General features: G+C 52.1%; 2 protein-coding genes and 1 long non-coding RNA gene across 7 annotated transcripts; 2 read left to right on the plus strand and 1 right to left on the minus strand.

Moving 5' to 3' along the window:
• The first annotated feature begins 10,084 nt into the window (after positions 1-10,084).
• Positions 10,085-84,916, plus strand: KIDINS220 (kinase D interacting substrate 220). 5 transcript variants are annotated; one of them, XM_064146350.1, is made up of 30 exons: positions 10,085-10,226; positions 17,426-17,578; positions 19,028-19,126; positions 20,079-20,177; positions 20,885-20,983; positions 22,156-22,257; positions 23,193-23,291; positions 24,255-24,452; positions 25,393-25,491; positions 28,781-28,879; positions 29,123-29,221; positions 29,811-29,988; positions 30,974-31,138; positions 31,907-32,086; positions 33,554-33,719; positions 38,331-38,482; positions 40,986-41,275; positions 44,409-44,549; positions 46,125-46,368; positions 46,937-47,025; positions 48,716-48,860; positions 49,316-49,478; positions 64,026-64,204; positions 65,812-66,038; positions 70,792-70,899; positions 72,111-72,167; positions 79,798-79,944; positions 80,736-80,834; positions 81,594-81,842; positions 82,578-84,916. In XM_064146350.1, the coding sequence occupies exons 2-30, from the start codon at positions 17,471-17,473 to the stop codon at positions 83,847-83,849; spliced, it is 5,352 nt and encodes a 1,783-aa protein (XP_064002420.1). In that variant the 5' UTR covers positions 10,085-10,226; positions 17,426-17,470; the 3' UTR covers positions 83,850-84,916. The 5 variants fall into 5 exon arrangements, with proteins under 5 accessions (XP_064002420.1, XP_064002421.1, XP_064002422.1 ...); XM_064146351.1 differs by having other exon boundaries at positions 17,431-17,578; XM_064146352.1 differs by lacking the exon at positions 72,111-72,167 and having other exon boundaries at positions 10,086-10,226.
• Positions 84,917-100,324: 15,408 nt separating this feature from the next.
• ID2 (inhibitor of DNA binding 2) lies at positions 100,325-102,804 on the minus strand. The gene is made up of 3 exons (XM_064146355.1): positions 102,370-102,804; positions 102,052-102,116; positions 100,325-101,350 (listed from the first exon to the last, which is right to left on the minus strand). The coding sequence occupies exons 1-2, from the start codon at positions 102,715-102,717 to the stop codon at positions 102,060-102,062; spliced, it is 405 nt and encodes a 134-aa protein (XP_064002425.1). The 5' UTR covers positions 102,718-102,804; the 3' UTR covers positions 100,325-101,350; positions 102,052-102,059.
• A 285-nt stretch (positions 102,805-103,089) lies between these two features.
• On the plus strand, positions 103,090-105,320 carry LOC135177133 (uncharacterized). Its single transcript, XR_010302936.1, has 2 exons — positions 103,090-103,192; positions 104,593-105,320. It is a non-coding gene; the product is annotated as an uncharacterized LOC135177133 (long non-coding RNA).
• The last annotated feature ends 33,003 nt before the right edge of the window (positions 105,321-138,323 follow it).

Below are 138,323 nucleotides of genomic sequence, written 5' to 3' on the forward strand. Positions count from 1 at the left end.
GGCCTGCAGCTGGAGATGTCACTGAGCTTGAGGAGGAACTTTGTATTTCACTTGGAGCTGTAGGTGCAGAGTTCACTCAAGAGTTGTGGGTAACAGGAGGAAGGAAAGGAAAGAAGGAAAGAAAGAAGGAAAAAAGGAAAGAAGGAAAGAAAGAAAGGGAGGAAGGGAAGGAGAAGGAAGGAAGGAAAGAAAAAAGAAAAAGAAAGGAATGAAAAGAAAGAAAGAAAGAAAGAAAGGAAAAGGAAAGAAAGAAAAGAAAGAAAAAAAGGAAAAGAAAGAAAGAAAGAGGAAAAGAAAGAAAATGAAAGAAAAGAAAAAGAAAGGAAAGGAAAGAAAAAAGAAGATAAAGAAAAAAAATAAAGAAAAAGGAAAGAAAGAAAGAAAGAAAGAAAGAAAGAAAGAAAGAAAGAAAGAAAGAAAGAAAGAAAGAAAGAAAGGAAGGAAAAGAAAAGAAAGAAAGAAAGGAAGGAAAAGAAAAGAAAGAAAGGAAGGAAAAGAAAAGAAAGAAAGAAAGGAAAAGAAAAAGAAAGAAAGAAAGAAAGAAAGAAAGAAAGAAAGAAAGAAAGAAAGAAAGAAAGAAAGAAAGAAAGAAAGAAAGAAAGAAAGAAAGAAAGAAAGAAAGAAAGAAAGGAAGGAAGGAAGGAAGGAAGGAAGGAAGGAAGGAAGGAAGGAAAAGAAAAGAAAAGAAAAGAAATTAAAGAAGGAAAAGAAAGAGGAAGGAAGTAAAGAAAGAAAAGTCTCCTATGGAGACTTTCAAGGCCTGTCTGTGATCTGTGTTAGAATAGGATTGTCCTGCTCTGGCAGAGGGGGTTGGACTCGATGATCTCCTTGGGTCTCTTCCAACCCCTAACATCCTGTGAGCCTGTGGAAGGAAGGAAATCCTTTGGAATGTCTGACTCCTACTGGACTCTGAAAATGTGTCCCAGGAACGCTGCAGTGACTCCTACTGAACTCTGAAAGTGTGTCCCAGGAATGCTGCAGTGGTTCTGTCTGCTCCAGACCAGGCATGGTGCTGATGGTCCCTGCCAGAGGGCTGCATTGGAATGGTTTAGATTCTGTATTTTCATACCAACTTTTGAGGTAAACACAAACTCTTTCTTCACCTCGGGGCTTTTTTTAGCTTTAAAGCTGACACAAAATACTCCCAGAGGAAAATAAATGGAACTGGTTGATTTGTAACCTACAAATGAAGGAGAAAATGTTGTCTTGGTTTGGACCTTGCATTTTTCATCAGCCCTCTGGCATTGGGGGGGTGAAGGTTCTTGAAACCAGAAGTGCAAGGATGAGCCTCAGGTTTCAGTGTACTGCCTAGGGGTGTCTGGAGACAGGCCAAGGGGGAATGGTTTGGAGCTGAGGCAGAGCAGGGTTAGACTGGACCTGAGGAAGAGTTGTTCAGTGTGAGAGTGATGAGAGTCTGGCATGTGCAGGGAGGCTGTGGCTGCCTCCTGCCTGAGAATGTTGCAGACCAAGCTGGATGAGGCCTTGAGCAGCTGAGTCTAGCTGAGAGGTGTCCCTGGGCATGGTGGGGAGGTTGGAGTGGATGAGCTCTGAGGTCCCTTCCACCCTAAGCCATTCTGGGACTCTGTGGCTCTCTGAAGAACCAGATCCTAAGTTAGGTCAGAGTTGTTTCCTCGCTATGATAGTTCTGTGTCTGGCCTTTGGCTCCCTGCCTGAAGCTCCAGGAGCTAAGAGACCTTTTCCAGGTTAACGCTGATTAGCCTACAGTTAGAAAGGGGGAAGTGAACATGGAAAGAGAGTGGAAGACTCTTTGGATGGGCAGGTGTTTGTTGTTTCAGTGACAGCTCTATTAGCTTGAAGATGATCTGACTTCTATATCCTTTCCTTGCTCTCTCACCCAAATGGACCCCTGCTTGGGTAGGGTCGTGGTTGTCTCTTGGAGGTGGCAGGGCACAGTGGTTGCTTTGTCTTTGGTTTATTCTTGTTGAGCACAGCATCAGGAAAGGCATTTTCACACTTGCTGTTGTGGAAGGGACCTTGAAATAAAGTACCAGATGAGAATTGCACATTTCTAAGTGGAGGAGTTGTTGCTGTTGAGCCGAAATTCCTCTTGGTGCAGTCTACATATCTACCCAAACAAGCACTTTTGGGTACCAGGCCAACATCTCATGTGCCACTGTTGCTGCTCAGGTTCTTGGCACTTTTGTCTTGTGCCCACATGGAGGCCTGAGAATCCTCAGTGTGAGAGGTGAAAGCAGAAATCCAGCAGGTTTGTGGTGTTGTAGACTCACTTCAGTGTGAGTCAGCTTCCAGGGAGAGCTTTGCTCAAACTTTTCTGTGTGGGGGAGTTAAAACCTTAAAGCACCTTCAGATATCTCCATGGTGTGGCTGGGCACAAGTGGCAGGAGCAGGTGAACTCCTAGGAGTGGCTAGGGCATGAAGGCAGTGTGGTTCTCATTCATTAATGAATGTCCCTCCCAGAGGCAAAAGTGTTTTCTGTGCTGCAGATGAGCACACCCCCAAGTGCTTACAACATATCAGTCCTGCTGTAATGGTGCTTTGCAGATAATGCCTCTCCTAAACGATTCCTTCAGGCACTTCATGAGTTAATGGCAGCAAATGTGGCCACCCCCAGAGCAGCTCTCTGCTTGCTTCACCTTTATAACCTTCACGAGTCTGTATTAATGAAAAGATCAATGTGAAATATGTGCTGAGTGCTTGCAGGGATGCCCACTGCTGCTGGAGTGGCCTGGAATGGAGCCAGGGGAGGGTTAGGTCAGAGAGGAGGAAAAATGTCTTTGGTGCAGGAGTGATCAGGGACTGGCACAGGCTGCCCAGGGAGGTGGCGGAGTCCCCATGCCCGGAGGCCATGGTGGTGCTGGGTTGGTGTTGAACTGGCTGATCTCAGAGGTCTTTCCAACCCAAACAGCTGTGGGAAGGCTTTGTTAATTTTGCAGGTACAGATCTGCCATTCTTAGTCAGAAAACCTTTTGCTCCTTGGCCATTTCTGCAGTTGGTAAAGTTCTGAGTGCCTCATCCTGGAAGTGCTTAAGGCCAGGCTGGATGAGGCCTTGAGCAACCTGTTCTTAGTAAGAGGTGTCCCTGCCCGTGGCAGGGGGCTGGGAACTGGATGCTCCTCAAAATCTCTTCTAACTCAAGATTTCAGCAAGAGGTTTGACTTTAAAAGCCACTCCCTGGGTCAAAGCACTGCCAAGCATTTCCCTGTGCTCTCTGACTGTGACCTTCCTCCTCCCTCACAGGTTGTTCTGTGGCACCCTGCTCTCTGGGCACTCCTGCATCTCTTTCCAGCATCCCAAGGCAGCAGCACTTCTGTACCATCTCCTCCTCCAGCTCACTGACTTTAAAAGGCACTCCCTGAGTCAAACCATTGCCCAGCATTTCCCTGTGCTCTTGGGAACAGAGCAGTTTGGTGAGGAGAGTTATGAAGAGATCTTTGTATGTGCCCTGCTCCACACTGCCTCCTGGTAGGAATTTCACCAGGGCAGTGTCTTTATGTATTAAAACAACTTTGTACTTCCTTTCTTTCCCCCACAGCACTTCCCTTATCCCAAAGGCATTTTGTAGTTGTCACCGAAGTCTAAAATCAGGTTTGAGAAGCCACTTTTCACTGAGAGCTTTGACCTTCTAGCCCTACTTACTGCAGGGCTTGGGACTAGATGACCTCTAGAGGTTCCTTCCACCCCACTGCATTCTGTGACTCCATTTTACTACTAAGCAAAATCAGTGCCGTTAAAAGAGGCAAAACTACCTGGAGTGCATCCTGGCATAGAGGCACAGGAGGAGAAGTGACTGCAGCTCAGCTTAACCCCATGGCATTTATTTATACCTACATATAAACCCATCTACCATCTGTATTTCTAGGTGTATATCTAAGTACAGGAGTAAACAGAAAGCTAAAGAGAAATGCTCTGCTTGTATGGGAGGATGCACACCAGGTGAAAGGCCCTCTGCTGCAGAGGACACCTCCATCAGCTCCTCAGCTCCTGTCAAATGAAGACCAGCAACAATTAGAGCAGCTTGGAGTTGGCTCCCAGCAGCTTTGCAGACAAATGTTTGGCAGTTTGTTTAAAGCTATGGTCAGAGGTGTCCTCACCTCTGCCTGCTGATGTGTCACTGTTGCTCACAAGCCACCCTTGGAAGCTGGCCTGCAGCGATGAGGAAACTTAGCAGCTTTCACTGTCCTTGTCCATAAGTAATTCCCTTCCCACAGCCATTTTGTACGTCTCACTGAGTGCTGAAGTCAGCTTTGAGTCTGCCCCCTCCCTGGAGGTGTTCAAGGCCAGGCTGGGTGAGGCCTTGAGCAACTTGGTCTAATGGAAGGGTGCAGATCATGGCAGGGAGCTTGGAAGTAGATGATCTTCACTATCCCTTCTAACCCAACACATCCCAGGTGTCCCTGCCCATGGCAGGGGGCTTGGAACTAGATGATCATCATCCCTTCTAACCCAACCCATCCTAGGATGCCCTCTCCCTGGAGGTGTTCAAGGCCAGGCTGGGTCAGACCTTCAGCACCATGTGCTGGTGGGAGGTGTCCCCGCCTGTAGCAGGGGGTTGGAACTGGATGATCTTGAAGGTCTCTTTCAACCCAACCCATCCTGTGAACTTATTTTGCCAAGTGAATGTGGAAGTGCTGCAATCTCTGTGTGGCAACGTGAGCAGAGTTAGAAAAGCAGAGACAAAAGCAACAATTTGAATCCCATCTGAGCTCTATCTGCCAAAGCCACACAGCAGCTCTCTGCTGCCTCACCACAGCACTGCACTCTGCCATCAGCTTGCTGCACTTCTTTAGGTCCTGTAAGGCTCTGAGCAGCACTTGGGAGTGGTTATTTTAATTTCCTGTCCAGTTTTGGATGTTTTCTGTCTTAACTTAAGCTTTTTGCAGGCACCCCCAAGTCCAGGCTGTCCACAAAGGCACCCTGCAAGGTGACAGCTGCAAATATTGCAGCAGTTGCTGCTAAATGTGGAGGGGGAAGTTACAATTCCTTAAAAAGCTGCTTTGAGAGGAGCTTTTTGCCTGCTTTTCTACTCAACCTAACCACCAACTGTATCATTTTTCATCCTGTAAAGTATTTAAAACATCATTTTGCTTCAATTTGCATCCTGTGAAGTGTTTAAAAGATGATTTTGCTGCCTTTAGGTACAGAGACATGCAAGAAGCAGATCTTTGCCACTTGGGCTGCTGTGCATGAATTAGGCCTGGTCAGGGTTTAGATGTCTTGGACTTTCCTAAATCCAGGTTCATCCCCATCCAAGGGTTGTGGGAGATTCTGGAGCTGACAGGCTGCAGTCACACAGGGTGTGCAGAGGTCTGCTTCAAAAGGGCCGTATCAGTATTTAGCTGAAGCTGCTGCTGAGCTCTCCAGGTGTGCACTGCATCGGCTGGAGGCTGCTGGGCTCTGTGCTCGCAGTGCTGAGCTTTCTGCTTCCTGCAGTGGCATCGAATCTGCTGCTTCCACTGGCAGTGGAAGGTGAAGGGCTTCTTCCACTCTGCTGCAAACCCAGCCCTCACAGCATGCTCTGCTGCAGGCTCTGAAGACAGAATTTGACTTCAGATTTATGGAGAGGCTCTGGCATAGGCTGCCCAGGGAGACTGTGGATGCCTCCTCCCTGGGGATGTTCAAGGCCAGGCTGGATGAGGCCTTGAGCAACCTGGGCTAATGGAAGGTTGATCTAATTCCAAGCCCCCTGCCATGGGCTGTGCCCATGGAACTAGGTGATCTTCACCATCCCTTCTAACCCAGCCCATCCTAGGAGGTGTTCAAGGCCAGGTTGGATAAGGCTTGGAACTAAGTGATCTTCACCATCCCTTCTAACCCAGCCCCTCCCTGGAGGTGTTCAAGGCCACATTGGATAAGGCCTTGAGCAACCTGGGCTGGTGGAGATGCCCTTGCCCATGGCAAGGGTTTGGAACTGGATGGTCTTGAAGGTCCCTCCAAAGCCAAACCATTCTGTGGATCTATGATCTGTGATTGAAATCTGAATTACAGCAACTTCTGGAGGAAACTTTTTATACTGATAGTGCCCCAGCCCACATCTTATTCCAGGTAAACATCTTGGAATGAGACTCCTCCACAGGGCTTCCTCCTAGAGGGTCTAGAGAGCAGGTCTTATGAGGTGTGGAGGTGTTGAAGAAAAGCCTGGATGAGGCACTTAATGCCATGGTCTGGTTGCTTGGCTAGGGCTGGGTGCTAGGTTGGGCTGCATGAGCTTGGAGGTCTCTTCCAACCTGCTTGATTTAATGATTCTATGAATGGCTGAGGGACCTGGGGTTGTTTAGTCTGGAGGAGGCTGGGGAGAAGCCTTCTGGCTCTCTGCAGCTCCCTGAGAGGAGGCTGCAGTGAGGGGGTTTGAGCTCTGCTCCCTAGGCTCAGGTGATAGCAGGAGAGGAAATGGCCTGGAATGGTGCCAGGGAGGGTTAGGTTGGAGAGGAGGAAAAATGTCTCTGGTGCAGGAGTGGTGAGGGACTGGCACAGGCTGCCCAGGGAGGTGGTGGAGTCCCTCTGCTTGGAGATGTTCCAGAGCTGTGTGGCCATGGCACCTGGGGCCATGGTTTGGTGGCCATGGTGGTGCTGGGCTGGTGTTGAACTGGGTGACCTCAGAGGCCTTTCCCATTCAGAACAAGTCTCTGACTGCTGTCGTTCTCCAGGGGAGCAATAGCCCAGGCTGGATTTCCATGTAGGCTCCACTACAAGGTGTGCTGTGAGCAGGTGCAGTGGTCTCTGCTGTAGTGGGGTCAGGTGTGCAGAGCAGGCTGAAAGGACAGCTGGAGAGCAGTGACCAGGGCAGCCAGCAGGACACAATCTCTTGTCACTAAGCGAGGGAGGCTTTGCCTGTGCACACTTTGCCATCCTCTCTCTTGATCAGTCCTCATCCTTCCTTTGTACCTGTTCCCCAGTGGTGTTGACTGTGGCTCTGAAGAGCTTCTGCTGTGTCTGACTGTGGCTGAGGTGTCAAATGCTAAGGGTGGCTGTTAGGTGGTTGTGCTGAAATCTCAGACCTCAGCTGTCTGCTGGACCATTTGGAACGCTGCAAATAGATTGAGTGCAAAGCAGTACGAGGTGGACTCCTGCCCCTCTGCTCTGCTCTGCTGGGGCCCCTAGATCAAGAGGAACATGGAACTGCTGGAGAGAGTCCAGCACAGAGCCACCAAGATGCTGAAGGGAATGGAACAGCTCTGTTAGGAGGAGCGCCTGAGGGAGCTGGGGCTGTGCTGCTGGGAGAAAAGGAGCCTGAGAGGTGACCTCAGCAATGGGTCTCAGGATGTGCAGGTGAGTGGCAGGAGGCTGGAGCCAGGCTCTGCTGGGTGATGCCCAGGGACAGGACAAGGGGCACTGGGTGGAAGCTGAGCCATGGGAAGTTCCATGGAAACAGGAGGAGGAATTTTTTCCCTGTGAGGGTGCCAGAACCCTGGAATAGGCTGCCTAGGGGGGTTGTGGAGTCTCCCTCTCTGGAGATAATCAAACCCTGCCTGGATGTGTTCCTGTGTGATCTAGTATAGGAGATGCTGCTCTGGCAGGGGGCTTGGACTGGATGAGCTTTGGAGGTCCCTTCCAGCTCCTGGCACTGTGGTGAAACCCTGGAACAGACTGCCCAGGGAGGTTGTGGAGTCTCCCTCTTTGGAGATGTGGAAGACCTGCTTGGATGTGTTCCTATGTGGTCTGATCTAGGAGATGCTGCTCTGGCAGGGGGCTTGGACTAGATGAGCTTTGGAGGTCCCCTGACACTCTGTGATGCTGTGACCCACGGAGCACTGCTCAGAGGCATTGTGAGGAGTTCTTTCACTCAAAGCATTTAAAACGTGGTCTTTTGTTCCTTCCTGCCTTGGTTATGCATTTGAGGGCCTGGTGTTACCTCAGTGCAGCAGCAGTGACACCTCCAGCTCCCTACGCTGAGGTGAGAAAACAGCCACAGGCGAGCGGATAGCTTGGGTGGTCCTGAACTTGCCTTTCCCTGCCTCAGACTCATTGTGGGTGGATTTAATTTTTATTATTCCAAAATATATATATATATATATATATATAATATATATATTTTTTAAAAAGTGTTATTTTTCAACAGGTCCATAAACTCTTTAAGTGTTTGGTGTGAGGTTAAAAGCTGAGAATACCACTGTTAGTTACACTGTGATTGTGCTCTTTTAATAAACGACCTCTTTCTAATTTGTCTGGGCAGGGCTGCAGAGGCAGCTGAGCCCTTCTGTTTTCAAGGTGTTTTTAACTTGCCTATAAATGTTTGGGGGGGTTATTTTCTAATTTGTGTCTTTAAACCTGATTAAACTGTAGTAAAAAAAAAAAAGCCACAAAACAACAAAACAAACCAACAAAATGTTGTTTGGTTGTTTTTTTTTCCCCTGAATTCTTTGATCTTTGTCTGCCTTTAATAGAATCATAGAATCACAGAATCAAGCAGGTTGGAAGAGACCTCCAAGCTCATCCAGCCCAACCTAGCACCCAGCCCTAGCCAAGCAACCAGACCATGGCACTAAGTGCCCCAGCCAGGCTTGGCTTCAACACCTCCAGGCATGGGCACTCCACCACCTCCCTGGGCAGCCCATTCCAATGCCAATCACTCTCTCTGCCAGGAACTTCCTCCTAACATCCAGCCTGAACCTGCCCTGGCACAGCTTCAGGCTGTGTCCCCTTCTTCTGTTGCTGGGTGCCTGGCAGCAGAGCCCAACCCCACCTGGCTACAGCCTCCCTTCAGGGAGCTGCAGAGAGCAATGAGCTCTGCCCTGAGCCTCCTCTTCTGCAGGCTGCACACCCCCAGCTCCCTCAGCCTCTCCTCACTGGGCTGTGCTCCAGGCCCCTCCCCAGCCTTGCTGCCCTGCTCTCGACACCTTCCAGCACCTCAACAGCTCTCTTGAATGGAGGAGCCCAGAACTGGACACAGGACTCAAGGTGTGTTACTGGAACACAGTTTCTCCTTGTGGATTACTCAGCTTCCCAGTGAGTGCATTTACAGTGGGATTTGGAGTGTGTTCTGCTGCAGAGTTGCTTTTATTTCATTTGGGGGGGGTTAGAGCTGTTGTAGAAATGAGGCTGCACCTCCAATACTGGGCTTAGTTCTGGGCTGCTCTGAGAAGGACACTGAGGGGCCGGAGCGGGTCCAGAGAAGGGCACCAAAGATGGGGAGGGTCTGGAGGAGAGGGCTGGGGAGGAGCAGCTGAGGGAGCTGGGATGGGGTGGAGAAGAGGCTGAGGGCTGAGCTCATTGCTCTCTGCAGCTTCCTGAGAGGACGCTGGAGCCAGGTTTGGGTTGGACTCTTCTCACCTAGTATCAGGTGATAGAACTTCAAGTTGCAGCAGAGTTCAGGTTGGACATGAGAAGATACTTGTTGGCTGGAGGGGTTCTCCCAGCCTGGCACAGGCTGCCCAGGGAGGTGGCTGAATGCCCATGCCTGGAGGCGTTTCCCAGAGGCAGAGCTGTGGTGCTGAGAGCCACGGCTCAGCCCCAGCCTGGGCAGAGTTGGAGAGTGGCAGGACCTGTTCCTGTGTGCCCTGAGCTAGGTTGTGTGGTGCAGCTCTGGCAGGAGGGTTGGACTCGATGAGCTCTCTGGGTCCCTTCCAGCCCCTGGCATGCTGTGAGCCTGTGAGTTGACTCTGAGAGCCCTTCCCCGCCGGCTGCCTCTCCGGCGCTGCGCGGGTGTGCGGGCGTTCAGCACGCCCGAGGAGCCGCCGGTGCAGCCGGGCGGTGCGGGGGCCTGCGAGCAGGTCTGCGGCCGGCGAGACCTGCTGTGGTTCACCCAAGGCAGCGCTCCCCTTCAGCCGCAAACCCGCACTGCCGTTTGCTCAGCCATCAGACGGCCATCGCCAACAAAGCCTTCCTCTTACTCCTGCTGGTATCGGCACGCAGCCTGGGGCCGTCTCCTGAGGCTGTCGCCCCGCTCCAGGCCCTGGCTGGGGGTGCCCAGGCTGAGAGGCGCAGAGCTGGCCCCGCCTCAGCCCGCGCCCGCTGCCGCGCAGGCTGTTCCGCTCCCCGGTGACGAGCCGCCCGCTCCCGCTGCTTAGCGCCCCAGCGGCACGGCCGCGCCGCGGAGCAGCGCCGGGGCGGGGGCCGAGGGACCGAGCAGCCCCCGCCCGCCCTCGGGGCGGTGCCGCCGCCGCAGGAGGAGGGCGGTGCTGGGGGAAGGCAGCGACAGGCAAGATGGCTGCGGCGCGCCGGTGAGCGGTGCCGCCGTCCTCTGCCTCCCTGTCTGCCCCCGGCCGGGCCCGCCGAGCCGCGCAGGCCCCGAGTCCCTCCGGCTGTGGGGTGAGTGGCGAGGGGAAGGCGAAGAGCGGGGGCGGGCGCGGGAGGGCAGGGGAAGGGCGCGGGGGAGAAGCGCTCCCGGCTGGCAAACAAAGGGCGCTTGCGGGGCCCGTGCTCGCCGCTGTGCCCGGCGGCCCCTCGCAGCCACGGGTCCTCCCCGGGCGCTCCCCGGGAGGCCATTGGCGGTCGCTGTGTGCCTCAGCCGCTCCTGGAGCGGGCTGCAGGGCCGCCGGCCAGCCCGGGGGCTCTGGCAGCGCGCTGCGCGGCGGGCACGCCCGGGGCATGACAGCGGGCACGGCCGGGGCCCGCCGCTGCGGGCGGCAGGGGCATGTCAGCGGGCACGGCCGGGGCCCGCCGCTGCGGGCGGCAGGGGCATGTCAGCGGGCACGGCCGGGGCCCGCCGCTGCGGGCGGCAGGGGCATGTCAGCGGGCACGGCCGGGGCCGGCGGTGTGAGCGGCAGGGGCATGTCAGCGGGCACGGCCGGGGCCCGCCGCTGCGGGCGGCAGGGGCATATCAGCGGGCACGGCCGGGGCCCGCCGCTGCGGGCGGCAGGGGCATGTCAGCGGGCATAAAATCACCTTCAGAGTACCGCGGGCACGGCCGAGGATGGCTGCCAGCTTCGCCCGCGGGCGCCGGGGAGCTGCTTGCGCCCTTGTTCCTTTCCGTTGCCTTGGGAAGGTTGAGGCAAGCTCGACCCGTGGGGGGCAGATTGGCGCCTGAATGGCTGAGGTTGGGAGGAACCTCTGGAAGTCATCTGTCTCAGCCCCCCCTGCTCTAGCAGTGCCACCCTGAGCTGGTTGTCCAGGGCCGTGTCCAGCTGCCTTTGGAGTGTTGCCAACGACTGAGATGCCACAGGCTCCTTGGGTAACCTGTGTCAGGGCAGGGCCACCCTCCCAGGAGCAGGTTCCTGATGTCCAAGCAGCACCTGCAGGGGTTTCGTTTGTGCCTTTTGCCCCTGCCGCTGTCACTCGGCACCGCTGAAGAAACTGAGCGTCAGTAGCAGCATCCCTTCAGGGCAGGGCTGTGCTGCTTCTGTTGTCTGCTTAAAATTTCCTTGGGGAAAGCAGTTTCCCGTCTCTGATTTGCACCAAGGATTGATGCTGGAGTAATGCAGGCATAAAGTGTTGGGTGGTATTTGCTGGACAACGTTTGGCTCTTGGGAGTCACTGCTTGACACCACTGTACCTTATCAAGTAATACGGACACTAAAAGAATCTTTTCAAGCCGTGATCCATCAGGAGCCCCACGTGTCTGGGGAGGGGAGGTTTGTTCTTTGTTCTGCACTGGTGGTGATTTGGCAGAACTCAGGCAGCAAGAAATTCAAGGCTCTCTGAAATCCTGAGTGACATCACCTGAAGCATAAATCCAGGCTGGGCAGTGAGTGGCTGGAGAGCAGCCCTGAGGAGAGGGACTTGGGGGTGCTGCTGGAGGAGAAGCTCAACAGGAGCCAGCAGTGTGCACTTGCAGCCCAGAAAGCCAACCAGAGCCTGGGCTGCAGCAGGAGAAGTGTGGCCAGCAGGTTGAGGGAGATGATTCTCCCCCTCTGCTGCGCTCTGCTGAGACCCCACCTGGAGTACTGCTTCCAGTTCTGGAGCCCCTGGGACAAGAGGGATGTGGAGATGCTGGAGTGTGTCCAGAGCAGGGCCACGAGGATGCTCAGAGGGCTGCAGCAGCTCTGCTGTGAGCACAGACTGAAAGAGTTTGGGCTGTGCAGTCTGCTAAGAGGAGGCTCCCAGGTGACCTTCTTGTGGCCTTCCAGGATCTGAAGGGGGCTACAAAAAAGCTGGGGAAGGACTTTTTAGGCTGTTAGGGAGTGACAAGACTGGGGGGAATGGAGCAAAGCTGGAGGTGGGGAGATTCAGAGTGGAGGTGAGGAGGAAGTTGTTGAGCATGAGAGTGGTGAGAGGCTGGAATGGGTTGCCCAGGGAGGTGGCTGAGGCCCCATGGCTGGAGGTGTTTAAGGCCAGGCTGGCTGAGGCTGTGGGCAGCCTGCTCTAGGATAGGGTATCCCTGGGCATGGCAGGGGGGTTGGAACTGGCTGATCCTTGTGGTCCCTTCCAACCCTGACTGATTCTGTTCTGTGTTGGCTTTTAAATCCTTTTGTCCCTGAACGTCTTCATGTGAGCTGCCTTCGGTGTGTTTGTCATAGACCTTGTGCCTGTGACTAGCAGAGACTTGACCTCGTGATGCAGAGCCAAGCACTGCCTTGGAGAGTGAGGTGATAATTGTAGCTCTTCTCTGAACTTGGAGGGGTTCAGTGATTCTTGCTGACCTTGGGTGTGCTTTCTGTGGGTCTTGACAGCATTGATTTATGTTGGTTAGAATTGAGAGAGTTGAGGCTGTTAGCCTGGAGAAGAGCAGGCTCCAGGGAGGCCTCAGAGCAGCCTTCCAGTAGCTGAAGGGATCCTGCAGGACCAGGTGGTGAGGGACTTCTGACAAGGGCTGAGAGGGATTGGCTTTGGGCTGGAAGAAGCTGGATTGAGATCAGGCACTAGAAGAAATCCTTCCCTGTGAGGGTGATGAGGCACTGGGACAGGTTGCCCAGAGAAGTTGTGGAGGCTCCAAGCCTGGAATTGATGAAAGCCAGGTTGGATGAGACCTTGAGCAACCAGGGCTGGGGGGAGCTGTCTCTGCCCATGACAGGGGTTTAGAGCTGGATGAGCTTTAAGGTCCCTTTCAACACAACCCATTCTGTGACTCTGTGAACAAGGAAAAGCTGAAAATCAGCTCAGGGTTGTTCTGGAACTTCAGATGTGGAGTTCCAGTGTGAGAGAACTTCTCCAGTTCCCCCTGGAGAAGAGATGTGAGTGTAGACCACTTCTAAAAGCATAGATTTGTTTTTTTTCCACCTCTGAATTCCAGAAATTAATATTTTAGAGACATATTTCAGCTGTTGGGAAATATTTCTGCTCTGAAGAATTTTTCTTCTCTCTGCTTGACTCAGTCTTGGTAGCAAGTCTAGGTCAGGGTATTTATTGCTTGCTGTGCTCGTGGTCTCCTCAGGCTACCAAGGGGCATCCTTTAGCCAGTCAGAACGTGAAGGATGGGCAGTGCCTGTGTGAGGAGGTCTCCCAACAGCAGGAGGAAAGGAGATGTTCCCCCTTGTTTCCCAAGCTATCATAAAGAGTGAGAATGAGAGGCTGTGGCCATTGTTGTGTCTCCAGCTGTGCCTGGTACGTTTCTGTCAGTTCCAGTTTGGGAGGAGAGCATTTCCAGTCTCTGTGTCTGACCTGTGCCTGCCCAGGCTGCAGCAGTGCTCTGCTGGTTCGCTTATGTGCTTAGCTGGGAGCTCTGCCACAGAGCTACCTCTTGGGAAGCTTTTGTGTCTGGTGCATGCTGAAAGGGACATCAGAGCTCATCCACTCCAACCTCCCCACCATGCCCAGCGACACCTCTCAGCTAGACTCAGCTGCTCAAGGCCTCAGCCAGCCTGGCCTGCAACACCCCCAGGCAGGAGGCAGCCACAGCCTCCCTGGGCAGCCTGGGCCAGACTCTCACCACCCTTGCACCGAACAACTTCTTGTCAGGTCTACTCTAACCCTGCTCTGCCTCAGCTCCAAACCATTCCCCCTTGGCCTGCCTCAGCCCCCTCAGCACAAGTCCCTCTGCAGCCTTCCTGCAGGATGCCTTCAGGCACTGGCAGGCAGCTCTGAGGTGCCCCTGGAGCCTTCTCCTCTGCAGGCTGCACCCCCCCAGCTCCCTCAGCCTGTGCTCACAGCAGAGCTGCTCCAGCTCTGGCATCATCTTTGTAGCCTCCTCTGGACTGTCTCCAGCAGCTCTGTGTCCTTAAAAAGAAGTCAGTGAGTTTTTTTGTCATCATATAGTGGGAAGTCTGAATTTTATCTAAGTCACTGCAATCCTTATCTACTGAGAACAAAACAGGAAGGTGCCAGGCTCTGTTCTGTGGTTTCCTCTGGCAGGACAAGGGGCAGGGGGCACAAACTGCAACCCAGGAGGTTCCACCTCAACATGAGGAGAAACCTCTTTGGTGTGAGGGTGCTGGAGGCCTGGAGCAGACTGCCCAGAGAGGCTGTGGAGTCTCCTTCTTTGGAGGCTTTCAAGCTCCACCTGGCTGTGTTCCTGTGTAGCCTGCCCTGGGTGCCCCTGCTCTGGCAGTGGGGTTGGACTGGATGATCTCTAGAGATCCCTTCCAACCCCTAATATTCTTTGGCTCTGTAATTTAAGGAACAGATGAATTTCCACACCTACCCTTTTATGGTTGTGAAGTCTTCTCAATAGTATTTGGTGCCCAGGTTTGATCTTTGGTCATAAATGAGCACAGGCCATGCAAGAAAACAAATATGGGTGGAAAGGGTGAAGAAGGTGGTGATGGTACTTGGAAAATTTGCTTTGCAATGGTATTTTGTTAAAGTGTAATTAGAAACTCACCAAGGTTCTGGGAGCCAGCTGAAATACCTGCAGATCTGAGTCAGCAGGCCCTCTGCAGTCAGTCCTGGTGCCCTCCAGAGACACTACATCTTTGTAAATCAACAGAGTTTTGCTCTTTTTCCAAAGCAGAGATAACCTCTGCTCCAGCCAAGGTATTAGAGCCCTGCAGAAACAGGGGCAGTGATGTGCAAACATCACCTTTGCCTCAGCACTGCTGCCCTTCAGGTTGCTTTTTGTAGTTGCTGCAGCCTTCTGAGCCTTGTGAAATGCCAGGAATGGCTGCCCCAGGCCATTGGGAGTTTCCCAAGCTGTGAGTGAGCAGCTTCTTTGTGGGTCAGAAAAATGTGAGGACAAGAGGAAATGGCCTCAGGCTGCCCCAGGAGAGGTTCTGGTTGGACACGGGAAGAAACTTGCTGACTGGAAGGGTTCTCAAAGCCTGGCACAGGCTGCCCAAGGAGGTAGCTGAATGCCCATCCCTAGAAGTGTTTCCCAAAGGCAGAGCTGTGGTGCTGAGGGCCATGAGGAAAACCTTCCTTACTGTGAGGGTGCAGGAGCCAGGAGCAGGCTGCCCAGAGAGGCTGTGGAGTCTCCTTCTCTGGAGGCTTTCAAGCCCTACCTGGATGTGTTCCTGTGTGCTGGGGGTGTTAGGTGTGGAGAAGAGGAGGCTGAGAGGAAACCTTATCTATGTTTATAAATGTCTGAGGGGTGGGGGTCAGGATGAAGGTGCCAGGCTTTGTCCACTGGTGTCCTGTGACAGGACAAGGGGCAGTGGACGCAAACCAGAACCCAAGAGGTTCTGCTTCAACGTGAGGAGAAACTTCTTTGATGTGAGGGTGCTGGAGGCCTGGAGCAGGCTGCCCAGAGAGGCTGTGGAGTCTCCTTCTCTGGAGGCTTTCAAGCCCCCCCTGGCTGTGTTGCTGTGTGCCCTGCCCTGGGTACCCCTGCTCTGGCAGGGGCTTGGACTGGGTGATCTCCAGAGGTCCCTCCCAGCCCCTGCCATTGTGTGATTCTGTGACACTAAGCTATAGGTGACAACCTTTGCATCCTCAGGGAGGCTTCACCCCACCACACTCATGCTGAGTTCTGTTACCCTGGGGTTTGCAGGGGCAGCTCTGGAGCTGTTCTGGGCAGCAGAGGCCTTGCTGACAGTCCCAGGTTGGAGGATACAGCTGCAGGCTCAGGCACCAGCTGCACTGGGTGGGGAGCTGGCCGCTGAAGCAGTGATTCCTGAAGCAGGACACTTATCTGCGGTGCTGCAGCAGGGCTGAGATGTGACAGTTGGGAACATCAAGGGCAGGGCCTCCCTTTGAAGAGGCAGAAAGGCTGAGTGCTGCTTTCCTGCTGACATGGCAGTAGCAGAGCCCAGAGTGCTTGGTGAGACCTGGTGGTGCTTTGCTGGGGGTTGGTGGTGAGCTCTCAGCTCGGGTTTTGGTGTGGAAGAGTGTGAGAGGCTGGAGAGCTGGGCCAAGGGCAACCTCCTGGCCTTCAGCAAGAGTCAGAGTGGAGTCCTGCCCCTGGTGGGTGGACAGCAGCATGCACCAGGACAGCTGAGGGGTTGGCCTGCTGGGAAGCAGCCCATGGAGAGGGACCTGGGAGTGCTGGGGGACAGAGATTCTCTGGGGGACAGCAGTGTGACCTTGTGGCCTTGATGGCCAGGGGGCTCCTGGGGTGCTTCAAGAGGAAAGGCCAGCAGGGCAAGGGAGGTTCTCCTGCCCCTCTGCCCTGGTGAGGCCACGCCTGCAGGATTGTGTCCAGTGCTGAGCTCCCCGGTTCAAGACGGGCAGGGAAATACTGGAGAGAGTCCAAGAGAGCTGTAAGGATGATTTGGGACTTGAATGTTCATCTCCCCTATGGGGAGAGGCTGAGAGCTGTGGGGCTGGAGAGGAGAAGGCTGAGAGGGGATCTGCTTAATGTCTGTGAATGTCTGAGGTGTGGGGGGCAAGGAGAAGGTGCCAGGCTCTGTTCAGTGGTATCCTGTGACAGGACAAGGGGCAGGGGGCACAAACTGCAACCCAGGAGGTTCCACCTCAACATGAGGAGAAACCTCTTTGGTGTGAGGGTGCTGGAGGCCTGGAGCAGGCTGCCCAGAGAGGCTGTGGAGTCTCCTTCTCTGGAGGCTTTCAAGCCCCACCTGGCTGTGTCCTGGGTGGCCTGCCCTGGGTGCCCCTGCTCTGGCAGTGGGGTTGGACTGGATGATCTCCAGAGGTCCCTTCCAACCTTTGCTGTTGTGAGGTTCTGGAATTTAAGGTACAGCTACAGGGGAGAAGCTGGGGCAGTGCCCATGTGGATCAGAAGCTGTCTGGGGCAGTGCCCATGTGGATCAGAAGCTGTCTGGGGCAGTGCCCATGTGGATCAGAAGCTGTCTGGGGCAACAGTGGAGCTGGCTACAAGTTAGGTCCCATGAGTTTCTGTCTCGCAGCTCGGGGAGCTGAGGTGCCTGCATGTGAGCTACCTTCTAATGGCTTGGGAAGGTCCAAGGGCTGTGCCCAGGGCTGTGAGACACTGGGGTGGGCCATCAGAGGAGGACTGTGCTGCCCTGGCAGCTGGGTGCCAGGCGGGATGCTGACTGCCCTGGGATTGTTGTGTCTGAAATAGCAGCAGGAGTCTGTGTGGGCACTGAGTCACTCCAGTCACTGTTCCTTTGCAGCCCATCCTTTTTGGTGTGGTTTAGGGCTTTTTTTAGTGTGCAACCCCTCAATTAGCTGTTTTCTTACTGAAGAAATGGAGACACTGCCCCTGGCACGGCTGCTGTGCTGTCAGCTAACTCTCCCCAGCCTTGACTTGCAGTTTGTTTTCCCCTCCTCTCCTGAAGTGCAGATAAGCTCTGGTGCAGAAGCAGGCTCAGCTCTGCGTGAGGATGGCAAGTCTGATGAGCCAGAACCTCCTGACCTACGTGGAAGAAGGAAATGTTCCTGCTCTGAAAGCGCTTCTGGAGAAGTGCAGGGATGTGGATGAGAGAAACGAGGTAAGGGGGTGTGGGAAAGGGTCCCTCTCTCCCTCCAGCTGGTTAGCTGCAGAGTGGGTGGTTAGGGAGGCCACAGTGGTCGTTCCAAACACAGCCCAGGTCTGGTTGCAGTGGCACAGGCTGAACACACAGCACTCAGTGACTGCCAGCGCCTCACCTGCTTCCATCTCATTTGGTTTGAGTGTTCTCAGCAGGGGAAAATGCAGCTCCAGCCCGAAGGTCAGACTTGATGGTCTTAAGTCCCTCCCTTCCTCCAGCTGGTTAGCTGCAGAGTGGGTGATTGGTGAGGCCACAGTGGTCGTTCCAGACACAGCCCAGGTCTGGTTGCAGTGGCACAGGCTGAACACACAGCACTCAGTGTCTGCCAGCGCCTCGCCTGCTTCCATCGCATTTCGTTTGAGTGTTCTTCTCAGCAGGGGAAAATGCAGCTCCAGCCCTAAGGTTGGACTTGATGGTCTTAGGGGTGTGTGCCAACCTTGATGATTCTGTGTTCCTTTGTGAATGGAGCTTGGATCTGCCCAGGCACCTTACTGCATTCTGATTCTGCATTGACTTTTACTCTCCCTGAGGAAACTGCTGGAATGGCTCCGGTTGGCAGGGACCTCGGAGCTCATTTCCTCCAACCTCCCCACCATGGGCAGGGACACCTCTCAGCTATACTCAGCTGCTCAAGGCCTCCTACAATACATTTGGAGATGAGGTCATTGGAATTTTCTGTGAGATACAGAGAAATGAAAACAGCTTTGTCTGAGTTTGTGGAAGTGATCAAACCTGCTGTCAAGTTTACCCAGTTTCACGTTTCATCATTCAACGTGAGAAGGACATGGAACTGCTGGAGTGGACCCACAGGGGGCCACAAAGCTGATCAGAGGGCTGGAAAACCTCCCCTGTAGGGGCAGGCTGGGAGAGTTGGGGCTGTTCAGTGTGGAAAAGGCTCCAGGGAGACCTCAGAGTAGCCTCGCAGTACCTGAATGGTCTACAGGAGAGCTGACAAGGGTTTGGAGTGCCAAGATGAGGGACAATGGATTTGAGCTGGGAGAGGGGAGACTGAGACTGGAGAGGAGGAAGAAATTCTTAGCAGTGAGAGTGAGGAGAAACTGGCACCGGTTGCCCAGGGAGGTTGTGGAGCACAGAAGCACAGAATGTGATCTTTGATCACGTTCGGTGCTCCACAGCTTCCCTGGAGGTGTTCAAGGCCAGGCTGGGTGAGGCCCTGAGCTGGTGGAGGTGTCCCTGCCCATAGCAGGGAGTTGGCCCTTTAAGATCCCTTCTGATGTTCTGTGATTCTCATTGCATGGTCACTGCCTGGTTTCAAAACTAGGCCTTGTCAGTGTTTCTCATGGCAATTCCAGGCTGTAACCAGGTTCCTCTGTGGCTTTGGGCTTTTTGCTGTCAGTGCCTGGGCATCCTTTATGTCACTTGTCACTGTTCCTCTCGTTTTGGTTTCAGAATGGCCAAACTCCACTCATGCTGGCTGCTGAGCAAGGCAATTTAGAAATCGTCCAGGAGCTTCTGAAGAGGGGAGCTAATTGCAACCTGGAAGATGCAGTAAGTATCAGTGTTCAATGGGATGGTAGTCAGGAGCAGAGGAAGAAGTTGTTTCAGGAGGCAGGCAAAGAAAAGGGCTTTAGGTTGGTGTTGAGGCAGTGGGGGATAAAAAGGAGGTGGAAAACTAATGCACTTGGGTCACATCTACCCTATGCAACCCCAGACATGGGGCATAGTGGCTGGGAAGATGCCTGGTGGAAAAAGGACCTGGGGATGTTGATGGACAGCAGCTGGAGATGAGCCAGGAGGTGCCCAGGTGGACAAGAAGGGCACCAGCAGCCTGGCCTGGGTCAGCACTGGTGTGGGCAGCAAGAGCAGGGCAGGGATTGTGCCACTGTGCCCAGCACTGGGGAGGCCGCAGCTTGAGTGCTGGGGTCAGGTTTGGGACCCTCACTGCAAGGAAGACACTGAGGGGCTGGAGCAGGTGCGGAGAAGGGCACCTAAGATGGGGCAGGGTCTGAAGAGCAGAGCTGGGGAGGAGCAGTTGAGGGAGCTGGGGAGGGTTTGGTGTGGAGCAGAGGAGGCTGAGGGCAGAGCTCATTGCTCTCTGCAGCTCCCTGAGAGGAGGCTGCAGTGAGGGGGGGTTGGGCTCTGCTCCCTAGGCTCAGGTGATAGCAGGAGAGAGAATGACCTGGAATGGTGCCAGGGGAGGGTTAGGCTGGATAGAAGGAAAAATGTCTTTGGTGCAGGAGTGGTCAAGGACTGGCAGAGGCTGCCCAGGGAGGTGGTGGAGTCCCCATGCCTGGAGGTGATCCAGAGCCATGTGGCCATGGCACTTGTGGCCATGGTGGTGCTGGGCTGGTGTTGGACTGGCTGCTCTCAGAGGCCTTTTCCAACCCACACCGAGAAGACACAATTTTTCTGTAAGGGTTGTGGCTTAAGCCCTTGGAAATCCAAGGCTGCTGTGTTGGAACAGTGACTGTCACTTCCAAGTGCTTTTCCTTTTTCCCAGGACAACTGGACAGCTCTCATTTCAGCAGCTAAAGAGGGACATGCAGCTATAGTAGCAGAGCTGCTCAGCCACAATGTCAGCTTGGAGCACCGGGATCTGGTGAGTGCTGTCTTCTCTTGTGCTGGGGGCCCCTTAGCTGGGCACAGGGCTGCAGGTGAGGTCCCAGCAGAGCAGTGACATTTATCATTTGCCCTTCATAAGCAGAATTACAAAGCTGTGTACTCAGACCTTACTGTGTGTTGTACTTTGGGAAAGAGTTGTAAGACAAATCTCCTCTGGAGGAGGGTCACAAAGATGATTCCAGGGCTGGAGTATCTCTGCTGTGAGCACAGGCTGAGGGAGCTGGGGGTGTGCAGCCTGCAAAGGAGAAGGCTCCAGGGGGACCTCAGAGCTGCCTGCCAGTGCCTGAAGGGATCCTGCAGGAAGACTGCAGAGGAACTTGTGCTGAGGGGGTCTGAGGCAGGCCAAGGGGGAATGGTTTGGAGCTGAGGCAGAGCAGGGATAGACTGGAGCTGAGGAAGGACTTCTTCAGTACCAGGGTGGTGAGACTCTGGCCCAGGCTGCCCAGGGAGGCTGTGGCTTCCTGCCTGAGAGTGTTGCAGGCCAGGCTGGCTGAGGCCTTGAGCAGCTGAGTCTAGCTGAGAGGTGTCCCTGGGCATAGTGGGGAGGTTGGAGCAGCTGAGCTCTGAGGTCCCTTCCTGCCTGAGCCACTCTGTGTTTCTATGCAGTACAACATGCAGGAGGTCACTAATTAGGTTTCAGAGGAGGATGTTTCAGTCGTTCATGTCTCTGCATTGTCTTGCCAGGGAGGATGGACAGCCCTGATGTGGGCCTCGTATAAAGGCCGAACCGAAGTGGCAAAGCTGCTGCTTGAGAAAGGAGCAAATCCAAACATCACAGGAATGGTAGGTTTCAGCCTGAGCTCTCCTCCTCTAATGGCCTGAAGGACTGGACACTGAGCTTATTATCTCGATGAAACGTTTTGCACTTGCTGCAGTCCAGTTTCATCAGCTGCTTTAGAATGGGGTGGCTGTTGTGAGCTGTGTGACAGCCACTGCTTAGGCATTACTTCTGGAATCTCTGTGGCTGCCACTGGTTTTCTTCACCAGTCTAAGTGTTTACAGCCAATGAGTGTGTAGCTTGTCATAAGATTCACATTTAGCAGGAGAGATGATTTGTGTGTCTGATGCTGCTTGTAGAGCAGTTGACCTTTTTCTACCTCTGGTGAAGTCAGTGGGCTCACTGATACTGCAATGCAGGAATAGAAATGGCTTTAATTGTTTTATAATCAGGCCACCCCTTGAGTGCTGTGTCCAGCTGTGGGCTCCTCCATTCAAGAGAGCTGTTGAGGTGCTGGAAGGTGTCCAGAGCAGGGCAGCAAGGCTGGGGAGGGGCCTGGAGCACAGCCCTGTGAGGAGAGGCTGAGGGAGCTGGGGGTGTTTGGCCTGCAGAAGAGGAGGCTCAGGGCAGAGCTCATTGCTGTCTACAGCTCCCTGCAGGGAGGTTGTAGCCAGGTGGGGTTGGGCTCTGCTCCCAGGCACCCAGCAACAGAAGAAGGGGACACAGCCTCAATCTGTGCCAAGGCAGGTTCAGGCTGGATGTTAGGAGGAAGTTCCTGGCAGAGAGAGTGATTGGCATTGGAATGGGCTTCCCAGGGAGGTGGTTGAGTGCCCATGCCTGGAGGTGTTAAAGCACAGCCTGGATGGAGCAATTAGTATGGGTCGATAGGATAGGGCTGGGTGCTAGGTTGAGCTGGATGAGCTTGGAGGTCTTTTCCAGCTTGCTTGATTCTATGACTGTAGCTACCAGATTGGTTAGCTGATCTAAATACCTATCATATGTGGGAGAGAATATGAAATCCCAAAGATTTGGATAGCTTTTTTCCTTTTAAAACCCTTTTCTTATAAGATGATAGACAAGTTGAAGCTTGACTGACCAGGCCACCCCATCCCAGCACCCAAAGAGCGGCATTAGTGACTTCACTTTCTGCTTGCTTCTGATCACTATTAGCCATGAGAAAGAATTAGAAGTGACCTTATCTCACCTGTGTTTGGGTTTCTCTTGTTTTAAATCCAAGCAATACAGTGTTTACCCAATCATCTGGGCAGCAGGCCGGGGCCATGCCGACATAGTGCATCTCTTGCTGCAGCATGGAGCTAAGGTCAACTGCTCGGACAAAGTAAGTTGGTGTTGATTTGCTTTGTGCTTGGTCCATGTCATGTAGAGCTAAGGTCTGTTTAACATTTAATGGGTTGTTGATTGGAAGAACACATTTTGCCCATGGGACTACAGTTGCTGTGCGAGAGGAAGTCACCCTTGCAGGAGGCTGTTCCATAGTGTGCTGAGGATGGTTGTGGAGTTGTGTTTCAGTGAGCTGTTGGAGGCCTTGCTGTGCTTGCTGCCAGAGGAGAACAGCTCTTACACACATCCTGGGGGGTGCATCAGGAGAAGTGGGGACAGCAGGCTTAGGGAAGTTCTTCTCCTCTGCCCTCATGGGACCACTTCTGGAATTCTGCATCCAGTTTTGGGCTTCCCAGCTCAGGAGGGACAGAGATCTGGAGAGAGTCCAACAGAGAGCTATGAGGATGCTGAAGGGACTAAAACATGTGTGATGAGGAAGGGCTGAGGGCCCTGGGGCTGTGTACCCTGGAGAGGAGCTGGGCACCAAGGAGAAGGTGCCAGACTGTTCAGTGGTGCCCTGTGACAGGACAAGGGGCAATGGACACAAACTGGCACCCAGGAGGTTCCACCTCAACGTGAGGAGAAACTTCTTTGGTGTGAGAGTGCTGGAGGCCTGGAGCAGTCTGCCCAGAGAGGCTGTGGAGTCTCCTTCTCTGGAGGCTTTCAAGCCCCACCTGACTGTGTTCCTGTGTGGCTTGCCCTGGGTGCCCCTGCTCTGGCAGGGGCTGGACTGGATGATTTCCAGAGGTCCCTTCCAACCTCTAGCACTCTGATTCTATGAAAGTTGAAATGGCTTTTCAGATGCCTCTGCTAATATAGCAGAGATTATATCCTTGTGAAAACCAAACCAATCAAGTCCAGGATCCATACTAGACTGGAGAGGGCTCTAATCCCATGGAGCACTGTGATAAACTGTTGCAAATGTCCCTGCAGTATGGAACCACCCCACTGGTTTGGGCCGCGAGGAAAGGTCACCTGGAGTGTGTGAGATACTTGCTGCAGATGGGAGCTGATGTGGATCAAGAAGGAGCTGTAAGTAACTCTTTATTTGCTGGTACTTAGGTATGGGTCCATAACCTGTGTCTTGTTTTATAATACATTTACCAAGAAACACAGGAGACAAGGTGCAGTGGTGATGTTGGGGTAAATGATTTTCTAGCTCCTGGCAAAATAGGTGTTTGTGAGTGGTCTGGAAAAGGGAATTGAGGCTCCCTTGGTAAGCCTGCAGGTGGCACTGAGCTGGGTGGCACTGTAGGAAGGCTCTGCAGTGGGACCTGGCCAGGCTGGATTCCTAGGTTGAGGCCAGTGGGATGAGGTTCAACGAGGCCAGTGGGATGAGGTTCAACAAGGCCAGGTGCTGGGTCAGTGGTTTTGAGCTGGGAGAGGGGAGATAGAGACTTGAGACGAAGCAATTCCTGCCTGTGAGGGTGGGAAGACACAGCCACGGGTTGCCCAGGGAAGCTGTGGATGGCCCCTCCCTGAGGTGGTCAGCTTGGGCTAATGGAAGGCTGAAGATCACCTAGTTCCACGCTAGGCTGTGCCCATGGCAGGGGGCTTGGAACTAGGTGATCTTCAGTGTCCCTTCTAAATCCCTTCTAACCCAACCCATCCTAGGATGCTCCCTCTCTGGAGGCGTTCAAGGCCAGGCTGGATGAGCCCTTGAGCACCCCGTGCTGGTGGGAGGTGTCCCTGCCTATGGCAGGGGGTTGGAGCTGGAAGCATACAGGTAGCCCTGGGTGCTCTGCCAAGACTCTTCCCCTGTGTCACCGTGGGACGCTCAGGAGTTAAACCCATCTGAGCCTTGCCTTCAGAGTGTCCTCTGCTGGTCCACTCAGTTAAGGTCGTCTATTTCTGTTAGCATAGCAAGTTCACTGCAAACAAGGAACCTGAAGTCCCTTTTGAGTGGTTGATCCAGCAGTGCCAGGGAGCCTGCTTCTCTTGCTGTGCCTGTTTTCTGTGCCCCCTGCATAACGAGAGCTGTTTGCTTGTCCCCAGAACTCGATGACGGCGCTGATCGTGGCTGTGAAGGGAGGCTACACTGACTCCGTCAAGGAGATCCTCAAGAGGAACCCAAATGTCAACTTGACAGATAAAGATGGAAACACAGCTTTGATGATTGCATCCAAGGAGGGACACACTGAAATCGTCCAGGATCTCCTCGATGCTGGCACTTATGTCAACATTCCTGACAGAGTGAGTGAGGTTTCATCACCAGGGTGGTTTTGTGGGGCTGTGGTGATAGGATGAGAGGCAGTGGTTTGAAACTGGAGCAGGGGAGATTTAAATTGATCCTGCTTTGGCAGGGAGCTTGGGCTGGTTGATCTCCAGATGTCCTTTCCAGTGCTACCATTCTGTGGTAATATTTCATCTCTTTGCAAGAAAGAATAGAGCCCAAGATTTTTTTCTTTCCCTGTTCTGAACAGAGGTAAATCAATTTTTATCATCTTCCTTCCAAGTGAGTGCAGATTTCTTCATGAGTGTAGACTATGTCTAGGTTTTGAGGCTGTAGTTTGTTCTAGTGGAACAAGGAGACCTTAGAGTGGCTTTCCAGTATCTGAAGGGGGCCTACAGGAAGGCTGAGGAGGAACTATTGACAAGGTGTTGTAATAACAGGACAAGGGGGAGTGGGTTTAAAGTGGCAGAAGGGAGATTCAAACTGGATGTTAGGAAAGGGTTCTTTCCAGTGAGGGTGATGAGACCCTGGCACAGGTTGCCCAGGGAGGTTGTGAATGCTCCCTCCCTGGAGGTGTTCAAGACAAAGTTGGATGAGGCCTTGGGCAACCTGTTCTAGTGGGAGGTGTCCCTGCCTATGGCAGGGGGGTTGGAACTGGCTGGGCTTTAAGATCCCTTCCAACCTAAACCATTCTGTGATTCTAAGTTGCTCAGGGAGTTGATTGAGGCCCCATTCCTGGAAATATTCAAGGTCAGGCTGGATAAGTCTGTGAGCAATCTGCTCTAGTGGAGGATGTCTCTGCAGGACTGCAGTTGGACAAGCTTTGGAGGTCCCTTGCAACCTGAACCATTCTGTCATTCTGTGTTGCATTTGGTTTTGCTCAATTATGTTAATCTACTTTCAATATTGTTAATTAATATTAATTAACTTTCACTGTTCTTTCCCCTTTTTTTTTCCTAGAGTGGAGACACAGTGCTGATTGGGGCCGTTAGAGGAGGTCATGTTGAAATTGTGAGGGCTCTGCTTCATAAATACGCTGACATAGACATCAGGGGTCAGGTAAGTCCCACAGTGTTCCAGGACTCCTTAAATGAGGTGTGAATTTGAACACCCAGCAGGTACAGCCTGGCTCTAAACTCAGGGCTTGCAAAGCTTGCTCAATCTCCTCTGTAAGAAGCTCAGATTGCCTCAGAATGTTAAAGGCTAGGTCATATTGCTGAGCAGGTTGTAAAATGTCTTTAAGTGTAGTGACTTAAGAAGCTTTTTTTCCTCCTCAGTTAATTTGTATAACAGTTCAAAAGCAAAAGATGTCAACTGAATCTATTTCATCTGCAGTGTTGGACAGGTTGAAAGTGACTCAATACTGTCAAACCCTCTTTATTTTGATGCTTAATGATTGGATGGTCCTTAGATGCTAACTGTTGTCAGGGCAGTTCTGTCACTGTGCTTCTTTGGCTGCTTTTTCTCCTTCATTAAATCCTTTCTCCTGTTGGTAATTTCTGTTTTCTACCTACTCCCTCTTCTTGTCTTTTTCTTTTGTCTTTATTGTTTTTATTCCCTTACTCAGCACAAGACTTAATTCTGTTACATTCAGCTCACTTTCCTTTGCTTGAAGCTGTTCCAGTCACTCCACTGACAGGCACAAGTGTTCTGCCAAGTCTGGACACAAAACTGGTCACTGAGAGCTGCAAGGTTCAGAGCCTGCTGCTGATGCAGAGGCTTTTTGAGAAGCCAGGAAGCTTCTAGTCTGAAAGGAAAGTCGTGTTTGGATCTCTTCCTCCAAACTGCCTTTGGAAACCTGTGTCTCAGCTTCCTATTGGCATGGCTCAGGAAACCTGGAGCTGTTCAGTGTCTGGGAATGACCAAGGCAACACAGAAACAGCAGAAGGACCCAAGCTCCTCAGAGCTGGGTCAGTTTGTGACTTGTGGCAGTATGAGGATGTATTGAGCAGGAAGTTGTTTAGGGATGACATTTGTGGACAAAACAGGAGAGAGTCCCATCAGGGGAAGGCTCTGGCCATGAGTCCCATGAAAGGACAAAGGCTCTGGCTGTGCACTTCAGACCTTCAGGTAAGGACCAGCAGTACCAGAATGGGTGCTGAGCACTAATGTTCAGTAGCTGCCCTGCTGTTCAGCACTGTGGCACCCATCTGCCAGCCAGGCCTGTTCTGGGGACACCTACTGCTTGCCCAAATAAGGCATGGTCCAGAAAGATTCCCGAGTCTTCTCCAGCCTTCCAGCAGCTGTGGAGTCAGGGAGACCCTGAACAGATTAAATGTGACTACAGGGCTCTGAGGGCAAGTGCTGGGACGGTGGGGGGGCTCAGATGGTCTCCTCAACCCTCTTGGTAAGGGGGAATGCCCCCGCTGGCAGGCCAGTGCCTGGCTGTGCAGGTGGTGTTGCTAGCAAGGAGGCAGCTCCCTCAGACTGCTCTCTTTTGGAAGCTGCCTGACTGAAGCAGGAAGGTTGTGAAACCCAGGAGACCAGAGAGGAAAGGAATGTCAGGGACTGGGCTTCAGTTGTCAGGGAGGGCTTTAAAGTCCTGTTTGCTGTCAAGGCCACAAGTGGGGATGGAAAAGCTGCAAGGGAGAAGACTGCCAGGGACTCTGCTGCTTAGAAGCAGGTCTGTGTTCAGAGGCTCTTCTTTAATGCCTCTGCACAAGTGTGCAGCAGGCCAAGTGCTGTGGGGCAGTCCCTGGGCCACGAAAGGACTGCAAATGTGGACACTTCTGGGTAAGCAAAGCCAGAACATGGCAGAAGCAGATTTGCAGCTGTCAGCCATTCCCCTGGTTCAGTGACACACTGCTGACTGATCTGCATTCTGGGGCTTTGGCTTTCATCTCTGTCTCCATTCCAGCTTCCACAGCCTGATTTCAGGCCAGCCAAGCAGTGCAGCAGCCTTAGTGCCATGTCCAGGTTTGGGCACCAAACCAAAGGAAGACTTTGAGTTGCTGGAGCAGGTACAGAGAAGGGGACAAGGCTGGTGAGGGGGTTTGGAGTACAGGACTGGGGAGGAGCAGCTGAGGGGCCTGGGGTTGTTTGATTTGGAGAAGGGGAAGCTGAGGGCAAAGCTCATTGCTCTCTGCAGTTCTGTAGGAAACTGCAGTGAGTTCAATGTTGGCCTCTCCCAAGTAGGATGAGAGGTAATGGCATCTTGTTGCATCAGAGGAGGTTTAGGTTGGAGATTAGGAATCATTTCTTTGCTGCAAGAGTGGTCAGGCATAGGCTGCCCAGGGAGGTGTCAGCAAAGGAGTAGATGTGGCACCTGAGGGCATGGCTGTGTGGTCAGGGTGGTGTTACCTTGCTGCTTGGACTCTGTCTTAGAGATCTTTTCCATCCCTGATGCTCCTTTGCTTTGTGTCAGCAAAGGAGTAGATGTGTCACCTGAGGGCATGGCTGTGTGGTCAGGGTGGTGTTACCTTGCTGGTTGGACTCTGTCTTAGAGATCTTTTCCATCCCTGATGCTCCTATAATTAGAGTGTAAAATTGAGAACGAAATGGCAGTAGTTTTGAAGAGCTTGGGAGTCTCTGGCACTGCAAGAGCAGCAGAGAAATCTCCTGAAGAACAAAAGCCACAGGGAAACAAGACACAGGTAGTAAGGGGAGAAAAGAAAAAGCCCTCAGGAGAAATCTGTTCTGTTCCATTAGAAAACTTCTGCATTTGGCCAACTATTGAGGTGGGTGGAAGCTGCTTGGGTTTGTAGAACTCTTCCTACATTTTGCACAGGTTCCCAAGCTGGGTTTGTGTTTGTTGCCCCCCAGAGCTCCTCCCTGTGCCCCACAGTTTGCTCTATATTGTGCTATTCCCTCCACAGAGGCTGCACCTCATAGCTGCTTTTTGCAGTGCATCCAGCTGAATGGAAGCTCTGCTCATAGTTACTAGAATCATGGAATCAGTCAGGGTTGGAAGGGACCACAAGGATCAGCCAGTTCCAACCCCTCTGCCATGGGCAGGGACACCCTACCCTAGATCAGGCTGCCCACAGCCTCATCCAGCCTGGCCTTAAACACCTCCAGCCATGGGGCCTCAACCACCTCCCTGGGCAACCCATTCCAGCCTCTCACCACTCTCATGCTCAACAACTTCCTCCTCACGTCCAGCCTCAACCTACCCACCTCCAGCTTTGCTCCATTCCCCCCAGTCCTGTTGCTCTCTGATATCCTGAAAAGTCCTTCCCCAGCTTTTTTGCAAGGTCCCTTCAGATGCTGGAAGGCCACAAGAGGGTCCTCTGGGAGCCTCCTCTTCTCCAGACTGCACAACCCCAACTCTTTCAGTCTGTCCTCACAGGAGAGGTGCTCCAGCTCTCTGATCATCCCAGTGATACTCTCTTTTGGTTTTGCTTTTCAGGACAATAAAACTGCTCTGTATTGGGCAGTGGAGAAAGGAAATGCTACAATGGTGAGGGATATTTTGCAGTGCAACCCTGACACTGAGACATGCACAAAGGTAATGGTTGGAATTGGAGCTGGGTTGCTTCACTTATCAGCTGTCCTTCTCTCACCCTCTGTGTGACAGCAAGATCATAGAATGGGTTAGGTTGGATGGGACCTCAAAGCTCAGCCAGTTCCATCCCCCACCATGGGCAGGGACACCTCCAACTAGAACAGGTTGCTCAAGGCCCCATCCAACCTGGTCCTCAACACCTCCAGGGAGGTTGTGGGTCCACAGAAGCTTATTTTCCCCTTTTAGGATGGAGAAACACCACTTATAAAGGCAACCAAGATGAGGAATATTGAAATTGTGGAGCTTCTTCTGGATAAAGGAGCCAAGGTCTCAGCTGTAGACAAGGTAAAGAACATTTGTTTGGTGGCTTTGTTCTTTCATCAGGTTTGCAGCAGAATTTTGTACCGAGCTCTCAAGGTTAATGGAGAAAGTTTCCCATGTGCTCCCCTCATTCTCCCAGCCTGTCCCCACAGGGGAGGTTCTCCAGCCCTCTGGTCACTTCATTGCCCCTTCTGGATCTGCTTCAGCAGCTCCAGGTCATTCCTGCGCTGGGGAGCCCCAGAACTGGCTACAGTGCTGCAGGTGTGGCCCAAGCAGAGCAGGGAGGGCAGAATCCCCTTGTGCTGCTGCTCTCCTTCTTTGGGTGCAGCCAGCACACATCTGGCTCACCCAGCACCCTCGAGTCCTCCCCAGCACTGCTCCACCCAGCTTGTATTTGCTTGGGATTAGCCTGACCCAGGTGCAGAACCTTGCACTTGGCTTCGTTGGATTTCATGAGGCTGGCCTGGGCCAGAGCCCTCTGTACAGCTTGTCAGGCAGGCCACACAGCTTGGTGTCTTCCAGCACTGCTGCTGAGAAGAGGCTCAGGTGTGTGTCTAGCCCCCCTGGCAGCCGTGCAGTGCTGCCCTGCTGAGCTGCCCTTGCCCCCTTGCAGAAGGGAGACACTCCCCTGCACATCGCCATCCGCGGGCGCAGCCGCAAGCTGGCTGAGCTGCTCCTGAGGAATCCCAAAGATGGGAGACTGCTTTACAGACCCAACAAGACAGGAGAGACCCCTTACAACATTGACTGCAGCCACCAGAAGAGCATTCTGACCCAGATATTTGGAGCCAGTGAGTACAGCTACTTAACTTCTACCTTTTTTCACGCGTTTGGTGTGTCAGACACCCAATTTATTCAGTTCTCTATTTAAATGTTGTAACTGTTTGGGGTTTTAAAGACACAGAGCTGCTGGAGAGGGACCAGAGGAGGCCACAAGGATAATGGCAGGGCTGGAGCAGCTCTGCTGTGAGCACAGGCTGAGGGAGCTGGGGCTGTGCAGCCTGCAGAAGAGAAGGCTTCAGGGGGCCCTCGGAGCTGCCTGCCAGTGCCTGAAGGGATCCTGCAGGAAGGCTGCAGAGGGATTTGTGCTGAGGAGGTCTGAGGCAGGCCAAGGGGGAATGGTTTGGAGCTGAGGAAGAAGTTGTGTGGTGAGAGTCTGGCCCAGGCCGCCCAGGGAGGCTGTGGCTGCTTCCTGCCTGAGAGTGTTGCAGGCCAGGCTGGCTGAGGCCTTGAGCACCTGAATCTAGCTGAGAAGTGTCCTGCCTGTGGCAGGGAGGTTGGAGGAGATGAGCTCTGAAATCCCTTCCAACCTGAACCACTCTGGGATTCTAACAAAGGTCAAGTGTACATTTGTTGTGGCTTTTGATATTGGATGCTGGCTGCCTTCTGTTGGTTGGTTTGGTTTTGGTGAGATCTTACCTGGGTAAGAATTATTATCTCCAGTTTGCTGTCATTTGGAGCTGTCAGATATTTTTGCAATGACAATTCTCTACCATTTCTGGGGGTGATTTTAAAATCCCTCTGAATAAGAAAGATTCTCTATCCCTGAAGGTGGCCATGGTGCTCTGGGTCATGGTTTAGCAGCTATGGTACTGTTGGGTTGATGGTAGGACAGGATGATCTTGGAGAGCTTTTCCAACCTAGGGAACTCTTAGCGCAGAGTGTACCAATAGCAGCAGTTGTTAGAGAGGAGGAGCCATGATTGCCCCTTTGCAGTGTGTCACATTGAAGAAGTCTCCTCCAGCAGGGTTCTCTAATGCTGTGTTTGTCTCCCAGGACACTTGTCTCCCACGGAGTCTGATGGTGACATGCTGGGCTATGATCTGTACAGCAGTGCTTTGGCTGACATCCTGAGCGAGCCAACCATGCAGCCTCCCATCTGTGTGGGCTTATATGCACAGTGGGGCAGTGGCAAATCTTTCCTGCTCAAGAAACTGGAAGGTAAAAACTTGATTTAGCCTTTTCTGTAGGTTCTGATGTCTAAAGGATCATATGGGAGCACAAGGACATGGACCTACTGGAGCAGGGCCAGAGTGGGCCATGAAGATATTCAGAGAGCTGGAAAACCCTGAGGGAGTTGGGGCTGCTCATACTAGAGGAGGCTCCAGGGAGACCTTAGAGCAGCTTTCCAGTACTTGAAGGTGCTACAGGAGAGCTGGGGAGGGGCAAAAAGGCATCCTTGTCACAGCAAAGGGCTACAGAAATGCTGAGGAACCTGGAATATCTCTGCGGTGAGGACAGGCTGAGAGCCCTGGGACTGCTGAGCCTGGAGGAGAGCAGCCTGAGTGGGATCTGATCAGGCTGAACAATACTTCAAGGATGGGGGTCGGGAGGATGGGCCCAGGCTGTGTTCAGTAGTGCCCAGAGACAGGACAAAGGGTAAGGAGCACAAACTGGAACGTCAGAAGCTGCATCTGAACATGAGGAGGAACTTCTGTAGTGGTGCTGGAGGCCTGCAGCAGGCTGCCCAGAGAGGCTGTGGAGTCTGCATCTCTGGAGACATTTGAAAGCCAGAACGTGTTTCTCTGTGACCTGCCACAGGTGACCCTGCCCTGGCATCAGGGCTGGAGTGGCTGACTTCCCGAGGTCCCTTCCAGCCTCTGCCATCCTGTGACTCTGAAGAAGCCTTTCCTTTCCAAGATGATCATTACAGTGCTCCTATTCTGGAGTGGCTTACCATACTAACTGTTCCTTGTCTTGCCTTTGTAGATGAAATGAAGACTTTTGCAGGCCAGCAGATCGAGCCTCTGTTTCAGTTCTCCTGGCTCGTGGTGTTCCTCACCCTTTTGCTGTGTGGTGGTCTGGGCTTGTTGCTGGCTTTCACAGTGGATGCCAAGCTGGGCATCGCCATCTCGCTCAGCCTCTTGGCACTGCTCTACATTTTCTTCAGTAAGTCTGGGTTCAGGTGAAGCTGCTGAAGCTCCAGGGAGGCAGCACTGGTGCTAGACACGTTTTGTGATTCAGAAAAACCACACACTGCTTGTGGAGAAGCTAAGACCCCTCTAGACCCCTTCCTTGTGTTTCGTCTGTCATTTGTCAGAGAGCATTCTCGAAACAGAAGAGTCAGGGATCTGCTGGGAATAGCCCAGTGGAGGCTGTGAGGATGATCATAGAATCAGGCAGTTTGGAAGAGACCTCCAAGATCATCCAGTCCAGCCTATCACCCAGCCCTGTCCCTTCAACCAGACCATGGCACTAAGTGCCTCATCTGGCCTTTGTTTCAACACCTCTAGGGATGGTGACTCCACCACCTCCTTGGGCAGCCCATTCCAACGCCAATCGCTCTCTCTGACAACAACTTCCTCCTAACATCCAGCCTGAACCTGCCCTGGCACAGCTTGAGGCTGTGTCCCCTTGTTCTGTTGCTGGTTGCCTGTGAGCAGAGCCCAACCCCACCTGGCTACAGCCTTGCTTCAGGTAGCTGTAGACAGCAATGAGGTCACCCCTGAGCCTCCTCACGATGAAGAGTCCAGAACATCAGTCTCAAGGAAAGCCTGAGCAACCTGGGAAGAGAGCAGCCTAAGAGGGGACCTTGTCAATGTTTATAAACATCTGAAGGGTGGGGTCAAGAAGGTGCCAGGCTGTGTTCACTGGTGTCCTGTAACAAGACAAGGGGCAATGGACACAAACTGGAATGTAGGAGGTTTCACTTGAACTTAAGGAGAAATGTCTTTGGTGTGAGGGTGCTGGAGGCCTGGGGTAGGCTGCCCAGAGAGGTTGTGGAGTCTCCACAGGAGGAAACTTTCAATCTCCACCTGTCTGTGTTCCTGTGTGGCCTGCTCTGGGTGCCCCTGCCTTGGCAGAGGTGGTGACCTGGCTGATCTGCAGAGTTCCCTTCCGGCCCCTGCTATTCTGTGGTTCTGTGTTGCCTGAGCACTCTGATTTCTTAGCCACAGCTGTTGGCTCTTCATCCTTTATACAGCTGCAGGCCTCATCTGCCCAAGCATTGCAGCATCGCAGAGTGTATTGGCTTGAAAAGGACCTTTAAAGGTCGTCCTGCCCCACATCCCTGCAGCAAGCATGAGCATCCCCAGCTACAGCAGGTTGCTTAGAGCCCTATCAAGCTTGACTTGAATGTCTCCACCACCTCCCTGGGCTACCTGTTCCAGTCTTCTGCCACCCTCATGGTAAAGAGCTTCCTCCTAATTGCCATTCATTGCCCTTCCCTTGCCCACTGCCGCAGTCACTCTGCTGTGCTAAGCTGCTGGATTGGTCAGGCCCTTAATAAGCTGTACTGCACCACCTATCCTCCCTGTGCCTTAGCAGGACTTCTAGGAGGATCTGTTCCGAGGTCTGCTGATGGTTGTCAGGTGTGAACCCAAGCCCTGAGGTCTCCTTCCCTTTGTGGTGTTTCAGCTGTCATCTACTTTGGCGGGCGCCGAGAGGGCGAGCGGTGGAACTGGGCCTGGGTGCTGAGCGCCAGGCTGGCAAGGCACATTGGCTACCTGGAGCTGCTCCTCAAGCTCATGTTTGTGAACCCGCCAGAGCTGCCAGAGCAGACCACTAAGGCTTTGCCTGTCAGGTGAGTGACTCCTGCAGTTGCTCTGCAACCCACACCTGGGGCTGACTGCTCTCAAATAAGGCCTGGCCTGGCTTGCTGCCTGTAGTGCTTCTCTCATTGAGGTTGGTTGGTTTTTGGTAAGCTCTTCTCCTTTCCCCTTCTTTTCCTCTCAGTTCAGCATCAGGCTGCTCACAGCTTCTGCTGTACCCAAAAGCAGGAAACTTCATGCTTTGGGTTTGAGGGGGTTTGGCTGTTCCCATGGGTGAGAGACTTCTGCTTCAGCCTCAGGCTGCTTTGATACACATCAGGTTCTTCAAGAAGCTGGGTTGAGGTTTGGGGTTTTTGGTTTGCTTTGGGGGTGAGAACTTCTGGATGTTGTTTTTCTTTCAGGGGGTTTAGTGCTTTATTGTTTTGTCTTTGTGGGTTTTGTTTGTTGGAGTGGGACTGGACTCAAAGAATCATAGAATTAAGCAGGTTGGAAGAGACCTCCAAGCGCATCCAGTCCAACCTAGCCCCCAGTCATAGAATTAACCAGGTTGGCAGAGAGCTCCAAGCTCATCCAGCCCAACCTAGCCCCCAGCCCTAGCCAGTCACAGAATTAACCAGGTTGGCAGAGAGCTCCAAGCTCATCCAGCCCAACCTAGCCCCCAGTCACAGAATTAACCAGGTTGGCAGAGAGCTCCAAGCTCATCCAGTCCAACCCAGCACCCAGTCATAGAATTAACCAGGTTGGCAGAAAGCTCCAAGCTCATCCAGCCCAACCTAGCCCCCAGTCACAGAATTAACCAGGTTGGCAGAGAGCTCCAAGCTCATCCAGCCCAACCTAGTCCCCAGCCTTAGCCAGTCACAGAATTAACCAGGTTGGCAGAGAGCTCCAAGCCCCCAGTCACAGAATTAACCAGGTTGGCAGAGAGCTCCAAGCTCATCCAGCCCAACCTAGCCCCCAGCCCTAGCCAGTCAACCAGACCTTGGCATGTTTTGCTTCCTTGGGTTACCTGGGGGGGGGGGGATTTGTTTGGGAGGGTTTTGGTAGGGGTTTTTGGTTTGACTTTTGGGCTTTTGTTGGGGTTTGAAGCTTGGGTTTGGTTTTTTCCACTTGTTTAGAGTTTGTTCATTGGTGGATTTTGTTTGGTGTTGGGGAATGGGTTTGTGGTTTGATGATTTTTTTTAAGGGGTTTTGGGGGTATTTTTGGTTGGCTTTTTGGTGGGGGATTTTTTGCATTTTTTTTGTGTTGGGTTTTTTGTTGTTAGAGGGATTTTTTGTTGGCCTTTGGTTGGGTTTTTGAGGGTTTTTCTGGGTGGGTTTTTTTGGTTGGCTTTTTGTTGGTTATTTTTGTTGTTGGAGGTGTTTTTGTGAGGTGTTTTGGTTGGGTTTTTTTAGTTGCTGGAGGGTTTTTGTGGTCTTTTTTGGTTGGCTTTTGGGTTTTTTTGGTTGCTGGAGGTTTTTTGGGTTTTTTTTTGGTTGGCTTTTGTTTTTTTATTTGTTGCTGGAGGGTTTTTTGTGGGTTTTTTGGTTGGCTTTTGGGTTTTTTTGTTGCTGGAGGGTTTTTTATGCTTTTTTTTGTTGGATTTTGGTTTTTTTTGGTTGCTGGAGGATTTTTGTAGCTTTTTTGGTTGGCTTTTGGTTGTTTTTGTCGTTGGAGGTTTTTTGGTGGGTTTTTTGGTTGGCTTTTGGGTTTTTTGGTTGCTGGAGGTTTTTTGTAATTTTTTTGGTTGTTTTTTCTTATTGGAGGTTTTTTTGTGGGTTTTTTGGTTGGCTTTTGGGGTTTTTTGTGAGTTTTTTGTTGTTTTTTCTTATTGGAGATTTTTTGGTGATTTTTTTTGTTGGTTTTTCTTATTGGAGTTTTTTTGTAGCTTTTTTTGGTTGGCTTTTGGTTGTTTTTTTCATTGGAGGGATTTTTATGGGTTTTTTGGTTGACTTTTGGTTGATTTTTGTTGGAGGTTTTTTGTGGGTTTTTTTGTTGGTTTTTCTTATTGGAGGTTTTTTTTGTGTTTTTTTTTACTTGTTTTTTCTTACTGGAGTTTTTTGGTGGGTGTTTTGTTTAGCTTTTGGGTTTTTTTGGTTGCTGGAGGTTTTTTGATGGGTTTTTTTGGTTGGTTTTTCTTACTGGAGGTTTTTTGTAGCTTTTGTTGGCTTTTGGTTGTTTTTGTTGGAGGTTTTTTTGGTTGTTTTTTCTTATTGGAGGTTTTTTGTGGGTTTTTTTTGTTGTTTTTTCTTACTGGAGTTTTTTTGTAGCTTTGTTTGGTTGGCTTTTGGTTGTTTTTGTCATTGGAGTATTTTTGTGGGTTTTTTGGTTGGCTTTTTTTGTTGTTGGAGGTTTTTTGGGGGTTTTTTGTTGTTTTTTTCTTATTGGAGGTTTTTTGGTAGCTTTTTTTGGTTGGCTTTTGGTTGTTTTTTTGTTGGAGGTTTTTTGATGTTTCTTTTTGTTGTCTTCTGGTTGGTTTTTTTTTAGTTGGTGAAGGTTTTTTTGAGGGATTTTTTGTTGGCTTTTGGTTGGTTTTTGTTTGGTTTTTTGTGTGTTTTTTTAGTTGGCTTTTGGTTGTTGTTGGAGGGCTTTTTTGTTGGAGGTTTTTTGTGATTATTTTTGGTTTATTTTTTCTTATTGGAGGTGTTTTGGTAGCTTTTTTGTTGGATTTTATTTTTTTTGTTGTTGGAGGGGTTTTTTGGTAGGTTTTTTTTTGGTTGGCTTTGTCATCAAGGTATTTTGGAGATGTTTGGGTTATTTTTTGTTAGGGTTCTTGCTGGTTTGTTTCTAATCCTCCATGAATCTTTGAAAATAGAATCATAGAATCAACCAGGTTGGAAGAGACCTCCAAGATCATCCAGTCCAACCTAGCACCCAGCCCTAACCAATCAACTAGACCATGGCACTAAGTGCCTCATCCAGGCTTTGCTTGAAGACCCCCAGGGACGGTGCCTCCACCACCTCCCTGGGCAGCCCATTCCAATGCCAATCACTCTCTCTGGGAAGAACTTCTTCCTAACATCCAGCCTAGACCTACCCTGGCACAACTTGAGACTGTGTCCCCTTGTTCTATTGGTGGTTGCCTGGGAGAAGAGGCCACCCCTCACCTGGCTGCAATGCCCCTTCAGGTAGTTGTAGACAGTAATAAGATCACCCCTGAGCCTCCTCTTCTCCAGGCTAAACAGGCCCAGCTCCCTCAACCTCTCCTCATAGGATTTGTGCTCCAGGCCCCTCACCAGCTTTGAATGTAGTTTAAAAACTCCTTTTCCATCTGCTCTTCTAGCATCTTAAAGATACTTCAGATATTTCAATGTCTTTCCTGCTGGTCTTGATACAAACATTTTGGGGGGGGGGATGGGGGGGATTTTTTGCTATTATTTTTGTGGGGGTTTTTGAGATCCTTTGTGGGGGCTTTTTTTGGTAGGTTTTTGGTGTGTTTTAGTGGGTTTGGGTGGTTTTTCTGTTACTTTATTTTGGGGGAGGTTGTGCATTACTTTTGGTATTTTCAGTGTTTGTTTTTTGGGGGAGTTTTTCTGTTGGATTTCTTTTTTTGTTTTTTTTTTGTTTGTTTTTAATTATTTTGGGGCTCTTTGGTATTTTTTGTATTTTTGGTGTTTGTTTTTTTGATATTTTTGGTGGGGGTTTTGGAGGGTTTTTTTGGTGTTTTTTTTGGGGGGGTTTGTTTTGGTTTTTTATGATTTTTGTGAGAGCTTTTGGTGTTTTTTTTTAATTTTATTTTATTTTATAATACTTTTTTTAGTAATCTTTTAGTATTTTTAGGGGGGTGTGGTGGTTTGGGTGTTACCCACCCCCACACACACTTTGTAAATCACCCAGACTAGACTCAGCCAGCTCTGGGAATTGAATGAAGCTTTATATTTACAGCTAACACAATATACCAACAGATATTTGCAGTATATGCAGTTACATACAGAAATATACAAGGTAAAAGGTAACACAGAAACACAGCAGCCCTCCCAGAAACCTGAGTCCCCAGGAGGGGCTCCCAACCACCCTTCCACCTTCTCCCACCCCTCTGCCTTACCCCAGACGTTGCCTTGTGCTCCAAGGAAGAGTGGAGGGTCAGCCAGGGGGGTTAGGAAGCAAAGTGGATTAACCAGAGAGACAGAGGGTGAGGTTAGAGAGAAAATTTCCAGAGCTCAGGCAGTGCCTGAAGTGCAAATACCTTATCTATATACATACTCCTGTTCTTATCCATCTCAGCAAGCCTGTGAGTGAAGTAGACATCACCATTGTTTCTCTTTCACAGCCTGTGATCTAATCCTTCTCACCAAAACATTCTAGCTAGCTTCAAACTAGCATGGGGCCTGTGGAGTGTTTAAGGGGGCCATGGAGTGTTTAGGTGTTAGTATTATTGTTGGTATTAGCTTTATTAATTTAGTAGTATCATTATTTTGAAGAAATGAAGTTGTAGGACAGGAAGTGGGGCAAAGAGGAGGTTATTAACAGGAAAGGAAATCAAGATGTAAAACTACTTCAGTCCCACTTAGGGTTTAAAGTAAATATTTTATTTATGGCACTTGGAGGAAAAGAAAGCCAAACCCAACTGTTTGAGCTGCAGAGCTGCAGGAATAATTTGGGTTTGGTTGCCAGAATGCAAGCAAAAGTCTTCTGAAATGCACCTCTGGGTGTTTTTCTCTTTCAGATTTCTGTTTACAGACTACAATAGGCTCTCCAGTGTAGGTGGAGAAACTTCCTTGGCTGAGATGATTGCTACCCTCTCTGATGCCTGTGAAAGGGAGTTTGGTTTCTTAGCAACGAGGCTATTTCGGGTGTTCAAGACAGAAGACACCCAAGGTTTGTATTACTTGACTGACACTGCTGATTGCTTCACCCTCCACCACTCCCAGGGGTTCAGACTGGCAGGTTAGGAGCTCTCTGGAAACACTTGGAGCCATGCAGCAGTTCCTACAGTGGGAGAGACTCTGTGTGTTGTTCTCTCTTCCTTTAGCTCATCTTGGTTTTAGTAATGCCATGAAGGGCTCTTCTCTCCAGCATGCACTTCAGAAGTGTCCATGCAAAGTCTGGATGGTGAGGTTGTGGAGCACACTGGCACAGGTTGCCCAAGGAGGTTGTGGAGCACAGAGAGTGAGGGTGAGGAGACACTGGCACAGGTTGCCCAGGGAGGTTGTGGAGCACAGAGAGTGAGGGTGGGGAGACACTGGCACAGGTTGCCCAAGGAGGTTGTGGAGCACAGAGAGTGAGGGTGAGGAGACACTGGCACAGGTTGCCCAGGGAGGTTGTGGAGCACAGAGAGTGAGGGTGAGGAGACACTGCCACAGGTTGCCCAAGGAGGTTGTGGAGCACAGAGAGTGAGGGTGAGGAGACACTGGCACAGGTTGCCCAGGGAGGTTGTGGAGCACAGAGAGTGAGGGTGGTGAGACACTGGCATAGGTTGCCTAGGGAGGTTATGGAGCACAGAGAGTGAGGGTGAGGAGACACTGGCATAGGTTGCCTAGGGAGGTTATGGAGCACAGAATGTAATCAAGGATCACATTTGGTGATTCTGTGCTTCCCAACCTCCCTGTAGGTGTTCAGGACCAGGTTGAATGAGGCCTTGAGCAATCTGTGCTAGTGGGAGGTGTCCCTGCCTATGGCTGGGGGTTGGCACTGGCTGGTCTTTAGGATCACTTCAGCCCAACCCATTCCATGACTGTATGAATCTGTCTGGCCATGAAGCAGGCACTAGGAGTCTGGTTTGTGCAATAAATGAACACCAAATCACAGAATCAAGCAGGTTGGAAGAGACCTCCAAGCTCATCCAGCCCAGCCTAGCACCCAGCCCTAGCCAAGCAACCAGACCATGGCACTAAGTGCCCCAGCCAGGCTTGGCTTCAACACTTCAGGGCAGGGACAGCAACTCCACCACCTCCCTGGGCAGCCTATTCCAATGCCAATCACTCTCTTGTCAATAACTTCCTCCTAACATCCAGCCTCAACCTGCCCTGGCACAGCTTGAGGCTGTGTCCCTCTGTTCTGTTGCTGGGTGCCTGGCAGAGGAGACCAACATCAAGCCCATACCAGCAGCTTTCTCAAACAGGCCTTTACATCATGCAAATTCTGGACAGTGAGGTTGTGGAGCACACTGGCACAGGTTGCCCAGAGAGGTTGTGCAGCACCAAATGATCTTTGATCACATTGGGTGCTTTGGTGCTGCACAACCTCCCTGGAGATGTTCCAGACCAAGCTGGATGAGGCCTTAAGCAACCTGGCCTGGTGGAAGGTGTCCCTGCCTATGGCAGGGAGTTGGAACTGGATGATTTTGAAGGTCCCTTCCAACCTAACCCATTCTGTGATTTCCTTCCATAAGCAGACTTTGTGGGGAGAGGTCACAAAAGGAATAGGCACTGCTGGCATGGCACCCAGCTCAGAAAGGGCATTTCCAGCCAAGGAAACAAAGGAAAGCAGTTGAGGGCTAAGAAAATGTCTCCACCTCATCAGTGCCAAGAGTTTTGGCACCTTTAGACTCTTTTTGGTGGGGTTAGGATGAGCAGCAATGGTTTGAAACTGGAGCAGGATGGATTTAGGTTGAACATCAGGAGGAAGATGTTCACAGTGAGGAACAGGTTGCCCAGAGATGTGGTGGAGGCCTCATCCCTGGAAACATCCAAGGTCAGGCATGATGTGGACTTGAACAACCTGCTCTAGTTGGAGGTGTCCCTGTTTACTGGAGGAGGGTTGGACAAGATTCTGGAGTCCCCTAGCTAAAAAGGACATGGAAGTGTTGGAGCCAGTGCAGAGGAGGCCACCAAGATGCTGAGAGAGCTGCAGCAGCTCTGCTCTGAGGACAGGCCAAGAGTTGGGGGAAAAGAGAAGGCTTCAAAGAGACCTTGGAGTGGCCTTCCAGGGTCTGAAGGGGGCTGCAGAAGGGCTGGAGAGGGACTACTGACAAGGTCTTGTCATGACAGGTTGAGGAGGAGTGGGCTTGAACTGGCAGAGGGGAGATTGGAAGTGGATGTTAGGCAGAAGTGAGGGTGGTGAGAGACTGGCAGAGGTTGCCCAGGGAGGTTGTGGAGCACAGAATCAAAGATCACAGTGGATGATTCTCTGCTCCACAACCTCCCTGGAGATGTTCAGGACCAGGTTGGATGAGGCCTTGAGCAACCTATTCTAGTAGGAGGTGTCCCTGCCTGTGGCAGGGGGTTGGAATGGATGATCTTTGAGATCACTTCTAACCTAACCCATTCTAAGATGACCTTTGAGGGTCCCTTCTATGATTTCATAAGCAAGTGAAGAGGTTTTGCACTCAGTTGTGGTTCGATTTTTATGTTCATTTCACCATCAAATTCTGCTCTCCCAGGTAAAAAGAAGTGGAAGAAGACTTGCTGCCTGCCATCCTTTGTGATTTTCCTCTTCATACTGTCCTGTGTGGTGTCTGCCATCACCCTGCTGGCTGTGTTCAACGTGGAGCCAGCCAACATGACTGTGAATGTCACCCTGATCACTGTCACCTGCGTGGTCGGTGTGGCCTTCATCCTCAACTGCCGCACCTGGTGGCAGGTGATGGACTCGGTTCTGAACTCCCAGAGAAAACGTCTGCACAGTGCTGCCTCCAAGCTGCACAAGCTGAAGAGTGAGGGCTTCATGAAGGTAACTCTCAAGGGAGTGGAAGCAGAGCACCAAACCTGCAGCCTTGCACGGATGTGCTTGCAGCTCTTTGGTCAGGCCACGTGCCGCCACAGCACACTGGTCTACAGCTACCTGAAGGGAGGTTGGAGCCAGGTGGGGTTGGGCTCTACTCCCAGGCACCCAGCAACAGAACAAGGGGACACAGCCTCAAGCTGTGCCAGGCTGGATGTTAGGAAGAAGTTCCTGGCAGAGAGAGTGATTGGCACTGGAATGGGCTGCCCAGGGAGGTGGTGGAGTCACCGTCCCTGGAGAAGTTGAAGCCAAGCCTGGCTGGGGCACTTAGTGCCATGGTCTGGTTGATTGGCTAGGACTGGGTGCTAGGTTGGGCTGGATGAGCTTGGAGGTCTCTTCCAACCTCGTTGATTCTATGATTCAGACTGGTAGAGTCATAGAACAGGAGAGTTGAAAGGGACCTCTGGAGATCATCTAGTCCAACCCTACTGCCAGAGCAGGGTCAACTGCATCAGGTTAATCACACAGGAACACAGCCAGGTGGGTTTGGAATGCCCCTAGAGAGAGAGGCTGCACCGCTACTCTGAGCAGCTTGCTGTGATGCTCCACATAAAGAAGTTCCTCCTCATGAGGTGGAACTTCCCAAACTCATTGAGCTTTCACTATCATTTGATGTTCTGCTTGATTGGAATCTGGTGTGACTCATGTAGGAAAGGACCTTAGAGGTCATCTATTAAACCTCCTCGCCACAGGCAGGACACTTCTCAGCTAGTCTCAGCTGCTTGAGGCCTCAGCCAGCCTGGTCTGCAACACTCTCAGGCAGGAGGCAGCCACAGCCGCCCTGGGCAGTCTGGGCCAAACTCACCACCCTCACACTCAACAACTTGCTCAGCTCCACTCTAACCCTGCTGCTGCCTCAGCTCCAAACCATTCCCCCTTGGCCTGCCTCAGACCCCCTCTGCAGCCTTCCTGCTGGATCCCTTCAGGCACTGGCAGGCAGCTCTGAGGTGCCCCTGGAGCCTTCTTTTCTGCAGGCTGCACCCCCCCAGCTCCCTCAGCCTGTGCTCACAGCAGAGCTACTCCAGCCCTGGCATCATTTTTGTGACCCTCCTCTGGCCCCTGTCCAGTAGTTCTGTGTCCTCCTTCTGGAGTGTGTTGGCTTAGGAACCTTCCCCTGATGCTGTTGAAGTTTCCCAGAGGAGCTCAGAGGCTTTGGAAGTGAGCTGAAGCTGTACTCGCAGCACAGCAAGATTAACAATCAGATACACACAACCTACTTATAGGTGTTTACAATTACAGACAAATTAGAAATAATACAGAAATCCAAACCTCCTCCTGGACAAAGAAACTGCCCAGAAGGGGCTGAAAACCTCTTTCCCTTCCCCAACCAGAAACCAAAACCAGCAGCAGAGCTTAGTTGTTATTTGTTAGTGGAGAGGTTAGAGCGAAACGTAGGAAGCCAATAGGAGCAGTGTCACAGGACAGAGTGGCACAAATTGTTGACATTTTGGCTTTTTATCCCTCTCAGCAAACCAGTGAATGATACAGACTTCATCCTTATTTTGTTTTTACAACCAGTGATCTTATTTGTTTGATTAGCCTCAAACCAGCACATGGGGACAGCAGAGCTGGAGGCAGGATTGGAGGTAAGGTCTGAGCAGAATCCAGGGGCAGAATCCCCCCTCCTGCCCTGTTGCCCATGCTCCTCTGGCTGCAGCCCAGCACACAGCTGCCTTAGGGCTGCAGGAGGGTGCTGCTGGTTACTGGGGAGCTGCTCAGCACCCAACTCCCCCAAGGCTCTTTCTTCAAAGCTGCTCTTAACCTGCTCTGCACCCAGCCTGGATTTGTGCCTAGGATTAGCCTGATACAGCTGCAAGACCTTGCACTGTGACTTAGTGAGCCTCACAGAATGCCAGGGGCTGGAAGGGACATCCAGAGCTCCACCAGTCCAACCCCCTGCCAGAGTGAGATCATCTATACTAGATCACACAGGAACACATCCAGGCAGGGTTTGGATATCTCCAGAGAGGGAGACTCCACGACCCCCCTGGGTAGCCTGTTCAGGGTTCTGACACCCTCACAGGGAAAAAATTCCTCCTCACATTTAAATGAAGCTTCCACCCAGTGCCCTTTGTCCTGTCACTGAGCATCACTCAGCAGAGCCTGGCTCCCATGGGACTTCATGTTGAATAAACACTTTCATACTCAGAAATCTTCAGGCTGCATAGCCCGAGATGGAATTCTGTAGGATTAAGAGCAGCATCTGCTCAGCTGGAAGGCAGAGAGAAAGTTATGGTGAACATTTCATCCAAAGCAACTTTCGAGGGTTAGCTGAAGGTACAAAGCTTCTTTTGTTTACTCTGACAGTGACGTTTTCCAGTGCAGAAATCATAGAATCAAGCAGGTTGGAAGAGATCTCCAAGCTCATCCAGCCCTAGCCAGTCAACCAGACCATGGCACTAAGTGCCCCAGCCAGGCTTAGTTTCAACATCTCCAGGCATGGGCACTCCACCACCTCCCTGGGCAGCCCATTCCAATGCCAATCACTCTCTCTGCCAACAACTTCCTCCTAACATCCAGCCTGAACCTGCCCTGGCACAGCTTGAGGCTGTGTCCCCTTGTTCTGTTGCTGGCTGCCTGGCAGCAGAGCCCAACCCCACCTGGCTACAGCCTTGCTTCAGGCAGCTGTAGAGAGCAATGAGGTCTGCTCTGAGCATCCTCTTCTGCAGGCTGCACACCCCCAGCTCCCTCAGCCTCTCCACACAGGGCTGTGCTCCAGGCCTCTCCCCAGCCTTGCTGCCCTGCTCTGGACATGTTCCAGTATCTCAACATCTCTCTTGAACTGGGGAGCCCAGAACTGGACACAGTACTTCAAGTCTTCCTTTCTTGTCAATAACATTTGAGTGAGGCTGCTTTGTTACTCCCCACTGCACCCTGTGGGCCTGCTCTCTCTTTTTGTGCAACCAGGAGATGAGCATTAGGGAGAGGAGGTCCTAGGGCCTTCATGTTGAATGTTTCCAAGTGATTTTGCCAGCTGCCTGGGACAGGTAGCAAGCTGCCAGAGGAGTTGTATGCATTTTGATGAGTTTTAAGTATTAGAGAGGTGTCTTTTTCTTCTTTGCTTTTCTTTTTGTTTCCCTAGGTTTTGAAATGTGAAGTGGAGCTGATGGCCAAGATGGCAAAAACCATTGACAGCTTCACTCAGAACCAGACGAGGCTGGTGGTCATCATTGACGGCCTGGATGCTTGTGAGCAGGACAAAGTTCTACAGATGCTTGATACTGTGAGTTGGGTCATTCTGTACACATCATCTCTACAACATCTGGAGCACTTCTCCCATCAAGAAGCTCAGATGCACAGATTTTGTATGTGTTGGAGTCTCTTAGTGTTTGTGTACATCAACACAGGGTACCAGAATGGTTTAGGTTGGAAGGGACCTCCAAAGTTCATCCAGTCCAACCCCTCTGCAGTCAGCAGGGACATCCTCCACCAGAGCAGGCTGCTCAGAGCCTTGTCCAGCCTGACCTTGAATATTTGCAGGGATTTGGCCTTAGCTCCCTCCCTGGTTAACCTGTTGCAGTGTTCCAGCAGCCTTCAAGCTGTGGTTCTGAGAGCTGTGGGTTTTAGAAGTTGGGAATTAAGTCCTGGCAGGCCTGGACGTGTCCCTGTGAAAAGCTGTGGAACAAACAGGTGCAGTTTCTTGAGCAGCCATACCCTTTAGAAACAAACTTACCACGGCTGCAGGGTTTTTCTGGCCTTCTGAAGTACTTCAGACACAGAGTAGTTAAATACAAACTGTTTGAGAGGCTAAGATGTGACTGCACGAGGGCTGCTTGCTGATGGCTCCCTCTCTAACTGCCTGCTGCTTATTTGCCACTTGTGCTTCCTTCCCAGTGTGGGTGAGTTGCTAACATTAGAATCACAAAATTGGGGTTGGCAGGGACCTCTGGAGATAATCTGGTCCACCCTCCTGCCAGAGCAGGATCTCCTAGGGCAGGGCACACAGGGACACATCCAGGTGGGGCCTGGAAGTCTTCAGAGAAGAGGACTCCACAGCCTCTCTGGGCAGCTTGCTCCAAGCCTCCAGCACCCTCACACCAGAAAAGTTTCTCCTCGTGTTGAGGTGGAACCTCCTGGGTTGCAGTTTGTGTCCACTGCCCCTTGTGCTGTCCCAGGACACCACTGAACAGAGCCTGGCACCTTCTTGCCCCCCACCCCTCAGATATTTGTGGGCATTGATCAGATCCCCTCTCAGCCTTCTCCAGGCTCAGCTGCCCCAGGGCTCTGGAGCTAACTGCAGTGTGTGTGTGAAGTGAAAATCCCTGCCCTGTTTAGCAGCTGCTGGTGAGGAGGCTCTGATGTCACTGCCCACCTCCTGGGCTCTCAAGTTTAGAGTTTGCACAGAATGAACACAAAATGTTGAGTCAGACATTGCAGTGATCCACAGCATGCCAGGGTGGAAGGGACCTCTAGGACCATCTGGTCCAGCCTTCCTAGGTGTTGGTAGGAGCTGCAGTGAGCTGCCCCAGCAGCCTGCCAGGCTGAGTCTCCAAACTGCTCAGTGTGGGGGACTGCACTGCTTCCCGTGGGAGATGGTTCCAGTGTCCAGCTGTGCTCATGGGGAACGTTTTCTCCTGGAGCCCAGCTGGAACCTGCTCAGCAGTCACTTGTGCCCATTACCCCTTGTCTCTGCCTTGGGGCTCCTGTACAAGGGCATTCTCCACCCTCCCTGTATATCCTAGTCCATGGTGATAAGGTCTCCTCTCTGTGCTGCACACCCCAGCTCCCTCAGCCTTCCCTCCCCTGGCAGGACTTTGGCAATGGTGATAACCCAGGGATGCTCTCTGCCTGTCCCCAGGTGCGAGTCCTGTTCTCCAAAGGCCCTTTCATTGCCATTTTTGCCAGTGACCCTCACATCATCATCAAAGCCATCAACCAGAACCTCAACAGCGTCCTGCGGGACTCCAACATCAATGGGCACGACTACATGAGGAACATTGTCCACCTGCCTGTCTTCCTCAACAGCCGAGGCCTCAGCAATGCCAGGAAGCTGATGGTGGCTTCCACAACCAATGGGGATATTCCCTATGCAGACAGTGCAGGTGAGGCTCTGCAGGAGGAGGAGATGAGGTACCCAACCCAAGGGGACAGAAATCTGGGGCCTGGGACAAATGTGTAGAGAACTGGCAGGGCATAGGTGGTGGTTTAGGAGCAGTCAAACACAAACAGAATCCTAGAGTGCACTGGGTTGGAAGAGGCTTCTAAAGATTCCCTTGTCCAGCCCACATGCAGGCAGTAAGGACATTCCCAACTGGATCAGGTTGCTCAGAGCCCCACCAAGCCTGACCTTGAGTGTCTCCAAGGATGGGACCTCCACCACCTCCCTGGCCAACCTGTTCCAGTATTTTGCCTCCCTCACTGTGCAAAACTTCCTCCTGGTGTCCAACCTAAATGCTCCCTGCTCCAGTTTGAAACCATTGCCCCTGTCCTGTCACCACAAGCCCTTCTGAACAGCCCCTCCCCAGCTGTCTTGTGGGTCCACCTCGGACACTGGAAGGTTTCTAAGCTCCTTTTGAGACTGTAAGGTCTCCCTTCCCTTCTCCAGGCTGAACAGCCCCAGTGTTCTGTATGAATGGAGAACATCCCTGCCTTTTGTTTTCCTTTCCATAGGACTGCATGAAGACATTGACAGGAGAGTTTCTCAGAACAGTCTTGGAGACATGGCCAAGCTTGGTAGCAAAACTGCCCTCAACAGGCGGGTGAGAAAGGGTTTCAGACTAAATGGAGGTGCTGGTAATGTCTTTTTCTGTTCTCCTCTTTTCTTGGGTCACTTTTCTAATGATGTCAACCTGGAAGGATTATCAAAGCATTCTGATGAAATGGATATCAGTGATGCAGGTAGGAAAGGTGCAGTGCTGGATCAACAGGCTGATATTCCATCAAAGAGGAGGAAGTTTGCTTGCTCTCCAAAGTGTTCTTTGCCAGCAGTCCTCAAATTCCTTGCTCTGTGGGCATTGAGGTGATAGAGCACATTGGTCTCTCTACCCTAGAGGTCTTTTCCAACCTTAGTGACTCTCTGTCTGTGTAGTTTGGATTTCTGTCTCTCACCCCAGTACCACAGAAGCATAGAATTGTTTGGACTGGAAAAGCACTCTCAGATATAGTCCAGCCATCAAGCCAACACCACCATGGTCCTCAGACCGTGTCCCCACGTGCCACATCCACACCTTCCGTGAACAGCACTTCGAGGGATGGGGACTCCACCTTGGTCAAAGTGTGCTGCCACAAGGGGCAGTAATTGAGCAAATCAGGGAACTCAGGGTAGGTCCTAGAATAGTTTGGGTTGGAAGAAACCTCAAAGCTCATCCAGTTCCAACCCCCTGCCATGGGCAGGGACACCTCCCACCAGCCCAGGTTGCTTAAAGCCCTGAACACCTCCAGGGAGGGGGCAGCCACAAGCTCCCTGGGCAACCTGAATGATGTCAGTGCTGAAATGAGGGACGTTTTTTGCAAGGTGTCTCACCATGTCTCTCTCTTTTGGCCTCAGAATGAGCATGGAAGTGAATAGTACAATCATAGAATCAGTCAAGGTTGGAAGGCACCCCAAGGATCAGCCACTTCCAACCCCTCTGCCATGGGCAGGGACACTCTACCCTAGAGCAGGCTGCCCACAGCCTCATCCAGCCTGGCCTTAAACACCTCCAGCCATGGGGCCTCAACCACCTCCCTGGGCAACCCATTCCAGCCTCTCACCACTCACGTGGTGAAGAACTTCCTGCTCATGTCCAGCCTGAATCTCCCCACCTCCAGCTCTGCTCCATTCCCCCCAGTCCTGTCACTCCCTGATATCCTGAAAAGTCCCTCCCCAGGTTTTTTGTAGCCCCCTTCAGATCCTGGAAGGCCACAAGAAGGTCACCTGGGAGCCTCCTCTTCTGCAGACTGCACAGCCCCAACTCTTTCAGTCTGTGCTCACAGCAGAGCTGCTGCAGCCCTCTGAGCATCCTCGTGACTCTTCTCTGGACACACTCCAGCACCTCCACATCCCTCTTGTAATGGGGGCTCCAGAACTGGATGCAGTACTCCAGGTGGGGTCTCAGCAGAGCACAGCAGAGAGGGAGAATCACCTCCCTGGCCCTGCTGGCCACACTTCTCCTTCTGCAGCCCAGGCTCTGCTTGGCTTTTCAAGTGCACACTGCTGGCTCCTGTTGAGCTTCTCATTCACCAGCACTCCCAAGTCCTGCTCCTCAGGAAACATGGAACTCTTGCCAGGTCTTAGATGGAAATCATCTTCAGCTGTTCCACAGCTAAAGCAAAACTAAATTGTAGTAAATAGTTCATGTCCCAGACTCATGAAGGCTCTGGCTTTCTAGCCAGGTAAAACTGGCTCTAGCTTTATAGCCAGGTAAAAGGTTTGGCTGCTAACTCCTTGCTCTCTTGTGCCCTCCCCAGGACACTTACCGCAGGCGGCAGATGCAGCGCACCATCACCCGCCAGATGTCCTTCGATTTGACCAAGCTGTTGGTGACAGAAGATTGGTTCAGTGATATCAGTCCCCAGACCATGAGAAGGCTGCTGAATATTGTTTCTGTGACAGGTGAGTGTGCTGTGCTTGGGCTGGTTGTAGTTAGACCACAAGCTGCTGAAGGCAGACTTGTCAGTGTGTGATTTGTGTGTAACAAGTTAGCCCTGAGTGGATTTTCATACAATGACAGAATGGAGCAGGTTGGAAGGGACCTCAGAGCTCATCTTTGTTGACACCCCTGCCATGGGCAGGGATGCCTCTCAGCTAGAGGAACCCAGGATGTTTCACTTGAACTTGAAGAGAAACTTCTTTGTTGTGAGGGTGCTGGAGCCCTGGAGCAGGCTGCCCAGAGAGGCAGTGGAGTCTCCTTCTCTGGAGACCTCCCAGACCCCCCTAGGTATTACCATGCTGTGCAGCCTGCCCTAGGTGACCCTGCTTTAGCAAGCAGATTGGACTGGATGCTCTGCAGAGGTCTCTTCCATCCCTCACCATGCTATGGTTTGTGTTTTTCTCTTGTTCTGTTGCAGGTCGCTTACTGAGAGCTAATCAGATCTCCTTCAACTGGGACAGACTGGCCAGCTGGATCAACCTGACAGAGCAGTGGCCCTACAGGACATCCTGGCTCATCCTGCACCTTGAGGAGACTGAAGGTGTTCCAGACCAGCTGACTCTGAAAGCCATCTATGAGAGGTGGGTGTGCACTGCAGTCATTCAAGCAGTGGTCAGTGGTGGTGATGACAGTAACACAGCTCTCAAGCAGCTGCCAAGCTGCATTTCCCACGCTCTCACTCCCTTCTTTCAGCTCCTGGGAACCTCTGTGTGATTTTTGTTGCTGTCCCATGCAGTCTGTGTGCCAGGAGCAGGATCACACAGAATGCTGCCACAGATAGCTGATAGAATTATCTCTGACCTTGGCCAAGCTACAGGTTGGGTTCTTAGCCTAGTTAGAAGTCTGAACTTCACTGGTAGCAATCTCTGAAGGTTTGGTGCTCAGCAAGTGTGCTGTGGGCTGTGGCTCTGCCTTTTGCTGCAGGTGAGGAACCTTCAAGTGAGGCCTGACTGGTGCAGGCTGCTGGCCAGCAGAGCTGAGAGCAAATGGTCCCTGTGCTGACAGGGGACATGCCCCTCCAAGACCTCTCTGGGACTCTTCCAGCTCTTTTCCTGGGACTATCTAATGCTCTCCAAATGCTGCTTTCTCCCAAAGAATCCTTTCTCTCTCATTATTCTGTTTGCAGTCTCCTGGCTGAGGTATCAGTTTGTGTATCAGTTCACAGAGCAGAATTTACTTCAGTTCCTCCTGGCAGGTGTCAGGTTCTGTTTCCCAAGCTGCTCTTGGTTACAGAGCAGCTTTCACCTGTGCAGTCTCATGAACAGATAACAAGTTTGGATGCTTTCATAGAATGGCCTCCATTGAAAGAGACCTCCAAAGCTCACCCAACCCAATCCTCTGCACTCGGTAGGGACGTTCTCCACTAGAGCAGGCCTTGTCCAGCCTCACCTTGAGTATCTCCATTGATGGGGCCTCAATCACCTCCCCGGGCAATCTGCTGCAGTGTTCAGTGGTGCAGAACTTGTTCCTCACATCCAATCTCAATCTGCTCTGAGCTCATTTCAAACCACTGTCCTGGTCCTGTCCCTGCAGGCCTTTGGGAACAGTCCCTCTGCAGCCTTCCTGGAGCCCCTGCAGCTACTGGCAGGCTGCTATTAGGTGTCCCTGGAGAGAGCTTCTGTTCCTGTGTGGAGCTGATGTTATTTCTTCTTTGCCTTTTATTCTACAAGGAGATTGAATGAATGAACTACTGACCTGATCTCTAGGAATTCCTATTTCATACAGGACAGGAGCAAGAATAGAATCTTCATGCTGGTGTCTAGTTTGTGCCCAACTGCTTTTTGCTGTTAGAGCACAAATTCTTCTCTGCTTTTTGCTGCACTTCTGAACTGTGTGGGGAGAGGAGGCTGCTTAGATCTCTGGCTTGGGTGGCAGCAATCTCGTAGGTTGTGTGTGAAGTGTAGGAGTTCTACACTGCATGGTGTTCTCCACAGAAGGAGAACACTTTGATACTGTAGTTACTTTCCCAGCTTCTGAAGTGTGGTGTTGAAAAGCTGGGAGTCAGCAGGGTCTGTACACTGAGAACTCTCTGGTGCTGAGCTCCTCTCAGCTGCTGACTCGACAGGCCACAGGCGTGATGCAGTGGATTCATGCACTCACAGAATGGGTTGGGTTGGAAGTGACCTTAAAAATTATCCAGTTCCAACCTCCTGCCATGGGCAGGGACACCTCCCACCAGCCCACGATGCTCAACCCACCAGCCTGACCTTGAGCACCTCCAGGAAGGGGACATCCAAAGCCTCCCTGCCCAACCCATGCTAGTGTCTTCCCACCCTCACTGCCACGAATTTCTTCCTCCTCTCCAGTCTCAGTCTCTCCTATCCCAGCTCAAAGCCACTGTTCCTTGTCCTGGCACTCCCAGCCCTTGTTGAAAGTCCCTCTCCAGCTCTTTTGGAGCCTCTTCAGCTACTGGAAGGCTGCTCTGAGGTTCCCCTGGAGACTTCTCTGCTCCAGGCTGAGCAGTCTCAGCTCTCCCAGCTTGTCCCCACAGGGGAGGTGTTAGAGATGCCTTCAACTGGAGAGTTCCTCCCAAGTGCACAGGCAGGTTATGCCCTGCATGACAAATGGCAGTAAAAGCTGTGCTGTTCTGCAGTGTTTTGGGGTGCAGTCCTTAAGTAGCTCTGTGGCTGCGGGTGCCAGCTAAAGGTGACACCAGTAGATGGCACCAGCAGAGCGGCTGTGTCAGATCAGCATAGCCCTGACAGCTTCTCTCTGCTGGCTGCCTGGCCACTTTCCTGGTCCCTGCTTCACATCACTCAGCTGTTTCTCCGGGTTTTGGTGTAACAAAGAGTGAAAAAGAGACTCAGAGAATGGTTCCGGTTGGAAAAGACGTTTAAGGTCATGGAGTCCAACCATTCTCTACCAGGTAGTGCTTTCACAACATGCAAAATGTGCTGTGAAAACTGAAGGGAACCAAGTGGATGAGCATTAAGGAATGAAAGAGTAAGCCCAGGCTGCAGGGGTTGTCCCTCTGGGGTTGCACTGCTTATGGTATCTCCGTGGTTTGCCTCCATAACATTAGTGCCTTGTGAGGGCCAGAACCTGCTCACTGTCCTGGACAGACAAACTCTGCAGTGAAGGTGCAACAAGGCTGGTGAGGAGCAGCATAGGGAACTGCCTGGAGAAAGGAGGCTGAGAAGAGACCTTCTGGCCCTCTACAGCTCCCTGAAAGGAGGCTGGAGCCTGGTGTACCACCAGGGTATATCTCCAGTACCTCAAGGGAGTCTACAAGAAAGCTGGGGAGGGACTTTTGACAAGGTCTTGTAGTGAATCAAGCAGGTTGGAAGAGACCTCCAAGCTCACCCAGCCCTATCCAGTCAACCAGACCATGGCACTAAGTGCGCCACCCAGTCTTTGCTTGAACACCTCCAGGCATGGGGACTCCACCACCTCCCTGGGCAGCCCATTCCAATGCCAATCACTCTCTCTGCCAACAACTTCCTCCTAACATCCAGCCTAGACCTTCCCTGGCACAGCTTGAGACTGTGTCCCCTTCTTCTGTTGCTGGGTGCCTGGGAGCAGAGCCCAACCCCACCTGGCTACAGCCTCCCTTCAGGTAGCTGTAGAGAGCAATGAGGTCTGCCCTGAGCCTTTCCTTCTGCAGGCTGCACATCCCCAGCTCCCTTAACCTCCCCTCATAGGGTTTGTGTTCCAGGCCTCTCTCCAGCTTTGTCACCCTTCTCTGGACACCTTCCAGTATCTCAGCATCTGTCTTGAAGTGAGGAGCCCACAACTGAATGCAGTACATTCAAGAGGCTGGAAACTGCTTTGTCCTTCTCTGGGCCTGTTCCAGCCCGTCACTGCCCTTCTTGGAGTGAGGGCCCCAAAACTAATGCCAAGGCTCAAGGTTTATGCTCATCACTGTTGAGTCCAGGGGAACAATCCCTGTCCTGCTCCTGCTGGCCACACCAGGCCAGGACGCTAGTGGCCTTCTCGGCCACCTGAGCACACTGCTGGCTCAGGCTGATCCAAGTTGCAGTGGCTGTAGGTAGCAGGTGGAAATAACCTCCTGCAGCATCCTGCTAACACAGCAACAGGCTGCAAAGCTGCCCTGAGGAGAGTTACAAATCAGTGCTGATTTCGCTGAAAAAAGAAACAAGTTCTGTGCTCAGCACCAGTCAGAGAAGCACAGAAGGATTCTTTAGGAGTCTGTCAGGGTTGTTAGCACAGCCATGGGGAGAAGGGAGGAGCTGTGCTCCACAGCTGGCTGCTGTAGCTATGTTCTGAAGGCTGCCATCCTGGTCAGCACATTGCTCAAGGCTTGTAACAAAGTAGAAAAGATACTGGGGAGGATGAGGAGAGCCCTGATGTCACATCAGCTTTTGCTCTGTCAGCACTGGTCAGTTTCCCATGCCGAGGAGTCCCAGCTTTGCTTCAGTACTTTCTCCTCTTCTGTTTTTGAGTCCTCAGTCTAAGGCATGGAGAATGTTGGTGTTTGTTCAGTTCTTCACCTGCAGATGTCTGTTCACTTTCAGCACTGCTTTAGAGTGGCATTTGCTCCTTTCAGTCTCTCTGTGCTGTTACCCCTTGTTGGAAGCAGCCACGGAAATAGTTACCTGTCAGAATGGCTGCCAGAGAAATAATTCATTTCAGGGTATTGGATCACTGAGCCCAACCATTCCCTGACTCTAGCAAGGCCCTCAGCACCACAGCTCTGCCTCTGGGAAACATCTCCAGGGGTGGGCATTCAGCTACCTCCCTGGGCAGCCTGTGCCAGGCTTGGAGAACCCTTCCAGCCAGCAAGTTTCTTCTCATGTCCAATGTGATGCTGATTCCTCTCCTTCTGTCACCTGAGCCTAGGGAGCAGAGCCCAACCCCCCCTCACTGCAGCCTCCTCTCAGGGAGCTGCAGACAGCAATGAGCTCTGCCTTCAGCCTGCTCTTCCCCACACCAACCCCCCGCAGCTCCCTCAGCTGCTCCTCCCCAGCCCTGCTTCCCAGATCGTTCCCCACCTCTGGTGCCCTTCTCTGGACCTGCTCCAGCCCCTCAGTGCCCTTCTTGCAGTGAGGTTCCAAACCTGACCCCAGCACTCAAGCTGTGGCCTCAGCAGTGCTGGACACAGGGGCACAATCCCTGCCCTGCTCCTGCTGCCTACACCAGTGCTGACCCAGGCCAGGCTGCTGGTGCCCTTCTTGCCCACCTGGGCACCTCCTGGCTCATCTCCGGCACTGGAGCTGTGGCCTTGGGTGAGAGACTCTGATCCCTTGTGTCTGTGTTTGAACTTCTGGGACTAAGCTGGTCCTAAGTGAAGTGAAGCAGCAGCCAGCTGCTGTGGAGCTGGGCTGGGGCTGCGGAGCTGGGCTGAGGCTGGAGCTGCGGGGCTGGGGCTGCGGAGCTGGGCTGAGGCTGGGGCTGCGGGGCTGGGCTGGGGCTGTGGAGCGGGGCTGAGGCTGGGGCTGCAGGGCTGGGGCTGTGGAGCCGGGCTGGGGATGGGGCTGTGGAGCCGGGCTGGGGCTGGGGCTGCGGGGCTGGGCTGGGGCTGTGGAGCGGGGCTGAGGCTGGGGCTGCAGGGCTGGGGCTGTGGAGCCGGGCTGGGGCTGGGGCTGTGGAGCCGGGCTGGGGCTGGGGCTGCGGGGTTGGGGCTGAGGCTGCGGAGCTGGGCTGGGGCTGTGGAACTGGGCTGGGGCTGGGGCTGTGGAGCCGGGCTGGGGCTGGGGCTGCGGGGTTGGGGCTGGGGCTGCGGAGCTGGGCTGAGGCTGGGGCTGCGGAGCTGGGCTGAGGCTGGGGCTGCGGAGCTGGGCTGAGGCTGGGGCTGCGGAGCTGGGCTGAGGCTGGGGCTGTGGAGCTGGGCTGAGGCTGTGGAGCTGGGCTGGGGCTGAGGCTGGGGCTGCGGAGCTGGGCTGAGGCTGGGGCTGTGGAGCTGGGCTGAGGCTGTGGAGCTGGGCTGGGGCTGAGGCTGGGGCTGCGGAGCTGGGCTGAGGCTGGGGCTGTGGAGCGGGGCTGAGGCTGGGGCTGCAGGGCTGGGGCTGTGGAGCCGGGCTGGGGCTGGGGCTGTGGAGCCGGGCTGGGGCTGGGGCTGCGGGGTTGGGGCTGAGGCTGCGGAGCTGGGCTGGGGCTGTGGAACTGGGCTGGGGCTGGGGCTGGGGAGCCGGGCTGGGGCTGGGGCTGCGGGGTTGGGGCTGGGGCTGCGGAGCTGGGCTGAGGCTGGGGCTGCGGAGCTGGGCTGAGGCTGGGGCTGCGGAGCTGGGCTGAGGCTGGGGCTGTGGAGCTGGGCTGAGGCTGTGGAGCTGGGCTGGGGCTGAGGCTGGGGCTGCGGAGCTGGGCTGAGGCTGGGGCTGTGGAGCTGGGCTGGGGCTGTGGAGCTGGGCTGAGGCTGTGGAGCTGGGCTGGGGCTGAGGCTGGGGCTGCGGAGCTGGGCTGAGGCTGGGGCTGTGGAGCTGGGCTGGGGCTGTGGAGCTGGGCTGAGGCTGTGGAGCTGGGCTGGGGCTGTGGAGCTGGGCTGGGGCTGAGGCTGGGGCTGCAGAGCTGGGCTGGGGCTGGGGCTGGTGCTGCGGGGTTGGGGCTGGGGCTGCGGAGCTGGGCTGAGGCTGCAAGGTTGGTGCTGTCGGGCTGGGGCTGCGGGGCTGTGCTGGGGCTGGGGCTGCAGAGTTGGACTGGGGCTGTGGACTCCTTGGCCCTGCTGAGTTCAGCTCTTATGAGTACTACCTCTACAAGTGCAGTCAGGGAGTCACTCAGGCAGCTGCGACCCCTTTGCTGTTCCGCAGACACTTGACTGTTTCTACTTGGCTGTTTACTACTTCACTTTAAGAAAGTGTATTTACAGCACCCTAAAAATACCTTCCAAGTTCTCCATGCTGCAAAATCATTTTATTAAATTCATTTCACACACATATATATATATATAAAAGAGTAAAAATATAAAATCAGAAAATAGTTTTCTGTAACCCTGGTAGTAAAATTGACTTTTTTCCACCCCCCCCCCCCCTCCTCCCCTTTCCATATAAAGGCTCATTTATTTTTATAGCAATTTGATGACACATCTGCTTGCTTGATTCAGCTGAAAGGAGAAAAAAAAAAACCCAACAACCAAAAAGGGGAATGGGTTGGTTCTGGGTGTTTTGTAAGATTGCTTTGTTAAATTATTTTGCAGAATGGCTCAACTTTGTAACAAATGCCATTTGATGCCAACGTGGGGAAGCCATCGCAGCTAATTAAGTAGCTCCTTCTCCAAACCGCTGCAACATTAAGATGACAAACTGTTCATTCAGGGTTATTTTAATTGGGACAATTATTGTCATTTTGTTGCAATTATGTGTGGAGCTAAAAGCTTTTGTCTACATCGTTGGAAGGGTTTGGTTTTTTTCCCCCCCTTTTTCTTTTTTTTTTTTTGTTAATATACAGAAGTAAGAAGCAAAAGAAGTAAAACAAAACCTGAAGGTAAGCATTATCTGGTGACTTTTTATTTTGGTGGCAGTGTCTCACACAAGGAGCTGTTCAGTTATTTTTTCTCCAGAAGTGTGTTTCATGTTTTCAACAGAGCTCCAGCACTGTACAAAAAACAAATAATTCCTAGGCACACATCCAGGCTGGATGCAGAGTGGATTTGGAGCAGCTCTGAAGAAAGAACCTTAGGGGTGTTGGGTGCTGAGCAGCTGCCCAGCAGCCAGCAGTGCCCTCCTGCAGCCCTAAGGCAGCTGTGTGCTGGCTGCAGCCAGAGCAGTGTGGGCAGCAGGGCAGGAGAGGGGATTCTGCCTCTGGACTCTGCTCTGCTCAGACCTCACCTCCAATCCTGCCTCCAGTGCAGCTGTCTCCGGCAGAAGGAGGGTACAGACCTGCTGGAGAGAGTCCAGAGGAGGCCACAAAGATGATGGCAGGGCTGGAGCAGCTCTGCTGTGAGCACAGGCTGAGGGAACTGGGAGGGTGCAGCCTGCAAAGGAGAAGGCTCCAGGGGCAGCTCAGAGCTGCCTGCCAGTGCCTGAAGGGATCCTGCAGGAAGGCTGCAGAGGGACTTGTGCTGAGGGGGGCTGAGTCAGGCCAAGAGGGAATGGTTTAGAGCTGAGGCAGAGCAGGGTTAGACTGGAGCTGAGCAAGAAGTTGATGAAAGTCTAGCACAAGTTGCCCAGGGAGGTTGTGGCTGCCTCCTGCCTGGGAGTATCATATCATAGTATCATCAGGGTTGGAAGAGACCTCACAGATCATCGAGTCCAACCCTTTACCACAGAGCTAGTGTTGCAGGCCAGGCTGGCTGAAGCCTTGAGCAGCTGGGTCTAGCTGAGAGGTGTCCCTGGGCATGGTGGGGAGGTTGGAGGAGCTGAGCTCTGAGGTCCCTTCCAACCTGAGCCCTTCTGGGATTCTCTGAAGCTGAGCAGGATGGTGTGAAATGCAGGTTTGCTGGCAGGTGAGGCTGCTAATTCCAGTCCTGACACTGTTTAAGTACTTTTTAATAAAAAGGCTGAAAGGAACCTGGAGAGATTTGCCAGTTGTACAAAACCTCTTGATGTATTAATTTAAGAAGTGCAGCCTTTTGGTGATTAGGAAATGAAAAAGCTGGGGAAGCTGCCACCCTCATTGCAATCATCTTTTGCCTAGGCCAGGCTGAAGTAAATCACTTCCTTTAAGCAGACAATTTAATATTTGGTGGACCTCACAGTGAGGCTTTTCTCCTAAATCTTTAACCTGCCTTTTGTTTTGCACTTTTCCTTCATTACTTCCTACTTAAAATGCAGGCCACATAATTGTGTTGCTCACTGTGCTAATAACATGCTCTTGGAGTTAAAAGGCAGCCTGCTGGTCCAGCAGGAGCTGCTTGTTGCCCAAACTGTCTGCTAAATAGGACCTACACGAGGCAAGGCAGGAAAGAGAAGTGATCAGAGTACCAGAGGACATGAGAGAGGGTGAGGGAGGGGATTCTGTCCCTTTGCTCTTGTGAGACCCTGCCTGGAACACTCTGTCCAGTTGTGGTGTCCCCTGCACAAGAATGCAGAGCTGCTGGAGAGGGTCTGGAAGAGAGTACAAAGATGGTCAGATGCTGGAGATAGTTTCCCATGAGGGCAAGATGAGAGCTGGAGCTGTTCAGCCTGGAGAAGAGATGGCTCCAGGGAGTCCTCAGAACAGCCTTCCAGTACCTGAAGAGGCTCCAGGGGCATCATAGAATCAGTCAGGGTTGGAAGGGACCACAAGGATCATCCAGCTCCAAACCCCCTGCCATGGGCAGGGACACCCTACTGGGAGGGACTCCTGACAAGGACTGGGAGAGGGGAGATTGAGAGTGGAGATGAGAAAGAAATTCTTGGCAGTGAGGGTGGAGAGACACTGGCACAGGTTGGGCAGGGAGGCTGTGCATGTTCTCCCCCTGGAGGTGTTCAAGGCCAGGCTGGATGAGGCCTTGAGCACTCTGGGCTGGTGGGAGGTGTCCCTGCCTATGGCAGGAGACTGGAACTGGATAATTTTTAGGTCTCTTCCAGCCCATCCCATTTTGTGATTCCATAATCAGTAAGAAGAAAGTCTGGGTGGAAGACTCATAGGAGTAGAGAAAGAATTAGGTCCTGAGCTGTTGAGAACAAGAGAGAGTTGTTTCAGCTTGGCTTAGTCGCATCAGAGCAATCAGTCAGAGCTCTAAGCTGCTCTCCAGATCATTTCCAGTGCTCACAGCACAGGCACAGTACATTAATGTCAGCTCTAAAACACACTCTGTGTGTGTTTGAAAGCCTTGCACACACCACTGAGTGATGCTGGTTTAGGATGACAGCACCAAAGCATTCTTGTTAGCAACACCAGACACAACTCCAGGAGGGAGAAGTTATTTTTGAGTGAGAGACTCTGCACAGCACCATAAGGTCATTTTGCAACTGATGTTCAGTCCCAGACTCCTGCTTCTCTCCTCTGCCCTGCTGGGGCTACCTCTGGAACCTTGTGTCCAGTTCTGGGCCCCTCAGTTCCAGAAGGACTTCAGGGAACTGCTTGGGAGAGCCCAGCCCAGAGCCCCCAAGCTGCTGCAGGCAGTGAAGATCTCCTGTGAAGCCAGGCTGAGGGAGCTGGGGCTGGGAGCTGGCAGCAGAGGAGCCTGAGGGCTGCCCTCAGTGCTATGCTAAAGATGTGCAGGGCAGTGTCGGGACGACACAGCCAGGCTCTGCTCAGGGCTGGCCAAGGGCAGCACAAGGGGCACTGGGTGCCAGCTGGAGTGGAGGAGGTGCCAGGGGACCAGGAGGGGAAACTTTGTGGTGAGGGTGCTGGAGCCTGGAGCAGGCTGCCCACAGAGGTCTCCTTCTCTGGAGCCTCTCCAAAGCCACCTGGCTGTGTTGCTGAGTGCCCCTGCTGTGTCAGGGGACTGGAGTGGATGATCTCCAGAGGTCCCTTCCAGCCCCTCACACTCTGTGATGCTATGGCTGCAGCCTTGCTCACTTTCACTGGTGTGAGTGAGCTTGTTAAGCTTGTCACCTGGTGAGACATCATCACCCTCCTGTGCATGGAGCAGCTTTGAGCACTCTTGGACTCTTCTGAGCTCCTCTCTATGCTTGCTTCTCCATCTGCCTCACCGATTACTGATGTGTTCTGAAGTGCTGTTCACCTCTGCAGTTCACACAGCACTGCAAAGCTGGGGGCAAGCGGGGGCCCTTGTGACTTGCACTTGTTGAATGAGGAGGGAGTGTGCTCGGTGAGCTGGGTACAGCCAGACCTGCTGGGCCTGGCTCAGTGATGGTGCCTGATGGAATCAGAGTGCTGGGGCTTGGAAGGGACCTCTGGAGATCAGCCAGTCCAACCTCTGCCAGAGCAGGGGCACCCAGGGCAGGGCTCACAGGAACACAGCCAGGTGGGTCCTGAAAGTCTGCAGAGGAGGAGACTCCGCAGCCTCTCTGGGCAGCCTCCTGCCAAAGAAGTTTCTGCTCGTGTTGAGGTGGAACCTTCTGGGTTCCAGTTGGTGTCAGCTACCCTGTGACAGGACACCATGGTGTTAGGTGTGGGAGATCAGCTCAGTAAATCTCCATCTTGTAAGGATGAAAAGGTTTTGGTGTCTTTGCAGTGATCAAAAGCAGGATCACTCAGAAGTGTGCTTTATCTGCTGGTACCTGGAGAGAGGCAGCTTTGCAAAGCAAGCTTTGCTGGTACTCCACTAAGAGGAGGTTTTAAATAGCTGCTGCATCTGTTCAGAGCAGTCTCTGTACTGCTTAATATGCACTGAGGGGGCTCTCATTTGGGTCTGGATAAATCCATCAAGCTGCAGCTTTTTGCTTTTCTTTGGTCTTTATTAAGATAAACCCTTGATTCTCTTATGTTTTACTTTTGGGTGTGTGATGGCTGCTTCTTCCTACCTTCCTGCAAGAGAAGACATTGAGGGGCTGGAGCAGGTCCAGAGATGGGCACCAAAGGTGGGGCAGGGTCTGGAGAGCAGGGCTGGGGAAGGAGCAGCTGAGGGAGCTATGGGGCTTTGGTGTGGAGGAGTCTGAGGGCAGAGCTCATTGCTCTCTGCAGCTCCCTGAGAAGAGATTGGAGCCAGGTTGGGGTTGGGCTCTGCTCCCTAGGCTCAAGAGACAGAAGGAGAGGAAATGACCTGGAATGGTGCCAGGGGAGGGTTAGGCTGGAGAGGAGGAAAAATGTCTTTGGTGCAAGAGTGGTGAGGGACTGTCAGAGACTGCCCAGGGAGGTGGTGGAGTCCCCATGCCTGGAGGTGTTCCAGAGCCATGTGGCCATGGCACTTGGGACCATGCTTTGGTGGCCATGGTGGTGCTGGGTTGCTGGTTGGACTGGCTGATCTTGAAGAGCTTTTCCAGCCAAACAACTGCATGATACTTTAATTGTCTGAGGAAGAAGCCAGGAATACTCCATCAGTGTCAGAATCTAACTTTAGTTATGCCCAGAGTGTGGATTAATGCAGCCACAGGTTCTGGTTGTGGATGGGAAGGGCATATGTGGGGTAGTGGCTGAATGTTTAAGGTTCTGTCCATATAATTCTGCTTTGGGTCTTTCCTTCTGAATTCCTAAAGTGGTTTGTGTTAGAAAGGACCTTGAAGATCATCCAGTTCCTACCCCTGCCATGGGCAGGGACACCTCTCACCTGTCCAGGTTGCTCAAGTCCTCATCCAGCTTGGCCTTGAACACCTCCAAGGAGGGGGCAACCACAGCCTCCCATGTTTATCATGGCAGCAGAGACTGTGACAGGTTTCTTTCTGCTTCTGGTTTCCAGAGTAATTATTGCTGAGGAAAGTCCAGCCCCAGGCTGAGAGCAGGGTGTCCAAGAGCTTTATTTTTAGCTCTGTGAGCTTTTATTTTAGTCAGAGAAACTCCTGAAGTGCTTTCTGCTCTAACCTTTTATTATTGTTTTATCTGAGGAGTCCAGGCACATGTGATTTGGGTTTTTTTTTGGTGGCTCTTTGCCAAAAGATTATGATTTCCATAAATATTTCTTTCAGAGGCAGAGTTGAAGACATTGAGCTCAGGAGGCTCAAATAGAGACTTCAATCTGCACACCAGCAGTGGGCTTCTGAAGAGGGGCTTTGTTCAGGGTGTTCAGAACAGGGTTTGCATTCAGACTTTAAGTAGAGCTGGCATTAAAATTCAGCTAATTTGTTTCATGTGATTCATCAGCTGGGTGTTTTATTTAAATCTATGTCACATTCTCTTTTGGCTTCTTATTTTCTAGGTTGAAGTGTTGAAGTAGGCCACTCTTTAACTCTTCAGTCCCTGACTTCCAAAATGACTTCACAATTAGAGAAGAGGAGGTTTAGGTTGGATGTTAGAAACAAGTCCTGCACCAGGAAGGTGCTGCAACACTGCAACAGGTTGCCCAGGGAGGAAGCTGAGGCTTCATCCCTGGAGATACTCAAGATGAGGCTGGACAGGGCTGTGAGCAGCTTGCTCTAGTGGAGGATGTCCCTGCTGAGTGCAAGGGGTTGGACTGGGTGAGCTTTGGAGGTCCCTTCCAACCAGACCATTCTAGGATTCATTTTCATTTTGAAAATTCCTAACAGTCTTAACATGGCAGGGGCTGGGAGGGACCTCTGGAGATCATCTACTCCAAGCTCCTGCCAGAGCAGGGACACCCAGGGACACAGCCAGGTGAGGCTGGAAAGGCTGCAGAGAAGGAGACTCCACAGCCTGTCTGGGCAGCTTGCTCCAGGCTTCCAGCATCCTCACACCAAAGAAGTTTCTCCTCTCGTTGAGGTAGAGCCTCCTGGGTTCCAATTTCTGTCCATTGCTCCTTCTCCTGTCACAGGACACCACTGAGCAGAACCTGGCAGCTGTTTCTTGCCTCCCATCCCTCAGATATTTACGGACATAGATAAGGTCTCCTCTCAGCCTCCTCTTCTCTACACTTAACACCCCCAGCTCCCTCAGCTGCTCCTCCCCAGCCCTGTTCTCCAGACCCTTCCCCAGCTTTGGTGCCTTTCTCTGTACCTGCTCCAGCCTCTCAATGCCCTTCCTGGAGTGAGCACCCCAAACCTGACCCCAGCACTCAAGGTGTGGCCTTACCAGTTCTGAGCACAGTGGCACAATCCCTGCCCTAAACTCCCTCCCTTCTTTGCCTTTGCACCACAAACTCCTTGGCATGAGGACCACTTTTCTCCCCTCTCAGATTCCTGCAGCCAGTTTTTGGAGCATGAACTGTTGCCATTCCTTGAAGCTGGACCCTACTTCTTGGTGTCAAGGTTCTCTTCTTCCAGAGCCACCACATTTAATTATCTTCAGGCTGGAGCCTGTGAAGCCCACTTAGAACCATCCTGCTGCTGCCGTGCAGATGGCTGCTGATAATGAGCTGTAGGAGTAGGACCACTGGTAGAAGAGTCTCCCCTTGCTTTCCTCCTTTAGCTTTGTTCCATTTTCCTGCCCTGTGAGTGCATGTATTTGTAGGTGCTGTTCCTGCCAGCTCAGCATGGCAGTGTCCTCCAGCTGGGGAGGTCCATGGTCTATTCAGATGTTTCCTGGTGACATTCATAACCTTTAGTTAATTCTACTTGTAGTGGAGGGCAAGGCTGCCCTGAAAGATGGCTTAAAGGATTAACAGACACTTAAAAATGCATTTTCATGTATTAAACCCCCTCTTATTTTAGTGTAAAAGAGCTACACAGACTTGAAGGACCCAGCACTGCTCCTCAGCTCTATTTCTGCTAACATTAAGGGCTAAATACTCTGTGTAAATCTGCCACTCCTGTCTCCCCATAATCCCATGCCACATAAAGTTCTACTTAATTCTGGAGGCTGTGAAAATAACAGATGATTGCTGTTGAAGAGCTAACAAATTGTGAAAGGAGCTGCTGTGGCTGGGGGGCTTTGCTGGAAGGAAATGGCCTTCACTCACAGCACCTTTGGGGGTTGTAAAGTGTTGTGTTCTTCTGTCACACAATAGCAGAATGGGTTGGGTGGGAAGGGACCTTAAAGATCATCCAGCTCCAGCTCCCCTGCCATGGGCAGGGACACCTCTCACCAGCCCAGCATGCTGAAGGTCTCATCCAGCCTGGTCTTGAACACCTCCAGAGGTCTCTCTGCATCCCAGAGAGGAGAAAGTTTCCAGGAGACCTTAGAGTGGCCTTCCAGTATCTCAAAAGGGCTCTGCTCTCCTCACACCCCACCTGCACTCCTGGCTGCAGCTCTGCAGCCCCCAGCACAAGCAGGACATGGAAGTGTTGGAGCCAGTGCAGAGGAGGCCACCAAGATGCTGAGAGGGCTGCAGCAGCTGTGCTGTGAGGACAGGCTGAGAGAGTTGGGGCTGTGCAGGCTGGAGAAGAGAAGGCTTCCAGGAGCCCTTGGAGTGGCCTTGCAGGCTGTGAAGGGGGCTGCAGGAGGGCTGGGGAGGGACTGTTGACAAGGTCTCATCATGAGAGGAGAAGGAATGGGTTTGAAGTGTCAGAGGGGAGATTGAAAGTGGATGTTAGGAAGAAGTGAGGGTGGTGAGAGACTGGCACAGGTTGCCCAGGGAGGTTGTGGAGCACAGAGAGTGAGAAGGCACTGGCACAGGTTGCCCAGGGAGGTTGTGGAGCACAGAATCACCCAATGTGATCTTTGATCACATTGGGTGATTCTGTGCTCCACAACCTCCCTGGAGATGTTCAGGACCAGGTCAGATGAGTCCTTGAGTGATCTGTTCTAGTGGGAGGTGTCCCTGCCTATGGCTGGCAGGTTGGAACTGGCTGAGCTTTGAGGTCCCTTCCAACCTAACCTATTCTATGATTAACTTTTTCTTCTGCTCCTCCCAGAATCTCCAAGAACATTCCCACCACTAAAGATGTGGAACCCCTCCTGGAAATCGACAGTGACATCCGGAACTTCGAGGTGTTCCTGTCCTCTCGCACCCCTGTGCTGGTGGCGCGTGACGTCAGGACCTTCCTGCCCTGCACTGTCAACCTGGACCCCAAGCTGCGTGAGATCATTGCAGGTGAGACTGCTCCCCACCTCTGGCACCTTGGCACTGCAGCTAGACCATAGATCATAGAATCATAGAACCAAGCAGGTTGGAAGAGACCTCCAAGCTCAGCCAGCCCAACCTAGCACCCAGCCTTAGCCAAGCAACCAGACCATGGCACTAAGTGCCCCAGCCAGGCTTGGCTTCAACACCTCCAGGCATGGGCACTCCATCACCTCCCTGGGCAGCCCATTCCAATGCCAATCACTCTCTCTGCCAACAACTTCCTCCTAACATCCAGCCTGAACCTGCCCTGGCACAGCTTGAGGCTGTGTCCCCTTGTTCTGTTGCTGGTTTCCTGTGAGCAGAGCCCAACTCCGCCTGGCTACAACCTCCCTTCAGGGAACTGTAGAGAGCAATGAGGTCTGCCCTGAGCCTCCTCTTCTGCAGGCCAAACACCCCCAGCTCCCTCAGCCTCTCCTCACAGGGCTGTGCTCCAGGCCCCTCCCCAGCCTTGCTGCCCTGCTCTCGACACCTTCCAGCACCTCAACATGTCTCTTGAATGGAGGAGCCCACAACTGGACACAGCACTCAAGGGGTGTCCTGAGCAGTGCTGAGCACAGGGGCACAAGAACCTCCCTTGTCCTGCTGCCCACACTGCTCCTGAGCCAGCCCAGGATGCCATTGGCTCTGCTGCCCACCTGGGCACACTGCTGCCTCAGCTTCAGCTCCTCTCTGCCAGCACCCCCAGGGCCCTCTCTGCCTGCCTGCTCTCAGCCACTCTGGCCCCAGCCTGCAGTGCTGCTTGGGGTTGCTGTGGCCGAAGTGCAGAACCCTGTACTTGGTCTCATTAAATCCTATCCCTACCTCCCATGTCCCACAGGAGCATGGATCCTTCCAGTCAGACCTTCAGATTCATAGGATCCTGAAATGGGTCAGGTTGGAAGGGACCTCAGATGTCATTGGCCTGGAAAAGAGAAGGCTCTGGAGAGGCCTAATAATGACCTTCCAGTATCTGAAGGAGACCATCAAGAAGATTCATAGAATGGTTTAGGTTGGAAGGGACCTCAAAGCTCATTCTGTTGTAACCTCCCTGCCCATAGGCAGGGACACCTCCCACTAGAACAGTTCACTCAAGACCTCGTTCAGCTTGGCCTTGAACACCTCCCTGGGCAACCTGTGCCAGTGTCTCCCCACCCTCACTCTCAAGAACATCTAATTTCTGTCTTCCTTTTGCCAGTTTAAACCCAGCAGCCTGCTCTAGGGGAGGATGTCCATGCTGAGTGCAGAGGGTTGGGCTGGATGAGCTTTAGAGGTCATCCAACCCAGACCACTCTGATTCAACCTCCCTATTGTGGGCAGGGACACTTCTCAGCTAGACCAAACTGCTCAAGGCCTCATCCAGCCTGGCCTTGAGCACCCCTAGGCAGGAGCCGTTCTCAACAACAGGACACCACTGGATACTTGACTGGGCAGCAGCATGCAAAGTATTAATGTCTAGAGTCCATCTGCTGGTTTGTGTGATTCTCCTTGAGGAGCTGTGGTTGGAGTTGACCACACAAGAACAGAATGCAAGGAACTGACAAAAAGGAACAACATTTTCAGGTAGTCCAAGCAAAATCTCTCTTGGCTTTTTTCAGATGTTCGTGCTGCAAGAGACCAAATGAACATTGGAGGTCTTCCTTACCCCACACTGCCTTTGCATGAGGCACCTGCTAGAGCTACATCTCTCTTCAGTCAACCTTCCTCAGCCTGCTCTTCTACAACCTCTTTCAATGGACCTTTCAACAGTGGAGTCCTGTCCCCACAGCCTCACAGCAGTTACTACAGTGGTATGACAGGACCCCAGCATCCCTTCTACAATCGGGTAAATAATCCAGACCCAAGCCACAGACTTCTCCCTTAACCTGGGGGGGGTTGCTGCTGGCATCTACACAGCTTTAGAAGAGTCATGCAGGCTATCCTTAGGGGGGGAAGTCTAGAAGTTTAATCTAGGGATGAAGAAGAGGTCTAACAGTTTTATTTTAGGGATAAAGGTCTAAAAGTTCATTAAGGAATGGAGAAAAATCTACATTTCTTTTTATTTAGGGATGGAGAAAATGCTGAAAGTGTATTTAGGGATGGAAAAAGGTCTAAAAGTTCTCCTTAAGGATGCTAAAAGGGCTGAATTCTCATTTAGGAAAGGAGTAAGATCTAGAAGTTCTCATTAGACATGCTAAAAGGGCTAAATTTTCATTTAGGGAAGGAATAAGGTCTAAAAGTTGTTAGGGATGCAAAAAGGGCTGAATTTTCATTTAGGGGTGGTAAAAGATCTACAAGTTTTTGTTAGGGATGCTGAAAAGGCTGAATTTTTAATTAGGTGTGGAAGAAGGTCTAAAAGTTGTTGTTAGGGATGCTGAAAAGGCTAAGTTTTCATTCAGGGAAGGAATAAGGTCTAAAAGTTGTTGTTAGGGATGGTAAAAGGGCTAGATTTTAATTTAGGGAAGGAATGAGGTTTAAAAGTTGTTGTTAGGGATGGTATAAGGGCTAAATTTTCATTTAGGGAAGGAAAAATGTCATAAAGTTGTTGTTAGGGATGCAAAAAAGGCTCAAAGTTTTGTTCAGTGATGGGAAAAGGTCTAAAAGCTTTGATTAGGGATGGAAAAAGGTCTACAAGTCTTGTTTGGGAATGAAGAAGAGGCTAAAAGCTCTTAAATGTCACAGCAGTGCCCAGTCACTGTGCTCTGAATTGCATCAGGAACACAAATCACTCAGGGAGGCAGTTTTGAGACTCTGCTCAGTTTTAGACCATTGCAGAAGTTGCTTTTTTTTGTGGCTGATATTTTTGTGCCTGGTGGTTCACAAAGCTGCTCGTGGGCAGCTGGAGGGATCCTGGTTTCCCCTGGGTGACTTTGGTTAAGGCCCACAGCAGTGGCAGTGCTGAGCTCCATCCCAAGAACACTTCTGCCTGCCCTCTTGTGTCTTGGCAGAGTGATTCTGGGATCTCTTCCCTAAACCTGTGTGGCACTGGTTGAAAGAAATTCCCATACATTGCAATTAAAACATATTGGTGGGCCTCAAAATCCATCAGCCTGGGCATGGCTCACTTGAAAATGGAGCAAAGTGCTGTAGGGTCAGCCTGAGTCTAAATGATTCTGTGAGGCCTTTTTCTTTTGTGCCAGTAGTAAGGGGAAAAGAAGTAGAATGCTGAGAGAAGTCAGAGCTTACTTCTGTCTCAACTTGGAAGTACATTTGGCCATAAGTAGATGTTTAACCTAATAGGATGCAAAGAAAACTGAGTTGTGCCTAAACCCAGTGTTAGTTAACCAAGGCAGAGAGTGGATGTGGCACAGAGCTTTGTCAGACCTGTAGTAAGATCCTCCTGCTCTGTGTTCAACACAGTGCCAAGGTAGTCTTTTATTTAAAGCAACTCCAAGTCAGAGACACTTTGAAGTGGTCCAGCACTGCTGCCTGCATCTCTACTCTGATGTTAGTTCAGCTTGGTAAGAGCAGATGTTGCACTGAAGCTCTGCTTCTGTGGCTGTGTTGCTGTACATGACAAGGTTTAAAGTATGGGCTGATGCAGTTCCAATTTGGATGGGTTTTGGTTCTGGTAAGCATCACAAAAGCAAGTTTTGATGGCTCAGGAGCTGTTGTCTGTTTGTATCAAGGGCATGCCCAGGTTGTGGTTCTGTGAAAGGCTGAGCCTCGCTTCTCCTGCTTGCTCACAGCTCCACACTTGGGTGATGGCTACACTGCACATCATGGCACATGGGGAGGTGAAACAGCAGTAGAGCTTCTGGTGCTAATGGTGTGAAAGAGGCTACCATAGCTGCCTCCAGCAGCTAAGGATAGGGAACCATTTCTGCTTTCTAGCAATGACTCGAAGTGGGATCTATTACCATGGAAGTAATTGATGGATACAAGAATTCATAGATGGATTTGGGTTGGAAGGGACCTTGAACATCATCTAGTTATGATCTCCTGCCATGGGCAGGGACTTCAGAACCTCAGGAATTAAACTTTTACTTTCCAAGTCTGCATCCAGTTCTGGAGCCTCCATTACAAGAAGGATGTGAACGTGCAGGAGCATGTCCAGAGAAGGGCTCTGAGGATGCTCAGAGGGCTGCAGCAGCTCTGCTGTGAGCACAGACTGAAAGAGTTGGGGCTGTGCAGTCTGCAGAAGAGGAGACTCCCAGGTGACCTTCTTGTGGCCTGTCAGTATCTGAAGTGGGCTACAAAAAAGCTGGGGAGGGACTTTTTAGGCTGTCAGGGAGTGACAGGACTAGGGAGAATGGAGCAAAGCTGGAGGTGGAGAGATTCATCCTGGAGGTGAGGAGGAAGTTGTTGAGCATGAGAATGGTGAGAGGCTGGAATGGGTTGCCCAGGGAGGTGGTTGAGGCCCCATGGCTGGAGGTGTTTAAGGCCAGCCTGCTGTAGGGTAGGGTATCCTTGCCCATAGCAGGGGGGTTGGAACTAGATGGTTCTTGTGATGATCTGCTTCTGAAAGCAGTTTCTTCAGTCCTGACAGGCAAATCCAAAGTGGGATGCTTTAGTCAATGTTGCTTCTCTGTCGCATTGGCCATCAAGCCATAAAATGATGCACCCTGTGCTCAGTTTGCTGCAGCAGCTACTCAGAATCTTGTCATGTGCAGAAACACAAAGCAAACAGGATGCTCTGTGTTGTTAAGTAGCTGGGTAACACAGTTTAAGTGAAGAAACATCAGAACTCTGCAGGCCAGCCATTGTCAGAGTGTTTGAAGAACTGTCTAAGGAATTTCATGCAGCAAGCGCTCCAACTCTGCTCTCCTCAAACCTCAAAGCTCTGCTGCTCTCTGCTCCACTGCATTAAAAGAGAACTGACAAGGAGAAGGGCAAAAAAACTTTGTTTCAAAACCTAACTCACATCCACAGCTAGGTCAGAGCAAAGTGTTGGCAACACAGCCTGGGAGGTTGGGAACTCTGAACTGCCTCCTTGGGCATGCGCACACACACACACAGAGGTTTGGTTCATGCCAGTGGTAGGGGGTGAAGTTCTGTGTGTTTCTACAGCTCCTTTTCATCTTGGAGCTCTGGTGGAATTGTCCTTGGGATTTTCAGTTCTGTCTTCTAGAAAGCCTAAGCTCTCATTTATTCATAGAATCATCTGTTCCTAGAATCCATGAATAAATTTGCACACCTTGACACCGAGAAGACTTTAGGAAACTTGCACAGTGCTGGGGTTTTTTTGGTCCAAATTTGCTAGTCAAAAAGGTTAGAAAGGAGCCTGCTTATAAAAATTGTCATTTGTCCTCCCCCCAGCTCTGGACCCCCTTCACTCCAGAGCTTTGAGCTGCAAAGAACAAAGAGAGCTCAGAGTAATTTTTCACTTGATTAAACCCAATTAGAGGATTTGTTTTGTTGCAGTAGGTTTTCTTTTGTAAAAAGGGAACCTGGATATCAAAACTGTGCTTAGAGCTCTTTGTGGAAGGGAAGGGAAGGGAAAGCCAAAGGATTTGTATAGTTCAAAGCTGCTTCTCTTGCCTCCTGGTAAGGAACGTTGGCCTTTGCCACAGGGTTTGCAATCAGCAGCCTGCATCGACATCTTGCCCACAAAACAGAGCTCAGCTATTGGTTGCCTTCAAAATATGCCCTCTGGTTGATGAGACCTGGGATTTGTGGAAGCCCTCAGGTTGGTTGCCAGAAAGATGGGCAGCTGTAGTGATGCCATCGTGCATCATCTGGTTTCCTCTGCTGCAGTTGTCTTCACTATTATGAGTCTCTGTGAGCTTTGCTGCTTAATTTGGGGTTTAGCAGGTCAGAGAGACTGAAATCCTCAGAATCAACCTTAATAAGTCCTATAAGAGTGCCCTGAACAGTTAATAGAATCAGTCAGGGTTGGAAAGGACCACGAGGATCATCCAGTTGCAAGCCCCTCTTGCTGCAGAATGCCCTGCCAGAGCACGTCCCCTGCCACTGCAGGACTCGGAAGGCTTCGGGTTGGCTTCTGTGTCCAGTTCTGGGCTCCTCAATTCAAGAGAGATGTTGAGGTGCTGGAAGGTGTCCAGAGAAGGGTGACAAAGCTGGTGAGGGGCCTGGAACATAAACCCTATGAGGAGAGGCTGAGGGAGCTGGTGTTGTTTAGCCTGGAGAAGAGAAGGCTCAGGGGTGACCTCATTGCTGTCTACAACTACCTGAAGGGAGGTTGTAGCCAGGTGGGGGTTGGTCTCTTCTCACGGACAACCAGCAACAGAACAAGGGGACACAGCCTCAAGTTGTGCTGAGAGAAGCATAGGCTGGATGTTAGGAGGAAGTTGTTGGCAGAGAGAGTGATTGGCATTGGAATGGACTGCCCAGGGAGGTGGTGGAGTCACTGTCCCTGGAGGTGTTCAAGAAAAGCCTTAGTGCCATGGTCTGGTTGACTGGATAGGGCTGGGTGCTAGGTTGGACTGGATGATCTTGGAGGTCTCTTCCAACCTGGTTGATTCTAGGATTCTGCTCAATGCAAAGAGAGCCCCCAGGAGCTGCAGGGGTTCAGTCGTTGAAGCTCGATGGGAGGATTGTGTTTTGTTGCAATTAAGTTTTGTTTTGTCCTCACATTTTGAGTTGTGTAATTGTTTGTCCCTTTTTTTTTTGTTACGTTTGTTTGTTTTTTTCCATAGCCATTCTTTGCCCCATACCTTTACATGCCAAGGTACTACCCTGGCACTTCTCATCTCATCTCACGTCCACTAAAATCGAGTTTGTCCAGAGATCAGAGCAATGGCCTAGTAAGTATTATGAAGGGTAATTCAAATGCTAACCTAGACAATAAATACAGTGAGTGATGAAAATGAAGCTTGTTAATGCTGCTCCACTCCTAGAGACAAGTGCAAGCTCTGTAGTGCAAATACTTCTAAGCAGAGGTGTTGTTAAGATGCAACAGAAAATGTATTTTGTTTTAACTTTAGAAACTGCTGAGAGTTGAAAACCACTTCTGGCATCCAGCTCTCCAGATCAGAGCAGCAGCCTGGCCTAGTGGAATGCCAGCATTCAGGTTGCCCAGGGAGGTTGTGGATGCTTCCTCCCTGGAGTGTGTTCAAGGCCAGATTGGATGAGGCCTTGAGCAACCTGGGCTGGTGGGAGGTGTCCTTGCCTGTGGCAGGGGGTTGGACCTGGATGATCTACAAGATCCTTTCCAACTCTAACCCATACCATGAATCTATGACCTGCAATAGTGACAGGAAAATATGGTCAGGAAAATTCTTCACAGATTGCACTGGGTTGGAAGGGGACCCTCCAAGGGCATTTGGTCCAACCCCCCTGCTGCCAGCAGGGACAGTGGAGAACTGGATGCAGTGGAGAACTGGATGCAGTGGAATACTACAAGGGAAAAAAAAAACAAACCAGTGCTGCTTGTAAATTTCTGTTCCCATTTTAGAAGCTAAGATCCTTTCACCTTGTAGACTCTAGTAGAAATTGGAAAGCCAAAGTCAAAGCTCACAAGGTCAGTTTGAACTCTTGAAAACAAAATACATTTCCTCTCAGGTGTGCCTGGGTTGTAGCTTGGTTCTGTGCTCTTCCAAACTCTGTAATAATTCCATTTGAGTTGAAATCGTTCAGCTTTATTTACCCCCTTGACAGGGGAAGCTGAGCAGACTGCTCTGGCTTCCCCTCGGATCACAGAATCCTGTTGAAGTCTGTCTCTGACTGACAGCTGCTCAAACAGAGCTGAGAAACCAAGGCAAGGCACAAGTCAGAGCCTGACTTGTCAGTCAGCTCATTGCAAGGGTATTGATCCAACCAGCAGAGCTATTAAAAGCTGCTGAAGTCTGTAATCACTGCAGGAAAAGAACTGTGTTGCTGTTGAACGTTGTATTAATTACCTTAATTAACTGCTATTAATTACCACTTCCTCTTCATTCACTGTTTACTTCATTTTCTTTTCTTTTCTTTTTTTTTAATCATTTTTACCCAAACCATAATATTTTGTTGTTGTTAGGATGTTATCAAGGAGGATGCTGCTGAAGGGCTCCCTTCACCCACAGAGCCCTCAATGGTAAAGCAGTAGCCATGTGGTGTGGATATGTTTAGCATCTCATTGCTTCCCCAGCAGCCAGCAGGCTGCAGTAATCCTAGCTGCAGTTCACTAACTCTGCATCAGTGGCTTTGGTGGGCAAATAGAGTAGCTCAACACTAATGTAGTTCCTGAATGAACTGCAGAGCTAATATTTCACTTCTGAGATGTATTTTATTCCTTTCCCCTGTAGCTTTCCCCCCTCGTAGCTGTGTGAGTTGCAGTACAAAGTGTGTATGAGGAACGGCAGCTGTGGGCAGGCACCACTTGGGTGTAGGCTGAAGGAGCTCTGCTTTTGCTGCTGTGGTCAGCTCTCATCTGGGCCAGGCTTCTTCAGTGGCTGTCATAGTTAGCACAAAGCAACTGCTGAGAGAAATGACAATAATAGAGATAGAGAATTATGCTTAAAAGTGCTACTCCCAAGCCTGTAGTTGACTCAGAATGCTGACATCTGCCTTCCCCAGGACTTTTAGTGACTTGTTTGAAGTCTTCACACAAAGATCTGTGACTGTGGCTGTCTGTTTTAGCTAACTCTGAAAATCCAGAGGTTAACAGAATGGGTTGGGTTAGAAGGGATGGTGAAGATCATCTAGTTCCAAGCCCCCTGCAATGGGCAGGGACACCTGGGATGGGTTGGGTTAGAAGGGATGTTGAAGATCACCCAGTTCCAAGCCCCCTGCCATGGGCACAGCCCATGGCAGGGGGCTTGGAACTGGGTGATCTTCAACCTTCCCTTAGCCCAAGTTGCTCAAGGCCTCATCCAGCCTGGCCTTGAACACCTCCAGTGTGGAAGTATCCACAGCCTCCCTGGGCAGCCTTTGCCAGTGTGTCCTCACCTTCACTGATGTGCTGGAACCAGGTTATGGTGACTGTCATCATCCTCTTAATGCTTGCTGCCAGTCATTGGCAGCAGTCAAAGGTGGATCTCAATTGTTTTTTTTTTCTCTTCTAATCAACCATTGCAAAAATGTCTTTCCATTGTGCCATGGAAACAAAAACCCCTCAGATTCCAGCACATAACTCTCCATGAGCACCCTCCTGTGAGTTCGTTCTCTCATCCAAGTCTGCCCTTAGTTGAGGGGATGACTCTGGGCTAAGTTATCCTAGTAGGATAGTTCTGGAGATGCTTTTTCCCTGTGGATTGCTTCCTTATCTCAGTATCCGTTCTCCTCCCAGTCCCTTGCAGCTTGGCAGTGCAAGGAGGGAAAGTGAGGAGCTTGAAGAGTGGTGACTGAGTATCTTAAGCACACACAGGGGAGAGTTTCATGGAGTCATGGAATGGTAGGAGTTGGAAGGGACCTCTGGAGATGATAGAATGATTTAGGTTGGAAGGGATCTCAAAGCTCAGACAATTCCAACCCCCTGCCATAGGTAGGGACACCTCCCACTAGAACACGTTGCACAAGGACTCATCCAGCCTGGTCCTGAACACCTCCAGGGAGGCTGTGGAGCACAGAAGCACAGAATGGGATCTTTGATTGACATTCTGTGATTCTGTGCTCTGCAACCTCTGCCAATGTCTCCCACTAGAACAGTGAAGAACCCTTTCCTAACTAACATCCAGTTTCAGTCTCCCCTCTGACACTTCAAACCCATTCCTCCTCCTGTCATGACAAGACCTTCTCAATAGTCCCTCCCCAGCCCTCCTGCAGCCCCCTTCACATCCTGCAAGGCCACTCCAAGGCTCCTGGAAGCCTTCTCTTCTGCAGCCTGCACAGCCCCAACTCTCTCAGCCTGTCCTCACAGCACAGCTGCTGCAGCCCTCTCAGCATCTTGGTGGCCTCCTCTGCACTGGCTCCAACACTTCCATGTCCTAATTGTGCTGGGGGCTTCAGAACTGCAGCCAGGAGTGCAGGTGGGGTGTGAGGAGAGCAGAGCCAAGGGGCAGAATCCTTTCCCTTGCCCTGCTGGCCATGCTTTTTTATCCAATCCAAACCCCTGCCAAGGCAGGGTCACACAGGAGCACATCCAGGCAAGTTTCAAGCAGCAGTTTAAGACTGATGGAAGTTACCTGGTGGCTGTAGATAAGGAAATCCAGGAGATGGGAAATGAAAAAGAAGCTGTTTGAAATAAGTACAGTGAAGGCAGTTATTAGGATTCTCTTCCCCAGGCAGGTAGCTGAATCCCCATCCTCGGAGGCGCTTCAGAGGCAGAGAGGTGGTACCTGTTTCAGTGCCTCCCCACCCTCACTGTAAAGCATTTCTTCCTAGTTTCCAGCCTAAAGCTGCCCTTCCAGCTATCTTGGGCTGTAGCTTACTGTTCTTTGCTGCCTGGAGCAAAAGCAGATGCCAGGCTGGTGAGTGTACCAGCAGCACCTGTGCTGGTGCATTGCAGGGTCATTAGCTGAACTCACTAATGCAAACAGGCTTGGCTTCAGATGCCGACCTCTGTACATCTGAGATGGAGCCAAACATCCACTCCTTCTGAGTTTGTACTCCACAGGTGGTTCTTTCTGACAGGAGCTGCAAAGTGCTCTCCTGAAGAGCTGAGCATTACCAGGAGCTTTCTTAGTATCCCCTCTGTGTCAGGAATCGGAGCAGCAGCAGTGGTTAGCTGCCAGAGACTTCCTGGTGTGCTTCACTTTGCATTGTTAATCTTCACGGATTCATGGAATGGGTTGGGTTAGAAGGGACCTTAAAGACTATCTAGTGCCAGCCCCTAGCCATGGGCAGGGACAGCTTCCACCAGCACAGATTGCTCAAGGCCTCATCCACCCTGGACTTGAACACCTCCCTGAGCAACCTCTGCCAGTGGCTCACCACCCTCACCCTTTCCTAACATCTGGTTTGAATCTGTGATTCTGTGCTCCACAACCTCCCTGGGCAACCTGTGCCAGTGGCTCACCACCCTCACCCTTTCCTGACATCTAGTTTCAGTCTTCCCTCTGCCACTTCAAACCCATTCCTCCTTCTTCTCTCATGACAAGACCTTGTCAGTAGTTCCTCTCCAGCCCTCTTGGAGCCCACTTCAGATCCTGCAAGGCCACTCCAAGGGCTCCTGGAAGCCTTCTCTTCTCCAGGCTGCAGAGCCACAACTCTCTCAGCCTGTCCTCAGAGCAGAGCTGCTGCAGCCCTCTCAGCATCTTGGTGGCCTCCACTGCACTGGCTCCAACACTTCCATGTCCTTCTTGTGTTGGGGACTCCAGAATCTTGTCCAACCCTCCTCCAGTAAACAGGGACACCTCCAACTAGAGCAGGTTGTTCAGGGCCACGTCAAGCCTGACCTTGGATGTCTCCAGGGATGAGGCCTCCACCACATCTCTGGGCAACCTGTTCCTCGCTGTGAACATCTTCCTCCTGATGTCCAACCTAAGTCCATCCTGCTCCAGTTTCAAACCATTGCTGCTCATCCTATCCCCACCAAAAAGAGTCTAAAGGTGCCAAAACTCTTGGCACTGATGAGGTGGAGACATTCTCTTAGCCCTCAACTGCTTTCCTTTGTTTCCTTGGCTGGAAATGCCCTTTCTGAGCTGAGTGCCATGCCAGCAGTGCCTATTCCTTTTGTGACCTCTCCCCACAAAGTCTGCATATGGAAGGAAATCACAGAATGGGTTGGAAGGGACCTTTAAAACCATCTAGTGGCAGCCCCTTGCCATGGGAAGGGACACCTCCACCAGCAGAGATTGCCCAAGGTCTTGAATCCTTCAGGGAGGTTGTGGAGCACAGAAGCACCCAATGTGATCTTTGATCACATTGGGTGCTTCTGTGCTCCACAACCTCCCTGGACAACCTCTGCCAGTGTCTCACCACTCTCACTGTCAAGAATCACTTCCTCATCTCCACCCTCAATCTGCCCTCCTCAAGCTCCAATTTTCACTTGCTAGGATGCAGCACCACGACTTGAACTGAATGCTTTGTGCTGCATTGTGTCACACCTTAAGACGTGGGTGAGACCTGGTGTGGCCCAGGCACATATAAGGTAGATAATCCCAGAGAGCTCTTTAAAGAACTGCAAGTTCACAAGTTTGAGCATGAATGGAGATGTGTGGCATGGGACTTTCCTCCTTTGGCTCTGAATGTTTGTCCTCAAACACCTCCTCAGCTGTGTGGGAGAGAGGAGGGAGTGGTTTGGGTTTTTGCGGGGGGAGGGGGGGGATGTGTGCTTGGATATTTGGGTGAACAGGGTCAGAGTTACTTGAGTTACATTGCTGATCCTGAAGTGGCAGCAGAATGGTTCAAAGCAGAGCTTTCCTATCAGAAACCATGTCAAACACAACCATAAAATGAGTTGGGTTGGAAGGGACCTTCAAGACCATCTGAAACTTGATGATCTTTGTGATAGTTGGATGTGATGATAGTGAAAGGTCTTCTCCAACCTTAATGATTCTTTAGTAAGAGGCTGCTGGAACTCTGGAACAGGTTGCTCAGGGAGGTAGTTTAGGCCCCATCTGTGGTGGTTTGGGTGTTCCCTGCCCCACCACACTTTGTAAATCACCGAGACTAGACTCAGCCAGCTCTGGAAATTGAATGAAGCTTTGTATTTACAGCTAGCACAATATACCAGCAGATATTTACAGTATATTTGGTTATATACAGAGATATACAAGGTAAAAGGTAACACAGAAACACAGCAGCCCTCCCAGAAACCTGAGTCCCCAGGAGGGGCTCCCAACTGCCCTTCAGCCTTCTACCCCCCCCACACCCTTACCCCAGTCCCAAGGAAGAATGGAGGTTCAGCCAGGGGGTTAGGAGGCAAAGTGGATTAATCAGAGAGATAGCAAAGAGGCTAGAGAGAAGTGCAGCTTGGAGCTCCCCAGCAGAAGTAGTGCCTTATCTGTGTTTTGATTCTTGTTCTTATATATTTCAGCAAGCCTATGAGTGAGGTAGACATCAGCCTTGTTTTCCTTTCACAGCCTGCTATCTAGTTGTTCTCACCCAAACATTCTAGCTACTCTCAAACTGGCACACCATCCCTGGAGATACTCAAAGCAAGGCTGGGCAGAGCTCTGGGCAGCCTGATCTAGCTGAGGATGCCCCTGCTGACTGCAGAGGGAGTTGGACTGAGTGATCTTTGGAAGTCCCTTCCAACCCAGGCCATTCTGTGACTCTTGTCATTCTGTGGTCTAGTTCCAACCCCCTCAGGGACACCTCCCTCCAGACCAGGTTGCTCAAGGCCTCATTCAGCCTGGCCTTGAACACCTCCAGGGAGAGGACATCCACAGCCTCCCTGGGCAGCCTGCAAAGGGTCAAATGTTACAAGCACAAGGTGCTGTCTGCCGGTAGGATTTGTCTAGCAGACAGTGGATGTGTAATCTGCAAAGGTTTGTGCTGTGATGAAAATAACCTTTCTGTGTCATACTCCTGATGTTCCCAGAGGCTGACATCTGTGTGTCCAAGTTCCCTGACCTTGCTCTCAGCTGTTGTTTCTTCTCACTCTCTCTTGTGCTCCCCTCAAAGCCGTGTAAGCCTGGCTTAAGCAGACAGGTACAAGCCACTCTGTCAACTCCATCCACTTCTTCCACTTCCCAAAGGCTCTCACCCTGCTGCTTCCTGCTGGGCTGCCTGTAAACTAATGCTCATGACTTGCCTTCAGGTTTGTCTTGACGAAGCTGCTTTTGGCTTTTGCATGGCAAAGGCTTGTTTGTCTCCTTCCCAGGCTAACAGCTCTCTGAAGCATCTCTAACAAACCTGTGGCAGTTTGAGCAGAGTTTGAGTTCCCTTTCCATGCTGGCAGTACCCCTGCAGCTATTTCACATCCCTTCTCCTTTTGTAAAGAGTGATTTGGATTAATGTGCCTCTTGTTTCAAACGCTTCACACTCGACCAAAAATAGTCTAAATATTTGAGTGCTTTTCCATTTGAGGTTTTTTTGATATACAGAAAGGAGAGTTTCTAAACTCTCTTCCTAATGCATGCAGAAAGAATGACTCGTTCTGGATTGTTACCAAAATATTTTGATCTGCAGGAGAGCTGTTAAATAAGAAGTGTTTCAGACTTGGATGTTGAGCTGTGTGATAGATGATGTGCTTAAGATTCAAAGAACAAAGGCAACTGCTTACACGCATTGCTTAGGGATCATTTCTCTCAGTGATTTGGGCTGGGACAGTTTCTTTTGTTTTCCTCCATAAGCTTCCTTGCCAAAACAACTGATGGAGATGTGAATTGTCTTCGGGCATTGTCTTTCCTGGTGGGGTATCTGCCTTGGGCGGTGGTGTGTTGCTGGGAAGATAAGGGACAGAACCTGGTGTTCTGGAGAAAAGCTCTGGGATGTTGAAAGAGGAAACCTGGAGATAAGAGTTGTGTGATAAAGAGTTTATGGATGAATCTTCTTCCTGTCAGCAGGTTGGTAATAGAATCTCAGAATGGCTGAGGTTGGAAGGGACCTCAGAGCTCAGCTCCCCCAACCTCCCCACCATGCCCAGGGACACCTCTCAGCTAGACTCAGCTGCTCAAGGCCTCAGCCAGCCTGGCCTGCAGCACTCCCAGGCAGGGGCAGCCTCAGCCTCCCTGGGCAGCCTGGGCCAGACTCTCACCACCCTGATACTAAAGAACTTCTTGCTTAGCTCCAGTCTATCCCTGCTCTGCCTCAGCTCCAAACCATTCATCCTTGGCCTGCCTCAGACCCCTCAGCACAAGTCCCTCTGCAGCCTTCCTGCAGGATCCCTTCAGGCACTGGCAGGCAGCTCTGAGGTGCCCCTGGAGCCTTCTCCTATGCAGGCTGCACCCCTCCAGCTCCCTCAGCCTGTGCTCACAGCAGAGCTGCTCCAGCCCTTGGATGATCTTTGTGGCCTCCTCTGAACTCTATCCAGCAGCTCTGTGTCCTCCTCCTGCTGCTGGGGCCAGCAGCACTGGAGGCAGGATTGGAGGCGAGGTCTGAGCAGAGTCCAGGGACAGAATCCCCGCTCCTGCCCTCCCTCAGTGGTTGGCTTGAATCCTTAACTCGACAGAGATCTTCACTGTGCTAAAAATCCACCTAGATGAAGACCTACATTTCCTCCTTCAGATGGCTAATTTGATAACTAACCAGGCATTGTAGCCACCTAATTAGGGAGAAATGAAGAATTTGCAAAGTGTCTCATCTAGGAGGAATCCTTTTGGCATCTGGGAAGGCAGTATCAGTGCTGCTTTGTTCCTGTGCCATAGTACCCAGCCTCTGGGCCAACCTGGCAGAAGTGGAGCTGAAGAAACCTCTGGAACATGCACAGATGTTGCTAATATTACCCAACAAAGCCAAGTAATTGAGGAGTTACCTTTTAGGTCATCTTAGATACTAATCAAACAGGTTTTAGGACAGCAAAGTGTAGCTTGTACCTGCACTGCTTTATAAACAACCCCCAGACCAAACTGACAGCTCAGAGGGAAGCCCTGAGCAGAGGATCATTGGGTTTTGATTATCCCTTAATTAATAGCTCTTGGGTTTGTGGTTGTGTTGTGCTTTTAATAACGTCATTGAAGAGGATGTTTTTCTGCCAAAGGTACTGTGGAGTGTTGTCCTACCTGTAATAAATGCTTCCTACTGCATAGATACTCTGATAGTGAACATTGCCTGTGCCTTGCTGTCCTTAGCTCTCGGTGTAGCTGCCCACAGCTTGGTTTGCCTTAGTCTGTGCTGTGGACTTGTGGCTGTGCTGAGGCTTTCAACAAAGCTCACCTGGGTTTTCTCCTCTCTTCCAGGGAGCAGGAGCAGGCACAGGATCCACTGCTGGAGCCTCGCAGGTGTCTCTCAGCAGCATGAGTGTGGAAGCTGTGTGTGAGAGACTGAAGCAGGTGGACGGGCTGGAGCAGAGCCTGCTGCCGCAGTACACGGCCACCATCAGGAAGGTACCAGCCCAGCTCCACTCCTCCCTTTAGGAACGTCCTCCAAGGGCATCTTGTCCAACTCCCCTGCAGGCAGCAGGGACGCCTCCAACTCGAGCAGGCTGCCCAAGGACACGCAAAGTCTGACCTTGAATGCCTCCAGGAATGGAGCCTCCACCACAGCCCTGGGCAGCCTGTGCTAGTGTCTCACCACTTGCATTGTGCAGAGCTTCTTCCTGGTGTCCAACCTAGCTCTGCCCTGCTCTGCTTCCAAACCACTGCCACTCATCCTATTCCCACAGCCCCTTCTGAACAGTCTCTCCCCAGCCTGCCTATAGGCTCCCTGCAGGTGCTGGAAGGCTGCTCTGAGATCTCCCTGGAGCTTTGTCTTCTCCAGGCTGAACAGCCCCAGCTCTCCCAGCCTGTCCCCGCAGGGTAGGTTCTTTGTAACCTTCTCTGGACCTGTTCCAGCAAATCTATATCCTCCTTGTTTTGGGGGTCCCATAGCTGGACACAGCACTGCAGGTGAGGTCTCCCCAGGGCAGAGCAGAGGGGCAGGATCCCCTCTCTCCACCTCTGCCCACGCTGCTTTGGATGCAGCCTAGGCTGCCCTTGGCCCTCTGGGCTGCCAGTGCCCATTGCTGGCTCCTGTACCAGGTGTTTATTACACAGGATCAGACTGAAGAGAGATGTTGGGGAATGTCCTCATCAGTGTATCCAGACTCATCCAGTTCTCATTACCTTTTGTCAAGGTGTAACTGCCACCTCAGAAGTCTTGCATCTGTCCTTCACACTGTTTGGGTTTGTTGTTTTAGGCAAACATCAATGGTCGAGTCTTGGCTCAGTGCAACATTGATGAACTGAAGAAAGAGATGAACATGAATTTTGGTGACTGGCACCTCTTCAGGAGCATGGTAAGAGTTTAGGATTCAAGTCACCATAAATCAAGGGTCTTTTCTTTGGTTGTGAACCTTATCTTCTTTTCTTTCCCATTGCTTTAGTATTTTCAGGATCATCAAATGGGTTGGGTTGGAAGGGAACTTAAAGATCATCCAGTTCCAAGCCCCTGCCATGGGCAGGGACATCTCCCACTAGCCCAGGCTGCTCAAGGCCTCATTCAACCTGGCATCCATAGCCTCTCTGGGCAGTCTCTTCCAGTGTCTTACCACCCTCATACTGAAGAACAGCTTCTTCAGCTCCACTCTAACCCTGGTCTGCCTCAGCTTCAAACTAGCTGCTCAAGGCCTCATCCAGCCTGGCCTGCAACACCCCCAGACAGGAGGCAGCCACAGCCTCTCTGGGCAGCCTTGGGCCAGACTCTCCCCACCCTCGCACTCAACAACTTCTTGCTTAGCTCCACTCTAACCCTGCTCTGCCTCAGCTCCAAACCATTCCCCCTTGGCCTGCCTCAGCCCCCCTCAGCACAGGTCCCTCTGCAGCCTTCCTGCAGGATCCCTTCAGGCACTGGCAGGCAGCTCTGAGGTGCCCCTGGAGCCTTCTCCTCTGCAGGCTGCACCCCCCCAGCTCCCTCAGCCTGTGCTCACAGCAGAGCTGCTCCAGCCCTGGCATCACCTTCGCGTGTCCCTTCCAACCCGAGGCACTCTGTGCCACGCTGAGCTCGTGTTGCCAGCGTGGCACGTGTGAGGTAACTGTGCCTGCTCTTGTGTCTGGAGGTGCTGGAGCTGCGGAGCTGCGAGAGCCAGGCGGCGCAGGAGGACGCCCGTGGGGCGGCCGAGCTCGGGCCTGCTGCTGTGCCTCCCAGCGAGCTGGCTCGGCGGCCTGCCCACGGCACCGAGCTGCCTCACACCGAGCTCACAGGCCTGGCTGGACAAGCTCCTTACACCCTGAACTTCAGCTTTGAAGAGCTCAACACCATCGGTCTGGATGAAGCTCCTCCACGCCACAGCAACTTAAGTTGGCAGGTGTGTAACAGAAGTGCTTTCTGCCTGCTCAGCTCTGTGCTGAGGGAGTTCTGCCCTGCTTGCATGTCAAGACAGAAGTCTGCTGTGACAAAGTGCTTCCAGTTCTTAGTCTTGGCTTATCATAGTGTGATGGTTTGGGAGCTACCTGCTCCCTCCTACTCTTAAGAAGTCACTCAGACTGGCCTCAGCAGAGCTGGAAGTTAAGAAATGAAGCTTTATACCCACAGCTTAGCACAATACACGAGCAGATATTCACAGTATTTACAGCTACAGACAGAAACAGACAAGTTGAAAGTAATACAGAAACACAGCAGCCCTCCCAGAGACCAGAGTCCCCAGGAGGGGCTCCCAGCCACCCTTCCACCTTCTACCCACCCCTCTGCCTTATCCCAGAGTCTGCCTCATGTGCAAGGTGAGTTTGGAGGATGGGCCAGGGGGGTTAGAAGCAGAATTAATTGGGTTACACAGCAGAAGCCCAGGGAGAAAAGCACAGACACTGACTCTGACAGATAGAGACTCAGACTCTATCCTATCTGTGTTTGTGTTCGTGTTCTTATCCATCTCAGCAAGCCTGTGAGTGAAGCAGACATCACCATTGTTTTCTTTTCACAGCCTATCATCTAATTCTTCTCATTAAAATATTCCACTCAGCCTCAAACTAGCACAGGTCAAAAGTAAATATGACTGCCTCCTTCAGCTGCTCTCTCTCTCTTCTTCCTCTCTTTTCTTTTCCAGTCCCAGACCCGTAGAACTCCAAGCCTCTCCAGCCTTAACTCCCAGGATTCTAGCATTGAAATCTCCAAGCTGACTGACAAGGTGCAGGCAGAGTACAGAGATGCCTACAGGGAGTACATTGCTCAGATGTCCCAGCTGGAAGGAGGTGCCAATTCCACTACAGTCAGTGGTAGGTCCTCCCCTCATAGCTCAAGTGCTTTCTACATGGGGCAGAGTACATCAGGGGGCTCCTTGCATTCCAGTGCAGAGCAGGAGAAAGGGAAGGAGGGTGAGCAGAAGCAAGATGATGGAAGGAAGCCCTTCCTGCTGAAGAGGAACGACGTTGCTGACTACAGCACTTCAGGGGTTTCTACTAACGATGCCTCTCCTTTGGATCCTATTACTGAAGAAGATGAGAAGTCTGATCAGTCTGGTTCCAAGCTCCTGCCAGGAAAGAAGTCCTCAGAAAGAACCAGTATTTTCCAGGCTGCAGATCTGAAGCTGAAGGGAGTCACTCTGCGCTACCAGAAGCTTCCAAGTGATGAAGATGAGTCAGGAACTGAGGAATCTGACAATACTCCGCTTCTGAAGGAAGGGAAGGATAGGAAAACAGAGAGCAAACCAGAGAAGCAGCCCAAGTCTCCAGAGCACGGATCTGAACCTATTAGAACCTTCATCAAAGCAAAGGAGTATTTGACAGATGCCCTTCTGGATAAAAAGGATTCCTCTGACTCTGGCGTGAGATCCAACGAAAGCTCTCCAAACCACTCCCTCCACAACGAAGGAGCAGACGACTCGCAGCTGGAGAAGGCAAATCTGATCGAGCTGGAGGACGACAGCCACAGCGCCAAGAGAGGAATTCCACACAGCCTCAGCGGGCTGCAGGACCCGGCCGTGGTGCGCATGTCCATCTGCTCGGAAGACAAGAAGAGCCCCTCGGAGAGCAGCCTGTTGGCCAGCAGCCCGGAGGAGAGCTGGCCAGCCTGCCAGAAGGGCTACAACCTCAACAGGACCCCCAGCACCCTCACCCTCAACAACAACAGCGCCCCGGCCCCCCGCGATAACCAGCCCTTCGAGGAGACGCCGGGCAGCAGGGAGCCCGCTCAGGTGCTGCTGCAGCCCGGCCCGGGCTCCACTGCCGGCGCGGTGCAGAACGAGAACCTGACGGGCGTGGGGCACCGGCGCAGCCAGCGCTCCGCCTACGCCAGGCTGCCCAAGGACGCGGCCGAGCTCCACACCGTCACGGCCTCCGAGGCGGCTGGCTTCGGAGAGGAGCGGGAGAGCATCCTGTGAGGGCAGCCAGGCGAGAGCAGCGCCAGCCCAGCGCTCGGAGCTTGCTTGCGGCGCCTCCTCGGTGCGTGACGGAGCTAAGCTGTGTAGTGGAAGCTTGCAGCGCGGTGCTAGGAGGAGTAGAGAAACCCCAGCCCTCTTGTTAGAAAGCAGCCTTCGTTTATCCGAGCGGCCCTTCCCCGCAGGCAGCGGCGGTGCCCATCCGCGCCCGGAGGGAGCCCTGCGCTGAGGCGCTGCGGCAGGCAGGTGAGGGGCAGGCGGTAGGGAAAGGCAGTGTGGTTTAGTGATTACGGTGATGTGATTTTTCCTCTGTGGCTTCCCCCTTCCAGACATTCCAGACAAAGCCTCGTGTCCTTGCCGGGAAAGGTGAGGCTGTGCCTCTGTGCCGTGCAGTGTGAGAGGTGCCCCAAGATGAAACACCACAACCTGTGACACCTTAACCCTGGCACTAAGTAGCCTGCAACATAGATGCAGATGTTGAGACCCCAGTGTGAAGATCCCTGCTTGGCTCTAGCTGTGCTTTTAGCTCTCTGTGTGTTCGGTGCTTGCTGGTGGCTTTGTGAGCTTCAAGTGGTGCTAAGGTTGGTAAGGAGCATTGTGGTGCTGTGTGGTGGGGGGTGGCAGTGGGTGATAAGGTAGTGCCTTGGCAACGCCTTAGTGGAGCCATTCTTTGTTAGAGGTCCCTAATCTGCCACTCGCCGCTCCAAATAGCTGCAACCCCCTGAGCTACGTTACAGGATTGTAAGGGATTGAAGTAAGGTTCTGGCCCTTAGGGAGTAGCTGTTGCTGTGTGTGTGTGGTCTTGCCTTGGTCCAGTGTTTGTCCCTTGGTTCTGGAAGGAGAAATAAGCTGTTTGGTTGTCTACAGATGACACTGGCTGGGGTCTCACCAGAGCTGTGTGCCAGCTGCTTCGTTTCTCCAGTACAGCCTTGGAAGGGATTTATGTCACCCAAGTACCTGAATGTTGTCGTGGCAAATTCTTGTGCTGTCCAGTGGAATCTGCATGGTTTGGGGGAGGAATTGATCAGACTAGACTCTGGTAGTGCAAAGAGAATAAAAACCTAAATCAACGTGTTGGGTTCGTGTCCGAATTCCTACTGGTGGCGGTGGGTTTGTTTTCTTCTCTTGGTAAAAGTGTCCCCTCCACGTTGGTTTTGGTCCCAGTGAAGAAGAATGCATTAAACCAGCCTGGCTGCTAACACAACACTAAAGCAGCACCGAGTGGAAATGCCAAGCAGATGTTTCTAAAGGAAGTGCCACCTCCTGCTGGCCCCAGGCTGTTTGGGACAGCTTACATGTGCTGGTGGGTCTGGGGCATCTCCAGCCAGATGTCTCCAGCAGGACCTTGTGGTCATGGCCTTTATCAACCAGCTCCAAAGGATGCTTTGCCGTGCCAGGTTCAGCAGGAAGAGTGGCTTTATCCAGGCTTTGTTTGCACTCCCTGTTTGCTTCCTGCTCAGAGGACTGGGACATGCTGGTTGGCTCTTTGGATTCTGCTGCCTTGGTGCATTCATTGACTGAAGTCAGAGTGACTCCTCAGGGTGTTACAGAAGTTGCTTGTGTGTAGTTTGAGCTGAGAGAGGGATTTTCCAGATGTGAGCTGGTAATCAAACCAAGTTTCCCAAAGCTCTGTGTAGCTTCATGAGATGTTGCTGGATTTTTGGGAGCATTTATTTTGTTGGTTCAGGTTCTGAAGAAACACCCAGACAAAACAAAAAACCCAACCACCAAACCCCAACCCAACCAACCACCAAACCCCAAGGTACTTCTGTGCATTGTTAGCTAAGAGAGGACAAGAAGTGAATCCTTCATTCAGTGTTGATGGAAGCTACCAATTCCTTCAAATCATTTCTCTGTTAAAATCCTCGGTTCAAACATGAATTTTAACTTCTCAAATGGTTTTATCCTTTCACAGAGTTTTAAGATCTTTTTCTTCCTCAGACTTTTATCCCTCAAGCCTTCCTCAGGTACCAGTTGGGATGCAGTAGGGAGCTGAGTGGAAAACTTGGCAGTGTTTCTGTCATGTATCTACTAAGACCAGCAGCATGGAAGAGAGTTACAAGCAGAGTGTCTGTGAGATTCTAGAGGGCTCACTGGGTGAGTAGATCTCTCTGTGGGGGTGAGTAGATCTCTCTGTGGGAGTGAGTAGATCTGTGTCCCATGCTGGATGCTTAGGTTGGAAGGGAGCTCAGCCAGTTCCAACCCCCTGCCACCTCCCACCAGAACAGGTTGCTCAAGGCCTCATCCAACCTGGTCCTCAACACCTTCAGGGACGCTGTGGAGCGGAGAATCACAGAATGTGATTCTTCCCTCTTCCAGTTTCAATCTCCCCTCTGACACTTCAACCCCCTTCCTCTTCCTCCTCTCATGACAAGGCCTTCTCAATAGTCCCTCCCCAGCCCTCCTGCAGCCCCCTTCACATCCTGCAAGGCCACTCCAAGGGCTCCTGGAAGCCTTCTCTTCTCCAGCCTGCACAGCTCCAACTCTCTCATCCTGTCCTCACAGCACAGCTGCTGCAGCCCTCTCAGCGTCTTGGTGGCCTCCTCTGCACTGGCTCCAACACTTCCATGTCCTGCTTGTGCTGGGGGCTGCAGAGCTGCAGCCAGGAGTGCAGGTGGGGTGTGAGGAGAGCAGAGCCAAGGGGCAGAATGCCCTCCCTTGCCCTGCTGCCCACACTGCTCTTGCTGGAGCCCAGCACAGGGTTGCTGTCTGGGCTGCACTCACACTGCAGGCTCCTCTTAAGCTTTTCCTCAGCCCAGACCCCCAGGGCCTGTTCCTCAGGGCTGCTCTCAGCCATTCCCCACCCAGCCTGCAGGTGGGCTTGGGATTGCACCCACCCAGCTGCAGGACCTGACACTTGGCCTTGTTGAATGCCATGAGGTTGGCCTGGGCACAGCTCTGCAGCCTGTCCAGCTGCCTCTGCATGGATCCCTGCCCTCTAGCAAGTTGCCTGTGCCACACAGCTTGGTGTAAAATCACTTCAGTTGCCAGTGAGGTCCTGCTTGCTGGCAGTGACTGTGGGCTGTGCTGGTGCACCTTGGGGAACAAGCAGTGGCTTTGGCCATCAGTTTCAGCTGTGGGTTTGGTACCAGAATGGGTACCAGAGTAAAAACAGATGCAGAGTGCATCACATTGGTAGGGACCCTCCAAAGTCATCTTGTCCAACCTCCTGCACTCAGCAGGGATGCCTCCAATTCGAGCAGGCTGCCCAAAGACACAGCAAGTCTGACCTTGAATGTCTCCAGAAATGGAGCCTCAACCACCTCCCTGGGCAGCCTGTGCCAGGATCTCCTCACCCTCACTGTGCAGAACTTCTCTTGGTGTCCAGCCTAACTCTGCCCTGCTCCAGTTTCAAACCACTGCCCCTGTCCTCCTGAGCAGTCCCAGAGCAAGCAGTGGAACACTGCCCTGTGAGGGCAGGCTGAAGGAGCTGGGGCTGCTTGGAGCAGAGGGGACAAGGGGCATTGGATGCCAGCTGGAGCAGAGGAGGTGCCGTGGGAACAGAACAGAAAACTTATCACTGTGAGAGTTCTGGAGGCCTGGAGCAGGCTGCCCAGGGAGGCTGTGGAGTCTTCTCTGGAGACTTCCAACGCCTCTGGCTGTGTTCCTGCATGACCTGCCCTGGCAGGGGCTTGGACTCAATGATCTGTGGAGGTCCCTCCCAACCCCAAACATTCTGTGCTTGTGTGTAAACAGAAGTGGTCCTAATGCTGAGCCCTGAGAATACCTCCTGTGCCTGGCCCCCAGCTGCTTTTAACTCTGCTCCATTAACCATTGCTCTTTAGCCCCTGCCACCTAGCAGAATGAGTGCCCCCTGCCACTCAGCAGCAGCTCACCATGCAGAGCATGAAAGCCCAGCAAGAATTCCAACTGCACTGCAGTTTCCTAGCTGAAACTTGGGCTGTCTCTTCCCTCTCCCAGCGTTGCCATGGTTACAGGCTTGCTTAGTTGGTAGCCCAGCTCTTGGAGTAAAGAAGCCAGAAACAATTTCCAGTGTTGAAACATGAACTGTTAGTTCTGTGACCAGTGTGGGAGGGATGGAACCCAGGAGCTCTGTGAAGGCTGGAAATGAAGAGGACAGAACAGTAAGGCAACTGCAAACTTCTTGCTGGTACTCACCACTTCCACACTTCAGCTAGGGAGGATTTATGTATCCAGGCTAATTTTGGATGGCTGAAGGCTAATAGGGCTTCAAACAAGAGGAGTTTGGCCAGCAAGGCAACTTGGCAAATTCTTCAGTTCTCCCTAATCAGGTGGCTACAATTAGTTATCAAATTAGCCATCTGAAGGAGGAAATGTAGGTCTTCATCTAGGTGGATTTTTAGCACAGTGAGGAAAGATCTTTATTGACTTAAGGATTCAAGCCAACCACTGAGGGAGGGCATGAGAGGGGATTCTGCCCCTGGGCTCTGCTCAGACCTCACCTCCAATCCTGCCTCCAGTGCTGCCGTTTCCAGCACCAGAAGGAGGACACAGAGATGCTGGAGAGAGGCCAGAGGAGGCCACAAATATAGTCCAAGGGCTGGAGCAGCTCTGCTGTGAGCACAGGCTGAGGGAGCTGGGGGGGTGCAGCCTGCAGAGGAGAAGGCTCCAGGGGCACCTCAGAGCTGCCTGACACTGCCTGAAGGGATCCTGCAGGAAGGCTGCAGAGGGATTTGTGGTGAGGGGGGCTGAGGCAGGCCAAGGGGGAATGGTTTGGAGCTGAGGCAGAGCAGGGTTAGAGTGGAGCTGAGCAAAAAGTTGTTGAGTGTGAGGGTGGGGAGAGTCTGGGACAGGCTGCCCAGAGAGGCTGTGGCTGCCTCCTTGCTGGGAGTGTTGCAGGCCAGGCTGGATGAGGCCTTGACCAACCTGGGCTAGTGAGACTGTCCCTGCCCATGGCAGGGGCTTGGAACTGGATGATCTTGAAGGTCCCTTCTGTGAATTCCATCCTGGAGCTGCGCTCATGGCAGCTTAGCACAGCTCCTAGCACTGCGCAGGTTCACCACCTCTCTTGTGGGGAAGCAGAAGGCTCCAGACAGAGGAAGTCTTCTCCTTTCATTGAAGAAATTCTATTTTCATTTGCTGCTCTGACTCCTCTGGTGCATTTATAATTCAAGTGAAGTTTGGGTTTATAAATATATTTGTCCTGTCTTCCAGAAGGCCTCAAGCTTCAAGGTTTCAGCAGTGTTTTCTCAGTCAGAAGGCATTGCAGATCCTCCACAAGGCTGCTGATAGTCACAACACCAAATGTTTGGGCCCTTCACAAGTGATGCTGGTTTGGGTTTTTCTTTTTGCTGAGGTAGAATCATAGAATCAACCACGTTGGAAGAGACCTCCAAGCTCATCCAGCCCAACCTATCACCCAGCCCTATCTAATCAACTAGACCATGGCACTAAGTGCCTCATTCAGATAGTGACATAGGATCAAGTTCTAGAAAGCAGTACTGTTGGCCAGTTTCCTTCCCCCCCCCCCCCCCCCCCCCCCCTTATCCTATCTTAGAGTTGCTGCCTTCTGGAGTGGGAGGAAGGAAAAAAATCCCCTTGGAATATTGTGGAAAGCTGTGGGCTTTTGGGAAGAAGAAACCCAAGCAAGTAGGTGAGAGGTTGCTGTGGAGCTATATGTAACCAAAGGTTTGTGTTTCAGAGCCTTCTGAGGTGGGGTTCTAGTGTGCAGGCTCCACACAGCAGAGTGGAGCAATTCCAAATCCTCTTTCTAAGCACTGATGTCACAGAAGTAAGCTGCACTGCTGAATCAGTGCCTGAAAGGAGCCTACAAGAAACCCAGGAAGGGACTTTTGTCAAGGATGGGAGTGCCAGGATGAGGGGCAGTGGTTTTGAGCTGACTGAGCCTGGAGATTAGGGAGTGAGCCAGACAGTGAGGGTGGTGAGACACTGGCACAGGCTGCCCAGGGAGGTTGTGGAGCAGAGAATCACCCAATGTGATCTTTGATCACATTGGGTGATTCTCTGCTCCACAACCTCCCTGAAGGTGTTCAAGGCCAGGCTGGATGAGGCCCTGAGCACCCTGGGTGGGTTGGAGGTGTCCCTGCCCATTGCAGAGGGTTGGCACTGGATGAACTTTGAGGTCCCTTCCAACCTTGGAATCTTGGATCACATTGGGTGCTTCTGTGCTCCACAACCTCCCTGGGCAACCTGTGCCAGTGTCTCGCCACTCTCGCCCCAAAGAACTTCTTCCTAACATCCAGTTTCAATCTCCCCTCTGACACTTCAAACCCATTCCTCCTCCTCCTCCTGTCATGACAAGACCTTGCCAATAGTCCCTCACAGCCCTTCTGCAGCCCCCTTCACATCCTACAAGGCTGCTCCAAGGTCTCCTTGAAGCCTTCTCCAGGCTGCAGAGCCACAACTCTCAGCCTGTCCTCAGAGCAGAGCTGCTGCAGCCCTCTCAGCATCTTGGTGGCCTCCTCTGCACTGGCTCCAACACTTCCGTGTCCTTGTGCTGGGGGCTCCAGTACTGCACAGAGGACTGCAGGTGGAGAGTACTTTGTCTGCTGTGAAAAGCTGAGAGACCTGGGGCTGAGTAGTCTGGAGAAGAGAAGCCTCAGAGGGGATCTTGTGAAAGTATATAAATACCTGGAGGGAGGGGGGAGCATGAAGAAGCCAGGCTCTGTTTGGTGATGCTCAGTGACAGGATAAGGGACAATGGGTACAAGATGGAACCCAGGAGGTCCACAAAGATGCTGAGAGGGGACCTGGAGCATCTCTGTGAGGAGGGAAGGCTGAGAGCTCTGGGGCTGGGGAAGAGAAGACTGAGAAGGGATCTGATCAATGCTGATGGATAGCTAAAGGGTGAGTGCCAGGTAGAAGGTGCCAGGCTCTGCTCAGTGGTGCCCTGTGACAGGACAAAAGGCAGTGGACAACAAACTGGCACCCAGGAGGTTCCATCTCAACATGAGGAGGAACATCTTTGATGCGAGGGTGGTGGGGGCCTGGAGCAGGCTGCCCAGAGAGGCTGTGGAGTCTCCTCCTCTGGAGGCTTTCCAGTCCCACCTGGTTGTGTTCCTGGGTGCCCCTGCTCTGGCAGGGACTGGACTGGATGACCTCTGGAGGTCCCTTCCAACCCCTACTGGTTTGTGATTCTGTGCCTCAGGCAGGGGGCCTGAGGAGCCATCAGGCTTTTGTCCAGCTAGGGGCTGGGGCTTGGTCTCTTCTTCCTAGTCACAAAAGACAGAACAAAAGGAAGTGGCCTCCGGTTGCAGCAGGGGAGAGTTAGGCTGGAGCTGAATCTCTGAGTGATGCCTGCAAGCAAAGCAGTGTCTCTGCTGGTGCTGAGCAGCAGAGGAGAGGACTGATGCTGCTCCTTTCTGACGGTGTGCTTCCTGTCCAGGATTTCTCCTGACGCAAAACAAAGGCAGCAAAGTTTGAATGGTTTTTGTGTGTCCCTGGAACCTAGGAATAAAGAATGCAGGCATAAAATGCTGGCTGTGGGGAGCAGTAAAAGGGAAATGGAGTTTCTGTGACGCTTTGCTGCCTTTCCTCACTAATTAAACTACAGGGAAGCAGTCAGCAGAGACTTCTCTTTTTGGTGGTTTTAGTATTTCTTTCTTCTGTCAAAACCCAACCAAAACTAACCAAAAAGTGATGGTCTGTGCTTGGCTAAAAGGCAAGAGAGGTTCTTGAAAGGCTTTACCCAGCACACCACCTTCACATCTCTGCGTTTCTCATGGTACTCTTGGGAGGCCTTATTTTGGGCACCAGGCAAAAACCCTCACACAGACTGCATCAGGTTGGAGAGACCCTCAGAGATCATTTTGTCCAACCCCCTGCAGTCAGCAGGGACACCTCCAACTACAGCAGGCTGCTCAGGGACTCCTCAAGTTTGACCTTCAGTGTCAGGGAGGAGCCCAAACCTAAACAACACTTGAGCTGTGGCCTCAGCAGTGCTGGACACAGGGGCACAATCCCTGCCCTGCTCCTGCTGCCCACACCAGTGCTGATCCAGGCCAGGCTGCTGGTGCCCTTCTAGCCCACGTGGGCACCTCCTGGCTCATCTCCAGCTGCTGTCCCCCAGCACCCCCAGGGCTTTCTCTGCTGGGCACTTCCCAGCCACTCTGCCCGCAGCCTGGAGCCTTCATGGGGTTGTTGCACCTGAAGGGCAGGACCCAGCCCTTGGCCTTGTTGAACCTCACCCTGCTGATCTCAGCCCATGGCTCCAGCCTGGCCAAGTCCCTCTGCAGAGCCTTCCTTACCCTCTAGCATACCCCACCGCAGTCCAGCTCAGTGCCATCTGCACTCTGAGGCTGCCTGGATCCCCTCACCCAGATTATCAGTGAAGACACTGAAGAGAGCTGGCCCAGCACTGGGCCCTGGGGAAGAGCCCTGGTGAGCAGCCCCCAACTCCCTTGCCCACCACTCTCTGGGCTTGGCCAGCAGGCAGGTTTTGAGCAGGGAAGGAGGCAGCAGTGCAGGCCCTGGTGGGAAGCAGGCAGCTTCTGCAGGAGGCTGCTGCTCTCCACTGACTGGCAGGCTCAGGGGCCAGCCTTTGCTGTTCAGGTATTTTCCCCTCAAAGACAAAAAGCAGCCTTGATGTTCTCATTTCCTGGAGCAGACAACTCCTCCGACCAGCAGCCTATTTAACCTCAGGACATATTTACACCTTTGGAATATAAAGGAGGGTTTAGAGGTTTTGTTGTTCCTGGATGCCTTCTGGTCTTAATTTTCAACATCATCTTTTCAGTAGCTCCTTTCAAGGTGTGATGAGGAACCATGAATAATTTCCTCTGTTTTCACCATCTGTGCTACCTTCTGCCTCTCTTCCATCTGATGACAGACTAGCTCAGCTTCATCAGGTCTTTTTATATGCTAATATGAACCAGAGGCTTTAATTTTGTAGTCCATAGCTACAGTGTTTAATAATTATCTTTTCTTTTTGGTACCACAGACTTCAGATCAACTCTCAGGCCTCTCTGTACAGTCATTTCTCGAAGCACCTGGTAGGTTCCTTGCCACCCTGGGACACACAGAACTCGTTTCTGTGCATCTAGAGTGGCAGAAAGTAGAGTGGTGATTCATAGCAGATTTGCTGGAGAGGACATTTCTGCTTCAAAGGCAGGGGAGCAGCCCCCTCCCTCTGCTGTTTTCCACTCCAGGCAGAGGGCTGCTGTCTCATTCTTACCCTTGACAATGTTTGGAGTTGCAGGGGCAAGGGGAAAGAAACAAATGACTTTTGTTTGGGCTCCCTGTCTTCAGCAAAGCCCTCACAGTGCTGGTAGCTCAGCTGAGAGGGACCAGGACTCCTTCCCCTCAACGACTGGATGGATGTCCTCCTATGAGCACAGACTGAAAGAGTTGGGGCTGTGCAGTCTGCAGAAGAGGAGGCTCCCAGGGGACTTTCTTGTGGCCTTCCAGCATCTGAAGGGGGCTCCAAAAAAGCTGGGGAGGGACTTTTGAGGCTGTCAGGGAGTGACAGGACTGGGGGGAATGGAGCAAAGCTGGAGGTGGGGAGATTGAGAGTGGATGTGAGGAGGAAGTTGTTGAGCATGAGAGTGGTGAGAGGCTGGAATGGGTTGCCCAGGGAGGTGGTTGAGTCCTCATGGCTGGAGGTGTTTAAGGCCAGGCTGGATGAGGCAGTGGGCAGCCTGCTCTAGGGTAGGGTGTCCTTGGGCATGGCAGGGGGGTTGGCACTGGCTGATCCTTGTGGTGTCTTCCAACCCTGCCTGATTCTGTGATTCTAGAACCATGTCAGAGCAGTGTGCTCAGCTCTGTAACTCACCCGAGGGCTCTTCAGCTATGTTGTCTTTTTAATTTCAAGGTTCAAAAAGAAAAATAATCTCTATTTAAATATCCCCTGGAGTTCATGGGAGGGCAGGAAGGGAGGAAACTTCTCAGATTATCCTCCTCAGGATTCATTTCAGGATGGGAAAAGCTGGGTAAGGCCACGAGACACTCATCCTACTGTGATCTCCTTTCTGGTGTGGCCTTGGGCAGTTCGATCTAGTTGGAGGTGCCCATGCTGAGTGCAGGGGGGTTGGAATGAGATGACCTTTGCAGGTCCTTTCCAGCCTGGTGCAATCTGTGACTGTGCTTCTGTAAGATCTGGGGAAAGAACCTGAGGGCTTCTTTGGTTGTTTTTTGTTGTTTGGTTTGGTGGTTTTTTTTTTCCTTATCTCTCTGTCAGAGAAGGCTCAGGGCAGACCTCATTGCTGTCTGCAGCTACCTGAAGGGAGGTTGTAGCCAGGTGGGGTTGGGCTCTGCTGCCAGGCAGCCAGCAACAGAACAGGGGGCCACAGCCTCAAGCTGTGCCAGGGCAGGTTCAGACTGGGTGTTAGGTGGAAGTTGTTGTCAGAGAGAGTGATTGGCATTGGAATGGGCTGCCCAGGGAGGTGGTGGAGTGCCCATGTCTGGAGGTGTTGAAGCCAAGCCTGGCTGGGGCACTTAGTGCCATGGTCTGGTTGCTTGGCTAGGGCTGGGTGCTAGGTTGGGCTGGATGAGCTTGGAGGTCTCTTCCCAGATGGCTGATTCCATGATTCTATGATTTCAAGGTCTATCTGTGAGCTGCCTAATCCCAGGGCACACCTCTAGAGGCTGAGAAATCCTTGACTGGTAGCCAAACTTCAGCAGCTTGTGCAAAAAGATGTTTGCCTCTGCCTCTTGGCCTTCCAGGATCTGAAAGGGACCTACAAAAAAGCTGGGGAGGGACTTTTTATGCTCTCAGGGAGTGCCAGGATTAAGGGGAATGGAGCAAAGCTGGAGGTGGGGAGATTGAGAGTGGAGGTGAGGAGGAAGTTGTTAGGCATAAGAGTGGTGAGAGGCTGGAATGGGTTGCCCAGGGAGGTGGTTGAGGCCCCATGGCTGGAGGTGTTTAAGGCCAGGCTGGCTGAGGCTGTGGGCAGCCTGCTCTAGGGTAGGGTGTCCCTGGGCATGGCAGGGGGGTTGGAAGTGGCTGATCCTTGTGGTCCCTTCCAACCCTGACTGATTCTGTGATTCTATTCTATGCCTCCCATGCAGCACATGGAACATTTTTTGTCCAGCATTGTCTGAGCATTTACTTTTTTCCCCCCTCTCAGTGACTGGCTCCAGTCAGTCTGGCCTAGCTCTGCTGACTCTGAAGCTGAGAAACCAGACAAAAGGATCACAGAATGCTTTAGGTTGGAGGGGATCTTCAAGCCCACCAGCCCAGGGTCCTCGAGGTTTCATCCAGCCTGGCCTTGAGCAGGGAGGTGGCAACCACAGCCTTCCTGGGCAACCTGTGCCAGTGTCTCCCCACCCTCATACTGAAGAACTAAAAGGTCTGCTCCAGTCAAAACAATTCTGTGATTCTATGAGTTCCAGAAGCTGCAGAGCTGAAGACTGTATCTCAGAGAACCTACTGCTGCTTCTGAGAAACTGCTTTCATTGGCAGCTGTTAGATTGACAGAGATTGGAACTGATTAGGCTGATAGAGGAACTGAGAAGCCAGAACTCTTGGGGCTGGAGTCAGTCCTTTCCTCCCTGTCAGATGCTGAACTCTGCCTGTGTTGTCATTTTTCATAGAATAATAGCCATTGAATGGCTCAGGGTGGAAGGGACCTCAGAGAAGTGTGGCCAGCAGGTGAAGGGAAGTTCTCCTGCCCCTCTGCTCTGACCTGGTGAGGCATGGAGTATTGTAGCCAGTTCTGGGCTTCCCAGTTCAAGAGGGACAGGAATCTGCTGGATGGAGTCCAGTAGAGGGCCACAAAGATGCTGAGAGGCATCTGGAGCATCTCTGTGAGGAGGGAAGGCTGAGAGCTCTGGGGCTGGGGAAGAGAAGACTGAGAAGGGATCTGATCGATGCTGGTCGATAGCTAAAGGGTGAGTGCCAAGGAGAAGGTGCCAGGCTCTGTTCAGTGGTGCCCTGTGACAGGACAAGGGGCAGGGGACACCAACTGGCACCCAGGAGGTTCCACCTCAACATGAGGAGAAACATCTTTGATGTGAGGGTGGTGGGGGCCTGGAGCAGGCTGCCCAGAGAGGCTGTGGAGTCTCCTCCTCTGGAGGCTTTCAGGCCCCACCTGGATGTGTTCCTGTGTGCCCTGCCCTGGGTCCCCCTGCCCTGGCAGGGGCTTGGACTGGATGATCTCCAGAGGTCCCTTCCAACCCTACCATTCTCTGATGCTGTGATATGGAGTGAGAGGACCTATCCAGATCTGAAGCACTTAGAGTGAGTGCAGGAGCTGCCCAGAGTGTCCTTACACCTGCCAGGCAGTGCCCCCCAGTAACACCAAGTCTGCAGGCAGCACTGCTGGCACAGCCCAGCTACTGCTGCTTGGAACCAAGAGCTTGAGCCAGATCTTCAATTCTACTGCTGGTGGCAGAGCTTCAGAAGCTCTCCCAGAGTTCTTCTGGTGTTTTGTATTTGAACAGGACTGTGCAAATCTGCTGAATTTCACCTGGGAAAGGACTATTCTTTAGGTCCATCATTAGCCATAGCAAACTCCTGGCCAGATTGGCAGCCTGTGGCTCGGACAGGGGCACTCTGTGCTGGCTTAAGAACTGGCTGGAGGGCCAGGCCCAGAGAGTGGTGGTGAATGGTGCCACATCCAGCTGGCAGCTGTCACTGGTGGTGTGCCCCAGGCATTAGTGCTGGGCACAGTCCTGTTCAGTATCTTTAGTGATGATCTGGACCAGTCTAGCATCAGTGAGTTTGCAGATGACACCAAGCTAGGAGCAGGTGTGGAGCTGTTGGAGGGCAGGAGGGCTCTGTAGAGGGACCTGGACAAGCTTCATATATGGGCACAGTCCAATGCCAGAAGTTTGAACAAGTCCAAGTGACAGGTTCTGTACTTTGGCCACAACAACCCCATGCAGAGCCACAGTCTGGGGACAGTGGCTGAGAGCAGCCAGGCAGAGAGGGACCAAAGGGTACTGGTTGGCAGGTGAAGCTGAGGCAGCAGTGTGCCCAGGTGGGCAGCAGAGCCAATGGCATCCTGGGCTGGCTCAGGAGCAGTGTGGGCAGCAGGACAAGGGAGGTTCTTGTGCCCCTGTGCTCAGCACTGCTCAGGCCACCCCTTGAGTGCTGTGTCCAGTTCTGGGCTCCTGAATTCAAGAGAGCTGTTGAGGTGCTGGAAGGTGTCCAGAGCAGGGCAGCAAGGCTGGGGAGGGGCCTGGAGCACAGCCCTGTGAGGAGAGGCTGAGGGAGCTGGGGGTGTTTGGCCTGCAGCAGAGGAGGCTCAGGGCAGACCTCATTGCTCTCTGCAGCTCCCTGAAGGGAGGCTGTAGCCAGGTGGGGTTGGGCTCTGCTGCCAGGCAGCCAGCACCAGAAGAAGGGGACACAGCCTCAAGCTGTGCCAGGGCAGGTTGAGGCTGGATGTTGTTAGGAAGTTGTTGTCAGAGAGAGTGATTGGCATTGGAATGGGCTGCCCAGGGAGGTGGTGGAGTGCCCATGCCTGGAGGCACTCAAGAGGAGGCTGCATGAGGCACTTAGTGCTCTGGGTTAGCAATTAGAAGGTGTTAGGTGCTAGGCTGGACTCGGTGGTGCTGGAGGTCTTTTCCAGGCTGCTTCATTCTGTGCTGTGCTGGAGCGCTGGAGCGCAGCACCCGGAGCAGAGCGGCTGCGGGGCCGCCGCGTCCCTTGCCCTGCCGTGTGCCATGCCCGGTGCGGTCGCAGCCTGCCGCGGCTGTTGTGCAGGCTGGAGCTGGGATCGCTGCCGTCGGCAGGTGGCTGTGCTGCGGGTGAGCCGCCCGGCGCCTGCCTCCTGCCAGAGGGTGGCAGTGCCTCTCCATCCACCCGCCTGCGAGCAGCCGGCTCGGGGCACCTGGGCTTCAGCTTCCCGCGCCTGGTTTTGCCCAGGCATTGGCACTTCAGGTGACCTGTGACTGTTTTGAGTGCAGCAGGCGCAAAGCTGTTTCTCCAGGGGACAGCAGGCAGTCCTCTGCTCTGTGCCTTTCCCTCGCTGGGGGTGGACTGGAAGGACTGCCAGCACCCCCAGCCCGCTTCTGACCGGTGATAGCTGTTGCCAGCAGTGCTGTAGCACACAAAGATGTCCCCTGAGAAGCCGCAGGAGATGCTTAGTGCACAGCTGTGTGGTGTTCAGGGCAGCACACAAGCAAAGCCAGGTTTGGAAACCTCTTATGGAGGGGAGAGTCATCTTCAGAGACTCACAGAGTGCATGGGGGTGGAAGGGACCCTCTATGCTCCTCTTGTCCAAACCACCTGCAGGGGACACCTGACTAGGTCAGGCTGCCCAGGGCCACATCAATGTCTGACCTCTGACCTTGGATGAATGATCTTCAGTCACTTGCTGGATCCCTTCTGTGGGCTTTGTTCCCCGTGGGGAGGTCTCTATAGGGGCATTTGGAACCTGTATGCATGGCTCGCTGGAATGGTGCAGCGTTCCGATGTGATTGCTGCTCCAAACTGCTTTGGCATCACCTACCTGAGCCTGATTCTGGATCTGCTGTGTCCAGCTGGTCGGCTAAAAGGGCTGTGAGCAACTGCCCTGGACAGAGACAGAGCCAAGGGGCCAGGGAAGGTGGTGACAGTCTCACAGGCTGTGTTCTGGAGACTCTGCAGTGCTACAGAATAAAGAACTCTGCAGCTTTAAGGAAGCTCCAAGAAACAGGGCATGGTTTAATGGCCATGGTGGGCTTAGACTGGAGGGTGGCTCAGTGATCTTAGAAGGCTTTTCCAACTGGAACAAGTCCATGAATTAACATCAAGGCCTTGGCCACTCAGCTTTGACCTTGCTGCTCATCTTTGCACCACAGAAACCTCAAGAGTCAGTTTTTGCTCTTAGGTAGAGCACTTCTCCAAGCCCTCCTGAGCAAGAGGAGTGAATTAGTTAATGCTGGCGGAGGAGAAGATTGGTGCCTGTCTTCATTTCCATTTTTAAAAGCCTGTTTGTTTGTTTGTTTTCCTGCTCAGCTCCCCCACGCCTTGTAAATTGTGAATTTCTCTCTTGGCTTCTGCACGATAAGGAGATGGGGCTGGTTCTACAAGTGTCTTAATCATCCTGCAGCTTAAAATACCACAGAGCGAACCCCTCGATGCCTAACAGGCTTCAGCTTCCAGTGATTACCATGAGCGGAGAGCTGCAGCTCTGAGATTCCCGCAGCTGAAGCTGGTGCTGGCTCTGGGCTCACCTGACAATGAGCAAGGGGTGAAAGATCAGGTCTGGGGGCAGGACTTGGGTGGCGAGGCGATGGTGGCTGGTTTGGAAGCACGGAGAGAGCTCAGTGCTGCCATTGAAACCCGAATCTGCTCTTGGGGATTAGGGTAAAACCTGCAGGGGAAGGAGGATCTGAAGGGCCGGTTTGTGGCCGTGGAACACGTCCCTGCTGGGCGGTCAGGGTTAAGCGTGGAGCGCAGGAAGCCCCCGGCCGTGGGGACAGTGGCTCGGGCTGGCCACGGGAGGCACAGCCGCTGCGTGCGGCGCCCGCAGCTCGCCTTAATCTGTCGGGCACGGTGAGCAGCAGCGGATCAGCTCTGCCCCGTGTGCCTCTGCCCCACTTCCCTTCCCTCTCCGGGCCAGCTTTTGCTAACCCTTGCCTTCTGCTGGCACTGATCCCCCGGGGGAGCGCTCCCGCATTAAGAGGTCGGGGCTGGCTTTCTCCCAGCCTGCGAGGCTGGCTCTGGTGTTAAGGGCAAGGAGAGGCAGCTGCTGCCGCAAACCCACCCGTGCCCTGGTGAAAGTGGCCTGGCGCAGGTGAGGCTCCTGCCTTTCACTGCCGGCAGCCCTGAGCACGCTGCTGCCTGCGGCTGCTGCCAGGACAGACAGCGCTGCACTTCCTTGGCTCCTGGAGCTCTTGGCTCTCTTCCATTCGGATCTGGGGCTCAAAACTTCCCATTTCAGGCCAGTTTGTAAGCGAGTTTTAATTAGAACATCATCTGCTGGGGGCACGGCTCCCGTCTCTGCTGAGAGGGAGGCGTAGGGGACAGCAGCAGGGGCATCGCATCGCTCCCGAGGGCGAGAGCAAGCAACGAACCGGTCCTGGCTTTCAGGAGTTGAGGTTCTGATTTCAAACTTAATTTAACGCTGATGGAGAAAAGAGCCCCTTCAGGAGCAGCCAAAGTTTAATCAGGAACACAACAGCACTTAAGCTCGCTTCTCGGTATCTTAGTCATACGGAGGAGCTGCTGCAACCAATTAAAAACCCAATTTCAGTGAAATACTGCAAGGAGGCATGAAAATTCCAGTGTGGAAAGGCAACAGTCACTCCATCATCCCAGCTCCCCTGTTAACGCATCACCAGCTCGCACACTCAAAGGCTCTCTTCGGGAGAAATTGAGTAGTTGGGGGAACTAATAACCACCCACAACCCTTAATTCTCAACACAAATTAACAGATCCGGGCTGTTACTCCGGAGAACTGAATCATCCCGAGGGGTGGGAGAGAAAAAAAACCCAACACAAGGCAGAACTCCATGGGAATGGGCTCAGGATTAACTGCTTTTGTACATTCCCAAACACTCTGTCAATAGCATCCCCTCGAATCAATTCCTTTTCCTAGCTCCTTTCCCAGGCAGAGAGCTTTAGGAGTACCAATTTAGAAGGCAAACAACAATTTTCCGAGTTACAAAGGTTATTATTCACTTCAGCTCATTTTATTCTCGATAAGCCTCTACAGATTTCGATTTTTGTTGCTGTTGGGTTTGGTTTAACTCGGTAAAATCATCACAACGTTAAAAAAAAAAAAGAGCAAAAAACCAACCCACAAAACACACACACACAAAAAAAACCCCAACCCAACCAAAGCCAGCAAACATTTGGTCCCCAAAGAACAGAAGCAAGCAAAAAGAAAATAATTAATATCAGTTCAATAAACACACTTGGATTTATTATTAATTTTTTTTTTTTTGTATAAAAAGGGTTAAAGTTTTTACAACTAAACTTTTATAAAAAGTTTAGCATGATTAAGTACATCATTACACTTCCTGGCAGAAAGGGTTGGTTTCTGCCACTATACAAGAAAAAAACTCTAATTAAAGAGTTCACCAAGGTTTTGGTTTGTTTTTTTTTTCCCTCTCCTGTGTTTTCACTCATATATATATTTATATATAAATATATACACCAGCCCTTCAGCACTAGGTTTGGGGGGGGGGGAAGGTCAAAAAAACAAGAGTGAAGGAGGAAAGGTACAATTCTGACCACCGATTTTTCTCCTAGGGTAGCTGAAAGGCTGAGGATCCTTCTGGGTTACTCACGCTCCACCTTTGGAAAAAAAAGGCAAAGTCTGCTTGGAAATGGGCAAATTCCTTGCGAGATTGTGTGTGTCGCTCCCCACGCTGGGAATAGTATAGAAAGGAAGCCTTCCATCTAGGGAAAGGGTATTCAAGAGTCTCTTCATAAATAACTAGGTTCAGTCCAACTTGAAGAACGGGGGAGTGGGGGGTTAAAGAGCTTGATTTTTTTTTCTTCTTCATTAATTATTTTACAGTTCATTTCGTTAACGTGGATTATTTGTTGGTTTTTTTTTTTTTCCCTCCCCTCTAGATACAGCTGAAAAATAAGTTCAGCACCTCAAAAAAAAAAAAGAGAAAAGAAATCCTGGAGACATTTTCTTGTGCAAAAAAAAACCAACCAAAAAATCATCTCCTCAGTGGAACACCTGCAAGAGATTGAAAAAAAAAAAGAGGCATATTTAGGAGAATGCTAACAGGGCAGAGATCCGGACAGACTGGCGCCAGGGAGGAAGCCACAGTTTGAACATTTAACCAAACACTCAGAGATTGGGCAAACCCTGGCGTCCAGATGCAACACATGCAAAGCTCTCTGTCTCTCTCTCTCTCTCTCGCACACACACACAGAGAGCTCTTCAAGAGCACAAATCGAACATTTCAACAACACGCGCTCAAGGGAAACAAAAAAAACCACCCCGGGGGGGAGGGCAGGAGAGGATTCTCAGCCCCAGCCTCGGTGTAGATGGCTGGAGCTGCAGTGCTCGGAGGCGCCAGTCTGCCTCTCGCTGCAATCACTTGATTAAAAGCAGTCCCTTCTTTTAACTGATAGCGCAGGCAATCCCACAGCACACAACCGCAGGAATTGTGCCAAGATTCCCAACTTAGTCACTTTGGCCCAGGAAGTGAAGACTCGAAGAAGAGATAAGGACGAGGCTTGCATTAAGCAGCGGGTAGTGTCAGGGCAACTTAATGACCAGATAGCGACAGAATACACCCTGGCTGCGAGGCGGGCTAATGCCGGGCTGATTACAAAGCCGGCTCCTACTCGACTGTCAGGACGGATTCTCAGCACATCTCCCAAACGGGCATCTGTCACCCCAAGCCTCCGAATAACGAGCATCACACTCACCGTTTGGTTCAGCCACAAAGTGCTTTGCTGTCGCTTGACATGAGCTCTGAGGGGAACTCGGACGCCTGCGAGGAGAAAAACACCACAATGGTAAGGGCGAGGTGTCCGAGCGCTCGGGAAGCGGCAGAAACCCCTCCCGGCTCGCCCAGGGCTGCAGCCAGGGCTCGCCCTCCCGCAGCGGGCAGCGGCGGCGATGCCAGCTCCCCTGGCTCCTCGGTGACCACCGCGCTCGGCATTAGGGACGCTGCTAGCACCGACTTAAGCAGCCCGATCTAGGTCAGCGGGGAGCCGGGGGTGGCCTTGGCGGAAGGCGTTTACCTGTAGCGAGAGGATGCTGATGTCTGTGTTTAAGGTGGTCAGGGGGGTTCTGGAGGAAGGGTTCTGCCCGGGTCTCTGGTGGTGGAGGCTGACGATGCTCGGGTGTGAGTCCAAGGCGATCTGCAGGTCCAAGATGTAGTCGATAACGTGCTGCAGGATTTCCATCTTGCTGACTTTCTTGTTCTGCGGGATGCTGGGCACCAGCTCCTTCAGCTTGGAGTAGCAATCGTTCATGTTGTACAGCAGGCTCATGGGGTCATCCACGGGCGTTTTGCTCCGGGAGATGCCCAGGTTGTGCTCCGAGAGACCGTTTTTCCTGACGGACCGCACCGGGCTGAAGGCTTTCATGCCGAAAGGTGGGCGGGAGAAACGCGGATTCCAAGAGCAGAGCGAAGGACGGAGCGAGAGGAGCCTGCCGAGCGCCGCCGCTGCCGCCGCTGCCGCCGCACTCCGCTCCGCGCTGCCGCAGCTCGCTCTGAGGCGCTGCGCGCCGCCGCCTGCCTTTATGGCGCCGCCGCCGCGCCCGGCCCGCGCTCGCTGCCATTGGCGGCCGCCCGCACGTCCATCACCCCGCGGCGCCCTCACGGGCGGGGCGGCGGGCGCGGGGGCTGCGCGGCCTTCCGCCCGCGGAGCCAATCGCGGCAGGGGGCGGGGCCGCGCCGCACAGCTGAGGGCAGTAAATAGTGCGCGGCCCGCGGGCGCCCGGCCCGCCACAAAGGCGCGGGCAGCCGGCGCCGCCGCCGGCCTGGGCGCTCGGCTTTGCCCTGCCCTCCTCTCTTCTCTTCCTTGTTCTCCGCTCCGCTCCCGGCAGCTGTCCCACGCGGTGAGCCTAGGCAGAGGCTTTGCTGAGCGAGGGGCGCAGAACGTGGGACAGGCAGATGGGGAGGGGGCCGGTAGGGGCTAAGCCATCCTCCAAATCCCTGTGAATTGGAGCGGGTTTGGCGTGTACCTGCGTAGGGTCAGCAGCACAGCGCTGCTGGCTGCAGATGTCAGCAGCAAGAACGAAGACAAAGCTTTTGAGCCCAGCGTCGTGGCCCGCTGGGGACACCCAACGCCCTGGCAGAGCTGGTGAGGGCAGGGCTATCGCAGATGCTGCTGTTAATCGGCGATCATTAAGCCAAGGCGCATGTTGGAAGTGCATTTAGCTGGCTTGCCCTTGAAAGGCTGCTCATCTGCACCCCGGCAGCCAGGCGGGGCTGTCATTAATTAGGCAGAGATTGTTCCTGGTGACAACTGCAAAGACTCACTACGCGCTGTACTTTTTGCAGCTTTTGCCTGCAGCCAATGAAAGGTTCCAGACGAAAAGTTGGGGTTTGGGGTGGGTTTTTTTTTGTTGCAGTTGTTTAGCTGCAGAAGTGACTTTAGCTTAGCTCCATTGTGCTTTTATCTCGTTCTCCACGAACGGCTGTGTAAGAGCGACATAGCTCCCACGCCTCTTTGCAGACGCTACCTGAGGAAGAGTTAAAACTCGGGAAAGGGTTGGACCTAGATGAGGACAATTAACGTAGGTGGAATTTTGTGGAAAGCAGTGAAAATCCCATGCAAAACGCAGCGATTCTTGTGCAAACCACCGGGATGCTTGCAGCAGGTTGCTGCTCCCTGCAAGCGAAGCCCGGCACACACCTCGTGAACGGCAGCGAAGACCGTGCCGTTAACCGTCACTATTGGAAGCAGCCAAACACTGGGCTGATCTGCGCCGTGGTCGCGTAGCTACAGGAGAGGAGCTAGTGGGGGGGAGCATCACGGACACTTGGAGACAAAGCTGCGAGGCGCTGGATCGGGTATTCCCCCCCCACCCGTTAAGGCGGCATTCCTGAGCTGGCGGAATCGGCAGTTCCGTGGCCAGGACGTTTCGGGGACTGTCACACCGAGGTGCTTGCCCCGGGGCTTTTCCCTGGGGGGTGGATTTGTAGGCGGTGCCGAGGCTGACAGCAACACAATCGGAGGAGATGCGGAGGGTGAATCTCGACGTTCCATCTGATAGGCAAACGCATTGTTCAAGTGCTGTTATAGACCATAAATAAATAGATACCCACCTCGTCAGTCAAGGACCCGATTAAAATCACTACTCAGAGCGCCCTCAATCCCTCAAATCTTAATTCCAAGCGTATCTGGTAGTTGATCTGCGGCCACAGGCTTTTACTCCTTCCAACGTGTTTGTGTTTCTGCCTCACGAACGCGGCAGTGGAATCAATTCTGACACTATTTTTGGTATAATTACAGCCAACGTAAACAAATCCGTTCGAGCTTCTCCCGGCGTTTATTTGTCATTCTTGGACAGCGCAGCCGTGCTACAGCCGCGTCCGTCCGGGCTCTGCAAGGGAAGCCTTTGCAAAGAGTTTCGCTTTTCCGCGCTAAGGGGGCTTAAAACCTCGAGAAGATGTGCGGAGGGAGGGCTAACCTGGGTTACTGTGTCCTCAAACGACTGTGCTGGGCGCTTCCAGCACGGCAAAGCAAAGCCTGAGAGCAGCCCAAGCTCCACTCCCCGCCGGCGAGCGCCCGAGCCCTCTTTTCCTAACGCTTCGTCCCCTCAACTCTGCTCTTTCAGCCCCAAAAGCTTTGCCAGCGGCTCGCCAGCTCCCACGGCTCGCCGACACTACGTGCCCGCGACACCACATGCCAGAGCCCAGCGCGGAAACGGGTGGGCTCCGGGGGAGCGTGTGAGGAGCTCTCCGGAGCCGCAGAGCTGTTCTTCGGCAGCTCCTCCCGGGGACTTCAGGGCACGTCCCGGGCGGGAACGGCCTCCCCTCCCCGCAGCGTGCCGGCGGGCGCGCCGCAGAGCCGCGTCCGCCCCTCGGTTTGCACCCGGGGTTCGTACGGCCGCTTCCCAGCCCCGAGTCGCCGCTGCAAACATCTGGTAGGAAACCAGCGCCGCTTTCTGCCCCGCGTTCCTCCCCCTGCCTCAACCCCCAGTCCTGCTGCCGCCGGGAGTCACAAACCCGGGGCTCCGCTCCGGCGCTGGGGGGGAGGGACGTGCGGGCCGTCCCGCTGTGGGAGGCCTGCACCGCCCGGCGCCAGCCCTTGGCGGAGCTGGGGGTGCGCGGCCGCCCTCGGGGGCACCCTCCTCCCTCTCTCTCCTCCCGAGCCCCGGGCACCGCGCCCCGCTCCGCCCCGCCGCTCCGCGCCCGAGGCCGGCCCGGACTGCGCGGCGCCAGCCCCGTGACATCAGCCCCTCGCCGCCGCCCCCCTTCGCCGCCCGGGCCCGGCGGCGCCGCTGAGGCGGCTGCCATGGCGACAGGGGCTGCGCCCGCGGCGGCGGCAGGCGGCGGCCCGGCCCCGCTTCCCCCTCCCGGGCGCACCTGCAGCAGGGGCCGCGGCCGGGCGCCTCGCCGTGCCACGGCGGGGGGGACACACGGGGGGTGTGGGGAATGTGAGGGGAGGGGGCGGCCCGGGACGGGGCGAGGGAAAAAGCGCGGCGAAGGGCGGGAGGGTTCGCGGCTGGGCCGGGCCGGGCCGGCCGAGTAGGAGCTTGCCAGGCTGCCCTGGGCCTCGGTGTGCGGGGGGGAGGATTTGGCCTGTGTGTCAGAATCTTAAAAGCAAAAAGGAGGAAATTTTACTTTAATATGAGGAGAAAATCACACTTTTAAAGGAGGTTTCCTCTTGCCTTGCAGCTTAGAAGTCTCTCAGGCCGGCCCCTGCGGCCTGCAGAACCCCCCTGGGCTCTCGGTGTGGGAGGGAGAGGGAGCAGGGGGGAGGTTTGTCCTGGGTTTTGGGACCCCCACCGCAAACGAAAACGATGAAAGGAAGTGTAGTTGGGGTATTTGGTGAGGAAAAGTCACACTTCTAAAGCAGGTTGTCTCTGCTCTCCCGTCTCAGAGCATTCTCAGCCCTGTAGCTGGGGGTCTCTGGGCTGTGTGAGGGGGTAAGAGTTGGGGGGCATGGGGGGGGATGTGTTGTATTTGCTCTGTGTGTCAGGACCCTCACCAAAAAAAAAAAAAAAAAAACAAAAAAAAGGGAGAAATTTTATTTTTTCTGCGGAAAAAAAAGTTTTAAAGAAGGTTTCCTGTCCTCCAGCATCTTAAAAGCGTTGAGGGGCCAGCCCCGGGCTGGGGATCCCCCAGTGTCTGCTCCCTGCAGAGCCACCCAGCCCTCCCCCCCCCCCCCCCAACACTCCCCAGGCGGGGCCCGGCAAGTTCCTTCCCATCCCGAGGCTCTAATGACATTTATCTAAACCATCTAGTAATAATGTAAATGGTTTTAATTGCCGGGGTATTTAAGCCATCAAACCCGACTCCAAAAAATCTGTTAAAACTGGCCCCTTTCCAAGCCATCGACACCACCCGAGCGGGGTGTCCCAGTCATGTTTCGCTATCGGGAGTTCGCGGGGCACCAGGTGAAGTTACCTCGCTGCAGCCGGTTGCTTTTAGCCGCCCTGGCCTTTTTTTGTGTGCCTTACGTTCCCGGTTCGTTCAAAGGAAAGTTAAGGTTTGCGAGTTTTGAGGTTTGACTTTTCTGGGTTTTGTTCTTTCAGAGCGGGGAGGGAGGGGAGAGAAAGGGAGGGAGAGCAATGCGTGTGAAATGCTTAGTGACAACTCCGGCGAAAGGCACCCAGCTGTAACAGTGCTGTCAGAAAAATGAAATGGAGGGGGGGGAAGGGGAAAGAGAGGGAAAAGAGAAAAGAAAGGGAAGAGAAAGAAAGAAAGAAAGAAAGAAAGAAAGAAAGAAAGAAAGAAAGAAAGAAAGAAAGAAAGAAAGAAAGAAAGAAAGAAAGAAAGAAAGAAAGAAAGAAAGAAAGAAAGAAAGAAAGAAAGAAAGAAAGAAGGAGAGAAAGAAAGAGAGAGAAGGAAGGAAGGAAAGAAAGAAAGAGAAGGAAGGAAGGAAAGAAAGAAAGAGAAGGAAGGAAAGAAAGAAAGAGAAGGAAAGAAAAAGAGAAAAAGAAAGAAAGAAAGAAAAAGAAAAAGAAAGAAAGAAAGAAAGAAAGAAAGAAAGAAAGAAAGAAAGAAAGAAAGAAAGAAAGAAAGAAAGAAAGAAAGAAAGAAAGAAAGAAAGAAAAGAAAGGAAGGGAGGGAAAGGGAGAGAAAGAAGAAAAAGAAAAAAGGAAGGGAGGAAAGAGAAAGGGAAAGAAAGTAGAAATAAAAGGAAAGAAAGTAGGAAAATGGAAGGAAGGGGAAAAGTAGAAAGAAAAAAGGGGGAAGAAAGAGAAAATAGAAAAAAAAAGGGAAGGAGGAAAAATGAAAGAGAAAGTAGAAATGGAAAGAAAAAAAAGGAAAGGAAGAAAGAAGGAAAGAAAGTAGAAAAGAAAGAAAGTAGAAAGAAAATAAAAAGTAGAAAAAAGGAAAGAAAGAGAAGGAAAGGAAGAGAGAAAGAGCAGGAAAGAGGAAAAAAGAAATGAAAAAGAAAAGAAAGAAAAGTAAAAGAAAGAAAGGGGGAAAAAAAGGGAAAGAAAAGAAAAAACTTGAGGGAGAGATAAGGTCTGGAAAACAATCTGGAATTGCCAGGCTGTTGGTGGGAGCTCTGCGGGGCTGGCGTCAGGAAGTCTGCGCCGCCTTCTATTACTGTTGATCCAGCTTTGTGCAGCTGCACTCAGTACAATTAGCTTGTAGAAACAATCCTGCTGTAGGCAGCCTCTTCCCTTCAAAGTGCTTTTCTATACTGATCCCCTCACATCATGATGCTGGAAATCAAGTCACAAGCCGACCACTGTTTGGCCAACATCATCTGTGGGAATTCATTAACCTCCATCCCAGAGATGCAACAAGAGATTGTTTGTCCAGAACTAAACTTACAGCTTAATATGATGGAGCCCATACAGGAAAAAACCTGTGTCCCCGTTTCTTCCCCCCCCCCTTTTTTTTGTGTGTGTGTCCATAACAAGAAACACATTGTGCAGCTTTTTCCCTTTTTTTTTTTTTTTCCCTCTTCTTCTTCTTTAGGGGGGTGTGGAATGTAGCTGAAACCAGGCATGAGCCAGCTCCTGCTTAAAACTTTTGCCATCAAACTGGTTTCTTGGTTCATCGGGCTGCAGTTTCCATAGAAGCAACTTATCCCCGCGATCATCTCGTTGGGTGCACTTTGCAAGCTCATTTCCCGTCTGAGTTTGCTCTGCTGCTCTCAGATGCTGCAGCTGACACATTTCCTCCCCATGCACTTTGCACCCACCTCATCCTTGCCCAGATGCTCGGGGCTGATTGTGCCTAGAGGGGGGTTTCATCACACTCTGCAGCTGTCTTGGGGGAAGGGATGATTTTTTTTTTGGGCTATTTTATTTTTACTTTCTATTTTTCTCTTGCTGCAGTGCTCAGCTCGGTGCCTCGCACGTTTACAGGCCCTCTTTGCCCCCCCACCTCCACCCCCGGTCACCAGCGCTGCGGTCCTGGCTCGCAGGGTTGTGGCTAGAAGCCCTTGGCCACACGCCTGTTGTGTGCTGCTGCTCTGTGTGAGTGCTGCTGCTGGCTCAGCCCAGTCCCCACTCCCAGTCCTACTCCCAGTGGAGTGTGGCCGCCCGTGAGAGCACTGGCTGGGCAGTGGAGCCCTGGCACATCCTACATCTGTGTGGGCAGCCCCGGAGCGGTAGCAGGGCAGCACCTTCCTGCTCCTGGGGCTGTTTGGGAACAGCTCTGTCTGCTGGGAGCACGACTCCAGCTTCCCTGGCACCCCGGTGCTGCCTGTGGCAGGGCAATACGGCTGGCATCGCCCCCTCGCTACCACCTACCTCCCTTCCACCCACCCCACCGTGAACCCCTCTGCGGTGTTCTTCAGGGAGTGTAGGAATGCACCTTCCCAAGTCCCACTGCCAACCTCCACGTGGCCAGCGCCACGGATCTGCCAGCCCTGGGCTCTCTTTCCCTCTTCCTGCGCTGTGCTTTGGCTGCTGATGCTCTCTCTCGTACAGCGCCGTTCCCTCCAGCCCTGCTTTCCCAGCCCCTCCTCTGCTGCTGTTGCATTCCCAAGCTGAGCGTTGGAGCTCGGCAGTGTTGTGGTGAAACATTGTCGTTTTGCTGGACATTTGGCCAGAAGTGGTGGCCTGCAGGCTGGACAGGCCTTTGTTCTGGGGCAGTTTTGACATGCAGATCATTTCGTGAGCACTCCCAAACCGCTGCTCTGCAGGGAGACCTTTGGCTCAAGCGGGATTTCCCAGCAGCAGCCTGCAGTGAGGGGACTGTGTGCTTTTATCAGGATGTTTCTGTCAGATCCAGATTCAGACACCTCAGTGCTGAGGTTTTCTTCTACAGAGCTGCTGAGGGGCTTGGGACATCTCCGCGGTGAGCACAGGCTGAGAGCCCTGGGGCTGCTGACCCTGGAGGAGGGATCTGATCAGTGCTAATCAATACTTCAGGGGTGGGGGTCAGGAGGATGGGACCAGGCTGTGTTCAGTAGTGCCCAGAGACAGGACAAGGGGTGAGAGGCACAAAGTGGCACATCAGAAGTTCATCTGAACACGAGGAGGAACTTCTGTCATTTCAGGGTGCTGGAGGCCTGGATCAGGCTGCCCAGAGAGGCTGTGGAGTCTGCATCTCTGGAGCCATTCCAGCCCCACCTGGATGTGCTCCTGTGCGCTCTGCCCTGGGTGCCCTTGCCTTGGCAGGAAGGTTGGACTGGCAGATCTCCAGAGTTCCCTTCCAACCCCTGCCATGCTGTGATTCCCTTGTGTAGGATTTCTCACTCCTGTAAGCAGCATCGGTGCCCTCGAGGCATTTCTGCATAAGCTAGCACTCACAGAAGGCTGTTGCTTACCTGGTGCTGCTTGGAGAACAGGATCCTGGAATCCTAGAATGGCTCAGCTGGAAAGGCACCTCAGAGCTCATCCAGTCCAACCTCCTCACCATGGGCAGGGACACCTCTCAGCTAGACTCAGCTGCTCAAGGCCTCATTCTGAAGACTCCCAGACTTGTGCAGCCTGGAGGTGTTCAAAGCCAGGTTGGATGAGACCTTAAGCATCCTGGTCTGGCAGGAGGTGTCCCTGCCCATGGTAGGGGGATTGGAACTGGATGATTTTAAGGTGCCTTCCAACCCAAAGCACTCTGTGAGGTGGGGTTCACCCCACCTGGCTTAAGGAGGTGTCTGATTGATGTCTACCCTGAAGCCTGTCTTTGAAGACTACAGGCAGTTGAACAGATGATTTCCCCTCTGGTGATTTATTTTTTGCTAATGGAGAAATCTAAACCACTCTGACTCAACCCTGACACCCTCTTGACTTCTAGTCCAGCTCTCCTTAGCCCAGGCAGCACACAGTTAACTGAGCACCCTGTTGGCCAGTGCCAGGCATGGAGCTCAGACTTGCTCAGCAGTTCTCCAGGCATTTTTGGCTGTGACTTGTCCCAGTTCAGAGGCTTGAGAGCAGGGAAGATGTGCGGTGCCTGATGGACTTTGGCTCAGGAGTTGTTCTGGCTGTGGCTTGTGGAGCACTGGGGATTTACAGGCCACGGGGTGTAACCTCTGCGGTAGCTGCTCCTAGTGGTAAGCTCTGCGGCTCAGCCCCCTGTCAGCTGCAGCAATCATTGATGTCGGTTTGCAGGGCAGATCCAGCTTCCACGGGGAGGGAGGCTGCTTTCTGGGGAGGCCTTGTCTGGAAGGTATGCAGAGGGTTGTGAAAGAGGCGAGAGGCTCCCATGGCACAGCTGAATTCTGCTGTGCAGGATTTAATTCAATCCCTGCCTCTGCCACTGAGTTTTTTGTGAGGTGATGGACAAGCCATTTAAAGCAGACTTTTGTCAGGAGCCTCTTTGCCACATGGGAAGTCAATGGGAGTTGTCCTTAAGTCTCTAAAGTGTAATGAAAATGCCAACCACTCTAAAGTGACAGGTCCCATCTATCACAGGCTTGGCAGCCACAACTGCAGTTATTAACCAGGACATTTTCTGGTCAGCTGCTTCACAAATGGCCATCCGTTCAGAGGGGACAACTTAGGGGGGGTATTTCCCTTCTCCTTGAAAGGGGAATGTCCTGTTTGTGGGTGAGACAGAGGATAGCCTGGCTGGGGCTGTTCAGCCTGGAGAAGAGAAGGCTCCAGGGAGATGTTACAGCAGCTTTCCAATGCCCGAAGAGGCTCCAGGAGAGCTGGGGAGGGACTTTTGACAAGGGCTGGGAGTGCCAGGATGAGGGACAATGGCTTTGAGCTGGGAGAGGGGAGACTGAGACAGGAGATAAGGCCCATCCCTGGAGGTCTTAAGGCCAAGCTGGATGTGGCTCTGAGCAACCTGATCTAGTGTGAGGTGTCCTTGTCTGTGGCAGGGGGGTTGGAACTGGATGATCCTTGAGGTCCCTTCCAGGCCTGACAATTCTGTGATTCCATGATAAGAAATTCTTGACAGTGAGGATGGTGAGACACTGGAACAGGCTGTGGATGCCCCCTTGCTGGAGGTGTTCAAGGCCAGGCTGGGTGAGAGGCTGTAACTAAAGGTCTTGAAGGTCCCTTCCAACCCAAACCATTCTGGATTCTATGAAGTTATGAAGCGTGGGAAATGATTCTGGGGAGGCAGAAGTTCAGTGTGGTAAGAGACGCTCCAGACTCCATTCCAGTAAGCTCTCCAGGGCCCAGAGACCATGCTAGCTCTTGCCTTCCAGCTGGGGACTCAGGAGGTGGTGCAGAGCCAGCGAGGTGACCCTCATGGACCAGGTGACACTGAGAGAGCCCAGGGGAAGAAAGACGATGATGGCTTGGTCAGCTTGCAGAGTGGTGGAGCTGGGGGAGCAGGGGAAGCAGCAGTCGCAGCTGGATGAGGCCTTGGGGGCAGAAGGAGGATGGCTAAGGATTAAAGAGGAACAAGGGAGAGGAAGCATTCTTGTTGCAGACCTCTCTTCATTGCCTTGGGTTTCTTTCACTTGAAATGGTAACTGAAAATAAGGAACACTGCAGCAAGGGCAGGCTCCGGAAAGTCTGCAGATTTCTGTCTCCTGCCAGCACTGCTGCTGAGGGAAAGCCTGGGAATTCTAGCCCTAGCTAGGTACATTTCTCCTCATGGGAAACAGAGGTTCCAGGCTGAGCCACCGAGGTCCTTAGAGGACCCTCACACGAGAGACTCTGAAAGCTGGAACTCAGGATGTCCCAGCTCTATGCGAGGAGAAGCTTCTCTGGTGTGAGGGTGCTGGAAACCTGGAGCAGGCTGCCCAGAGAGGTTGTGGAGTCTCCTTCTCTGGAGCCTTCTGAGCCCCTCCTGGATGCATTCCTGGCAGTCCAGACCTTTGGATGCAGCTTCAAGTGTGGAGTATTTGAGCGACATAGCTGGATCCAGCTTCAGGTGTGGAGTATTTGAGGGACGTAGCCGGTCCCTGGCTCGTGGAGCAGCTGCCCCTGAGAGCAGGGAGGGAATTTGTTTTCACTGCTCTGCCTTGGCAGCTGAATTTTATCTAAAGCCTGCCTGCTCAGGTTCTAAACAGCTTCTGCCCTCAGACTGCTAAGAACAAGCTAATCACTTTATATTATGTACTTGAGAGCTAAATTATTTCGAAAGTCTGAAATTAGCAGACGAGGAGGAATTTATTTGCCAAATAATTCAGAAGCAGCTTGGGAAACCTGTCAGAGCCCAGCTTTAACTGCTTAACTAGTGCCTGTTCAACTGAATAGCTCTCAAGCCTGCTTGCAGCATGAGGGAGACCAAAACAAAATCCCAGGATGCAGGAGAGTTTTCTTCCAGCAACAAACCCATGCCAGGGTAGGGGAAGAGGAGAACCTGCACCTACAGCTGCTCTGTGCGTCAGGGCAAAAGAGCCTTGCTCTGCTCTGGGACCCTCATCACCCACTCTGGAGCTACCTTCAGAGAGCTGGGTGGGCAGAAATCTCCTGGAATTCACTAAGGGCAAGTGTAGGGTCCTGCTCCTGGGGAACAGCAACCCCAGGGATCAGTGCAGGCTGGAGCTGAGCTGTTGGAGAGCAGCTGTGAGGAAAAGGACCTGGGCAGTCCTGGTGGGCAACAGGATGTCCAGCAGCCAGCAATGTGCCAAGGAGGCCAATGGCATCCTGGGGTGCATCAAGAGGAGTGTGGCCAGCAGGGCAAGGGAGGTTCCCCTCCCACTCTGCTCTGCCCTGGAGTATTGTGTCCAGTTCTGTGCTCCCCGGTTCAAGAGAGACAGGGAAATGCTGGAGAGGGCACAGCAAAGGGCTATAGAGATGCTGAGGGGACTGGAACATCTCCGTGGTGAGGACAGGCTTAGAGCCCTGGGGCTGCTGAGCCTGGAGAGGAGCAGCCTGAGGGGGATCTGATCCGTGCTGAACAATTCTTAAAGGGCCCACCCTTTAGGATCAAGAGGATGGGACAAGGCTGTGTTCAGTGGTGCCCAGAGACAGGACAAGGGGTAAGGGGCACAAAGTGGCACATTAGAAGTTCATCTGAACGTGAGGAGGAACTTCTGTCATTTCAGGGTGCTGGAGGCCTGGATCAGGCTGCCCAGAGAGGCTGTGGAGTCTGCATCCCTGGAGCCATTCCAGACCACATTCCTGATGTGTTCCTGTGTGCCGTGCCCTGGGTGCCCTTGCCCTGACAGAGGGGTTGGACTGGCAGATCTCCAGAGGTCCCTTCCAACCCCTGCCACGCTGTGGTCCGTTGCCCAGCACAACCTTTGCTGTGCTTGTTGTGCGTGAGCCCTTCCCCACCCAGGTGCCTTTGTGCTTTTCCTTCGTCCTGTCCTCCAAAGGTCTGATCAGTTCTCTCCAGCCATTCACCTCCAGATGTCTCCTGAAGATGCCCTTCAGCCCCAGTGCCTGTGGGGCACTGCTAATAGCAGCAAGGCAGAGTGGCAATAGAATTGCTTTCTGGGCAGCCTGTGTGAGAACATCCTCACACCATTTCTGCTCTGCTTTTACTCTCAACCCTACCCCTGCTGGGAAGGACAAGGCCACAGCATTGTTCCAGTGCTCCCCAGCTGTCACTGGAGGCTGACACAGATAAGAGCCATGTTGGTTGTTACCTTCCCTTTGTTTCAGTCACAGCTCCACCACTCTGCTTTTAGCCATCAGGCTTCCTCCGTGCTTCATAGGATCACCGAATGGGCTGGGTTGGAAGGGACCTTAAAGTTCATCCACTGCCAACCCTCTGTCATGCATAGGGACACCTGCCACAGACCAGGTTGCTCATCCATCTGTGAGTTTAGCTAATTGCCTCACTGAAGGCTTCTGAAGGGGGCTACAGGAGAGCTGGGAGAGACTTTAGAAGCGCCTGTGGTGACAGGACAAGGGGCAATGTTTTGAAACTGGAGCAGGGGAGATTTAGATTGGACATTAGGAAGAAGTTGTTTACTGTGAGGATCGGGAGACACTGGCATAGGTTGCCCAGGGAGGCTGTGGATGTCCCCTCCCTGGTGATGTTCAAGGCCTTGAGCAGCTTGGGCTGAGGGAAGGTTGAAGATCATCTAGTTCCATGGGCTTGGAACTAGATGATCTTCAACATCTCTTCTAACCCAACCCATCCTAAGATGCTCACTCCTTGGAGGTGTTCAAGGTTAGGCTGGATGAGCCCTTGAGCAGCCTGGGCTGGTGGGAGGTGTCTCTGCCCATGGCAGGGGGTTGGCACTTTTGAGGTTCCTTCCACACCAGCCCAGTCTCTGAATGGACTTGCCTAGCTGCACATGGGAGGGGCAAGCATCCTGGCTAAGAGCTCCAGACAGGCAGCTCCGCAGATCCATGCAGGGTTTATAATCACAAGTGCAGGCTTCAGCATCCAGTGGCAGGGAGCCAGCATCAGGCAGCTGACAATAGCCTTCAGAATCTCCCAGCAATGAGGGAATTCCTCAGCTTCCCCAGGGTCTGAAGCTCTTTGAGGTGGCTGTTTGCAGAGCACCCTGCAGCAATTCACAGGCTCACAGGATGTCAACGCTTGGAAGGGACCCAAGGAGCTCATTGAGTCCACACTCCCTGCCAGAGCAGGACCACACAATCCATCTCAGGTCACACAGGAACACATCCAGACAGGCCTGGAGAGTCTCCAGAGAAGGAGACTCCACGACCTCTCTGGGCAGCCTGTGCCAGTGCTCTGGGACCCTTCCAGTGAAGAAGTTCCCCCTTGTGTTGAGCTGGAACCTCCTGTGCTGCAGCTTCCATCCATTGCTCCTTGTCCTATCCCAGGGAGCAGTGAGCAGAGCCTGTCCCCCCACTCCTGACCCCCAGCCCTCAGATAGTTATAGACATTGATTAGATCCCCTCTCAGTCTTCTCCAGACTAAGCAGCCCCAAGTCCCTCACCGTCTCCTCATCAGGCAGTGCTCCACTCCCCTCATCATCCTCCCTTGGACCCTCTCCGGCAGATCCCTGTCCCTCTGAAACTGGGGAGCCCAAAACTGAAGGCAGTATTCCAGATGAGGTCTCAGCAGGGCAGAGGAGAGGGGAAGGAGAGCCTGCCTTGATCTGCTGGACACACTCTTGTGTGTACCATGCACCGTGGCACACTGCTGTGCCATGGGTAACTTGTTATCCCCCAGCACTCCCAGGTGTCTCTCCACAGGGCTGCTCTCCAGCGGATCACCTTCCAGCCTGCATTGGTGCAGTTTATTACTCCTGCAGCCCTGCAGCTCTGCTGGGTTTTTATCTGCTATCAGCAGCCCCCTGCAGACCCCTCTGAGCCCAGAGCCTGATTCTGGTGCCCAGGTCACAGGTGCTGAGCCCGGGTGCTGCAGCAGTGCCTTTGTGTGGCGGCTGCCGCTCTCTGTGCTGCTTTTTCCTAGCCAGAACCCCCATTCTCCCCTGCCTTGCACCCTGTCTACCCGTTCTCACCCCTGCCAAGTGAGGCTCAAACACAGGCGAGACAGTGGCCCCATTTGGCATGTTTCTGCTCAGCTTGTGCAGGTGTAAAGAGCTGCAGAAGGCAGGGGGCAGAGCAGAGCCTGCCCCGCACTCAGTCTGTCGTGTGCTGGGGTCCCGGCGCGGGGGCTGGCAGAGCAAACACAAGCTGTTACCTTGCCACTGCCTTTGACAATCAGGCAGCCTGCGAGGATGGCAGATGCAGAAGTCAGGCAGGAGCTCGGCTCCTGGAGCCCTCACGTGATGCAGTCACGGTATGGTTTTGCTTGGAAAAAGCCTCTGAGATCCTCTGCTCCAGCCAAGCCAATCCAGGGCTAAGCCCTGGCCCTCAGCGGCACAGCTCTGCCTCTGGGAAACACCTCCAGGCATGGGGACTCCACCATCTCCTTGGGCAGCCTCTGCCAGTCCTTGACCACTCCTGCAGCAGAGAAATTGTTCCTAATCCCCAACCTCTACTCCTGTCCCTTGGGAGTTTGGCTCTTCTCTTTACTAACACCTCACTGCAGCCTCCTCTCAGGGAGCTGCAGAGAGCAATGAGCTCTGCCTTCAGCCTCTTCTTCTCCACACCAACACCCCCCTCCCCTCAGCTCCTTTAGCTGCTCCTCCCCAGCCCTGTTCTCCAGACCCTTCCCCAGCTTTAGTGCCCTTCTCTGTGGACCTGCTCCAGCCCCTCAAAGTCCTTACTGCAGTGAGAAGTCCAAAACTGAACCCTGGTAAGTCCTGAGAAGATCTCAGAGGTGGGGATGTTACCTGGGCTCCTGCAGTAGATGGGAACAAAGAGCAGGAGTTGGTCTCTTGACATTCTTGGCAGTGAGGATGGGGAGACACTGGCATGGGTTGCCCAGGTAGGCTGTGGATGTCCCCTTCCTGGAGGTGTTCAAGGCCAGGCTGGGGGAGGCCTTGAGCAACCAGGGCTAGTGAAAGGTTGAAAATCATCTAGTTCCAAGCCTGTGCCCATGGAACTAGATGATCTTCAACATCCCTTCTAACCCAACCCATCCTAGGATACTTCCTTCCTGGAGGTGTTCAATGCCAGGCTGGATGAGGCCTTAAGCAGCCTGGGCTGGTGAAGGTGTCCCTGCCCATGGCAGGAGGTTGGAACTGGATGGTCTTGAAGGTCCTTTCCAACCCAACCCACTCTGTGGTTGTATGAACCTTATGCTGACACTCCTGTGCCTCTCTGCTGAGGGTCACTTGGAGGCAGCAAAGCAGAAGTGAAGTGAAGCAGGTTGTAAAGGTGTGAATAAAATGTAGGGAGGAGAAATAATGTGGGCTTGGTAGCTGGTCCAGCTGGGAGCTGCAGACCAACACATCCCTTGCCAACACAAAGATCAGTGTGCAGGATGAGGTCCTCTGAAGCAAGCAGACCCTCTTCTCTTAATGACAGCATCATTAGTGGTGCAGGTGCTGTGGAGCTCCTAAATGAGTGGTGCAACAGCTTGCTCCTGCTGCACTTCACAGGCACTTCAGTGCAGCAGCCCCAAGCTCAAATAGCTGCAGGTTTGTCAGCTTCAAAGCCGACTTTGCTGCTTTCTGAAGGCTCTGACAACCAACCAGGAGTATTTGCTGCCACCTCCTCTTTAAAGAAATTATAAAAGAATATCTACAGCAGGCCTGAAATTCCTGCCAGACCTTCATCTCCATCTTCTTGGCATGCTGGTAAGGAATCTGGGTGCTGAAATTTGCTGTTAATGAGTACCTGGGCTTGTGGTGGTGTTCTGTGCTCTGATGTTCATCTGAACTGGTTGTGCTCTTATGGAGGGCCAAAAAAGACATCTTGAAGATAAATGATGATGGAATCATTGAAATGTTTTTACTGCTTGGTGAGTTTGCTAAGCTTGGGAGGTATGGGTGGTCATGGCTCTAAATTGGTGGTAGTGTTGGTCTGCTGGAGGTAGGAAAGCTCTGCAGTGGGACCTGGCCAGGCTGGAGCCACGGGGTGAGGTTAGCTGGGTGAGGTTCAACAAGGCCAAGGGCTGGGCCCTTCCCCTAGGGCACAACACCATGAAGGCTCCAGGCTGGGGGGGCAGAGTGGCTGAGAAGTGCCCAGCAGAGAAAGCCCTGAGGGTGTTGATGGACAGCAGCTGGAGATGAGCCAGGGGGTGTCCAGGTGGAGAGCAGGGCTGGGGAGGAGCAGCTGAGGGAGCTGGGAGGGTTTGATGTGGAACAGAGGAGGCTGAGGGCAGAGTTCATTGCTGTCTGCAGCTCCCTGAGCGGAGGCTGCAGTGAGGTAGAGGTTGGGCTCTGCTGCCTAGGCTCAGGTGATAGCAGGAGAGGAAATGGCCTGGGATGGTGCCAGGGGAAGGTTAGGTTGGAGAGGAGGAAAAGTTTCTTTGGTGCAAGAATGGTCGGGGATTGGCACAGGCTGCCCAAGGAGGTGGTGCAGTCCCCATGCCTGGAGGTGTTCTAGAGCTGTGTGGCCATGGCACTTGTGGCCATGGTTTGGTGGCCATGGTGGTGCTGGGTGTGTGTTGGACTGGCTGATCTCAGAGGGCTTCTCCAACCCAAACCATTCTGTGGTTGTGGATTTGTTAAGTGCTCTACCCCCGTGAGAAAGGGCTCCCTCCTGCTGGCATAGCAGGGCAATGTCTGCATGCTCATTACAGATGGCTTGCTACAGAAATCAGCTTTCTGCTGTTTCTTTGCTGATAGAAGTGGAGGTGCAGACATCTGATGGGCTGAAGGAAGCTGTTAGAGCAGAGCTGCTGTTAACAGAGTCTCTCTTTAGTAACTTTGGGAGTTTACCATTTTGTGCTTCAGTGACACTTTTTTTCATGCTGGGATATTTCTAAAACCACTTTCTGATAGAAATCAGAATAATTGAAGTTCATCTTGTAGATCATAGAATGGTAGGGTTTGGAAGGGGCTTTTGGGGATCATTGAGTCCAACCCCTCTGCCAAGGCAGGGTCACCTAGAGAAGCTCATGCAGGAACACATCCAGGTGGGGCTGGAATGGCTCCAGAGATGCAGACTCCACAGCCTCTGGGCAGCCTGCTCTAGGGCTCCAGCACCTTGAAATGACAGAAGTTCCTCCTCATGTTCAGATGAACTTCTGATGTGCCACTTTGTGCCCCTTACCCCTTGTCCTGTCTCTGGGCACTACTGAACACAGCCTGGTCCCATCCCCCTGACCCCACCCTTGAAGTATTGATCAGCACTGATCAGATCCCCCTCAGGCTGCTCTTCTGCAGGCTCAGCAGCCCCAGGGCTCTCAGCCTGTCCTCACCACAGAGATGTTCCAGGCCTTTCAGCAGCTTTGCAGCCCTTTGCTGTGCCCTCTCCAGCAAGTCCCTGTCGTAGAATCCTAGGACCCATGAGATCATTGAGTCCAACCATCGACCCAACACCTCCACAGCCATTATCTTGAATTAACTGAATGAAAGTGAATAAAAACTGTTGAAGTAAGAATGACAAAGGAATAATGGAAACAAATATCCACAGGAACAATCAGTTCTGCCAGGGTCCAGATTCCTTGCCCTCCTGAGCAGCATGGCAGAGCTACCCCTTGGTAGGTAGGATAGTCCTGCTCTGGCTCCAGGTGTTGCTGCTCTGGCAGGGGGCTTGGACTGAATGATCTTTATTGTGAGGGTCCCAGAGCACTGGCACGGGCTCTCCAGAGAGGTTGTGGAGTCTCCTATGGAGCTTTTCCAGCCCAGCCTGGATGTGTTCCTGTGTGACCTGAGCTAGATTGCTCTGGCAGGAGGAGGTGGACTCGATCAGTTCTTTGCATCCCTTCCAACCCCTGACATCCTCTGAGCCTGTGATTGGTGATGCTGTGATCTTTTGAGGTCCCTTCCACCCCCTGACATCCTCTGAGCCTGTGATTGGTGATGCTGTGATCTTTTGAGGTCCCTTCCACCCCCTGACATCCTCTGAGCCTGTGTTTGGTGATGCTGTGATCTTTTGAGGTCCCTTCCACCCCCTGACATCCTCTGAGCCTGTGATTGGTGATGCTGTGATCTTTTGAGGTCCCTTCCACCCCCTGACATCCTCTGAGCCTGTGATTGGTGATGCTGTGATCTTTTGAGGTCCCTTCCACCCCCTGACATCCTCTGAGCCTGTGATTGGTGATGCTGTGATCTTTTGAGGTCCCTTCCAACCCCTGACATCCTGTGGTTCTCTGAAATGATTCTGAACAGGACTTGGGGTACCATAGAGTTGGCTGGGTGGGAAGAGCCCTCTTAGATCATCGAAGCCAGCCAAGTCCTTGAACACTTTGAGCAGCTCTGTCTGGAGGAACATAGGAAGAAGATGCTCAGGGCAGACCTCATTGCTGTCTACAGCTACCTGAAGGGATGCTGTAGCCGTGTGGGGTTGGGCTCTGCTCCCAAGCAACCAGCAACAGAACAAAGACACAGTCTCAAGCTGAGCCAGGGCAGGTTCAGGCTGGATGTTAGGAGGAAGTTCCTGGCAGAGAGAGTGATTGGCATTGGAATGGGCTGCCCAGGGAGGTGGTGGAGTCGCCCTCCCTGGAGGCGTTCAAGCCAAGCCTGGCTGGGGCACTTAGTGCCATGGTCTGGTTGCTTGGCTAGGGCTGGGTGCTAGGTTGGGCTGGCTGAGCTTGGAGGTCTCTTCCAACCTGGTCAGTTCTATGATGGCATAAACGGAGGAGGTGTAGAGGAAAAGGAGGAGAGGTGAGAGCAAGGTGCGGCGGGAGGGGAGCAGCGGAGGTGGTTTTGCTGCCTCCTTAAGCCGTGTGTGAGGCAGAGGCAGGGAGGTGAAGAGGCCCAGCCTCAGCTCCCAGATGTTGTAACCTCCTGCGATGGTTTTGGGGATGAATAGGGTGAAAGGCTGTGCTGGCTGGGCAGGAAAGCACCTCTGGAGGCCTCGCTGTGAGCAGCGCCATGGCTTCATTACCATCTCAATTCTGGGAAAGGGCTCTGCTTTAACACAGCAGTTGGCTGGATCCATATGGAGCTGATGAACCTCTGAATGAATAGTGAATGGAAAAACTGCTGGAATCTGCCTTCAGCTTTGTTCCCAGGATGACCAATGTAAAAGGCCTAAGAGCAGTGCTGCACAGATGGTGCCGAGAGGTAAGGAATCTGCAGGCTTTAGGGAGGCTTTTCTCATCCTGCGCTGCTTTGGGGAGGGGGCAGGGGGGGGTTGGTTTTTAACCAGATCTCAGTTGCTTCAGCTTCAGCTACTGAAATGTCCGTAGTCACCAAAAAAGAAGTGTAAATAGGGGGAAAAAATAAAGGGAAATAATAAAAAAAAAGTGTAAGTAATGAAGTGTAAGAAGAAAAGGGAAATAAATTTAAAAATAAAGAAAAAAGGGGTAAAAAGAAGTGTAAATAAAAAGAAGTAAATAATGTAAAAAGTAAAGAAAAAGGTAAATAAAAAAGTAAATAAAAGTGTATTTTAAAAAAAGTGAAAATATAAAAGTAAAAATAAATATAAAAAAACACTATATAAATTAAAAAAAAGAAAAGTAAATAAAAAGTAAATAAAAATAACAGAAAAGTAAATAAAAAGAAAAGTAAAAAAGAATAGAAAAATAAATAAAAGTAAAGATAAAAAATAGAAAAGTAAAAAAGAAAAGTAAAAAGAATAGAAAAGTAAATAAAACTAAAGTTAAAAATAGAAAACGAGAAAGGAAAGTAAAAAAGTAAATAAAAATAATAAAGTTAAAAGAGAGAAAAGTAAAAAAGAAAAGTAAAAAGGAATAGAAAAGTAAATAAAAAATAAAGTTAAAAAATAGAAAAGTAAGTAAAAAGAAAAGTAAAAAGAAAAGTAAATAAAAATAAAGTTAAAAAATAGAAAATTAAAAAGGAAAGTAAAAAAGAAAATAAAAATAATAAAGTTAAAAAAGAGAAAAGTAAAAAAGAAAAGAAAAAAGAATAGAAAAATAAATAAAAAATAAAGTTAAAAACCAGAAAAGTAAATAAAAGGAAAAGTAAAAAGAATAGAAAAGTAAATAAAAACAATATTAAAAATAATATCAAAGTAAATAAAAAGTAAATATCAAAGCAAAAAAAGGGTAATAGAAAAGTAAATAAAAATATCAGAGTAAATTAAAAAGAATACCAAAATAAAAAAGTAAATAAGAGTAAATAAAAAATAAATATCGAAGTAAAAAAAAATAGGAAAGTAAATAAAGTAGATAATAGAAAATAAAAAAATACATAAAGTAAATAAAAAATCAATGTAAATAAAAAGTAAATATCAAAGTAAATAAAAAAATCCAAGTAAATCCAAAGTAAATAATATCAAAGTAAATTTAAAAAGGAAATAAAAAAGCAAATAAGAGTAAAAAATAAATATCAAAGTAAAACAGAAAAGTAAGAAAGTAAATAAAAAAGTAATAGATAAATAAAGTAAAAAATCAAATAAATAAATATCAAAGTAAGTAAAAAATTAATATCAAAGTAAAAAGTAAACAGTGTCAAAGTAAATTAAAGGTAGTATCAAAGTGAAAAGTAAATATCAAAGTAAATAAATAATAAATGGCATAAAAATAAATCAAGTAAATATCAAAGTACACTAAACCAGGAAATCATTTCGAAGACAAAAGTGACTAAAAGCGTAAATAAAAAGAAAACAATTGTAAAAGTAAAGATAAAAGGTGTAAAGAAGAATAGGAAAGGGTCAATAATTGTTAAATAAAAAGGAGTGTAAAAAAAGTGGTAATAATAAATAAATGAAAAAGGTGTCACGAAAAAAGTCCGAAAGTGTAAATAATAGGAAAAAGAGTAGATAAAAATGGTCAATAAATAGTAAAAGTAAATTAAAAAGTGTAAAGAAGAAGTAAAAAGTAAGCTGTAAGTGTAGGTATAAAAGGGGTTAAATAAAAAAGTGTAAATAATTAAAAGGGTAAATAATAAGTTTAAATAAAAATGGAAATAAAAAAATGGGGGGGGGGGGTGTGAAAGTGTAAATTATAAGTAAAAAGGCAAAAAAAAGCTAAAACCCGAAAAGAGGTGAAGGAAAAAAAAAAGGGTAAATAAAAAAAGCGTAGTGAAAAGAAGCTTAAAAACCCCAAAGTGTAACTGACAGCAAATGGAAGGTTTGGGGCAGCCGAATGCGACCCTCCCCGCGATTTCTCAGTGAAGGCTGCGGCAGAAGAGCGGACGCGGAGGGCTGCGGCGCTGCGCAGGAGGCTGCTGCCGGCCGGGCCGGTCCGCTCCCTGCGCGCAAAGCCCGCGGGAGAAGCTGGTTGGCAGTGCGCGGCACAAAGCGGTCGGCGGGGCAGGGCAGGGCAGGGCAGGGCAGGGCAGGGCTGCCGGTGGGAAGCTGCAGCTGCTCGGTGGGCGCAGCCCCGCGCGTCCGCCCGCGTTGCGTGCTCCGGGGCGCTGAGGCGGCGTCACGAGTGCCAATACAGTAAATCAAAAGGCTCCCTGGCATTATCTGGTTTCCTTTCTGGCTTTAAAAGTTAGAACAGATGTCACAAGAGAGGACAAAATGGATTTTACCCACCGAGAGGAGCTTTTCTTGCCAGCCTTAATAGGAGGCTCCTTGAAATGCTAATGGCCCCCGTTCGTGTTGCCGGGTTCGCATGGAGATGGTGGGAAACAGCTCTGATCCCAACAAAACCTTTTGTTATTAAGCGAGGAAATCTGCTCTTCTGAAACGGCGGCGGAGCCCTGCGCGGCTGCGGCTGCCGGCGAGCAGGCAGCGCCCTGCCCATCTCCACCCAGCAAAAGCGTCCCTGCAAGCCCTTCAGCGGCTCCGCCGGAGACGGCTCCGGGGGCTGCCGGGGGCTGCCCGCACCTTCCCCTGCCGCTGCCACCTCAGCCTGCGCCTTCTCGGGGGGACGCACTGCAGCCGCTCTCTGCTTTGCCCTGCTTACCGAGCCCCGCTTTAACGGGCGGCACCAATCTCCCTCTCTTCTTTTCTGCTATTTATGGGATGACACCAATTAATTCACTAATTATTCCCCTCCCCCCATTCCTATGGTTACACCAGTTCTCGGTGTTTTAAGACCTATTTACGAGAGGAAACATTGCACCAATTCTCTGTTCCCCCTCCTGTGTTATTCACAGGGGAAAGGTGACACCAGTTCAAGTTTTGAGGCTATTTGTGGGGTTACACCAACTCTCTTCATTTTTTTGGGGGCTATTTATAGCTTTACCCCACTTCTCTTAATTTTCTGGGGGCTATTTATAGCTTTACACCACTTCTCTTAATTTTTGGGGGGCTATTTATAGCTTTACTCTAATTCTCTTATTTTTCGGGGGGGCTATTTATGGGGTTACATCAATTATCTTAACTTTTGGGGGGCTATTTATGGGGTTACACCAATTCTCTTTATTTTTTGGGGGACTATTTATAGCTTTACACCACTTCTCTTAATTTTTGGGGGGCTATTTATAGCTTTGCACCAATTCTCTTTGTTTTTTGGGGGCTATTTATAGCTTTACACCAATTCTCTTAATTTTTTGGGGGCTATTTATAGCTTTACACCACTTTTTATTTTTTTGGGGGCTATTTATAGCTTTACACCAATTCTCTTAATTTTTTGGGGGGCTATTTATGGGGTTACATCAGTTATCTTAATTTTGGGGGGGCTATTTATGGGGTTACACCAATTCTCTTAAATTTTGGTGTCTATTTATGAGGTTACACCAATTATTTCGGGGGGCTATTTATGGGGTTACACCAATTCTCTTAAATTTTGGGGCTATTTATGAGGTTACTTCCATTATTTTGGGGGGCTATTTATGGGTTACATCAATTCTCTTAAATGTTGGGTCTAGGGGCTATTTATAGCTTTACACCAATCCTCTTATTTTTTGGGGGGCTATCTTTGGGGTTACATCAATCATCTTAATTTTGGGGGGGCTATTTATGGGGTTACACCAATTCTCTTAAATTTTGGTGTCTATTTATGAGGTTACACCAATTATTTTGGGGGGATATTTATGGGGTTACATCAATTCTCTTAAATTTTGGGGCTATTTATGAGGTTACTCCCATTATTTTGGGGGGCTATTTATGGGTTACATCAATTCTCTTAAATGTTGGGTCTATTTATGGGGTTACATCAATCATCTTAATTTTGGGGGGGCTATTTATAGCTTTACACCAATCCTCTTATTTTTTGGGGGCTATCTTTGGGGTTACATCAATCATCTTATTTTTTGGGGGCTATTTATGGGGTTGCACCAATTCCCTGTTTCCCACCCCCCCTATTTCTAGAGAAAGCTTGCACCCATTCTCTGTTTTTTATCTCCCTGTTTGCAAGATTCCACCAATTCTTATTCTTTCCCCCATTTCCAGGGGAAAATGAGCACAAATTCTCTATTCCCTTCCCTCTCTTCACCAGATTCCATCAATTCTTTATCCCCCTACCCCCATTTACAAGGCAAAGATGACCTCAATTCTCTCACCTCTTTTTTGCCCCCTTTCTCACCACTCTTTAAAATCTCATTTCCCATCATAGCCAATTGAAAAAGGAAGCTTGGGACAAGAGAAAACTTTGGGGGGGTGGTGGGAAAAGAGCTTTTAATCTTCAAACCATCTCTCACAGAGTGTGAGTTGCTGTTTGAGTTGATGTTAATACCATGTAAGAGGGGCAGGGGTTTGTTTTGCTTGGTTGGAATAGAGGATTCTGAGGCCTCCTGAGCACTTTTTAGGACTGGTGGGAAAAGGGACTTTAATTTTTAGTAGCCTTCAAGAAAAGAAGTTGAGGCCCTGAGGGACTTGAGGCGCAGAATTCCAAGTGCTGCTGTTGGACCTGGTTGCCAAATACTTTGGGGAGAGATGGCTTCTGCTGAGGCGTTGGAGAATTTGGGGGATGCAGTAAAGCCCCCCAAAATTCATGTTTTCATGTGGATTCTCCTTGAAGTCTTTGCCTGCAGTCTGTGTCCTGGGTCTCTGGTGGGACTCACATTAAATTCCTGATCTCTTTCCGTGGCCACAGCACATGGAGGTGGCCCTTGCCTGGGTTCATTGTGCCGAGGCTTCAAGAGAATGAATTAGGGATGAAGCATTAGCTCAGGGTTTAAGCCTCTTTTAATTTCCTTGCCTCTGTGGAGCTAAAGCAGATACTTAATGTTTTGTGTTGCCATAGATGATTTGCTCTTTAATTTCTACCGTGGGCTTTGGATTTGTTTAATGATGGTAATAAGCAGATAGAGTAAATTAAAAAAGGACCTGTTAGAATTCATGTTAAGAGTTTCTGAGGTGCCTGCTGTACACTTAGCATGTTAAAAGGGGAGTGGTTGGTTGTTGGTAGCTCGGTCTGGTACAAATTTGGCTCAGGCAGCAGGAAAAGGAGTGGGGTAGGAGTGAGAAACCCAAACTGTCACCGCTTCCATCACTGAGGAGCAGGCAAGCAGGGGAAAACAAAGGCTGTAAGGACAACTTTGAAGTCAGAAGTGCCTTTGGCATGTAAGAGATCTAGAGGTGAAGTGAGCACAGGTGTCTGAAGGAGCTGGGCTTGTCCAGCCTGCAGAAGAGAAGACTCCAGGGGGACCTTAGAGCTGCCTTGCAGTACCTGGAGCGGGCTACAGGAGAGCTGGGGAGGGAGCATTGTCCCCTTAGGCTCTGCTCTGGTGAGGCCACACCTCGAGCGTTGTGTTCAGTTTTGGGCATCTCATTACAAGAGAGATGTGGAGGTGCTGGAGCTGGTGCAGAGGAGGGCAAGGAACTGGGAAGGGCCTGGAGAGTAAATCTGGCGAGGAGAGACTGAAGGAGCTGGGAATGGTTAGTGTGAAACGGAGGAGGCTGAGGGCAGACCTCATGGCTGTCTGCAGCTGCCTGAAAGGAGGCTGTGGAGAGGTTGGTGCTGGTCTCTTCTCACAGGTCATTAGAGACAGAATAAGAGGGAATGGTCTCAAGCTGCCACTGGGTAGATTTAGACTGGATATAAGGAAAAACATCTTCCCAGCAAGAGTGGTCAGGCACCGGAATGAGCTGCCCAGGCAAGGTGGAGTTGCTGACCCTGGATGTGTTTAAAAGTCATTTGGTGTGGTGCTTGGGCCTGTGGGTGCTCCTTGTGGGGTAGTGAGGTGGCTTGAGCTTGGTGATCCAACCAGAATGGTTCTGTGGTTCTGTGACTTTTGATAGGGGCTGGCAGTGCCAGGACAAGGGACAATGGCTTTGAGCTGGTGGAGGGGAGACTGAGACTGGAGAGGAAGAAGGAATTCTCTGCAGTGAGGCTGGGGAGACACTGGCACAGGTTGCCCAGGGAGGCTCTGGCTGCCCCTTCCCTGGAGGTGTTGAAGACTGGGTGAGGCCATGAGCAGCCTGGGCTGGTGGGAGGTGTGCCTGCCCATGGCAGATGGAACTGGATGAGCTTTGAGATTCCTTCCAACCCAAAGCATTCCATGAGTCTATGACCCTTGCCCAAGGGGGCAGCAGGGACATCTCCAGACTGCCCAGGGCCACACTGAGTCTGACCTTGAGTGTCTCCAGGAATGGGGTCTCAGCCCCATCCCTGGGCAGCCTGTGCCAGTGCTCCACCACTCTTAGAAGTAAAGAACTTCTTCACCTTCTTCCAAGCCAAACCGTTCTATGATTGTCTGTCCCTACCCTACAAACCGCTTGTCGTAGCAGCACTGACAGAGTAAAGCCATATGCAGGGTACATTGTCCTGTGCAAGACTTTCATCTACCTGTGCAGCTTCAGTGATTTCACAAAGGGAGGTATTTTTCCCCTCCCTGGGAATGATGTGCTTAAAATAGCTTCAAACCCCTGCAGCAACTCCAATGTATAGATTTCCACCAGGCTGCAAATCTCCAGTTTAGCTCAGGTTACCAAATTCTGAGCTCAGCTGATACATGGCAGCCTGAAATCTATCCATGAAAGGGCTTTCAGAGAAAGTGGCTTTTAAAGCTGTGGAAACTCTTTGTGTGGATGCTGAACCTAAAGATTTTCATCAAGGATTAAATGTTACCTGACTGCTTCCCTGGCCGGTCCTTGCCAGGTTCTATTCTCGCTTCCTCTGCTCCTGAGTAACTTCACTGCATTTGAAGTGGTTGTTCTAAGTTTGCTCTGATGGGGAAGACCAAAATTTAGCTTAAGGAGTCTCCTGGAGGTGCATTCTTTTCTGTCAGGGTGCTCAGAGGTTGGTGACTGAGTGTCTGAACTAGATGAGCAATCCTGGTGTGAGCCTTTTCATTGAATCACAGGAAGGGTTGGGTTGGAAGGGACCTCAGAGATCATTCAATTCCAAGCCCCTGCCGTGGCAGGAACTCCTCCCCCTAGCCCAGGTTGCTTGAGATCTTAAACACCACTGTGCAGGGATGTGACTCCCCCCCAGTCCAGGTGTGAACCCTTTCCCACCTGGCAGTCACCTTGCTTCAGTTTTTGTACACCTGAATAACGGGAGTGAGTTGATAGCGAAGTGGATCTCAACTTGGTCCTTTGATGACGTTTTGTGGGCAGCTTCAACAAGCAGGGGCAAGATTGGATGCAAGCAAAAAGGTCTTCACTGCAAGAATGGTCAGGGACTGCAACAGGCTGCCCAGGGAGGTGGTAGAGTCCCCTTAGAATCATAGAATCAACCAGGTTGGAAGAGACCTCCAAGCTCAGCCAGCCCAACCTGGCACCCAGCCCTAGCCAATCAGTCAGACCATGGCACTAAGTGCCCCAGCCAGGCTTGGCTTCAACACCTCCAGGCATGGGCACTCCACCACCTCCCTGGGCAGCCCATTCCAATGCCAATCACTCTCTCTGACAACAACTTCCTCATAACATCCATCCTGAACCTCCCCTGGCACAGCTTGAGGCTGTGTCCCCTTCTTCTGTTGCTGGTTGCCTGGCAGCAGAGCCCAACCCCACCTGGCTACAGCCTCTCTTCGGGGAGCTGTAGAGAGCAATGAGGTCTGCCCTGAGCCTCCTCTTCTGCAGACCAAACACCCCCAGCTCCCTCAGCCTGTGCATCCCCAGAGGTGTTCCAGACCCATGTGGCCATGGCACTTGGTGACATGGTTTAGTGGCCATGGGGGTGTTGGTTGACATCAAGTTGGACCTGATGGGCTTAGAGGTGTTTTGGAGCCTGAATGGTTCTATGAGATCAAGTCACATTAAAGGACTGGAACATCTCTTCTGCTGAAGAGCTGGGAGCTCTGGGGCTGCTCTGCCTGGGGAAGAGCAGACTGGGAGGGGATCTTAAGGATGGCTATAGATATTTGAAGGGTGGAGGGGCAAGAAGAAGGTGCCAGGCTCTGTTCAGTAGTGTGAGAGGACAAGGGGCAGTCCATCCAGCTCTCTGTGGCAGCTGGAGGTTGCTTGAGCACAGGAGGGCCTCCTGTACCTGTTCCCTGCTTTACACCAGCTTCTCTCCTTATTTCTGACTGAGCATCTGGGTGAAGGCTTCCAGCCTGCCCAGCATCTCCTCACCCACAGCACACAGCTCAACATGTCTGCAGCCCAGGCAAGAGGCAGGACCTGTCCTTCAAGGCTGGGGGACAAGAAGGTGCCAGGCTCTCTTCAGTGATGTCTTGTGACAGGACAAGGAGCAGTGGACACAAACTGGAACCCAGGAGGTTCCACCTCAACATGAGGAGCTGAGATCTCCATCTGACCATCTCTGGTGGCTTACAAAGTTACCTCCATGCAGAGCCTTGTGGTGCTCTGGAGCTTAGCTTGCTGTAATCACACAGAAAGCACAGAATGGGTGAGCTGCATCTCCAGCAAGCACAGGGATCTGCTGGAGAGTGTCCCACAGAGGCTATGAGGCTGATGAAAGGCCTGGAAGATGTCTGTGAGGAAAGGCTGAGAGCCCTGGGGCTGCTGAGCCTGGAGAGGAGCAGCCTGAAAGGGGATCTGAGCAATGTGGGGGGCAAGGAGAAGGTGCCAGGCTCTGTCCAGTAGTGCCCTGGGACAGGACAAGGGGCAAGGGACACAAACTGCAACCCAGGAGGTTCCACCTCAACAGGAGGAGAAACTTTTCTGGTGTGAGGGTGCTGGAGGCCTGGAGCAGGCTGCCCAGAGAGGCTGTGGAGTCTCCTTCTCTGGAGACTTTCAGAACCCACCTGGCTGTGTTCCTGTGTGCCCTGCTCTGGCAGGGAGGTTGGACCTAATGATCTCTGGAGGTCACTTCCCTTATTTTTCTTTGGAATGGGCTGCCCAGGGAGGTGGTGGAGTCTCCATCCCTGGAGGTGTTGAAGCCAAGCCTGGCTGGGGCACTTAGTACCACGGTCTGGTTGCTTGGCTAGGGCTGGGTGCTAGGTTGGGCTGGCTGAGCTTGGAGGTCTCTTCCAACCTGCTTGATTCCATGATTCTCTTCTATGATTCTATGGTCTGGACACCTTTTTGTGTTAAATACCTGGAGAGATTGAAGAGCTATGTGGATGTGGTGCTGAGGAGCATGGCTTGGTGGCAGCCCAGCAGTGCTGGGTTAATGGTTGGACTGGATGATCTTGAAGGTCTCTTTCAAGCAAAACTCTTCTGTGATTCTAAGTGCTCTTTGGAGAAGCTCTTTGGCTTGTTGCTGCAAGCAGTCATCACTGAATACCTCTTCCACTCCCACTTCTTTGGAGAAGAGAAAGAAATTTCACAGAGAGAGTGATTGGCATTGGAATGGGCTGCCCAGGGAGGTGGTGGAGTGCCCATGCCTGGAGGTGTTGAAGCCAAGCCTGGCTGGGGCACTTAGTGCCATGGTCTGGTTGGTTGGCTAGGGCTGGGTGCTAGGTTGGGCTGGCTGAGCTTGGAGGTCTCTTCTAACATGCTTGATTCTGTGATTGGACAGGGCTGGGTGCTAGGTTGGGCTGGATGAGCTTAGAGCTCTCTTCCAACCTGCTTGATTCTATGATTCTGTTATTGGCTAGGGCTGGGTGCTAGGTTGGGCTGGATGAGCTTGGAGGTCTCTTCCAACCTGCCTGATTCTCTGTTTGGCTAGGGCTGGGTGCTAGGTTGGGCTGGATGAGCTTGGAGGTCTCTTCCAACCTGCTTGATTCTCTGTTTGGCTAGGGCTGGGTGCTAGGTTGGGCTGGTTAAGCTTGGAGGTCTCTTCCAACCTGCTTGATTCTCTGTTTGGCTAGGGCTGGGTGCTAGGTTGGGCTGGATGAGCTTGGAGGTCTCTTCCTACCTGCTCGATTCTGTGATTCCAACGCCTGTGCCTCTCTGGTTCCCACGTGGGCATGGCTGCTGCTCTCACTGAGTGTTTACAAGTTGAAATTCCTTTTTTTTTTTGTGTGTGGAGTTAAAATAACATTTCCAGCAGCCAGGCTGTTGTGTAAATTATTTAGGGGAGAAACCTTGGGTGAGCTTCGTAAAAAGAACCAAGTATTTATGATCCGAAGGCCTTCAGGCTTTAGAGAACCCTATATGGGCAAGCAGCAAATCAAAACCCAAACCAAGCAAGGTCAATGGTTTTTGTCAATTTAAATCAGACTCTAAATTACTTTTTGAGCCTTGCAGGATTTCTGCTTTCTCTCTGTGTCTTTCTGGGTTTTTTTTGTCATCTTATTTTCCCTTTGTAACTTCCCCAGTCAGGTAGCACCGCGCAAGCTGCTTTGAATCCAACACCTAAGATAGCCTCCTAAACCCTGCAGGACATTAAAACTACTGGCAGACAGATTGGCTTGGTAAAAATAAGTGTGCTTGTTCTCACAGAACCTGAGAAAATCACACCTTCACTTTGTTAGGATGGGAAAAAGAGAGAGAGAGAAAAGCAAATCTGTTTGTGCCACTCCAGTAATCACTTCGTAACTGGTGGGAGAGCAGAACATATGTCTCAGGAGTGGTGAAAGAGAAAAGCTTCTCTGGGTTTCTTGAAGAGAGGGAGAGAAGAAAAAAATATAAGCAGCAATCCCCTCCTCCCCTCCCCCAAAGTTTTCAGTTTGTCATCTGGAACACTGCTGCCAAGGCTGCTTCTGATCAGAAGGCACAAAGCATGGAACTGTAGAAAGGGTTAGGTTGGAAGGGAGCTCAAAGCTCAGTTCCAACCCCCTGCCATAGGCAGGGACACCTCCCACTAGAGCAGGTTGCTCAAGGCCTCATCCAGCCTGGTCCTGAACACTTCCAGGAGGGTTGTGGAGAGCACTTTGAGCACTTTGATCACATTGGGTTCTTCTGTGCCCCTCAACCTCCCTGGGCAACCTGTGCCAGTCTCTCACCACCCTCACTTCTTCCTAACATCCAGTTCCAATCTCCCCTCTGCCACTCCAAACCCATTCCTCCTCCTCCTGTCATGACAAGACCTTGTCACTAGTCCCTCCCCAGCCCTCCTGCAGCCCCCTTCACATACTGCAAGGCCACTCCAAGGTCTCCTGGAAGCCTTCTCTTCTGCAGCCTGCACAGCCCCAACTCTCTCAGCCTGTCCTCAGAGCAGAGCTGCTGCAGCCCTCTCAGCATCTTGGTGGCCTCCTCTGCACTGGCTCCAACACTTCCATGTCCTGCTTGTGCTGGGGGCTGCAGAGCTGCAGCCAGGAGTGCAGGTGGGGTGTGAGGAGAGCAGAGCCAAGGGGCAGAATGCCCTCCCTTGCCCTGCTGCCCACACTGCTCTTGCTGCAGCCCAGCACAGGGTTGTGTCTGGGCTGCACTCACACTGCAGGCTCCTCTTGAGCTTTTCCTCAGCCCAGACCCCCAGGGCCTGCTCCTCAGGGCTGCTCTGAGCCATTCCCCACCCAGCCTGGATTGTGCTTGGGATTGCACCCACCCAGCTGCAGGATCTTGCTTTGGCAGGGGGATTGGACCTGATGATCTCTGGAGGTCCCTTCCAACCAATCACAATCTGTGATTCTGTGCTCCACAACCTCCCTGGAGGTGTTCAGGACCAGTCTGGATGAGGCCTTGGGCAGGCTGTTTTAGTGGGAGGTGTCCCTGCTTATGGGTTGGAACTGGCTGAGCTTTGAGATCCCTTCCAACCTAAACCATTCTGTGATTACCTAGGGCAGGCCACTCCCAAACATGCCCAGGTTGGCTTTGAACCTCTTCAGAGATGGAGGTTACATAACTTCTGTGAGCAGCCTGCTCCAGGCCTCCAGCACCCTCACAGCAAAGCTTTGTGTGGCCATGGCACTGTGGGATGTGGGTTAGTGGCTGTGCTGGGGTTTGGTTGGTGGTTGGACTGGATGTTCTCAGACGTCTGTTCCCACCAAAACACTTCTATGACTCCTTTGTCATCAGTTTCATTGCAACCCAACATCTGTTCTGTCCTCTGCCTTGTCTCTCCTGGTTTAGGAAGAAACTTGGTGTGCTTGAGCAGCTCATAGAATCATAGAATCAGGCAGGGTTGGGACCTGGAAGAGAACACAAGGATCAGCCAGTTCCAAACCCCCTGCCTTGCCCAGGGACACCTTACACTAGATCAGCCTGCCCACAGCCTCATCCAGCCTGGCCTTAAACATCTCCAGGGATGGAGCCTCAACCACCTCCCTGGGCAACCCATTCCAGCCTCTCACCACTCTCATGCTCAACAACTTCCTCCTCACCTCCAGGCTGAATCTCCCCACCTCCAGCTTTGCTCCATTCCCCCCTGTCCTAGCTGGGGACTGGAGCAGGAGTTTGAAGACCAGGGGAGCTAGAGGAGAGGTCTCAGTGCTGAGGCACTTAGTGGTGATCACTGTGGAGCTCCTTGCTTAATCCTTTTGTAGCTTTATGAGTGAGCAGAGCCCTGAAGGAGCAGAGCAGTGTCAACAAGGGTGCCGGGAGTGATTCTGCAGCCTGGCTGCAGCTGCTGGCTGCTACGTGTCAGCTGTGCCCCAGGTGCTGCTGGGGGGGTTGTTTGTGAGGGCTGGACTCTGCACCACTGTGGGCAGCAGCAGATAAGGGCATGTTTGCTGAGGGGTCACTCCTGTGCTGGGTGGAGGAGACCTGAGCCTTCATCTGCTCGAGGGGGCAGGGAGAGAGGCTGCGTTCCTCTCAGGGGCTGGGTGGTCAGCAGCAGGGGGGGGTCTGAGGTGTGGCAAGGCTGCTGTTTGGCATAAGTCACAGAATCAGCCAGGCTGGAAGAGACCTCCAAGCTCATCCAGCCCAACCTAGCATCCAGCAGCACAGAATCAAGCAGGTTGGAAGAGACCTCCAAGCTCATCCAGTCCAACCTATCACCCAGCCCTAGCCAGTCAACCAGACCATGGCACTAAGTGCCTTGTCCAGGCTTTTCTTGAACACCTCCAGGGATGGAGACTCCACCACCTCCCTGGGCAGCCCATTCCAATGGCAAATATTCCAGTGACAGATAGAATCCAGAAAAGATCACCAAGGCTGGGGAGGGGCCTGGAGCACAGCCCTGTGAGGAGAGGCTGAGGGAGCTGGGGGTGTTTGGCCTGCAGAAGAGGAGGCTCAGGGCAGACCTCATTGCTCTCTGCAGCTCCCTGCAGGGAGGTTGTAGCCAGGTGGGGTTGGGCTCTGCTGCCAGGCAACCAGGGACAGAACAAGGGGACAGAGCCTCAAGCTGAGCCAGGGCAGGTTCAGGCTGGATGTTAGGAGGAAGTTGTTGTCAGAGAGAGTGATTGGCATTGGAATGGGCTGCCCAGGGAGGTGGTGGAGTGCCCATGCCTGGAGGTGTTGAAGCAAAGCTTTCTTTAAGGCTGGAAGGTTCAGCCAGGAATACAGTAGGACAAACCTCCTCTTGACAATGCTTGGCTCATTTTTTGGGTAGAAAATACTCCTTCTTCCTCCATTACTCATATGTGTTGCTACCAATGAAGGTCCTGGTCAATATGACACTGAGCTCTCTGCAGCTTTGCAAGTAGCTGTGGTGAAAAAATAAGACACAAGAGCTTGCTAGAACTGAGAGCCAGCCCTGGTTTGCAGGGATTGATACAACAGAGAGCCACTCCTGGTCTGCATAGCTTACTAGAACTGAGAGCAAGTCCTGCTCTGTAGAGCTTGATAGAACAAAGAGCCAGCATGTTTTAGTGTGCTGAAGATAGGAGTCTTGGAACACTTTTGTCTTTTGGCATATCTTATGTTATCAAGAGCTGGGACAGTGCCTTAGCTGTGAGCTCTCTGGAGCTGGGACACTGCCTTAGCTGTGAGCTCTCTGGAGCAGGGACACTGCCTTAGCTGTGAGCTCTGTGGAGCTGGGACACTGCCTTAGCTGTGAGCTCTGTGGAGCTGGGACACTGCCTTAGCTGTGAGCTCTCTGGAGCAGGGACACTGCCTTAGCTGTGAGCTCTCTGGAGCAGGGACACTGCCCTGGCTGTGAGCTCTGTGGAGCTGGGACACTGCCTTAGCTGTGAGCTCTCTGGAGCTGGGACACTGCCCGGGCTGTGAGCTCTCTGGAGCTGGGACACTGCCTTAGCTGTGAGCTCTCTGGAGCAGGGACACTGCCCTGGCTGTGAGCTCTCTGGAGCTGGGACAGTGCCCTGGCTGTGAGCTCTGTGGAGCTGGGACACTGCCCTGGCTGTGAGCTCTGTGGAGCTGGGACAGTGCCCTGGCTGTGAGCTCTCTGGAGCAGGGACACTGCCCTGGCTGTGAGCTCTCTGGAGCTGGGACAGTGCCCTGGCTGTGAGCTCTCTGGAGCAGGGACACTGCCCTGGCTGTGAGCTCTCTGGAGCTGGGACACTGCCCTGGCTGTGAGCTCTCTGGAGCTGGGACAGTGCCCTGGCTGTGAGCTCTCTGGAGCAGGGACACTGCCTTAGCTGTGAGCTCTCTGGAGCAGGGACACTGCCCTGGCTGTGAGCTCTGTGGAGCTGGGACAGTGCCCTGGCTGTGAGCTCTCTGGAGCAGGGACACTGCCTTAGCTGTGAGCTCTGTGGAGCTGGGACAGTGCCCTGGCTGTGAGCTCTGTGGAGCTGGGACACTGCCCTGGCTGTGAGCTCTCTGGAGCTGGGACACTGCCCTGGCTGTGAGCTCTCTGGAGCTGGGACAGTGCCTTAGCTGTGAGCTCTGTGGAGCTGGGACACTGCCTTAGCTGTGAGCTCTCTGGAGCAGGGACACTGCCTTAGCTGTGAGCTCTCTGGAGCTGGGACACTGCCTTAGCTGTGAGCTCTGTGGAGCTGGGACACTGCCTTAGCTGTGAGCTCTCTGGAGCAGGGACACTGCCTTAGCTGTGAGCTCTCTGGAGCTGGGACAGTGCCCTGGCTGTGAGCTCTCTGGAGCTGGGACACTGCCCTGGCTGTGAGCTCTCTGGAGCTGGGACACTGCCCTGGCTGTGAGCTCTCTGGAGCTGGGACACTGCCCTGGCTGTGAGCTCTCTGGAGCTGGGGCACTGCCCTGGCTGTGAGCTCTGTGGAGCTGGGACAGTGCCCTGGCTGTGAGCTCTGTGGAGCTGGGACACTGCCCTGGCTGTGTTACCTCAGGGATACACGGGTTGAATGTGATCTCCCATCAAGCTCCAAGTGCCACTGGAATACTGTGGCCACCCCACGAATGAGAAGGGAAAAAAAGAGCCTATTGAGAGCCTTATCAGATGCTGTGTCTGAAATCCTTCCTCTGGTCTCCGGGGAGCAGAGGGCTTGGCTGTGGTAGTTGTGTGGTGTCAGTTGTCAAACAGCCTTTTAGTAGTGAGCTGCTGCATGAAGTCTTCTTCTGATGTGAGGCCCCACAAGTGAGACCTCTTGTAAATGTAGAGCACAAGGCTAATCCCAACAGTAAAGTGGATCTCTTGTGGGCTGGCTGGGTGGGTGACAGGGAAGGCTTCAGCCACTGAGAGGAACTGTCTGAGGTATGCTGTAAAAGTCCCTTCCTTTGAGCTTGGTTAGTGGGGTGTGTGTGGGGGGTTAGATACTGTGGAGCTGAGTGCAGCAGCATCTGCCTGGTGGCAGTCAGCAGTGAAGGAGGTCCTGCTGAAATAGATTCTGCTCCTTAAGCTCAGGTGATAGCAGGAGAGGAAATGGCCTGGAGTGGTGTCAGGGGAGGTTGGGGTTGGAGATGAGGAAAAATGTCTTTGGTGCAAGATTGGTCAGGGATGGGCACAGGCTGCCCAGGGAGATGGTGGAGTCCCCATCCCTGGAGGTGTTGCAGAAACCTTTGGCCCTGGCACCTGGGGCCATGCATGATTCAGTGGCCATGGTGGTGCTGGGTTGGATGTGCTTGGAGGTCTTTTCCAACCAGGACAATCCTGTGATTGAAGTCTGGTTTCTCCAGGCTAGACTCTGAGAGACTGCTAACATTGAGTGGGGCATCACCAGTTTCAGTGCAACAGTCTCAGTACAGAAGTTCTGCCAGAGTGAGCATCTCTGGGCCTGGCCCCAGACTCGTTGGATCAATGATTAGAACAATCCTGGGAGGGTTTTGTACTTCTTCCTAGAAAGAAGGACATGGACTTGCTGGAGCAGGGCCAGGGAAGGGCTAGGAGGGTGATCAAAGGCCTGGAGCATCTCTCCTGTGAGGACAGGCTGCAAGAGTTGGGGCTGCTCAGCCTGGAGGCGAGAAGGCTCCAGTGACACCCCAGAGCTGCATTTCAGTATCTGCAGGGGACCTGCAGGCAGGCAGGGAGGGACTGCTCAGGAGGGCTTGAGGTGATAGAACAAAGGGCAATGGTTTGAAGGTGCAGCAGGGCAGAGTTAGGGTGAAGGAAGCTCTGCACAGTGAGGGTGGTGAGGCACTGGCACAGGCTGCCCAGGGGTGTGGTTGAGGCTCTGTCCCTGGTGACATTCAAGGGCAGACTGGATGTGGCCCTGAGCAGCCTGTTCTAGTTGGAGGTGTCCCTGCTGCCTGCAGATGACCTTGGAGGATGCCTTCCAACACATTATGTGACTCAGTGAATGAAGCATATGGAACCCAAGCCCAAGTTAATGAATTCATTCTGTGCTTGAGGAGCCACAAAGCCTCTTGCTGGAAAAGCTGTGACTGTGTCAAAAATGTGGCCAAGAGCTACTGGTGAAAGGAAGGCTTGAAAGTGTTTTCCATGCCTGATGTTCCTCGTGGTGGTGTCTTGTGCTGCTTCCAGTCGGTGTCTTTCTGTGAAAGAGGGCCCAGAGTGGCTGGCAAAGTCCTGGGCACACAGGAGGTGTCATGCTGGGCTGGAAAACCACCTCACAGTGCTCTGTAGTACAGCAGCCCTCTTGCCATATGGCTTTGCTTACTAGTGGCACTGAGTAGGTGGTGGAGGTAGGAGGCACTACCTGAGTCATCTGAAGAAGTCGATTGCTTGGGTAGGCAATCACCCCTTGGCTCTGCTCTGCTCAGACCTCACCTCCAGTCCTGCCTCCAGTGCTGCTGGCCCCAGCAGAAGGAGGGCACAGAGCTGCTGGAGAGAGGCCAGAGGAGGCCACAGAGATCATCCAAAGGCTGGAGCAGCTCTGCTGTGAGCACAGGCTGAGGGAGCTGAGGGTGTGCAGCCTGCAGAGAAGGCTCCAGAGGCACCTCAGAGCTGCTTGCCAGTGCCTGAAGGGATCCTGCAGGAAGGCTGCAGAGGGACTTGTGCTGAGTGGGTCTGAGACAGGCCAAGGGGGAATGGTTTAGAGCTGAGGCAGAGCAGGGTTAGACTGGAGCTAAGCAAGAA

This window comes from Pogoniulus pusillus, chromosome 7 (genome assembly GCF_015220805.1).
Source record: "Pogoniulus pusillus isolate bPogPus1 chromosome 7, bPogPus1.pri, whole genome shotgun sequence".
NCBI classification, from domain to species: Eukaryota; Metazoa; Chordata; class Aves; order Piciformes; family Lybiidae; genus Pogoniulus; species Pogoniulus pusillus.

Bases quoted from the DNA above. Each gene is read 5' to 3' on its own strand.
- KIDINS220 (XM_064146350.1), top strand. From the start codon at position 17,471: ATGGCAAGTCTGATGAGCCAGAACCTCCTGACCTACGTGGAAGAAGGA. The intron at 46,369-46,936 runs GTGAGGCTCTGC...TCCTTTCCATAG, and splicing joins TCCCTATGCAGACAGTGCAG to GACTGCATGAAGACATTGAC. The intron at 66,039-70,791 runs GTAAATAATCCA...TTTTTTCCATAG, and splicing joins AGCATCCCTTCTACAATCGG to CCATTCTTTGCCCCATACCT.
- ID2 (XM_064146355.1), bottom strand. From the start codon at position 102,717: ATGAAAGCCTTCAGCCCGGTGCGGTCCGTCAGGAAAAACGGTCTCTCG. The intron at 102,117-102,369 runs GTAAACGCCTTC...TTCTCCTCGCAG, and splicing joins TCAGCATCCTCTCGCTACAG to GCGTCCGAGTTCCCCTCAGA.